The sequence below is a fragment of the Pelophylax lessonae genome (genome assembly GCF_965119305.1).
Source record: "Pelophylax lessonae genome assembly, chromosome: 2".
Classification (NCBI taxonomy): Eukaryota; Metazoa; Chordata; class Amphibia; order Anura; family Ranidae; genus Pelophylax; species Pelophylax lessonae.
In genome coordinates, this window is record NC_138769.1 from 294,322,930 (window position 1) to 294,467,108 (window position 144,179).

Genomic DNA, 144,179 nt, shown 5'->3' on the forward strand with positions numbered 1-144,179 from the left:
TTTCAAGGACACAAACAATAAGCTATGAAACATCTAGAAACCTAAACATGAATTAGTACTAGGAAGAAAATACAAAATGATCCGGTATTAAAAGGGAGGAGGCAAGAGGGCTTCCAGAGGCATTTGTAGCAAGAAAAAAGCCCAGACATTTAATTGGGCTGATGCTGAGCAGTGGGCATAGCTTGTGGTTTGTTTAGGTTGGCCACCTGTGCAGTAGCCAGTACAGTGCAGATGCCCCATGCTGTGCCTAACCTATGTGCTGCAGAATGCTGACTGTTCTTTGGTATAAGGTACTCCTTCAAAGTACAATATGGGTGCATCTGACGAGCCATATTAGTTGTCTAGATCCAGTTATACATAAATGTAGTGCCAAGGATGACCAGATTAGCCCGAGTGTTCTGCACTCACACTATAAGATGCATAAAGAGTCAAGCAGTTACAAGCACTGTTACTGAAAGGTAGTGTGACAAGCGGCTTGTTTGAGATAGCAATATTCCTAAAACATTGTGGTTGAAGTTGTGAAAATTGTAGTTTAGATATTAGGCAATTGATGAGTTTATTTTCCTAGCAAAGGATGTGTTAAGCCAGAAAGTTGTGCATGTATGACCTTTCTGTGCGTTACAGAGTCCTTGTCCTTGGTTCCTAATTCTAAGTCATTGGATCCTAAGCATACATAGGTAAGATTGCTAAAATCGGTGCTGTATCTTCTCCTATCTCAGAGAGGTTGCTGCATGTAAAATAGGATTCCATGCTTTTGCCTTGCTTTTTCACCAATTAGACCCCTCCCTTTATAACGGGTGACATGATTATGTTGCAATTCTTGAGTCTTTGATGGTTGCCGTGCTAAGCTAGCTGCTATCTTGAGTTTTCAAGTGTCTGTTCTCATATTTTTATATGAATGCCTGTGGGATGATGCTATGGAGAACCACCTTAAGGATTCTCACTTCTTTGGAAGAACATCTAGAGTAGTTTCAGATGATCTTCAATCTGGTTGTCCCTTTTAAACCCTTTGTCACCTGTCTTTAAGTAGAGGGTCATTTGCAGCTGGTAAGCTTGCATTTCTTCCATTGAGGTGGCCATTTTTTAGCACAAATTTTCAAATTTCGGTGATGGAAATTCACTATGTTGATGTGATCCCATGAGCACTTAAGAAGAGGATTCTTTATTCAAAAATACTTTTTTATTCACCTGATTATCTTTGATCTATACATGTTGAACATTTTTTCAGATATCTGGTTATATTACATGTATTTTAAATATTAATTCAAGTTTGTACTCGATATGTGTTATTTTATTTTTAGCGCAGCTCAGTATATTGTAGTTTTGCCTTGACATGTTTTCGTTTTCATAGGAGCTGAATGAAGGAAGATGACCATGCCTCACCTTTGCTCTTAACACTCTCCAAATTAGTCTCCTTTTAGCTGAAATGTGAAAATCAAAAGGGGAGGCATGGCCCAAATATTGCATGCAATTAAATATCTGTTGAGCTCATGCCTTGATGTGTCTTTTGCTGGCCATACACTATACGAAAAATCATTTGGAAAGTTTGTTCGTTTTTTAGCCATTTAATGAGCACAAATCAGTAATAGGTTACTGATTTGCTGATTACAGCAACGTTTTTGAGCCCAAAAAAAAAATGACAAGTTTTGAAATTTTCTGCCGAACGAACAATAAATTGAATTGAATTTGAAATTTGGCTTGCTGGGGACCCTAAACCGTGCTACATTGAGACCGTACCATCTTTGTGATACACTGTATCAGCATTCCCTGTCGGAATATATTTATACACATGCGTTTTTCCTTCTTTTATATTTTCAATTGGATATAGGTCTATATGATATATATTTTTTATATATATGTTCAATAAAGATATAGTTTTTACTACAACTGCTTGATACTTGTGATCCTCCTCTTCCCATCAGCCTATACAAAGCCCCATCTTTTTTCTTTGTTTTTGGTAATAATAAATTGAAAGGTTAATGTGTTTTTTGTCCAAACTGTTTGCACTAGGATTATGTGGAAAAAACTAACAAAAAACAGATTCATTTATGTTCATTGAATGATTTATTGGTCATTACATGATGGCACTATTGTTTGCTCTCACAGCCTCAAGTGTTCATTTTTCAAAAATGAATTTGAACGATTTTTCGTATAGTGCATGGACAGCATTAGGCTAGATCTTTGTAGGAGCTGGATTCAGAAGATAACCATGCTCCACCTTTGCTTGGAACACTTTACCAATTGACCCCCTTTCAAGAGAAACAGTGGAAGGGAGAGGAGGAATGGCCCAAACATTGCATGCAATTAAATATGTATTGAGCTATTCAGTTTGAGCACAGGTTCAGGTCCCATATTTGAAGGTACTTGGAAAGTATCAGAAAAGCCTCCCTCTTTGAAGCCCATGGAGACAACTAATGCCTCGTACACACGCATCGAACGTCTGATCGGCCGATTTTCAGCTTGTTAGTATGATGCTTTCGACAACCGACTCCGACTTTTCGGCCGAACAAAACCTGGTGTGCAGGCTATAACATTTTTGTTGGCCGTCAACAGAACGGCCGATTTTCCGTCAGTCAGTACAGATTTCGGCAGACAAATATCTGATGAGCAAGACTGGGCATGCTCAGAGAAGAAAAAACACACGGAAAGTAAACCAGTACATGACATCACTTCTGAAGTTGGTTTTTGTTGACAGAGAAAATTTGTGTGCAGTCTAGCGCACATTTCAACCAACACAACAACACTCTGGACAAAAGACGGCCGATCGGTCGGCCGATAATCGTTGCGTGTGTATGAGGCATAACTCTTGTGGAAAAGGAACCAGCTGTATTCACTAAACTTAGCTGTAAGTGTAATTAGTTCTGTCCATGCATTTGGGCACTGGTGTATGATAATTATAAAAAAAAAAGAACAAATTAGAAAACACGAAACAATATTGTTTTTTTTTTTCTTTTTCACTTACCTAACTGCACATGCAGTAGGAGGGCCAAACCTGAAACAGAAATATTTGGGGAAAAAGATGAGTATTATCTACACAAGTAAAAAGACCTCAGATTATAAAGAACTAGAAGAAGAGTTATAAGAAACGTACCCGCTAGCAGCACCTTGTTCATCTTGACGAAGTAGGCACCTTAATGTCAGCTCTCACTTATATAGGCATCAGTCACCTTCACTTTGTCAAAGAATGTCCAGCACACATTGCTTTTATTGACATGAAAGATAAAGCATGATTTTAAATATGTAATTACAGTACAGCAGTGTTTTATATTTTCGGTTAAGTTGCTGGATGTGCCCCAATACAAATCACTCAAGCTGAGATGTTTGATGGTTAGAATTATGGTTAGAATTATGACACTGGCAAAGCTTGTAAAGGGAAGCTAATCAGATGTTATGTAACAAACTGCTTATCAGACAGTGTGTGTGGCCTGTTCTATGTATGAATCATATCTTTAAATCAGCTTCTAGGTTTCCAGCTTGCAAACATGTAAAACTTGGGAATTATGATGTTCTGCAATGCTTTTAAGCATGCATATGTGGCAACACATATATCCGTAAAACAATCTTTTCAATATTCTGATTAACAATAGAGATTTTCCCCATTGTCTGCTTACAAGAAGTCAGTGTTGAGACACTTGGTTAGCGCTGCCAGGGCATGTACTCCGCCAATGTGGAATTCACCACATTCACCTACTTTACACCAATGGCTTCTCACTCTCAAAGTGGAAGACATCAAGCAAACAAAGTCTAACCAGTTCGCTACAAAACACAAATGAGCGATTTACCAAAACATAGTGTTACAGGATAGAATTTTCTTGCACGGAGGAATCTGAGATGATCTTGTTGGGTTGATTCTTGTAAAATATTGTTTTTTTTTCTGCTGTATATGTTGAGTACAAGGACACTTGTGTTACTCTTCAGATGTGGCAGGGGTGTCTGGGTTGTTCTGGTGACCCTGGCGCACAGCTCCCCTTCCCCCAGGGGCTTAATGATCAGTTATTTTTTCCCCCCTGCCTTTTTTTCTCCTCCTTTCTTAGCTATTCCTGTGCTAGAACTTATCTTCTCTTCTATTTCTTTTTGATACTCTCCCAATCCATAGCAGGATTAATAGCGGGATATTGTCAGATGTCTTTCATGTTATTATGCTCTTCAAGCTGTTTTTAACTCGAGGTTGCCTAATGAGGATCACATCTTGAGGGGCTCAACAAACATACCGAAGGAATATTGGCCAAACATTTGTACATATGGTATGGAATAGTGGTAATTTTGGAACTAACCCCTCTACCTATGTCTTTTAGGGCTTGGATAGCCCTGGACTGCGGGTCCATATAATTGGATAGATGTGCGTATAGGCCCTATTTACCTGCCTGAAGTACCTTTCAATCTGAGGAGAGGTAAGTATAAATGGACCCTCTTTTCAATACATCAGATGCCCCCTGAGATTTTTGGTTCTCTACTATGGTTATTAATAAAGAAGTAATTCCCATATGTACCCCCTTTTCCAGGTCAATTTTGCTATCATTTAGGACAAGTTTGGGGATATACCTCCTACAAACTACACAGAAAAAGGTCCCTTGAGCCTGGCTTAAGTTGTTGCAATATAAACACTAGGTGAGTGTCTGTACTACTCATTTCAATCCCTCTATATAATCAACAGCATTTCCTACTTCTCCCCTTTGTTCAGCCATGTATGACTTTTTCGGAATATGTACCATCATCTGATGACTAGTCTCAGATGTTGGAGGTATGGTAACCGTGGATATATGGCGAACAATGTATAATATATGTGCCCATATCCCTAGATTGATTGGATCTGGGGGTGAACGCACATATGGATGAACAAACCAGGAAGAGGATACCTATTTGCTGAGGGGTGATTATACCCCAAGATGCTTAAGTGGAGCCATATTTAGCAGGTTGGTTATAAAATACAGAATACAATACAGACGTTTATTTGAACTATTGGCAGCTATTTTGCAAATATAAATATACACCTATTGATACTTTGATTCACAGCCTTGACCTTGATGACACAGTTGGGACCTAATATATCGGATTTTATGCAAGAAATTTCTTTTTGATGCCTATATAGTTTATGTGTGGTATTATCTTCTGAACAGCCTATGCATCGCTATAGCCCTGTCGCCTAACACAAGTCACTGTTCAAAAAGGGTCAGTACAAAACTTGAGCCAAATATAAAAATATTCAGCAGCATGATGTATGTTATATTATTGAACATGTAAACTGAAATGTAATTACCTGTATTTATGTTACTCATAGAAACATCGGTCTGTTATGGTCTCTCCGGCCCTGAGGAAGCCTTAAGAGAAACGCGTCGGCTTGCTGGGGACCTACCGTGACCGAATTCAGCTTGAGACCCATCATCCACCTACACAGGCTTTGTTGTTCGCTCTAATCCCTTGTGGGATATGTTTCTATTTAAACAGTGATGTTAGAATTTGATTTTAACAATTTTGTATGTTATTTTGTTGCTATCATACATGCATGGTAATCCATGCTTGTTTTTTACTTGCTATAATAAAATGTATTTTTGATTTTACAATTGGTTTTGGTTCTGATCCTTCTACTCCCACTGGCCCGCAAAGCCCCACCTTTTTCTATTCCAATGTTCTCCACTAATCTTCAACAGGGGTAAGGGCCTATCTTACACGGCATTTTTTTGTTTACATCTTGAAAGTTGTGCATGTGTGTGTGTATATATATATATATATATATATATATATATATATATATATATACAGTTGTGTTCAAAATTATTCAACCCCCACTGAAATTGATTGTTTTGGCCAGTTTGACATTGATTTTGATCATTCAGTCATCCTGCTTACAATTAAATCAAAGAGGCACGTGTAGGTCAGACAATTATAACATAACATTTATAATGAAATAACCACAAATGTCTTTTCTGTGCTCACATCATTATCAGTTTTATTCAACCCCCAAGTGACATTCAATCTTAGTACTTAGTACAACATCCTTTTACAGTTATAACAGCTTTTAAACGTGAAGCATAGCACAAGTGTCTTGCAGCGATCTACGGGTATCTTCGCCCATTCGTCATGGGCAAAAGCCTCCAGTTCAGTCACATTCTTAGGCTTGTGCACAGCAACTGCTTTCTTTAAGTCCCACCAGAGGTTCTCAATCGGATTTAAGTCTGGTGACTGTGATGGCCACTCCAAAATGTTCCAGCCTTTAATCTGCAACCATGCTCTAGTGCAGTGTTTCCCAACTCTGGTCCTCAGGGCCCACTAACAGGCCAGATTTTAAGTATTACCTTGGGGAGATGCAGACTAGTATACTGCAATCACTGAGCAGAAAATTATATCACCTGTGATGTATTTCAGTTTTCTTGCAAACCTGGCCTGTTAGTGTGCCCTGAAGGCCGGAGTTGAAAAACACTGCTTTAGTGGACTTGGAGGTATGCTTGGGATCATTGTCCTGTTGAAAGGTCCAACGTCTCCCAAGCCTCAGGTTTGTGACGGACTGCATCACATTGTCATCCAATATCTCCTGGTACTGAAGAGAATTCATGGTACCTTGCACACGCTGAAGCTTCCCTGTACCTGCAGAAGCAAAACAGTCCCAAAGCATGATTGACCCCCCGCCATGCTTCACAGTAGGCAAGGTGTTCTTTTCTTCATAGGCCTTGTTCTTCCTCCTCCAAACATAGCGTTGATCCATGGGCCCAAACAGTTCTAATTTTGTTTCATCAGTCCACAGAACACTATCCCAAAACTTCTGTGGTTTGTCCACATGACTTTTGGCATACTGCAGTCGACTCTTCTTATTCTTTGGAGACAGCAAGGGGGTGCGCCTGGGAGTTCTGGTATGGAGGCCTTCATTACGCAGTGTGCGCCGTAGTCTGAGCAGAAACTTCAGTACCCACATCTGACAAATCTTTTCTCAGTTCCTCAGCAGTCACACGGGGACTTTTCTCCACTCTACGCTTCAGGTAGCGCACAGCAGTCAAAGTCTGCATCTTCTTTCTGCCACAACCAGGTAGCGTTTCAACAGTGCCCTTTGCCTTGAATTTGCGAATGATGCTTCCTATGGTGTCTCTTGGTATGTTTAACATCTTTGCAATCTTCTTATAGCCATTGCCCTTCCTGTGAAGAGTAATCAACTCTTCTCTTGTCTTCCTGGACCATTCTCTTGACTTCACCATGTTTGTAACCACACCAGTAAATGTCTAGAAGGAGCTGAGTATCACAGTCATTTTAAAGCTGCCTAATTGGTGCTTATTAGGCTTTATTGCTGCTCCCTGACATACACAGGTGTTTTCAATACCTGATTGAAAACACTTCAATGAACCTCTGTTCTTCAGAGTGGTAGTCTTTAAGGGGTTGAATAATTGTGTCAATGAAGAATTCACAAAATAAACATTTACTACTGTATTTCAAAACCAATTGATGTCATTTTAGTTGCATATGGTTCTTTAAGAAGTCCTTGTAGGATTTCATTCTGAATACAATTACAAATGTACACTAAATTCCCTAAAACCCTTTACAGCATTGGGGGTTGAATAATTTTGAACACAACTGTATATATTGGGGGTTTTTTTGGTGCCTCAAGCCAAGTCAAGAGTGGGACTTTATGGGCAGGTAGATGCAAGTATTGATGTGTAGGTATACAATATATATAATAAATAAATATATACAAAGAATAATCAAAAATATATGGTTCCACAAAAGGATGAAGAAGTCAAAAACAATAATTTATTTACAAAAATAATTTTCCAAGTATATTGGATAACATAATGGTGAGTATAGTGCTTGGGGTAAGGAGCCCAAGTGTGAGAAGGTAGAAAAAAAGGGTTGATTCCAAGGAATCAGTGACAATAGTGCAAAAGGTGACAAGTTTTGGGATTTTTTGGGCTGTATTTCAGTAGATGTTAAAAGGACTAGGTGTCCTCCCAAAAAGGTCCCAATTAGCTGACGCGTTTCGGCTCACAGGCCTTTTTCAAAGCTTAAGTGTCACTCAGAGTTTGTTCTGTGAAAAACAAAGTTGTATTTCACTTTATTTTGGGGCCTTATTTTAGCCATAGGTAAAATACAAAAAATGAGTAGAAGATTATTTCCACATACATTAATGGTGCTGGCGGCTAGTGCGTCAGGGTCCCCTATCCTTATTATGGTCACAGCGGGATCAAGTTCTGCGCAAAGACCTGGGATAGGTGTGGATGAAGAAACAGGGTAATCATTGGATACTGTGTGTCCAAATATATATCTTTGAAGTATATTTTTTTATGTATTTAAGGTTTATTATATTATAAGGTTTATTATAAAGGTTTTTGACCACTTACAGTTGCGGAGGTTAGTACGTGCTTCCTCATTGGGGGGGGGGGGGTTTTTGGTTATTCCTCCCTCTGACCGTGCCAATTGCCTGGTCTACAATGTATAGTAATAAGGTGGTCTGTTACATGGCTTTCATTGAATTTCCCAGTTAAGTGAAAAAGTGCTTGCAACAGTATACATGGTGACTTGTAGTTGAATTTTTATTAATGAATAGGGGTTCCCCTATGTAACTTACATTTGCATGGTCTTTAATAAGGCAGAGTTGTTCATCCGGTCAGCGCAAGTCACCATGTATACTGTTGCAAGCACTTTTTCACTTAACTGGGAAATTCAATGAAAGCCATGTAACAGACCACCTTATTACTATACATTGTAGACCAGGCAATTGGCACGGTCAGAGGGAGGAATAACCAAAACCCCCCCCCCCCAATGAGGAAGCACGTACTAACCTCCGCAACTGTAAGTGGTCAAAAACCTTTATAATAAACCTTATAATATAATAAACCTTAAATACATAAAAAAAATATACTTCAAAGATATATATTTGGACACACAGTATCCAATGATTACCCTGTTTCTTCATCCACACCTATCCCAGGTCTTTGCGCAGAACTTGATCCTGCTGTGACCATAATAAGGATAGGGGACCCTGACGCACTAGCCGCCAGCACCATTAATGTATGTGGAAATAATCTTCTACTCATTTTTTGTATTTTACCTATGGCTAAAATAAGGCCCCAAAATAAACTGAAATACAACTTTGTTTTTCACAGAACAAACTCTGAGTGACACTTAAGCTTTGAAAAAGGCCTGTGAGCCGAAACGCGTCAGCAAACTGGGACCTTTTTGGGAGGACACCTAGTCCTTTTAACATCTACTGAAATACAGCCCAAAAAATCCCAAAACTTGTCACCTTTTGCACTATTGTCACTGATTCCTTGGAATCAACCCTTTTTTTCTACCTTCTCACACTTGGGCTCCTTACCCCAAGCACTATACTCACCATTATGTTATCCAATATACTTGGAAAATTATTTTTGTAAATAAATTATTGTTTTTGACTTCTTCATCCTTTTGTGGAACCATATATTTTTGATTATTCTTTGTATATATTTATTTATTATATATATTGTATACCTACACATCAATACTTGCATCTACCTGCCCATAAAGTCCCACTCTTGACTTGGCTTGAGGCACCAAAAAAACCCCCAATATACTTTAGGGACGGTGGCAACACCTACTCACCTTGTGCACAAAAGAAATAACTCCCCCCTTCACAACTGTATATATATATATATATATATATATATATATATATATATATATATATAGACTTGTTGTAATATACTGCATATTTGTCATATTAGGGTGACTCTGCCACCTGTTGTACTTTAATTATTTTCTGTATGTTGTACATTTTGAAAAATGATTATAAACAATGAAAATAAAAAATTAAGTTATTAAATGATTTTCCCTAGCAATTTAATTGCTCTTAGATGATTCTGAGGGATTGGATCAAAATCAATTGGATTGGTTAAAATTGGGATTGTTTTTAAGCTGATTGTACAGTGTAAGGCTTCTTTCACATGAATGATCCGATCAGATCCGCCTCTCAGTTTTTTAAGCGGATCTGATCCTCCATGCATCCCTATGGGGCAGCGGATGTCAGCAGGGACATGTTCGCTGACACCCGCTGCCATCCGCATCCGATCCTGTCCGTGAAATCCGGACGGATGGAAACCCTATTTTCCATCCGTCCAGGGGATCGGATTGGATTGGATGAGAGCGGACAGGCGGTCCGCTCTAATTGGATTCCCCCATAGAGAGCAGCGGGGCTCTGACACCTCCCTCTCCGCACACAGAGCAGAGACAGAGCTGTCATCCGCCTGCTCAGCGGGGATCGGTGGATCGATCCCTGCTGAGCAGAGAACGGAGCTCATCTGAAGGCAGATCATGTGAAAGGACCCCTTTTGTCTGCAGACTTACCTTTTCTATGTAGTGCAAGGGCCTGCCGGATTGCATACAAATTGAAAGTGTTTAGGTTTGACCTCATATTATATGGTTTTGTTAAGTCTGCAGACAAAAGTCTGCAGATAATCTGCACGTGTGTATGGGGCATTAGTCTCAATTCTGAAATGAACACTTTCAATTTTTAGTTTTTCCAATACACTTTTTACATTAAAAAACAAATAAACTGATGCACGTGAATGAACTGTTATATTGAATGATTATTTCTGATTAGGGATGAGTGAAAATGTTGTGGTTTGGTTCACAAAATATTTTGTGAAATGTTCTTGCAGTTCAAGGTTTGGGAACCCTTAGACAAACCCTATTATGGTCTATAGGGGTCAATTTTGTTATTCAATTCTGGCTATTTGTAAGTCTAATACAAAATACATTGCAAGGTGGACACTGGCGTGGAGGACATATACCTATAGCAAAAAAATAAATAAATAAATATATATATATATATATATATATATATATATATATATATATATATATTTAAACAGTCTTTTATCTTGACATGCTATGCCTTCCTCTTCCCGCCACTCCCCCCAACTCTTTTGCTGAAAATTCCAGGCTGTCATGCCCTGAAAAATTAAACTGGTTGGAAACGGTAGGAAAAAATTATCAATAACTACTAGATTTATTCAGAATATTAAAATGATTATTTCACAGAACAATTGGATTGGTATACAGTATGTATGGTCAGCATTGGGGATTATTGAGTAGGGCAGGGAAAACAGCAATTGTGATGTCAAAATAAAGAAACCCACAGCAACCAAATTACTAGGAAATCCAAACAGGTGAAGTCCACCTAAAGGCAAAACTATTTGGATAGAGAGGTACAAATCAAGAGATTCTGACTGTGCTGCTGGGTCATTCTTTTAGGGGTCATTAAAACTACTATGGGCCATTGTGACACATTAACATGGGGTATGTGCATTGTCCTCTAATGTACAGTGCATTGGGATGTCATTCACAATGCAGTGACAAATACACTTCATAAGTATGGCTGCTATGGAGTGCTGTGTTACTATTGGATTTTTATCTATGGAATAAAAGAACTTAAGTAAATAAAAAATAGCCCAATACCCTTGTCTGGTAAGCGGCTGTGTTGTCGGTGGTGGTCCCTTTGAACTTTGGTGGCCAATCTAGGTTATTTTCTTCTGATTTCACACTCTATATCTGTCCTCTGGTAAGCAGACTGGATTTAAGGGTGTTGGTGCTTTACGTCACTCTTATTCACTACATGTCTGGTTAGCAGTCAGCATTGGTGGTGGCACATACTTCGGGTGATTTGCATGATTAGTGACAATACTGAAACAGTATTATGCTATGGAAGTTTTTTTCTCTTTTCACATGCACTTGACATTTGATTACTGAGACATCATTCAAATCTGAGGAGTCACTTTGAAGTCGCTGGATTAGAATTACCACTTTGATATTTGGGCGTTTTTTTTTACCTGCATTTGGTAAGGAGATTGTACACTTAGTGGCTTTATTATTTTCACCTTGGATTTGTGCAGACTCCAGATCTTTGGATCAATTAAATGAACATTTGGACATTGTATCTGTGGTTTCACACCATTTAGTGTATGGCTTTACCATCACTACTTTTCACATCTGACTAATATTTTTTATTATAATATTATTCAATTTAGCGCAACTTATTTATATATAAGGATACAAGGGTACATTCCAAATTAAAACCATCAAAAAACACTCTGTCTACTCTCTGGCTTAGTTCTACAAGAACAAATACGTTTAAAATAACATTTATATAAAGCCTGCTTGTAGTATACGGTTATAAAATGTTTAAAAGGTTTTTAAAATTCTTACCTTTTATATTTTTTGGTTGTATTGAGATGCAGCAGCAGCATCAAAGTCCTTTGTAGACGTGGATGAAGTAGCAATACGCAAACACGTCAACACAACAGTTCTCAGGGCGATTTCTTGTGGGAGGTTTTGATAGCATTTATATGGCTGAAGCCGTGCTCACAGCAGCATGTGTCAGATAAGATATGCAGATATGGGTCCCCCAGTGATTCCCCTTAGATCAGGGTCCCCAGTGCTCCCCCATAGAGAAGGGTCCCCATTGATCCCCCTTAGAGAAGGGTCCCCAGGGATCCCCCTTAGAGAAGGGTCCCCAGGGATCCCCCTTTAGAGCAGGGTACCCATAGATCCCTCTTTAGAGTAAACCAGATCCCCCTTTTGGGAAGCGTATAAAATCTATGGGGATCCTGGCCTGCTCTAAAGGGGGATCTATGGCATAGATCCCCCTTTAGAACAGGGTATCCATAGATCCCCATTTAGAGCAGGGTCCCCAAATTTGATGACCCCCCTTACATTATGACCTGATTCTTCAAGTAGAGCTATAGGAATAGACCACATACATACACGACTCAGACATGAGGAAGCTGGGGGCCGGGGCACTGAGACCAGACAGCGGAACAGGCGGGCAGGTTTAGAGGAGGAAGTTCCATTCTCCTCCTCTGAAGGTCAGGGTCTAAGGGTGGGAAGCGGCGGGGGAGGTGGATCAGTGGATGCTGTGACTGACTCAGACAGCAAATTCATCTCCCCATAGGCTCAACGGAAAATGGGCAACCACAGACCCTGCAAAGACTGCTCACGGACACCAGTGTCAGAGTATGGACACCTTGCTGATCCCTGCATCATTCAACCCACTTACATTCAGTTTTGGCTGCCATGTAACTTGCTGTAGTAAAAATTAAAAGAGGGAGCACCAACCTTGCGCATTACTCAAAGTAAGGAAATGTATTCATTCCTCAGAGGGCTCTGTTGAAGAAGGGATCTCCCCTCGAAACGTGTCAGCCATCTGGAAGGTTCTCTGGCGTGCTGAACATGGTCACGGTGCCCATTGTGGACTTTGAAATGTTTTTATGATCTACTTGTTTGTGAGTATATTTCCTTATTTTTTATACCAATAAACACCACTTGGTAATGCGCAAGGTTGGTGCACCCGCTTTTCGTTATTTCTACAGTGTTTCCATTGGGTGTCCCCAGACTCTTGGAGGGCAGCAAGGTCTGTGTATTTACCCAGAGCCATAGAGATCCTAGGCAATATCTACTGCCATCACATCACTTTCGAGCGCACGAGATTTTGTTTTTTACTGTCATGTAACTTCCCACAGCCTGTGACTGGGCTATGAAGGAGAATCAGCATAGTGACAAGATCATCTATATCGTTCTGCTTTATCCTTCTATTAGGATGCTCCACATGAACTGACTGGCTCCTTGCGTCATTTCTTCCTCTCTTAAGCAGCCTATACATTAGTTAGTTTTGTTTATTCAACCAGCGAGTTCAACCAAAACGACCCAAATCCTCCCCGCTGCACAATTGTATTCTGACAGCGGGAAGACTTCACCACTGTCAACAAACACAGATCAGGACTACAGGCTATAGTGCAAAGTCCAAAAAATTATATAAGCTTTGTCAGTTTTTTTTTTTTTTTTTATTGCAGTCTGTGTCCTCACTAAAGAGATTTCACATAAAAAATAAGTAGCCCAGCTATTTTTGAAAATAGAAAAACTGAAGGTCACGATGCAGATCATACCTGCTCCCTGATGCTGTCCCTTGATGACTATTACATGTTCCAGTGCTGGTTGTCAGAACTAATTTATAAACCCTTGGGAGTGCATCATCCCAATGCCATGCTCTCACAGACACTTCTGCAGAGAGTGAAGCTGACACAGATGCTGGAGCTGGAATTAGGCTTTAAATAAAAATTATTTGACACAGATATGGATCTGGTAATGACATTTACTAATTAGTAGATTTAACAGTTTAAAGAAAAAAAATCAGAAGGTTAAGGTAAGCTTAGCCAAGCTCTATTTTTCAAGGGAGAGAAGACCTATGTTGATCTATCTACTAATTATAAGGGACAGGTGTATTGGTGTACCGTTTAAAGATTTCCAGCTTTTAGTATAGTTCAAATAGTTTGTTTGGACCAAGCTGGTCAAGGATATTCCTTGGAGAGTCTGAGGTACATACAGTATACTGTACAGTGCTGTGTAGTAGGATGAGAACTTTATGTCCCACAAATATGTCAGGCTACGCGCTGCTCGGTCATTTACAGGGTATTTTCTGAATGAATACAAAGCTTTAGTCAAAGCTCCCTGTGAATACCTAAGCAGTGGTCAGCCTGACTCCATTTTGTTTCGGGCACAGAATGTAAAGTTGCCATCCCACTGCCTGAACGCAGCACTGCATACTGTATATAGCCAAGGTTATGTACAGTTTATACAGTGCCAAGAGCCACTGCATGTCTTAGTGAAGTAAATAGTTTGCCTGGGCCAGCTTGAGCCAAACTATTTAAACTTTTTTTTTTTACTATTACTACAGAATTTCATTACTCCCTGCCATCCTGCTTGAAAAAAGTGCAGAAACCATTGAATTAAAAACCCTTTGCAAACTAAACCATAAACTTACATCATGAACAGCTTCACTACTGTGACTGCTGTCAGCAACGTGGTCTCCATTACTCATAACTCAGAATATACATACTGTATAGCGGGTAGTCCTCTTATTCGCCAGTCAGCTATAGCAACTTGACAGCTATTGTGACATGCAGCATGACTGGATAAACTGTATGTCCATTGCTGGCTGCATTCTGCTCACAAAAGTAATTCCCCCGTACACACGTGCAGATCGTCGGCCGAACGATCGCCCGTCTTTTGTCCCCGGGCTGTCGTGTCTGTTGAAAAGTGCAAAAGACTGCACAAGAATTTTGTCCGCCGACTATAGCAGACTGCAGAAGTGATGTCATGTAATGGTTAACTTTCCCTGTGTTTTTTCTTTTCGGAGCATGCCCAGTCTTGCAAATCTGCTGTCTGTCAGCCGAATTCTGTACTGACTGGCGAACAATCGGCCGTTCTGGTGTCGGCAAACAAAAATTTTAATGCTTGCACGACAGATTCTTTTCGTCCGAAAGTGCGCTGTCGGCTGTCAGAAGCATCATACTAACAAGCCGAAAATCGGCCGAACATTTTCGCCCGACAATCTGCACGTGTGTACGGGCCTTAATTCACAATGATATGTACCTAGCCTTTAGAATGGCCTTCCCCAGTGATTCTTCGCTTGTAGATAGAAGTGGTGTTCAGGCTGTCACAAAGCACAGTGTCAGAAAGACATTTCACTTACCATGGGAAAGGGGTGTACCTAAAAATCATATCACCAATTTGGAGTGCTTGCAATTGTCAGTTGCAATAGTGACCATCAAGCAGCAAGTAACACAGTATAATATAAAGCACTCATAAGAACTGGCAACAGATAATTTTCTAGGCAAACCTTTATATACACCATAGATCAGGTTTCTGTCCAGAGTCCTATTCATTTATTAAATATATGGGGGGGTTTGTACTGCGCTTCAAGGGTGTTTAAATAGATCTCTTATATATTCAATAAATAAATATAGTGCTTTTGTGTGTGTCATGTGACTACGGATATCATGTGCAAAATATTATCACTTATCCAAATTAATCACATTGGTACAAATCAATATAAAAAACATAAATACTATAAAGTGCTAGAGTGTCAGAGTCACAATATAAATAAATATAGACTATAAGGTGCTTATATCACTTAAAGAGAATCCGTGCATAATCATATAAATATGTGTGTTCCGTGTCAACCAGTGCGAGTGCCTCTCGCCTGTAACCATATATATACACTTTATGTTCCAATATTAGTGAAAAACAGAGATTCTAATCAAAATTGAGTATAAAGTGCCCAATCACAAAATTGTAAAAAATACAAATATAAAAAGGTAATTCACAGTGCTGATTATCTTCATCCACCTTTAATCTCCGTGATTGGAGGATTTTCAGTGATCACACATCTAGGTGTCCTAAATGCTCACCTAAGTGAGGTCAATAATACGCCTGTAGTGGATGTGGCTCCTTTAATTCCTTATCCTAACGCAGTCCTGCTCCTTCCGGGGGAGTCTCCATCTCTCCTGGCCTCGGTCCGTTTCCTTTACCTAGGGTGGGCTTCCTATGGGGGCTTTTTGGGTCCTTCTGGGATCGTTCTGGTAGTTAATACCTCTGCTCCTTGTAGCTCATCAAAACAATGGTATGTATAGCTTTTATTTCCAAAAAATATAGCAGACTTAAATTTAAAATGACTGTCAACTGTATGCAGAGAAGTGCCACAGTATCACGTGACTTCCTCAGGGAATAACCCAATGAAGGAGGTGACATGCTATTTATATTGGCGGAGACGGAAATACTTTGGATGCCATCTTTAGAATTTCTAATGGGTGTACATCGGCGGAAATCCTCCTCATCTTAGGATTTTCTATTGCCAGTTTATTTTGAATTCCAATATATCTGTAGCAGTACCCATCTCTCCTCATCCTCATTTTGATCAATCCCCATGCACTTAAACCGCATTTCTTACACCGAAAGTGAGGCGTATCGTTCCTATTCCACCAATGTATTGTAAACAAAACCAACTATTTCCTAAAGGGCTTCCAGCATTTCAATTAAAAAGTAAAATATATATTTGATATATATATATGGATTATTTATTGTATAATTTACGAGGTTTTATAAATACAACATATTATTCATTGAAGCCAATTTTATATATAAGGGAGTTCAATTTTATCATACTGTTATATTAATATTGTATATTTTAATTGAAATGCTGAAAGCCCTTTAGGAAATATTTGGTTTTGTTTACAATACATTGGTGGAATAGGAACAATACGCCTCACTTTCGGTGTAAGAAATGCGGTTTGTGTGCATGGGGTTTGATCAAAATGAAGATGAGGAGAGATGGGTACAGCTAAAGATATATTGGAATTCAAAATAAACTGGCAATAGAAAATCCTAAGATGGCGGGAGGAGGACTTCCGCCGATGTACACACAGTAGGAATTCTAAAGATGGCGTCAAAATTTTTTCCGGCTCCGCCAATATATATATAGCACGTCACCTCCTTCATTGGGTATTTCCCTGAGGAAGTCACGTGATACCGTGATGCAACACGTAGGAAACCCGGAAGTGACGGGACGGGATGGATGTCCCGCGGCGCTTCTCTGCATACAGTTGACAGTCCTTTTAAATGTAAGTCTGCTATATTTTTTGGAAATAAAATCTATACATACTATACCATGATGGCCCCATTGTTTTTATGAGCTACAAGGAGCAGAGGTATTAGCTACCAGAATGATCCCGGAAGGACCCAAAAAGCCCCCATAGGAAGCCCACCTAGGTAAAGGAAACGGACCAAGGCCAGGAGAGATGGAGACTCCCCTGGAAGGAGCAGGACTGCGTTAGGATAAGGAATTAAAGGAGCCATATCCACTACAGGCGTATTATTGACCTCACTGAGGTGAGCATTAAGGACACATAGATGTGTGATCACTGAAAATCCCCCAATCACGGAGATTAAAGGTGGAGGAAGATAATCAGCACTGTGAATTACCTTTTATATTTGTAATTTTTTACAATTTTGTGATTGGACACTTTATACAAAATTTTGATGAGAATCTCTGTTTTTCACTAATATTGGAACACCAAGTGTGTATATATATATATATATATGGTTGACACGGAACACATATTTATATGTTTATGCACGGATTCACTTTAAGTGATATAAGCACCTTATAGTCTATATTTATTTATATTGTGACTCGGACACTCTAGCGCTTTATAGTATTTATGTTTTTTATATTGATTTGTACCAATGTGATTAATTTGGATAAGTGATATTTTGCACATGATATCTGTAGTCACATGACACACACAAAACCACTATATTTATTTATTGAATATATAAGAGATCTATTTAACCACTTGAGCCCCGGAGGATTTGGCTGCTCAAAGACAAGGCCCTATTTTGCAATTCGGCACTGCGTGACTTTAACGGACAATTGCACGGTCGCGCGACGCTGTACCAAGATGAAATTGACGTCCTTTTTTTCCCCACAAACAGAGCTTTCTTTTAGTGGTATTTGATCACCTGTGCGATTTTTATACATTTTAGGCCAATTTGTTTTCAGCTACATATTTTTGGTAAAAAAATAGCAATAAGCGTATTTTGATTGGTTTGAGCAAAAGTTATTGCGTTTACTAACTACGGGAAAGATTTATGTAATTTTTTTTTCTTTTTTAACTAGTAATTGCGGCGATCTGCAATTTTTTTTTTTTTTTGTGGTACTGCGACATTGCGGCAGACAGATCGGACCCCTGACTGACATTTTTGACACTTTTGGGAGTACCAGTGACATTCCTACAGTAATCAGTGCTATAAATATGCACTGTTACTGTCAAAATGACACTGGCAGGGAAGGGGTTAACTTTATTGGTGATCTAGGGGCGTGATTCTGTCAGGTGGCGTGGCTTGTTAGATCATCACAGAGACATACAATCCTACATAGCAGTATCGCATAGCCTCTGTGATGATCTAAGGGAGATTACATCAGCCGTCTGTCTTTCTCCCTCTCCTGAGGGAGATCGCAAGTGGCCGGCGGACATCGGAGCCACTGGTCACACGCGCGGGGATGGCAGGGAGGCGAGCGACGTACCGGTACGTCACTTTGCCTGTAGGGGGCTGACTGCCGCAGTACATAGTCGGCAAGTGATTAAACACCCTTGAAGCGCAGTACAAACGCCCCAAATATTTAATACTCCAAACTGTTTTTCGGTATCAGTTACTGTTTGTGCGGCATCAGGGTGGCTAACTTACCCAAGATAGTGCAGGAACCACATTCTTATAGTAAAATATACCTTATTCATTTATTAAACCAAGTCAGACAATCAGGCACCTATCGATGTTCACAATGAACTGATAAGCTGCTTTCCACTGTGGTTTTTACACACATTATATTACTATTCAGCTAATGAATAATACTTCTAATACTTCATAAAAATAAAATGTTATTTTATGTATTAGGATCTAAAGCTTCATTACTAGTGTTAGCCTAGGGGTTTAAGCTAGTGCTGCTGCATAATTATGTGTTTTTCAGTGCCTTTCGTAGTTCATTTTTTCATGTGTTTTCATGCTTCAAGCTTTTTTTTTTTTTTTTTGTAGAAGTAGACTATTTGTTAAGCATAAATCCCTGAAAAAGTACATGCACATGTGTTTTCATGTACTGGCACTTAAGTCTATGGGGCCAAAACCACACTATGCTACACCAAAAAAAAAAAAAAAATTGCACTGCATCATGTTGAATTGATGTGAAGGGGTAACATGGAGAGTAATGTAATTCCTGTTTTCGTGTATCGTAGAGCGATGGCAAGCAAAGGAGAAATCACACTACTGTGAGTGGAGTCTTATTGTGACTAGGTCTTATTTATTCAAACTATTTTAAAAGCCATCCACAGCATCCATTCAGTGATTAAGGGATGTATGGGCCCTTATTAGCTTTCATGGTTTTCATGTAACTCCACTTTGCTCTAGGTGTTACAAAAAAGCTTTAGTTTACGCAGACATTTTTCAGCAACAGGAATAAGACAAAAAACCTACATGTTTTGATGAAGAATAACTCCATCAATTAAGACAGCATTAGAAAAATGAATTTCATAACACATTTTTATATAAAATACAGTTAACATAATTTATTAATTTAACACATCAAAGCCAGAAAGATACATCAATATAAAACATTCAGTAGAGCTTCCATATAGGGGTTATTATTATGAAGAAAATATGTGATCTGTACTAATAACCTCAGTGTGTTTATGTTCCTTGCAGTGAGTGTATTTGGCAGTGCACACAGGTTTTTATTGTCCTACTCAAGAGAAGGCAACAAAACATGTATATTGGTTTTGTTTAGTACCTAGGGATGCACAACACGTAGACTCAGGGGTCGTACACATGGGCCAAATATTGGGTGGCATCGGCCGGTTCAACAGAACCCAGCCAAAATTCAAACTGGTATGTACAGCATCCAGTCCGACAGAAGAAGGCTGTTCAGCTGGCTTCTATCAAAGGGGCATGACCGAAAAAGGTTTGCTGATCAAATTGTTAGTACAGTAGCTCCTCCTGAGCTCTTCAGTTTTTTTTTCGTTCAGCCAGCATTGGTTGAACAAAGAAAAAAAAATGGATAGTGTGTACCAGGCTTCAGGCACTAAAAAGGATTTCATAATTAATTTTCCAGGTCCCCAGATAAATATATTTCAATCATACTGTATAATGTTACATAGAGCAACAATGAGTACCAGTTTAACGACAACTGACGCGTGGAGCACTACATGGAAAAAAGATTATTCCTCATAATGTTCACTGAATAGAAGGCAGGCACCCAGTCGTAACCATCCAAAATCTCTATAACTTGATTGGCTGCTAGGAATTTAAGCTGAATGAACAGCTGAAATACATAGAGGGTGGCTGTTCTACCTGCCAAAGGATTTTTATTTCTGTCCATTCATTCCTGTGGTTTGCACAGTCACACAACTTAGCCAAGCAGATGATACTAATTCTACTACGGATACTACTCTGTTATACTTATAAACTGTATATAAAAAGATGCACTGGTGTCCTCTATCCACTTTCAGTCTGCTGAATAGGTAGTGAAGTACATGCAGGAGACCAATGAGCTCTTCCTTCTGCTCACTCTGCACAATTGCAAGCATTAACAGATTGGCTCGTAGTCCTGCTCCTCCCTCTCCTAGCATGAGTGCTACTGTATAGGGCAAGTGTCCCCAATCCACGGGTCAGACACCAGGTCGCACTGCCGGTGGGAGCAGAGAGGCTGTTTGTTTACATAGTGGTGCTCCAATGTCAGATTCTGTGAGCTAGGGCACCTTCTGTGACCATCAGCAGCGCATTCGATTCTCATAGGAGGGGAACCCTACTGTCAAATGCGCATGTGGCAGTTGTAGGTTTCCTGCGCCATGAAAATCGAATGCCTGCTGATCTGGCTGAGACAGTAGTGCTGTGGAGAGGCTGCATAGCCATATATAGACATAGACAGGTTTTACTCACTGCTCCGAGATAACCCTGATGCCACATTTGGTGGCAAGCTACAGTGGCAAGTGACACACTGCATCTGGTGGCAGGCTCATTTTATAGTGGCAAGTGACAGTGGTGACCATGGTTTCAGGATGATTGAAACACTAACAACCCAACCCCGGTCCTTGGAGAGAAAAAAAAAAAAAAAAAACAACACCTTCTTCCACACAACCAATCCCTGGTACCAAAAAGGTTGGGGACAGCTAGAATAGAGTATTGCAAGAGGCCAATGCCAAGTCAAAATCAGGAACTTACACTAGTTATATTTAAAACATATTTAATGAATGAACATGGGGGTGCATTAAATGTGACTTTCACATTTGCCTGAAGTTTAGCATTATGAGCTTTACATAAACCTACTGCTCTGCACTTTTTACTGAATGGCCCTGCAAGACTGGCAATGGCTAGGATTTTCTCATCATGCAGTAAACAGAATTTATGCAAACAGTACACAGATACCTTAAGCCTGAACTAAATGGACTATTCATATCTAAAGATATTGTCACACAAAACTCAGCTAAACAATATATTACTCGTTATAAAGACAACAAAATATTTTCACACAAAACTCAGCTAAACAATATATTATAAATCGTTATATAAAGCATAAATCATATACACAAAAAAAAAAAAAAAAACAACAAAATTTACAACATAAGACACATGGTATGAGCATTACTTTCTGAAATTCAGTTTGTAAAACATGATTTAGTGCATAAATTGAGAAAGTCTCAAAGAACCTGAGATAACAACACCATAATATAGAGCTATGACGGATCAGGTCAGTATTTTCTGACTTTAAACATGGCAGAGGACATGAAAATTATAGAAATCTTTATTCCTTACACCTTCCAAGAAACAGTACAGTGCCAACCTGTGGCCTGCTGTTAAGGTTCAAAAAGTTCCATCGTGTTCTCTTAGTCATAGGCATTTCAAGAACATTAAGGCACTCACTTTTTAGACTTTTAGTTAGCATTATATGGTTGGCCTTTTGTGGTCTATAACATATGCTGCAAAGAACGACTGCTTCCTCCAATCACCATTTAATACTGAGTCCAGAGGTAATTTTCTCTACCGCATGATACTGTGTAAGTAGGGCCTCTTCTACCTTGACACCATCTCTCCCTCCAAGCCACTGTTCATAAAGTTCCTTCACTCTCTCATTCTTCTCTGGCAACTCATTTTTCACAGAACTGTAAAGCTGTTCCACCCTCTGCAGCAAGTCCTTACTAGGTTCTCCTTCTGCTCTGATCTGTCCTCCTCCATTCAAGCAGCCTGAAAGAAAAAATGACAGTGAGTTTAGAGAAGAAAATACAAAATATCAAGTGTTTTGTCCTCTACGCTGCCCAATTAGAAGGCCTCACAAAGCTGTGCACAGAAATTTATATCCAAAAGATCGGGACTGTGCTAGGAAGACCTATCCTAATAACGCAGAGTGACCTACCACAAAGACAGTTCTAGAGTGTCAAAAGAACACACAATTACATCACAAGGGCTAAGCAATTTGGTCAGGTAACAGGGTAAAAAAAGAATGTGTGACATAATAGTAAATCCAGCCCTGCTTCCAGGGTATTCTCTAAATAGAAGAAAGGATGTGTTGTGCATTAACTAACAAATTTCAGTTCATGAAATGCAAGAATCTAATGAGTTTGCATAATTATAAACCCTGTTTAGCATACTGCTTATGGAACTTCGAAGACTCATTATTGTAAAAGTTAAGACTTGTAATCCAGCCCAATGTTTTATTTTTTTTATCTTGAGAAGGAAGGGTTAGAACTTTTTTTTTTTTTTTTTTTTAGCTGCTTGTGTCCCTCACTTTATGTTCCAATGGCTTAGGGACATAACGTAAGGGGAAATATCTCCATTGAGGACACCAATAGCAGTACAGACAAGACCGAGTTTGTTATCCCTACTCTCTCCATTCCAAAAAAAAAAAAAAAAACACCTTAGGAAAAGTTGGGCCTTTATATTCACTATTTGATTCCTGCTAAAAAATGTTTATTTAACCTGGGGTGAACATAACTTGACCTAAAACATTTATGAAATAAGAGTGCTGAAGTGCAAGTACAAAAAAAAAAAAAAGCTATAGCCAGACTTAACTAAATATTAACGTTTGACATTTTGATGAAAAAACAACTTATCGAAAACGTTGTGTCTACTACATTCTGTGTAAATCAAGAAAAATATTGATTATCTTTTTTTTAGTTAATGTTAGGGGATGCAGTACCTGATGGACAGGCCATCACTTCCACATAATGGTAATTGCAGCGTCCTCTTTTTAGCTTCTGCACCAGATTCTGTATGTTCCGAAAACCATGAGCCAAAGCAAAGTGCAACAGCACCTTATTGTCCTTCTCCAGGGTCACTTCCTGAAAGTCCTTGTTCCTACAGGGATTAAAATTCCAAAATATGAAAAACCTATATCAATGTAAACAGTATCTTATGGAATAACTGAACAAAAACACACTTTCTTTTTTTTAACTAAATAGACAAGTTTAGCAAAATCATGCCTCAAGCATACAATGTATAAAGCATAAAGAATCTTTTCAGGGTGAGAACTGATCTACTGGGGCACATAGTTTGGTAAAAAAGGTTACTGTTCTTTGTTGGCTTATCAAATTTGAAACGGCTCTGTATTGTCTATGTGGGACAACTGGGAGACTACCTGGATTAGGATTTTTATATTCAAGGTAAAAATCTTTACTTAGAGTCTATTGATGGACACATGAAATCTATCCTCTTCAGGTTTCACTAATGGCTACAGAAGAATTGGATGCTGGCAAGCAAAAAACTGAAGGCCAGCTCAGGGTATTCCCTCCTACTACAAGCATGCCTCAGTTTTGTAACAAACAGCACAGAGAGCATGATCATAAAGAGGGCTGGGGCCTGTGTTCCTCATAAGACTCCAAGAAAAGGATTTTATGAGTACAAAACTCCCATTTTCTTTATTTCTTTCATTGGCAATACAGAAAACAAATGCTAATAGCCCCAGGAAAAAAAAAAAAAAAAACAGTGAACTGTGTACTGATTACAGCACAAAGAGCTACCTAAAGGACCTAATGTCAGAACCTGGCATCAGATAAGCCCCTGTCCATTTGTTAGAACTCTCCAGGAAACCAGCAGTGTCCTCACCCAAGCTAATTTTTCAATCGGCTATCGCGTGCTGCCACCACCTTTTCCACTAAGAAAAAACAGCAGTTTGAGGCAGACAAGCGGAGCTTACCCTTTCGTGTGGTGATCCTGCCAGTAACACTTCCTGTTTAAGAGTGTCTCTACTCTGGATGGAGGAGAAACTGAGGCACTTTTGGACAGCAGCACTGTCAATGTAGGGAGAGGGTAATTATAGATGTGCTAGTACAGTGGTTGCCAACCAGTGGTCCACGAGAAAATGATGGTGGTCCCAAAGGATTCTGCCGCAAATCAACATTGTGTGAGATGTGTATCGCCCATTGTTTCCAGTGTAGTCCCCAATGCGTGCTGACAGTCAGTCAATACTGTGAGTGCGCATGGATACCCTCTGTATTCTAGCTCCTGTGAACTCAGAGGGAGGCACTGGGAGTTGTGCAGAGAGCAGAAGGTGAAGGAGGAGGGGTCTTCCAATAGCAGCGCTGATTACAGACTGTAGGAGGGAGCACAGAGCTCAAACACATGGCTGGATAAGGAGCTGAGATCAAATGATGAAGCTGTTTAAGGCAGCAGTGTGATGCAGAGTGTGGGGAGGGATTGAGGGCAGATATCCATATCATTGTGTGTATAAGGCAGCAATGTGATCCAGGGGGAGTGGGGGGCAGAGAGCCTTAGCATGGCGTGTGTGTATATGGCATTTAAAATTTCTATTAGTGGTCCATGGGATTCAAAATTGTGAGTTTAGTGGTGCGTCAGGGCCCGAAAGGTTGGTGACCACTGCACTAGAAGATTTAGATGGACTTGACTAACAAATTAAAGTCTAACTCCTGTTAACACGTTTATCGCAGCCAACACATTTAGGGATTGTTAAGCTGTAATATATTACATTTTTGTTTTTGGGTTTATACTGCTTTAAGTGCCCATTCACACCAGAATGTGGTCCAGGAAACCCGTGTTCTATGCGCAATTCCCACACAGCGTTCCAAACACTCTGTCCATGCCATCTGCTGTGGGTGTGAATAGATTTCTAACACCACCTCAAATGCAGATTGAAAGTGCTATGTGTGCGCCTTCACCAGATCGCATGGTTGCAGTGTTTTTTTAAAAGTAGTGCATGCACCTAGTAGTGCTTCCAGTTTAGATGCTAGCAGAGGTGATGACTTTAAACAATATTACCCTGTTGGTGAGAGTAGAAAGAGAAAGGTCTTTAATGGATTTAAATGGTGGTTTCTGATATGCAGAGAGAACTAGATTCAGATTTCACAGTCACAGGGGAACGGACAGGAGGATCTACTTGGGAAACTTCATGTACAAATAATAATGGAGTGAGGGGCCAACAGACACTGAATCAAGATAGACAGGGGAGAAACCGGCCCCTTGATGCCTCTAAGACAAAGGCTTGTCTAGACCCAGCTATAAGGAGGAGAGCATTTGTACCATATAGAAATGCCTGGGGTCCAATGATGGAATTACACTTCCAAGCTTTAGCATTGTATAAATCACAGACACAGAGATACCCCTAGGGGTCCTTTAGAACCTGTGTTTCAATCGCCACGCTGGTGAAATCATTGCAAATCGGTCCTTGGAATAGAAGATCCTGAAGATCTGGCAGAGTGTCTGATAAGTGTCTTACCACATGCACATGGGCCAGTTCAGAGTAATGAGGATTACTGAAATGCCCCCTCATTTAGATCCTGTAAAATAGATGAGGAGGATGTTTAAGGAGAGGTAAGACATAGAACAGGGTGTACTGATACCATGGAGCATCTGCTGCTTCTACTACAAGATTCCTGTACCGTTTGACAAACAAAGCCAAGAGGTCCACATCCAGCGGTCCCTAACATCCAGGTGTAGGGAACAATTCCCCAGATCCAGGTGCTGTCGTCTAATGAAGTCTGCCTGTCAAATGTCTATGCCTAGGAGGTAAACAGTGGACAAGGCGGGAACGTGACAATGCTCGGATAGGATTTCATCTGCCTATCTTGCTGCAGCAAAACTTCTGGCTCCTCCTTGATGGTAATGTAAGCCACTGCTATGATCTTGTCCGACCTGTTCTGGAATGGATGACCTTTCTGTAGGATGGACCAACAATATAGAAACAAAGATCCAGATTGTTGATTGGTATAATGGGCCCCTTTAACTATCAAGTCCAGGGTCCCACAAGGATGTAATGCTAAGTAGTAGTGGTCTGGAACGCAACTGGGCATATGAGACTATCTCAAAAGGAGGCTCCATTTAGGCCTAAGGCTCTAATGCAAAAGCAGTGAGTCGGACAACTCCTGGACTGGAGAGCTTGAATTTAAGATTTGAGTATGTACAGTTTCTCCTGTGGAAGAAACACTGTAGTCTAAGATGTGTCCAGAGTTAGTCTCAGACACTCTAAATGATGGGTTGATTCCAGCGCTGTGTGATGGTGCCCCCCCCTCCCCACTTTGTAAACTGGGGGGGGGGGGGGGGGGGCAAACCGTCATGCTGAGAAAGGCTAGTCTGAGGATTCATTGGAATTTACAAGTGGACTGGATCCCAAGCTTGGGGAGGAAGAAGAGGTCTCAAGGTGGACTGTGCAGAAGTGGAGAAATTCATTCTTTATTACAGATTATGGTTCACATCCTGTTCTGCGAAAACAGCTAGATGATAAGGTCAGGAGCAAGGAAGCTAGCGCTATCACAAGCCCAGAGCCTTGGGCTTGTGATGCTTTAAAAAAAAAAAATTCTACAATACCGACAGACAATTAAGGCAGATGAAGTAGACACACTGCCAAGCAATAAGGACCCAGCCCAGGGGACTCCATCGCTGGCCAATGAGAGCAGAGGGGGCATTGTCAGCTGGGGAGAGCCTTTTGACTATCAATAGATGCATAGATCAAGTAGTGAGAGCAACAGATTGGCGAGCTGCGGCGAGAGCAGAACAGAAATCGCAAAGTGTCTATAAAATTCTAACAGCTATAAGCAAGGTATCAACTGCAGCAATGGTAAGATCTCTTTTAATGAATTCTGACCAGTCAGCCATGGTATGGCACAGTAAACTCACAGCCAAGAAGCTGGCAACAAAGTCTTGAATGACTGAGAAAAATCCTCAGCGGAAAGGGAAGGGGAATCAGACACATCCAAAAGGATTTTAAGATACTCCAATGACAGAATAGAATCCAGGAACAAGATTCCAGGTTGCAGACATTGGCACCATCAGAAGGCATGCTGCATGCAACCTTGGACCCATTAGTAGAGTGTGAGCTGGGGGCACCAAAAATCAGACATATTGTGACTCACTCATGGTAACAGGTCAAAGTTCCAAGTGACTCTTTGCAAGCAAGAGTAGGGAGATGTTTTCATAATAATGTATGATAGGAAAGAAAACATGGACTATGCATACGACACTCAACCCAGTGGATGATGTCAGTGCTCAGTCCCACTGTGTTAAACTTCTTTTATGGCAAAATGAACAGGAAATGGTGAATTTTTAATTCAGTGACCTATGAAACTGTGGTAGCTTCCACTGCTTGGCCTTACCAGGTTACTCATTTAGTGAGCCTTCAGAAACAGGGCAACTGCTGAGGAAATTCCAGCAGCTCTGGACCTGGAAAGCAATCGATGGCTAACTTACCAGAATGGAATCTGGAAAGCATTTTACATGGAACCCAGTGGCCAAAGGTCACTTACAGGCTATCCCTGCCAAGTCCAGTTCATTGGGGTCCTGACCTGGCACTCCAAAGCAAGTAAAAAAAAAAATAAAAAAAATAGACGACCCCATCCATTGATCCAGACACAGTCTGATCGCTCGGAGATCCAGGACATTGTTCAGTAGTCTGGACTCTTCCAGCATCCAGATCCCCTGAGCAGAATGTTTAGTCGAGGATGCCTTCCCAGATGGACAGGCTGGCATCCATGGTAACCACTGTCCAATACACAGGGAGGAAGGATTTGCCCATTCGAAGCACCGGAGAATGAAGCCACCATATCAGGAACTCCTTTGCTCCCTGACTCAGCCAGATCGAATTGTCCAGGGACTGAGGAGTCTTGTCCTATTTGGTCAGAATCTCCCTTTGCAGTGACCTAGCATAGAACTGTGCAAACGGAAAACGCCTCAAAAATGTAGATACCATCAGGCCCAGCACCCACATGCAAGTCCAGAGGAATAACTTTTTACTGGACAACAGGAGGCAAATTACAGCATGGAATTTCTGGAATTTGTCCAGAGGAAGGAGCACTCTGGCTACGGCTGAGTCCAGAGTCAGGCCCAGACAGTCCAGCCTCGTGGACGGAACCAGAGCAGACTTCTGAAAATTCAGAATCCAGCTGAACTCCTGCAGAGTTCGTATGGTGATCTCCAGGTTCTCCACCAGAGCAAAGGGAGACTCAGCTCGCAGAAGGAGATCATCCAAGTAGCCCAGTACCACGATCCTCCGTTGGTGTAGCAAGGCTAGCACCGGAGCCAACACTTTTGTGAAGACCCGAGGAGCAGAGGCGAGACCAAAGGGTAACGCCACAAACTGATAGAGCTCCTCTCCCACAGCAAAGCAGAGAAAACGCTGGTGACTGGCACATATTGGAATGTGAACATAGGCATCCTTGATATCTATAGAGGCAAGGAAATCCCCCTGATGCAGGGATGCCACCACCGTTTAAATGGACTGAATTCTGAACTTCTGTACCCGCACAAAGCAGTTTAGCGCCTTGAGGTCCATAATTAGAAGCACTCAGCCTTCCTTCCTGGGAACTGTAAACAGGTTTGAGTAAAAACCCTGAATACGTTCCAAAGTCGGAACCGGGAAAATCACTCCTTGAAGGAACAGGTCTTGTAACGCCCCAAACAGACTCTGCAACCGGTCTGTGGACAGGCGCAGGTTGGAACGAAAAAACCTTGCCGGAGGGACAAGAGCGAAACCCAATCTTTGTAACCGGACCAAATGATGGACCCACTTGTCTTGCACAAGGGAAGTCCACGGGTTTGGAAACCAGCAAAGACGTCCCCCCACCTCCGATATGGATGAGGGCGCATCTTCATGCAGAAGGAGCCTTGTCCGCGGGTCTGGAGAAGCCCGCTCTTGGCTTGCCAGACCAAGTTTGTTTGGATCGTCCAGGAGGAGGCCCTGAAAGGCTTCGAGCCCTTGTCAGTCGACCCTGAGGGACGAAAAAACTTCTTATGAGCCGAGAAGGAAGGTCCACGTCTACGACGAGATTCCTTGCCCTTAGTGGTCTGCGGAAGAAAAGCACTCTTCCCCTCTGTGAGACCTGTCATTCATGGTAGCTCCAAAGAGACAATCTCCTTGAAAGGGAAGATCAGTCAAGGCCTTTTTAGAAGTCTAGACAAATTGAGGGGGGGAGGGAAAAGAGATTCCCTCCTGGAATGGTTGCAAAGAAGGGGCTCACAGGGATACTGGTGCAGACATAAACTTTATTGGTGATAATGCACACAAAAAAATGGAAATCACAAAATTTAAAATGTGTGAAGACTCGTCAATGTAGACTGAATGACCCTGAAGACCCCTACGGGTGTCAGGATGAACATAGACAGCAACAACACACGCTTCTGTCCCCACCCACCAAATCCTGCTCTGAGGCACAATTGGTGCAGGCTAGGTGTGATATGTCTGAATCAGACCTCACATCACTCTCAAAAGCCTGGACAATAGTGCATTTGGCCAACAGTAACCAAACTGGGGGCCCAAAAAGTAACTAACTGGGCATGCCCGTTGTATCAAGTGAAGAACTGAATGGTAGATTACTGTGTGTGAAAACAAAGTCACCAGAGAATCACTTAATGTATGGTAGATGCATCACCATGGTGTCATAGTTCCATAAGATTGAAGGCAAACAGTAAGTCTTCCTGTGGTGTTTGTCTAATCTCCTGGCGTGGTACTTCCAGAAGGACCTGACCACATTAAGCAGTTCAAGGAATAATGTACTGAAAGGGTAGCGGCTTAAACAGCCGGGATGCTTAAACAGCAATGGAAAAGTATAATAGTCTCCAAAGAGAGACCCCCAAAATTTGGGGAGGGGATATCAGGTTTCCCCTACAGCGGCGAAATTGCCGGAGATATAGCTTGCTGGCTTAATAGTCTGGATGTGGCAACACTGAAACATCACATGATAGGGTTAGGATGTAGTGTATCTGCATGTATAATGTCCAGTTCGGACCCGTGGCTGGGATTCCTAGGAGTTCCCGCGGTGTGGTATACCGACAGTGCAGAGTATGTAATCCAATCTAGGATATAAGTGTGGAGAATCGGCTCTTACCAGACATCCCCTGTTGTCATCGATACAGCCAGAGATGAAGTACCTTCTCAAGGTCTCAGGTCCCAGAGGTGGGTGACAGGTGCAGATCGTAACTTGCCAGATCATCCAGAGTCAAAGTATCACTGCTGCCGATCGCAGCTGACATCTCACGTAGTACCGCCAATGAGCTGATTTAGCAGGCTCAGTCCCGTGTCAGGAAGTGTCCTTGGTAGTTTTTCCGGGTCGCGGCGGAGATGTTGCAGCCAGTCAAGTTCACACGGTGTAATCTCGAGCAGGAGACAGTGGGTGGGTGGAGCGTCAGCGTGTGACGTCGACGCGTTTCGCATGCTTACGCACGCTTCCTCAGGACGTCATTGCGTTGTCCGGGCTTTGTTTATATAGCCTGTATCCTTGGCTACGCTGATCAGTAATTACATGCTACGGTAAACGTCAAGACTGAGGCCATCTAGTGGTGCTGACATGGTACTGCTCCCACAGTACCGTTTCAATCCAGTCTACTTTGTTCCAGATGTCAATCACAACTGACCATTAAAACTTGGCGTTGGTGGATTCTAAAAACGAGGAAGGGGGGATAACTGGGACCCCCCATATATACCTCAGGGAAGTTTTGGTGACTTATAGTATAATTTTCAAGGAAAAACAGAAATACAGATATAGCAGGGGTGGTGAATTCATTTAGCGCATATGGTAATTGACGTTTATATACACACACACACACACACACACACATGTCCCCATTCCTACTAACATATGCATGGTTACAATGATAATGCAGAGTATGGCAATAGCTACAGTGTCAAATGTCATACACTGTGCTTTTTTACCCTCTTTGTTTTGACTGTTGGGTGCCTAGTTCTGCTGTGTCCATGCACAGGTGCTCCCCTTTACTGCAGTCATACTCCCCCCCCCCCTTTTTAGAAGTCTGGTCCACAAACCAGCATTTGAGTCAAAAGACACGCCAAAGGACCGCTGCCAATGGGCAATGGTAAATACTGGTCTCATTGCCGAACCAGCTAAGGTGTACATAATGTGGCCACAGCCTCCTCCTTCCGGTCAGCCGGGTCTCTTAAGTCCGTGGACTCTTCCACCGGAATCATGGTTGCCTTGTTTAATCTGGAAACTGGAGGGTCCACCACACAGTCCACTACTTAAGGGACTCCTTGTAGGGGTAACGCCTAGTAAATCGCTTCGGAACCCCACGGAGACGCTTTGGTCATCCCCACTACTTAACGACCATTCTGTCAAAATAGGCGAGGAAAGGAAACACCTTTGCCGCTCTGGATGCCTAGGGGTACCTGCGCCACCATCGCATGCACGCAATCAGTGCATCTACCAGCACTTTTTCGTGTGCGGTTGCAGACGTGGAGGAATCAGCCTCACTATCAAGAGGATTCCAGGCATGTGGTCATAGACCCAGAAGGGTGACCCACGTTCAAGGCGGCCAAATCAGATTTAGGATATGATGAGACAGATAAGGCAGGAGAAGGTGGGTGGGCGTTTTTTGCTAGCCTGATGCACGCAAACTGCCTCCACCCGGGACACAAGGGACTCCAGGACCGCCGTCAGTGCATGGAATAATGTATGGGACTGGGTGGGCCCGCAGCCTCAGAGAGGGGATCAGGTGGAGAAACGTGCTCCAAAGACTCCATGAATCACCAGGGGGACCCCACAAAAAAGTGTAACACACTAAGGAACAACCCCAACCGCACTGGCAGCACCACCCATCGCCAAGCACAAGGCACAGAGCGATCATCAGCAGATAGGGAGAGGACCCCATCAGAGTCACCACCCGCCGACACAGGCACCTGCAACCACCCGGAGAATCTGCATTACACGTGCGACCATCAGGAAGCTAAATGATCCAGGAGTCAGCACCAGGGGATAAGGAGGGGCTTCCACCACCGAAACCACCGCCCACAGGTCTCCACTGTCATGGTTGACACTATTTGCAATGGCAAACCACAAGAAAATGGCCGCCTGACTACACAAACATGGCCGCCGTGTATGAAAACACACAGGCTAAAACAAAATGGCAGCCCCACGCAGCACCACAAGGCATACAGGGTCCCAGAATTTGGGAGACCAGGCCTCAGGACGGATCCAGGCAGAACAGGGGGCCAGCCCCTATCAGAGCGCACCCCCCCCCATCGCCATTAGCGCCCTTGCCCCCATCCCAGGAAAGTGGCCAGACCACCCAAGAAAAAAATACATCCCCAGCGTATGTGGAGAAGGGGGGGGGGGGAGGAATACTGCGACATATGCAAGCTTTGCGAGATGTTTAACTCGCAGGGCCAGCCCCCGTCCAGTGAGGCTATGTCGCGGCCTTGCGCTAAGCTGTGGCCTGCACGCGCTCGCTGGCCAGGCTGGGGTGACCACTGGATCTAAATCATCCAGCCGTCACCCAGTCCAGCAGTTGATAGTAGATTTCACAGGAAAAATCCAGGAGGAAAAACATTTTCTATCTAAAAAATTTTGCCAGGACCAAAGATCCTAGCAAGGAACTAGGTCCTTACTCCTGACTAGGCAGAAAAAAACTGAGTGACTATAGCAGAGAGAGGGAGTATACCCCCTGGGACTGCCCATGGGTGTAGCCAGAATTTTTTTTCTGCCTAGTGGCCGTATAACCCAATGGTCAAAAATGATAGGAGCTGTGTGTCAATGAACAAAAGAGAAATATTGTTTTTTTTTTTTTTTTTTAAATGGTCGGCCTTTTTTTTTTAGCGCAAAAAATAAAAACCGCAGAAGTGATCAAATACCACCAAAAAAAAAGCTCTATTTATGGGAAAAAAGGACATTCATTTTATTTGGGTACAATATCGCAGGACCGTGCAATTGTCAGTTAAAGTAACGCAGTGCCATATCGCAAAAATGGCCTGGTCATGAAGGGGGTAAAACCTTTCGAGGCTGAAGTGGTTAATTTTGGTCTTAGTCAAAGGGCCTGGTATTGGGGGGAAACTCCACGCTGCTTTTTTCATAATTTTTTTTTTTTTGCCGGCAATGGTTTTGTGTACATTCAGCTGTCGACTCATCCGTTGTTAGGGACACGGCGGCTGGCTTCCCAGCATGCTCCTTAACAACCAGCTATTCACTGGTTGCGCCAGGGACGTGGGCAGCTCTGTTCCTAAACGTAGCTTTCACACTAGGCTAAACACTGCTAACACATTAGGGTTTTTGTCCAGCGTTTCTAAAGACGTTTTTAGCTTTCTAGTGTGCATGAAGCCTAAGAGTTAAAAGGAGGGCACAACCAGAGTGTTCTGCCTCAAGCCACATGTGACTAGAACAATAGTACATGCTAAACATCCCATTCAAAAGTAGTCTGTATGAAAATACAGCACAAAAATCTAGCACTTACTTTAGAGGATTGTATTTTATTTCATCCACTTGAATCCCAAATAACTCCTGTGCTGCATGTTTAAATATGTGTTCTAGATAGCCACCTGATCCCCCTCCTTCATGTCCCACTGGCTCATCATCCATCACAGAGGTGAATCTATACAGAAAAAAAGATTGGTTAATACAATTCAGAAGATACATTAACTTTGAGACTCCTCAAGAAACTGCACCACCACAATATATTTTCAACTACTATTAAATTGTTTATCCTAAAGCAACTTTTGATGACATACGGTACCTATTCTACTACATACTTTCATGAACTAAATTACACATACAGGTTATTTTTAAAACATTTCCCTTTTGTAACTAGTTGCAAATATTTGCATTTATCTGGCCTTCTGGCTCAAACAACATTGTATTGGTTCAATTACACCCCGTTCACACTGGGGCGACCTGGTCGCCTGACAGGTCGCCTGCCATAGAGAAGCTGTGGACCCGTTCTAATAGGAGAGACACAAGTCGCTCTGACTTAGAAAAAGGGTCCGGAGCTTCTTTGGGGCGACCCGGAGCAACCTGCATAGACTTCAATGTTATGAAGTCCGTGCCGGCCGCTCCGAGGTCGCGGTGCGAGCAGCCCCGGCAAGTCGGATCGCCCCAGTGTGAACGGGGCCTTAGTCAGCCCTAAATTTTAGATTTGCATTGAGAGAATAACAGTAAAGTTGTCCTAAAACCATATCTAAACCCAATTCACAAAACTTGATGGTGTTGCAGCTCATCTGTCCTTTGATGCGGTGACTGCATAATTACCCTTTTTTCCTCCTTTTATTTAACCTGATAGCTCTGCCATTAACACACTTCCTATCATAAAGTGACAACTGTACTAACCAGTGTTGTCACTCTAGTAAAAGGGAGTGTGTTAAGACTAAAAAGCATTGTGTTGGTACTACATAACAAATTCCTCTCTTCTCCATAACAGAAGGAGGTTTTTTGTAGTCCACAAAGATAGCACTGAACAATGCTAACTGGTAACAGTCCAGAGGCAGAGAGCACAGGAAGTTATCGGCTCTAAAAACGGTATGTGACTGGGTGAACAGCCTCTCCAATACTCTGGAACCACTTACCCCAATTTCTATACTGCGAGTATAGAAAAAAAATCACCCTCCTTTAAAATAATGAAATTTTGTTGCTTTGCAGCCATAAATGAAGACAGACACAGTTTCTTTTTTATCCAGCTGTATTTACTCAACTTATGCATGTAGAAAGAAAGTGGCACTTCCAGTCTCAGGAAAGTAGAAACTTGAGTTTTATTTCTTCAAATCAAAAAGTCCAACAATGAAGCAGCAATGAATAAGCACATGGTGTGAAACGCGTTTGCTGCTATCCTGTTTGTCTTGTACATGTCGATGTTGGACTTTTTGATTTGAAGAAATAAAACTCAAGTTTCTACTTTCCTGAGACTGGAAGTGCCACTTTCTTTCTACATGCATATGGACTTCTTAGGTTGCGGACCTTGGTGAGCACCCAGTCTTGCAGGACTACTACAATTTACTTGGGAATCCAACTGGCCCATCTGTCAGCACTTTGAGCGGTGATTTGTTTCTTTGCTTCTTTTTACTCAACTTATAACATTCAAGTGAAAGATATAACACCGATCCCTGAAAACCCCTATCTCTAGAAAGACTATCCTGCCTCCACCCAACAACTTTACTTTTATTTTCTCCATCAGCTCATCCCCTTTAGGCTACGTTCACATCTTGGATTTGCTATTTACAGGCGTTTTTTAGGAGTTTTTTCTGGCATTTTTTCAGCCGTTTTACAGGCTTTTTTGTGCAGGCGTTTTTAGGTTGACAAGTGACCGATGGAAAAAAATAAAAACACCTGTAATCTGCCCAAAAAGAAGCTCATGTACTTTTTTGAGCATTGGGCGTTTTGCTTAAAACGTCAAAACGCTCAGATGTGAACAGGGGCCATTGAAATTAATAGGATTTGTCTTGTTGGGCGTTTTTTGAGCTGATCCTAGAGCAGAAAAACTTCCCAAAATGCCTACATGTGAACTTAGCCTAAGTTAATACCTTTTGTATCACTTGACCCTCCCTTTTAGATTGCAAGCACTAACAAGCAGGGTCTTCGGATTCCTCTTAAATTGTATTTTAACTGTACTGTCCGGACTCTGTTGGCGCTATATAAATCCTGTATAATTATAATATTTTTCTGCACTTGGAACAGATAATAAAAATACTTTCAATTGTATTTCTAGACCAAAAAGGAGCAAATAAGAGAAATGTATTGTTAGAGTTTATATGCAATTAAGGACTCTAGGGGGGTCATACATGCTGACACAAGCACCTGTTTATTGACACTCATAAAAATGGGAACACCTAAGTGCACACAAGCACTTGAGTTTATTCCTGAAGAAAGGAGCACTTCAGCTAGGGGCTACCAGTGCTGCCACTCTCGGAGGGGAACAATCAATCCACACTGGCCACTCATCGGTTCCCTATTGAGTGGGCAAGTGTCTGTCTCACCCCACACTCCATAGACACAACTGTAGATCAGTTGAGCCTAACAACTCAGGTATATGGCAGTTTAAAGAAGTCACTCAAAGTCACTATTTGCATACTGGGTCTTGTAGACTTTTATTCTAAAGAAAAACATTTATCTGCTAACCGTTTATGTTAGCAAGTATGCACTAGAACTGTTCAATGTTTTTTTTTTTTGTTACCAAACACACAGCTTTTTAACTATACCTTAATTTATCTAAAACTAAAATAAAGAAAGTTGGGATCTAGATAGACTTCAATATCAAAAATAGACCAATGGACTTGTTTAAAACAGAAAAAAAAAAAACCGGTATGTTTTAATATTGCAATACCCTAGAAACAATTACTTGTCGAAAACAAGCTTCTACCACCAGATGTCACCACTGAACTTTTACACAACCATTTTTAAAGGACAAGTGTACTTTTATTACACTTAGGGTCAGGCACTTTCCCCCCAGCACTCTATTCAGCACTTCCAGTGCGATCATCTTCACTACATATCTTCCTCAGCAATGGACAGCTAGTAGGAGCATTTACATAGACATAAATGTGCACATGCAGGCATGGAAGGCACAGAGACCATTTGGGAGAATTTTACAGAGGCTGTGCAGTGCATAGGAGGAGGAATAAAAGGGAAGCTATAACTGCTTTAGGTCCCTTTTATAAGTTTTTAAACTGATGTTTTACGTTTTTAGAACTTGGGTCTATGAACAGCTTAACCGGTCTTGGACTTTGGGAATTTCAAACATGGCAAAAACCTCATCCAAATACTTTTGAGTGTGTGTGGTACATCCTTTTATGCAGCTCCCTGGCCACATTTGCTGGCAAATTCCAGCTGTTATGTTGACAGCAAAGACATGTTTGGTATCACAGAATGTCTAGAGAGTCAAGAATTGTCATATAGCAATATTATTTTACAAAATGACACTATGGTTCATAGCAGATTAAGGGGGTAAAGGGGATGACCTTTCATCTGCATATGATATCAGTTAAAGCAATTATTCAAATTAAAAAAAAAATAGGCTTTGTTACCATTTAGCCTCTTGTTAACCCTAATCAGACCAAAATAACTCTTTCCCCCTTTAGGTATTTTGATGCAAATCTTTTTATTTCTATTTTTTTTTCATGTTTTCAATTGTTCTGTTCCCTAATTTTGATAGTGATACACACTTGAAAAAAGCATGTAAAATAGGGCAAAAACTTAAATTTATTAAATAACATTGCCAAACTTTTTAATAGAAAAGTAATTTTAGTGTCATTGTAACAACAAAGCTATTGCCAAATCTGTAGACCAATGGCTGAAATGAAAAATTGCTCTAGTACACTGAGAACAAGCCGGTGTGAGAACGAGACCAGAAAAGCAACATCTGTGAGTTGTTCATAAACATACAGGTTCAAATTATATATGCCAACATACACCTGTTATAGGAGAAAGATGAAGGCTGCCATTCCTGTAGTTTCTTTCCCAATATTCTGGTTGCCTGGCTGTCATGGATCCAAAGTAAGCATATAGAAATTCAAACTTTGGGCCATACACACTATAAGATTTTCTGAAGACTTTTTCCTTTAGACTTACCAAAACCATATAATATGAGGTCAAACCTAAACACTCAATTTGTATGCAATCTGGCAGGCCCTTGCACTACATAGAAAAGGTAAATCTGAAGGAAAAAGTCTTTAGAAAATCTTATAGTGTGTATGGCCCTTTAGTTTGCCACTCAGATGAAGGGGAAGGCAGACGCAGGTAGTCAGCTAGCCTTGCTAGGAGTAGGGAAGCCAGACAGCAAAGCCAGTTAGTATTGTCAGAAGAAAAAGAGAAAAGGGAGGCTGCTGTTAGCAACAGCTTTGTCATGGCACCAAAGCAACATGTGTAAATGTGCATAAAAAGCAGATAGAAATAGAAGCACTGTCTAATGTATTTAAAAAAAAAAACTCACTCTGTATCCAGAGGACAGGGATTCACATCTGCTAATGACATTCCTTCTTGTTCTAACATTCGCAGAACTTCCCCTGCAAGGAAACATAAGTCTTATATGTCTACCAAATAAAGGATTTAGGCAACTACAACGTTACTAACCAGCATTCTAAAGTAAAAGCAAGATACATCACTCACCACTTGTAACGACGCAATCCACATCTCGGGTCTCATATTCGTGGTTGAAGAAATCCGGTCTAGAAGCCTCTAGCTTTTTGTCGTAACAGGGCATCACTGTCACATGGTAGATCTGGTTTGGCTTTAGGTTCTGTGTTGATCAAAATAAAAAGTAAGGAAAAGCAGTAAGTCGAAATAATGTCACCAGATAACAGATAATGATAAACAGTTAAGTGTACTAAAGGTATTTAAAAAAAAAAAATAAACAAACATATACTCACCTGCTCCATGCAATGGTTTTGCACCAAGCGGCCCCAAAGCTCCTCTTCCGGGGTCCCCCGCCAGAAATCTTTGCTCCTCCTCTCAAGTCGCTTGCTATGGGGGCACACAGTGTGTTCTCGCTCCTAAGCTGTGTGCGTCTATGAAGCCGCACTCCATGGACACACACAGCAGGGCTCAGCCCCACCCCCCAATTCCTCCTCACTATATTTGATTGACAGCAGCAGAAACCATTGGCTCCTGCTGCTGCCTGAGTCCGTGAGTGAAGAAGAAGAGAGGGGAGACAAGATGCAGCCGTGCACAGCACTGGATCCCCTCTCTTCCCCTTTACACAGGGAAGGGAGGAGGACAGAAAGCTTTAAAACTTTTTTTTCCTTAATGCAGAGAATGCATTAAGGTAAAAAGCCATTAATCTCTGATATGCCAAAAATATTTGTCTGATATGGTCGAGTTACCTACCTGTGTCTGTGAAAAGTAATTTTTGATCAGGGATCCCATGACTTGCTGTGGTGACTTGGTGACACTGATGTATGGGATGATGAAAGCGCCATGTGTTTTTTCAGCATAACAAATCCAGCCTGAAAATAAAAAAGCAAGAATTTATTTTCCATATCTGCATAAAAAGTCTTGCTTCAGGGGTGAGAACTCCCTAAACCAGTCTAGTGGTATTCCTGTTAAGGTGTACTGTTAAGGTATACTGACAGTGGGAAACAGATTCCTGGATAAATTGTCTCTTAAAGGGGACAAGTTCAGAAACACTTTAAGGTGGGGCCCAGGACTTTTCAGGGTGCTTCCGTTGCTTAAAAAGAAATAAATCAAAGTGTTTAGAGTGGGAAGGTTTTTGCAGCTGTAGGAGTCCTAACAGACTTAAAAGCCTGGAAAAGCAGGCTGACCCTACAGATGCAGAATGGAACACTCTGCAATTCTGCATCAATTAGATCGAACACAACCCCCTGTAAATTCAAGAGGACAGCAGAAGACTCTGATGCCTCAAAAACAGTCTCTTCAGAGACAGACTGCTGGGATTCTGAATCTGTCACAGAGATGGTAACAAGGACCAAAGACCTAGCCTGGTCTAAGGCCTGTGGAGGGTCAGAGACAGACTCTGCCTTACAAAGACTTACACCAGCGCTTTTTGAGAAGGTGCTTCAAATGCTGCCAAAAAAAACCCAAATGGTCCCTGCAGAAGACCCATCCACTAAAAGACAATAGTGGTCAGGATCTGGATTATACAGGTGTAATTTCATTCTGGGAATACTGGTTAAACACCCTCAGAACCATCCCTCCACCCAGAAAAATGACAACAGCAATCTGTCCCTTACTGTGGTAAACCAACAGCGATAGGAAATATAAAAAGATGCTCAGCTGTGTAATCAAAGAGGCAGCTCCCGATGCTTCAGCCTGACCGGCATTACTCACTATGTGAGTCTTCAGAAAAAAGGGTCTCTCTTGGGGTTGTGCCAAGGCTTTGGAGGCATCCCAACCTCCTAGGACACTAGCAAAAAAAAAAAAAAAATGAAAGCATGCTAGGTAGAGGTGAAGCTGACATATAGGGGTCTGGCTTACATTTTTTCTATCTGTCAGTGTTATCTCCTGTAGGTGACAGTATAACCTGACTGTCTCTGCATTCCTGTGCCCCTCAATGAATGAGAAAGAAAAGAGACATAGACATAAGTAATGACCATGATATGTGATCATTTTTATTCAAGGAAACCATATTATAGGTCTACCTGGGCAGGCGGAGGCCAGCATAGGAAGGGCTTTCTTATCTTCTTTCTGTTTCTTATATCTCCTTATAAACTCTTGCTGACTCTCCAACAAGCTGAAGTTTCTGGAGAAGCTTGTGTCAAAAACATAGTGAACACCTACCAAATAGAAATGCAATAAACTCCTTATGTGCATTCAAATAATGTAACAGACCTACCTCTCATCAACTAGCAGTTTTTAACATTTTTTTTATAGTAATAACAATATATGAGATATATATACACCGGTATATCTCTAACATAAGGACTCACAATTATTCAAATAAATCATAATTTTAGGCAGTGGTTTTACAATAAAAAAATACAAAAGTCTAAGAATTCTCTAAGCAAATACAGTTACAAAAAAATGGATTTTTGTAAAATCTTACCGTAAAATCCTTTTCTCTTAGCTCATTGACAGACGTAGTCCTCGGTGATACAGCACCTTCGGGTTATGTTGCCTCCACAGGAGTAGGACTAGACAGGAAATAAAATGCTCTGGCCACACCCTAGGGGCAGTCCCAGAGGGTATATCCTCTCTCTCTCTGCCTCAGCAAATCAGTTATGTCATAAAAGCAGTCTTTAGAGAATTTAACCCAACCCAACTCAAAAAAACAGAGAGGCGGGTACTACGTCTGTCAATGAGCTAAGAGAAAAGGATTTTACGGTAAGATTTTACAAAAATCCATTTTTCTCTATCGCTCATTGACAGACGTAGTCCTCGGTGATACAGCACCTTCGGGAAGTCCCAGAGCAGTATCACAAATGAGGGGTGGGAAAATGGAAATCAAATCCAAATCTAGAAGGCCCAACCGGTGCCAACTAGAAGTTTACAATGCTCATCCTTAATGATGAGACTCAACAAAAAAATTTTCAAACAGAAAAAAACCCTCGAGGTAGACCACTGGTCTCCTCAAATTGCGGCCTGCAAAACCTTGCGGCCAAATGAGGCATCCGCCGATGCCATCACATCAATTTTATAAAATTTTGTAAAGGTATGTACCGACGACCAGGTGGCCGCTTTACATACCTGGACCACTGACGCCTGATGGCGAAAGGCCCAGGAAGTACTGAGCGCTCGAGTGAAGTGCGCCCTAACAGGGAACGGAGGATTCCGACCCTTAATAGAATAAGCCTGTACCACCGTCTGACTGATCCATGTAGATATGGTCGCGGCAGACACAGGCAACCCCCTTCAAGGGCTATCCGTGATCACAAAAAGTGAGTCCGTCTTACGAAAACCACTTTAGGAAGGAAGGATGGATTCGGAAGAAGAACAACCTTATCCCTATGAACCACCAGATCTGGGGAACGACAGGATAATGCGGCCAGTTCTGACACCCTGCGTAGAGAAGTAATGGCCACCAAGAAGGCCACCTTCTGGGAATGTAAGCAAGGGAATCTCCCTAATATCTTCAAAGAGAAGTTTCTGAAGAACCGACCACACTAAATTAAGATACCAGGCGGTAAGGGTGCGTGCACTGGCGGAGCCAGATGTCGCACCCCCTGGATGAAATTCCGCACCAAGGAATGATTAGCCAAAGGTTTCTTGAAAGAAGATTGCTAACGCCGAAAACCTGACCCTTGATTGTGCTCAAGGATAGTTTCTGCTCAACCCCTTGTTGCAGACAGACCAAAATTCGGGTCACCGAATAGGTCTGTGGGGGAAATCCAATAGATTCACACCATGCAATATAAGACTTCCATGTGCTGGAAGTCGCTTTCCTTGCTTTAACTGGAGGTAGTAATAACTGAAGCTGACACTCCCTTGTCCTTCAGTACCTGGGTCTCAATGGCCAGGCCATTAAGCCAGCGACTGTAAAGCAAGATGGAAGATCGGTCCCTGAGACCGCAAATCCTCCCTGAGAGGAAGTCTCCAAGGAGCGTCCGCGACTAGCCTCGCCAAGTCGGCGTACCAGGCTTGACGAGGTCAATCCAGAATTTCCAGAATAACTGGAATTCCCTCCACCTCTATCCTGCGAAGAAGTTCCCGCAGCAACTTGAGAGGATGGAAGGCATGCCGTAGCTGATACTGCCCCCACGGGGCGATCAGCGTTTCTGCTGCGTCCGCTAGAGGATCGTGGCGCGAGCTACAAACCTCCGCACCTTCCTGTTAGGCCAAGGTGCCAACAGATCCACATCCGGGATGTCCCAATGAAGGGACAGCTAGGGAAAAAACCTCTGGATGAAGAGGCCATATGCGATTGGATCCGAATCGGGCTGCTCTAGAGCTGCTCGATCCAGTAAATCAGACAAAATCTGATCGCTCTCAGTTCCGATACCCTTATTGGTAATCTGGATACTATCGGAAGAAATGACTTCCCCTGGTTGAGCATCGGAGACTTCCTGGTCCGCTCGCTCAACCGGATCCGATTGTCCAGGGAATCGGAATTCTGATTCCATTAAAAAAGAATCTCCTTCAGGAGAATTCGGGTATGAGACTGGGTATACGGTACTGCCTCTAAGAAGGCCACCATCAGTCCCAGCCAATTGACGGACAGCAACATCCGAATCGTTGACTGAACCTTCTGGAGTTTCCCAGCAAGGAGAAACTCTCTTGCCCAGGATGTATCCAACCTTAGGCCCAGATAGTTCAGTCTCCTGGTGGGAACCAGGGATGATCTTTGGGAAAGTGAAAAAAACGCTGATGTCCTGCGATGATGGGGATATAAAGATAGGCCTCCTAAATGTCTATGGACGCCAGGAATCCCCCTGAGGCAGGGAGGCCACCACTGTACAGATGGACTCGATTTCTTCCCAAGTCCAGATTTGGACGCACCTTGCCCTCTTTCCTGGGCATTGTGAATAGGTTCGAATAGAACCCCTGAAACCGTTCAATGTTAGAAGGGCAGAATCGCACCGGTGGAAGTGATCGAAACTCGATCCTGTGTCCTCCAGAAACCGGTGAAGACATCCCCCCCCCCACCCCAGAGATGGGTAGGGGCGCATCAGGCTATATTCTTCAGGCTTGGCTGAGCCGGACTCTTTGTTTACCCGACCAGCGCCCTTTGAAACCCCTCTAAAGGGGCTTTGGAGGGTTTCGCCTTATCGCCCGCCCTCGCGGAACAAACAACTCTATATGAGCAGAAAAGGAAGGTCCTCGTTAGTTACGAGGTCTTTTTATCCTAACAGTCTGTGGCAAGACAGCAGGTGGTACCGTCTATCCTATAAAGAGGAATTCCTCAAACGGATAGCACCTAGCCATGCGTTTGGAAATAACAGGGGTTCGTTTCAAAACGACCCCATTTGGGTAAAGGAAAATCCTTCGCCCTTTTGGTAGGCTAACAAGTACCAAAAAGGAATCTCAGTCTCAGCTACCTCTGCCGGTGTAACCTCAAGACTAAAGGTTTCCCGGACGGACACAACTAGTGCATCCACCACTCTTGTGCTATGGCGGAGGCAGAAACGTGCTCCTCACTGCTGAGGAGATATTACCTGAGACAACAGCCCCCTAAGAGGGACCTGCAACTGCATTGACCAGTTCCAAATCCGTATCTGAAGTATCTGATAAACAATAGGGGTAGGCGGGGGTCGCTACTTGACCCCCGTCCCTGACAGGCCACCTCCACCCGGGATACCAAAGACTCCAAAATTGCCGATAATGCATTAAAAACAAGTGGGGTACTGGAGGGTCCTGCGGCCACCTTGAGGGGATCAGGTGGGGATACCTATGCGGCAGGGTCAATGATTATACAAGACACTTGCCAGCGACAAAAAATGACAAAGTAAAAAAAAAAAAAAAAACTATTTTTTTTTTTTTTGTGTCCCCCAGTCGCAACAGCGCCCCTCAGTGTTACCTGCCTTTTTGGACCCCACAGAGAGAGAGACAGACCCCAAGGCTCATCCCTGATGCACAGAAGTTTTCATCAGCTTGCTCAGTGCTTGTCTTGTTACAGACAGGAAGTCTTTGGCCCTATTTCCTGGGTAAAAGAGGCGGCTCCGCCCCTTAACACGCCTGCCGGCTCCTCCCCCTGGCTCCATGAGGTGTTTGATTCACCTCAAACATGGCCGCCCCCATGCTGGAGACACGAGGCTACAACAAAATGGCGGCCTCGTGCGATCTACCAGACAATGGCGGCGGCCTGCGGCATGTCTGCAGAAGGATCTCGGCCTCACAACCCTTCACCCTCATGGTGGTCAGCGTGGTCGGAGGTACCGGACCCTAGCGGGCCATATGCGGTCCGCTGCTTAGCTGGAGGAATGATCTGGAATGCAGTATACATGTATAGACATCGCCCTGTGGCTACTGACAGGTAGGATACCTTATACTATCACAGTAAAGTTCTAGTACTGCCACTGACTACAATCATTTACACATCTTTACAATTAGATTGTCAGCTCCCAAACCAAGCCTCCTGGCTTCTTGTACACAAAAATCACACTCAATTAGGGGGATCTGTGACATGTTGTAGGATAGAGGGGAACCCATCCTTACCATTACAGAGAGGGGCCCGCGTTCACCACAAGACCCGTCAGGGGGAAAGGGGGAACATACTACTCACCATACCGGAACCAGGCGGGCGCCAACTCCTGACAGTACCCCTCTCCACCGAGGTAGGAGGGCTGTCGACCAATACGGGCGCCGTGACTCATGGTCTTTGGCGTTTCAGCGAGACGTTTAACTCGCAGGGTCAGTCCCCGTCCAGTGGGACTATGTCGCGGCCGACCCAGCGCGGAGCTATGGCCTGCACGCGCTCGTAGGCTGAACTGGGGTGACCACTGGATCTCAACATCCAGCCCGTCGCCCAGTTCAGCTTTCTTGCTTGAAGATCTCACAGGAACACTGGAGAAAAAAAGCTGTCTTAAAAAATTCTTTTCTAAGAAAAAAATCCTGCCAGGACCGAAGATCCCAGCAAGGTATCTAGGTCCTTACTCCTGACTAGACAGAAAAAAACTGATTTGCTGAGGCAGAGAGAGAGAGGATATACCCTCTGGGACTGCCCCTAGGGTGTGGCCAGAGCATTTTATTTCCTGTCTAGTCCTACTCCTGTGGAGGCAACATAACCCGAAGGTGCTGTATCACCGAGGACTACGTCTGTCAATGAGCGATAGAGAAATATTTGTTGATCTTTTCCCATCCTGCTACCGATGCTAACAATAATCTGCGTCATGGATTGTTGAGACTAAAAGTAAGAAACAACATATGCTGGGGATTAACCAGCTTATCCGTTAACTGTGGTAAACAATATAGGTTGGCGATTAATCATCCTATTGAATAATTAGGAAACAACTTAGGTTAGGGATTAATCGTCTTATCAAATAACTGTTTTGCTTATAACAACCAATCGCTTTTGGTAAAATATGATGACATCAATATAATAGTAACAACATGGCAAAAGACATTAAAAAGGAGTGACAAGATTGGTATGAACCATCAGGGGGCTTTGTACAATTAGCAATACATATTTCATTATTTCACAGTCAAAGAACAATATCTTGTAAGAAAATTACAGTTGAAGCAGCTTACCCAGTGCTTTGAAAAAGGAAGTCAGTTTTTTAGCAGTTTCTGGGATATTTAGGTTAAATTTCGCAGCCAAAGAGGCCCGAGACTGTGGTGAGATGGATACTACCACCAGCTTTTGCTGAGAGGGATCTTCTATCTGATCAGGAAGAAAAGGACAAGTAGTAACAACAATATCTGTGTATTGACAACAAGCCAAAGTAAAGTATCCATATAGCAACAAAGTACTGCTTCCAGTGATTTCTTAGGGTGACCACACTCAGTAAACTGTGAATTCTCCCTACTGATGTGACCATTTTGAACATACCTAGTGATAAATCAGATAATGTTTGGTAATGAATGCTTGCTAGAGACTAATGTCCTTAGTGTGAGTCACAGATTTATTATAAGTATGAAGATGTTCATCAAAACACTAAAAATGCCAAAATATGTTTGTCAGGGTGCGACATCAAAGCCGTAGTAAATATAACAACAATAGTACACCAGCTTTTAGACTGGGTTCCTCAAGATGCTATTTTTCTTACTTTATCTAAAGCCAGTTTGTCCAGGGCCCCGTATTTCATTAAACAAAGTCATTTTACTGTAGGCATCATGCAGATCAAGGCCTCTTTTGGAGCTTTCTGGTCAAACAGAGATTACTTCAACGCTCACATTTCCTGTGTTTCTACCAAGCAAAGACCCGTTTCTTTGTGCCCCAACACTTTTTGAAAGGTTGTGTCTGGCATTAGCCCCAGTGAGGCATGCTCTTTCTCTTGCATATTCAATTTTACAGCATTATGGGGCAAACTCTATACCTCCATATATATAAGGGCTTGGGAAAACAATCTTGGCGACGTATCAATAACTAGAGAAATCTAACCACTTGTGTAAAGAAGAAATATGGGACATTCAAACCTGAAAAAGAAGTGGTAAGTCCAAATCTTTGGCACACTGTTGAATATTTACAATGTACTGTAATCTAAAATGTTTATGCCCGTTTCTGTTAAGGTGGCTCTGCCTTTATGAAGCTCTTTAGAAACAAAAAATATGGAATAGATGACAGATCACTATCCAAAACTCTATTTCTACATATGTTGATACAAGGATGAAACTTATGAAATATTGTGTTCTATTATGTAGGTTTGCCTTATCCTGGAGTGGGCAAAACCTGAGAAACGCATAATTTATGGGATTTGTTATTATTATGTATATTATATATGGTCAGGATTCCTGACCCATGTTGCTATCTTTTATAAAAATGTATCCAATGTGAAGTTATGATTTCTGATAGAGATGTATCCAAAATTTTGTACACACTAGAATTGTAATTTTTAAACTACAGGCTAGTAAATGGGTATTCCCTGGTTTTAAGGGATCTGGAATATGGTGAATAATCATGACATTTAGGTTTTTATTTTTTGTGGTTGGTTTAGTCTTTGGTTGCATGTGCTAATATGCTTGACAGGCTCTAATTTTGTATAGAGTTGGTGTTTGTTATATTCTGGAGGTGATCAACGCTGCAACAAAACAGGATTTTGTATTTGAGGATCACCAATCTAATATAAACTTAAGCAAAAGATTATTTGTAAATAGTGTTAAACTGTGGTATAGGCCCACATTTATCTGATCCTCTCAATAATGTGCACATTTTTAAGCTCTCTTGGCAAACTGGCAGGAGAAATACATAGATTATGTGCTTCTCTCCTGTTGGCAGCATCTAAGGCCAGAAAATGATAAAAAAACATAGCCCACGATAATTTCTGAACTTCAATTTTAAACTAAGCTTGTTATGAGAGACATATTATGGCTACAATTGTTGACCTCCTGAAAATTCTAGTTGCCCGATTGTCTTTAGCTCCATTACTGCTTGATAAACTGACCAAGAACAAGCATGCAAATCAAGAATGTTCATGTGAAGTCAGAAGTCTTCAACTGCATACTAGACCTAGGTCAGTGCCAAAACTACTGGATCAGCATAACAGCCACAAGCTTCATCAAAGTTAAAATGATTACTTTATTCTGGGCTAGAATCTTGTACAATTCTTCATGGCTTTGCTGGGTGATCAAGATGCTTTCTGCAGAGGTGACACATCCACTACAGGCAAGGCAATCGTTCAATGTAATCTTTGCCTTTTCTAGCTTTTGGGAAGCTCCATCCTACAAAACAAGGGAGAAAAAAAAAAGGTTAATTAATAGGCCTTTAGCATAAAAAATATTTGAAATACATTTTTACCACTAAATACTTAAAAACCATAGTGCAAAAATTTGACATTAATGGTAGAAGAGACAATCTGAAACAGTGGATGGTTTCATACATCTGCAACCTACATGGAATGGATGTACACAATTTGTGTACCGCTATACATACACACTTGCAATTGTCTTTTTTTTTTTTGATCTGAAAAGAAAAGCATTTTTCCACAATGTGAACTTTATTTAATATGTTTACAGATACGGCATCAACCAGGCCAAGAATGGTCATAAGGCACACTGGGTACTTGCCTGGTGGGCAGTGGGCAGCAAAGGCCTCAGATCCTGCGGAGGTAAATCCTATGCAGGCAGCGGCATCCTTGGGGTGAGGGCAGGATGATAGCACCTTGCTCCGCCTATCATCCCCACACAGTGAGCGGGGGACCCCAGAGATGGAGGATGCAGGTAATGCGAGCAGCGAGGGCATCTAGGACTGAGAGCCCGAGAGGGAGAAGACCTCCACTGCTTCCTTGACCCCCGAAGAGGCAAGCAGCAGCAGGCGCAGCATCCCTGGCACCTCTCAGAGATGCCGGCGCTCAATAGATATGCCGGTGTTCAAGAAGGGACAGTAGGCTGGTATCCTAAGCAACCGGTCAGAGGATAAATAAAGATGTCTCAGGTCATGCATGCCACGTAGGATACACACGTAGCCAGATACTTTCTTTATTCTTCTTTTCTGGTGTTGTGCTGGTTTGGTGCCTTCCAGTAAGCCTGCAGGGGTCTTGGTCCTCCTCTCACGGTAGGTTTGTGAGAATCATCTTTACTGCCTACAGTGACTGAAGCAGGCTAAATTTAACTAAAGACATTGAAAAACCGGTAGTTGTCATTATTCCGTTTAAAAAAAAAAAAAAAAAAAAAGGGCTGCTCAGTCTACAATACCCAGGCGTCAACATATTCTGTTGTGCGTTACACAAAACTATTTGCAGAGTTAGGTAAACTAAAAGCTAGTTTATACTATGCTGTTCCTACTACAGGTTTATATATATCCTTTGGGCAGTTCTATACAATCCAGTATATTTTTTATTGCTGTAGGAAACCAGACTGCCTCTATGAAAACCAGAAAACATAAAACACTAGGCAGATAATGTCACTGAGTGGAATTGAACTTAAAATTGAAGTTAAAAAGTGAATGTCATAGGGGAAATTTGTAAATTATACCTAACCTGTGCCCTGAATGATACACATTTGGTCAGGAATTGCTCCTGAAAAGGAGCAGTAGCACTTCCTAGTATGTAAGTGTATGTAAGTGTACCCACTTCTGTACCTACAAGTTTCACAGCCATGTATCTGCAGTGCGAGACTAAGGCACTGCTGCCTCCTACTACTAGCCTTAGGAGATTTGGTGATGTCACTGCTGCTGTAGTCTTTGTTCTCTTTGCTGGAGACAGGCATGTGGAAGCAAACCATGCCTCTACCAGGATAGCCACTTTCACACAGAGACAGTGCAGAATAATAATAATAAATAACAGTGCTGCGCTAACAAGTAGTTCCCAGATACTACAAAGGGAACACTACATAAAGAGTCCCAAACAGTGATGAAAGCTGCTCTTAAATTACACTCGATCAGGTGCAAGAAATCCTCCACCAGACAATCAAGCCGCTTACCTCATATGTAGTTACATAGTTAGTGAGGTTGAAAAAAGACATCAGTCCATCCAGTTCAACCTATGATGTGCGTGTGTGTTTGCTGTTAACCGTACATTGTATACCCCTGTATGTTGTGGTCTCTAAGGTGCCCATCTAATAGTTTGTTGAAACTATCAATGCTCCCTGCTGATACGACTACTTGTGGAAAAGAATTCCACATCCTTACTGCTCTTACAGTGAAGAACCCCTTATGCATTTTAAGGTTAAACCGCCTTTCCTCTAGTTTTAGTGAGTGGCCACGTGTCTTATTGTATTCCCTTACTCTGAATAGTTTGTTCCTTATGCTAGGGTCGCCAGTACAGTATTTGTACATTGATATCATATCCCCCCTCAATCGTCTCTTCTCCAGAGAGAAAAAGTTCAGTGCTTGTAGTCTTTCTGAAAGAGTGTATCAACGTGCCTTACAAAAATTATATTTCATATTACATTTGTTAGGGCTCATTCTACGATAGACTGTGGCCCCCTGCAATTACAGATTTAACAAGCCAGACTAGCCAGCTGTATTTTGCATTTAGACGACATGTTAAACCACCTTTCCATTCATTCATTTGAACACTTGACAGTTGGATATTTAGCATTTAGATTACAAGACACTTTGCATAAGAGATTACTGACACCACCATAAACAATTGACAATTGCTTACATTAACACAGACAAGCTGAACACAAGACGGACCGATACTACAACAAAACACCTCATATTGACACAAATGCATAGGGAAACAAAAGCCTTTCATGTACAGTTTCTGTAAGATATGTGATATTGTTAAATTGACTCATGACTTGTAACCAGTTTCAAGCAGTTTTGCAGCCAAAATATCCTTTAAATGGGAGAGCGAAACTTGAAATAAACAGATGTGACTACACATTGTTTAGGTACTCTGTGTTCTTGCATCTCCCAGCTGGAAGAGGAGGAATTCACTATTGGGGGGGGGGGGGGGGGGGATAGCAACTGAAGGGTGGTAAATCATCTCATACCTGCCTCTTGACGTGGACGAGCTATCAGCTGGTGTCAGGAAGTTGGATCTGCCGAACACAGTATTGGGTGAGTAATTATATTTTCTTATTACTATTATTGCCACCTTATACTGTCAAGAGCAGATTAAAGATACCCGGTCAGCGCTATTTTTTTAGCGCCTCCCAGGAATCTGAAATTCCTATAGAAAATAAGGGGGTCTGATACCCAGGGTCTGGGACCCGGTTACAAAGCAGTACTGTGTGTGATAGTGAATTCTGCCTCTAAAACCTTGCATATATTTGCATAGACACTTAAGTGTATTTAGTCGTTATATAAGATTGCATACCATTGTATAGATGTATATGTAGATTGTATGTGATATGAAGCTGAGCTTGAAGGTATAAAACTTGCCCACCAAAGGATAGTTAACACCAAACCATAAATTGGATATATATATAAATCTGATTATTAAGACGCAGGAAACCACATAAATTGGAAAACTAGGTTTTTCCAATAAAGTCTCAATACTGACGCCACCACCCATATATATATATAAACCTTCAAACTCAGCTAAATCTCACTCTATATTCTGAGCCTAGAATAATGGGCAATTTTCAAGGTAAGGAGAATCCCAAGGGAAAAATGAAATATAAGTTTAGAACTGAAAGTCATGTTCCTAAATCTGCTGCAAACCACTCTATGGTGGAAGTGTCCCCCAAAAATGAATTGGGGGAAACACCAAAAATGTTTGTCCGGAAGTGTTTAGGTTCATTTTATACTGATCCCTGGGTAGAAAATATGCCAATGTGGACTGAGGGAATGAGATGTAGTGATCCATTTCCAAGGGAAGGATCCTTTTCAGAATTTCATGTTGCTATGATAAAAGGGTTATGTTTAACCACTTAAGCCCCGGAAGATTTTACCCCCATTCCGACCAGGGGGTATTTTGCGATTCGGCACTGCGTGACTTTAACGGACGATTGCACGGTCGTGCAACGCTGTACCTAAACGAATTTGGCGTCCTTTTTTTCCCCACAAACAGAGCTTTCTTTTGGTGGTATTTGATCACCTGTGCGATTTTTTGATCACGCGCTATAAACAAAAAAAGAGCGTCAATTTTGCAAAAATAGCAATATTTTTCAAATTTTTTTATATGAAATTCCCCCCCAAAAAAATGTAAAAATCAAAATTTAACATTTTCGGCCAATTTGTTTTATGCTACCTATGTTTGGTAAAAAAAAAAAAAAAAAAATCGCAAAAAGCGTATTTTGATTGGTTTGCGCAAAAGTTATCGCGTTTACTAACAAAGGGAAAGATTTTTGTCATTTTTGTTGTTTTTTTTTTTTAACGCGTAATGGCGGCGATCTGCGATTTTTTTTTGTGGTACTGCGACATTGCGGCGGACAGATCGGACCCTTGACTGACATTTTTGACACTTTTGGGGTTACTAGTGACATTTCTACAGTAATCAGTGCTATATATATATGCACTGTTACTGTAAAAATACACTGGTAGTGAAGGGGTCAACTTTATTTGGGAGGGAGGGGCTGTGTGTGTCCCTAGGGGCGTGCTTTCTACTGTGATTGGCTGTGGCTTGAGCTGTAAGGACACTGATCAACGGATCTACATAGTAGATCCATGTGATCAGTGTCTTTACAGCGAGGAGAATGACAGGTGGCTTGTTTACACAAGCTGCCTGACATTCTCCCTCTCCCCCGCCGAGTGGCCAGCGGACATCGGGTCCGCTGGTCACGCGGGGGGGGGGGGGGGTCCGTGACCACGCGGGAGCGCGCCTCCGGCGGCGCGCGCTCGCTCCCTAGACCCTCACAAGCAAGCAACGTAGCCCTATGTTAGTTTGCCTGTGAGGGGCTGACCGCCGACGTAGATAGTCGTGCGGCGGTCGGCAAGTGGTTAAATGAGATAAATGTTTTTCCATGGTACCAGGGAGACCCAAAGTGGGACAAAGCATATATGAGAAAATGTGGACAGGCATGGTTATCAGTGCAAACTTTCTGGACTGATCTTAGCAGTGTAAATGAGAAACAGCAGGTCAGAGCCCCCATTGTGTCCCCGGCTCTCGCTCCCCCTCCTTATGTGCCATTGTATCCTGTCTTAACTAAATTAACACCATAATCAGATGATGAGATATGCTCAGAGGTAATTATGCCACGAAATTCCGGTTCTACAGAACCTGAAGTGCAGGATGTCTCTGAGTACGCTAATCAACCTATTGTCCAGCCAGAAAAGCCCAGTAGAGTAATGTATCCACGTGCAGTGAAAACAAACACCGCCCCCATAGCAACTGAAGCATTTCCGTTTGTTATAATGGGAAACCAAATGATAATGAAGCCACTGCCATCTACTGTTTTAAATGATATTATTAATAATTCCCCTGACCCCAGGAAAACGCCTGCTGCCACTGTATCATATTTGAAAAGAATGTGTAAAGGCCAACAGTTTACTGTAGAGGATTATAGATTAATCCTGGAAGGGGTCACACAGGGTATCAGGATTCAGCAGAAGGAGGTTTTGACTTTGGAAAATGTGACACTCTTAAAATTCCCAGTGCAGATATCACACCTGCCGAGTATCCCTTAAAGAGGTTGTAAACCCGTTTAAATTTTTTTTTTTATTTTTACATCCTGCAAGAGAAACACATAATGAGCTAGTATGCATCGCATACTAGCTCATTATGAAATACTTACCTTAGAACGAGCCCCCGCCGTGCCGCTCACTCACCTGTATGACGAGCGACATGTTCAGTCGCCCGTCTTCCGGGATCGCGGCATCCGGCCATCTGATTGGCCGGAGCCGCGGTGACGTCACTCCCGCGCACGCGTGCGGGAGCCGACGGTCACGGCACGGGGCTCTGAAGGAACGGCACGATCAGCCGTTCCTTCAGAGCGCATGCGCCAGTGACGTCACTGGCTGCATTAAAGGTAAATATCTCCTAAACGGTACACGTTTAGGAGATATTTACAGTACCTATAGGTAAGCCTTATCATAGGCTTACCTATAGGTACAACTTCCCGAGGAGGGTTTACTTCCTCTTTAAGGACCTCTGACCAAATAGACAAAATGTGGACACAGGTATTGGCAGAATTTAAAAGGATGCATGGTGATCGTAAAGACATTGGAATAGCCACAACTTGTAAACAAAAAACTGGAGAAAGTGTGTCAGATTTTGCAAAAAGGTTTAGGAAGACGTGGGTAGAAGAGGCAGGTTTAGCAATTGCTGATGATATGGGATTGGTGTATACACAGACATTTGTTGCAAATTTGCTGCCTGAAGTTGCTAGAATTTACAAAATGATCGTTGATAAATGGCCAGAATTAACCCCAGCACAAACCATGAAGCAAGCCATAGCAAAGGACTCTGCAGAATGTTTTGAGATCCACAAGCAGACCACCAAGTATTCAGCCCATGGTATACATTATTCCCAGTCCCGCCCTCACTATGAAAATCGGGGTAGATACAAAGACAAGCGCAGCTTTCAGCAGCACACTGGGCCTAGACAAAGTCCACGCGTCTGTTTCAGATGCAGACAACCAGGGCATTTCGTTGATTGCCCCTGCCCGCCCCCAGATCAGGTCCAGCCAATGCCTGCCCAGACCCAGCAAACACAGGTAAAGTATCCCGTTCAGTGGGGAATGAATACAGCTAACCCACAATGAAGGTGCCCAAACTCCGTCGCCATGTATGATTTAACCTACACTGCAGAAGAAAAACCCATGATCAAACTGATTTTAGCAGATGATAGACACCCACCGAGGTATAGGGAAGAGTATTTTTTAATTGATAGTGGAGCAACAGTTTCAGTCATCAAGCAGTGGACAGGTAACGAAACTTATACTGGAGAGCCTTCTGTGGGAATAAACGGAGTATTGACCCCCACTGGACGTACCCCGACCATCCAGGTGTACAATCAGTGGAGGAAATTTTTAACAAACCATTCTTTCACTATCTTGTCAACATGTCCCTCAAATTTACTGGGAAGAGATCTAATGATCGATTTAGGTATATCTCTCCTGCCCAATGGGGGAGGGGGATTCTCTATTGACTGTGTACATACTCTTACTTGTGAGCAAGCCATTGTTCCCAGTTCTCTTGAAAGAATTCCGCAAGAGACATGGGCACAAGATTCATTTGATGTTGGTTATCTCCCCTGCACACCGTACAAGGCAACTGTCAAACCGCATACGCCCATGTACTTGAAACAATATCCCCTTCAGAAAGCAAAAGGAAGAAGCTCTGGCACCAATGATTGAGGCATTTCTCAAGCAGAAAGTGCTAAAGTTTACTACCTCTCCATACAATACACCAGTAAATCCTGTAAAAAAATCAGATGGCTCTTACAGATTCACTCAAGATCTCAGAGCAATAAATGACATAATTCTCCCGATCACTCCAGTGATGCCCGACATAACCACACTCATAAACCAGATCCCAGCCACAACACAATGTTTCAGTGTGGTCGATCTTTCCAACGCCTATTTCAGCATACCGTTGGATGAGAGGACACAGCCTCTAATGGCATTTGTGTTCAAACTTCGGCAAATGACCTGGTGTAGATTGCCTCAGGGCCTAATTGATGCACCTGCAGTGTACTCCACCGCTCTCCAGCAAGTCCTGGTAAACTGGCATCCGCAGCATGGTTCTACACTGCTATCTTTTGTAGATGATTTGTTAGTATGTAGTCCATCGGAACAAGCGTGCAATAATGACACACTGTTATTGTTGTGCTTTCTAGGAACAAAGGGACAAAAGGTCTCTAAGAAAAAGATCCAATTTTGTCAAAAGAGTGTTACCTTCCTTGGCATGATTCTCATGCCTGGTTCTCGGTTACTAGCCCCAAACCGCATCCACACAATAATCAGTCTGCCCTGCCCACAGAAAAAGTCAGAGTTGATGAGCTTCCTAGGTATGGTAAATGTTAGCAGGCTTTGGATCCCAGACTGCTCTCACTGGGACTCCTTCCTCAGACCTTCCACTGTCATCACCGCTCCCCAGAATATTGTTTGGTCTCCTGAAATGATTGATGCTTTTGAGATATTAAAGATCTCTCTTGTGTCCGCCCCTGCACTAGGCATTCCCCAATACAATGTACCATTTCACTTGTATGCACGTGAAAATTGTAAGACCATAGCTGCAGTGTTAGCCCAGGACCATGGAGGACAGTTGAGGCCTGTTGCATATATATCCAAATTACTCCCAGTCACGGTACAGGGCATGCCACCATGTCTCAGGACCCTGGCAGCATGTGCAATGGCTGTGGAATTGACAAGCTCAATCACACTGGGACATGATACCACACTATACACTTCGCATTCTGTCCTTCATCTCTTGAAAAATCTGTCCACACAACACGACTGCCCAAAGGTTGGCAGGATATGAGGTTATCCTGACCACCACCCCAGGGCTCCAGGTTCACTACTGTGCGCCAACTACTGCACCAATGTTGTTCTTAAACTCTCTCCTAGGATTCAAGGGGCCACAAGATGAGATATCAGAACAACATGAATGTGCAGAACGTATTCACATAGCTACCAGCCCCCGCCCCACCCTGCAAAGTGTTCCCTTTCCTGATGCAGAGGATGTGTTTGTAGATGGCTCCTGCACCCGACCAGATGATCACACATTTCATGCTGGTTATGCAGTGGTTCAATTGCCCGATAAAGTCCTTGAAGCCATGCCAGCCGCTGTCTCATCAGCACAAGCTGCCGAGTTAATCGCACTCACCAGAGCTTGCGAAATCATGGCTAACAAGCGAGTAAACTTGTACACAACACAGACTCTAGATTTGCATTTTCAGTATGTCATGATTTTGGGGTAATATGGCAGCATAGAGGATTCACGACAGCAACTGGTAAGCCAGTTGCACATGCACAACTCATTGCAAACCTCCTTGCAGCAATTCAACTCCCAGAGGCCATTGCAGTAATTAAGTACCAAGCGCACACAACTTCTATGTCACTAGTTGCCCAGGGAAACAGGTTGGCAGACAAGCATGCAAAAGCAGCTTCTCGAGTCACACAAAACAATGCAACTGAAGTTTTACTAAATGACCCACTGGTACCGCTCACGCCTGAAAATAACATCATGCTGTCCCAACTCCAAACATTTGCAACACCAGCAGACATTAATTATTGGGAGTCCCAAGGATTGACCAAAGACGCTAATGGTCTGTGGTCAAAGGGAGGAGTGGTAGGAATTCCCAAAATAGCAGCCCCCATTCTTATACTGCAAATACATGGTATAGGTCACAAAGGTCTTAAGCAAACAATGCAGGAAGTCAGTAAAAGGTTTTGTGCAGAAAATCTAATGCAAATTGTAGAAAGTAGGATTTCAAGATGCCTCACGTGTGCTCGGAACAATGTTCAAGGGAAAAAAGTAGGCCACCATGAACACTTGCTACCCCCACAAGGGCCATTTCAGGAATTGCAAATTGATTTTACACATATGCCGAAGGCAACAAATGGATGTAAAACCATGTTGGTAATCGTGGATAGATTCAGCAGATGGCCTGAGGCGTTTGTGGTTAGGAAAGAGGATGCAAAAACTGTAGCTAAGATTTTGTGTAAAGAAATCATTCCCAGATGGGGATGCCCAGTCAGGATCAGTTCTGACAATGGGACCCCATTCACAGCAAAGGTAACACAGTCCATAGCAGAGCAACTAGCTATAGATTGGAAGTTCCACATACCGTACCACCCCCAGAGTGCAGGTGTTGTTGAAAGAATGAATCGCACACTGAAGGACAAACTGAGGAAGGCAACTGAAGGTACCTACCATAAGTGGGACCAGTACTTACCTGCTATTCTTGCTGAAGTCAGAATGACTCCAGACCCAAGAACTAAGCTATCTCCCTTTGAAATTTTGATGGGGAGACCCTTTCCAACTCCATGGACAAAGAATCCGTTAATTCTCATACCTGGAGATTTGCAGCAGATACAAGAGGAATATGTGGCAAAATTAATTGAAAAATTAAACAGTGATTATGGTGATATTTCGCTCTCGTTTCCTTTGCCAACAGGTGCACCGACCCACCCATTCAAGCCTGGAGACAGAGTCCTAGTGAAGGCCCTCCATAAGCTGAAGTCACTAGACCCGCCCTACGGACCTCCTGCGACAGTTCAAGCAGTGACCAGAACAGCGGTATTGACAGACGACTCCCCGGTTTGGATCCACGCATCGCGACTGAAGGAAGCCCCACCCCTGGACCCCACGACGACGGACCGGAGATTGTGACGCGCACCAGACGAATTCCAGTTGGATCCAGACAGACGGAAGCCCCACCCCTGGACCCCACGACGACGGACCGGAGATTGTGACGCGCACCAGACGAATTCCAGTCGGATCCAGACAGACGCATTGGTACAATGCCAACGGACACCCCTACTCCTGTAAAACTTCCCATTTTTGCAGCAGTGGTACTGTTTACAGCAAGCTCAACACTAGTAGCCACAGTCTGGTTACTGGCAACATGTGCTCACCACCCTGAGAACCTCTCCTCATTTTGCCCTTCCTCACCCCAGGAAAGGAGAGAGACACGAGACATTCATGTCTCCACTTTACATTTAAAGTCAAGTTTATTGGACACAAAAGGACAGCATATGGATGTTTATTGCTACCAACATACTGAACTCTTCTGACTTTTGCCTTTCTGATCACTACAATTCTAATGATTTGTTCTCTACCTGCCTGCTAGCTGTTCCTACCCCAGTTAATGTTTTAAAAGTCTACTATAGTGGGGTGTGGGCTGACTCAAGTATAGAAGACACTGATGTATACACTCATCCAAATCTATATGCTTATCGTAGTGACAGATCCTCATATTCACTCACAGAAACAATGGTAGAGGTAGATACAGGATATGTAACCTCCGCTGAGGTATGTTACAATATGACCTGCAATAGAAGCTATATCCCTATGTGCACACAACCAAGTCGCCAGCCTACATACACCCTAGAATATAACGTCACCTGTTTAGAATCTCGTCTGTGCAAGTCAGTTGCCAATAATATGACATGCATTCATACAATAATGCAACCCAGCTATGTCAAGAATGTCCAGCTCCCTAAGGGATGGCTACTATCATGTGGGACTCATAGTTGGACATATATCCCAGGAAATATAACAGGGGGTCCATGCACTCTTTCACGGCTCTCAGTAATTCTACCCCCAAAACAATCAATTGCCCACTCACGGTCCCCTAGATCTTTGGGGTACACTCTGCCAAGCAACTGTGACTCAGCAGTACATTTGCTCTCTGAAGCGGAATATATTTTGTTGGCCATATCCCTAGTTGGAGTCCCAGGCCTTGCTACAGAAAATCACAGACAACTGAGTAAGGTCGCCTGTGCTCTTGCAAAAGGGCTCAACCACACATCTAGTGCTCTGGCTGAATTATTAATGGATCTCCAGGGCACTAGACAGGCAATATTACAAAATAGGCTGACCATTGATTATCTGTTGCTGAAGCACAACATGGGATGTGATTCTTTCGAGGGTATGTGTTGTTTCAATTTAAGTGACCATTCAAAATCCATACAAAGTCATATCAAAACATTAAGTGAATTAGCAAAGGAAATTAAGGAAGATATCAGTAGCAATTGGTGGGACTGGTTTTTTGGGTGGTTGCCTGGAACTGCATTTTTCCAACGGATACTAATGACCTTAGTGGGGGTGACTGTGGGTATCATTATGTTGTGCTGTTGTGCTCAATGCATCCCTAATATCATATCTATGTGTAGGACATGTATACTTACAGCAAGAACACAGCCAACATACCCGGGGGGGGGGCACATAGTGCTATTCACAGACTCTAGGTGACCCCACCCTTATGTATAAGGTTGGGGGTCAAAGGTTGGGTTGAAAGAGTGTATCAACGTGCCTTACAAAAATTATATTTCATATTACATTTGTTAGGGCTCATTCTATGATAGACTGTGGCCCCCTGCAATTACAGATTTAACAAGCCAGACTAGCCAGCTGTATTTTGCATTTAGACGACATGTTAAACCACCTTTCCATTCATTCATTTGAACACTTGACAGTTGGATATTTAGCATTTAGATTACAAGACACTTTGCATAAGAGATTACTGACACCACCATAAACAATTGACAATTGCTTACATTAACACAGACAAGCTGAACACAAGACGGACCGATACTACAACAAAACACCTCATATTGACACAAATGCATAGGAAAACAAAAGCCTTTCATGTACAGTTTCTGTAAGATATGTGATATTGTTAAATTGACTCATGACTTGTAACCAGTTTCAAGCAGTTTTGCAGCCAAAATATCCTTTAAATGGGAGAGCGAAACTTGAAATAAACAGATGTGACTACACTTTGTTTAGGTACTCTGTGTTCTTGCATCTCCCAGCTGGAAGAGGAGGAATTCACTATTGGGGGGGGGATAGCAACTGAAGGGTGGTAAATCATCTCATACCTGCCTCTTGACGTGGACGAGCTATCACTTTCCTCATAGCTGATGTCCTCCATTCCCCTAATTATTTTTGTTGCCCTTCTCTGGACTCTTTCCAATTCCAGCACATCCTTCCTGAGGACCGGTGCCCAGAACTGGACAGCATACTCCAGATGTGGCCGGACCAGAATCTTGTAGAGTGGGAGAATAATCTCTTTATTTCTGGAGTGAACCCCCTTTTTTATACATCCCAGTATTCTGTTGGCTTTGCTTGCAGCGGCTTGGCATTGCATGCCACTGCCAAGCCTGTTGTCTACCAGTACCCCCAAGTCTTTTTCCATCCTAGACTCACCCAGAGGTTCCCCCCTCCCCCTAGTGAGTAGCTTGCTTTCTTGTTTCTGGCCCCCAAGTGCATTACTTTACATTTTTCAACATTAAACCTCATCTGCCATGTAGTTGCCCACCCCGTTCTTTTGTTCAGGTCCGCTTGTAAGGTTTCCACATCCTGCCCAGAAGATATTGGCATGCTTAGTTTAGTATCATCTGCAAATACTGAGATTGTACTAGATATCCCCTCCTCTAGATCATTTATGAATAAATTAAACAGGATTGGTCCCAGGACAGAACCCTAGGGGACCCCACTTTCCACACCCGCCAAATCTGAGTACTCCCCATTAATCACCACCCTCTGTACTCTCCCCTGGAGCCAGTTCTCTATCCAGGTACTCACCTTATGGTCCATACCTACCTTCCTTAGTTTGTACAGTAAGCGTTTGTCGGGAACGGTGTCAAAAGCCTTTGCAAAGTCCAGATACACCACATCCACAGGCTTTCCTTTATCTAGGTGGCAGCTCACTTCATCATAGAAGGTGTAGAGCCCTAAATTAACAGAAGGGTCTAACAACACTTTTCCACTCTGGGGCAGAAGAATGGTGCATTTTCCTGCTTGAGTCCTCAATCAAGCGAGGGAGGCGGGACTTCTTCAAGTGTCCGCTGAAGCAGTCCCGCCCACGGGACATAACGCGTACATAACTCATGTACACACGCTGGAGACACTGAGCACTAGGTTACAGCGCCGGTTTGTGTAAGTGCATTTTACCTTTATTAAAATTTTTGTACACAAGCAGAGAGCACTATATATATATGTTTTGCCTTTATACATGACACATGCTGAGGATTCCTGTTTGGGAGGTCTAGAGGGACACACTAATTGTTTCCAGTCCATTACGAACTTTGGAGACTTCTCTCTCGTTTGACTGACGACTCATGCAGGAAAACGCACCATTCTTCTGCCCCAGAGGGGAAAAGTGTTGTTAGACCCTACTGTTAATTCAGGGGTCTACATATGAGGTGGGTGGCTTGATTATCTGGTGGATGATTTCTTGCGGAGGATTTCTTGCACCTGATCACCAACGAGTGTCATTTAGGAGCACCTTTTGTCACTGTTTGGGAGTCTTTAGGTAGGGTTTCCTTTGTAGTATCTGGGAACTACTTGTTAGTGCTGCACTGTTATTTATTTTTATTGATTATTTTGGGATTTGATATTTTGACCCTGAGTGTTCAGCTGCTTTTATTTACTTTGAGTGTTTGTTTTGCGCTGATTAGCTTTGTCTGTGCTATTGTTTATACAGTGCAGAATAAGGCACTGTAAGTCTAAATTGGGCAAATGAACAGCTGCAGGGAGATCACAACAATGCTGGGGACTGTTACTTTAGCCTCTGCCTGCCTTTTTTTTGCCACGTTCAGTTCCTCTTTAATGCTTTAAAGTGAACCAGTGGGGAAATTGAAGCTCTCACCAGCAGGGCCCTCAGAACTCTCTTATACTGAACTGTATTGTAGCTCTACTGCATAACAGTGACTTTGGAGATGTTACTGTAGGAGAAGTGTTGAGGAAGTCAGGATGGAGGGGGTGTCTGTGAGCAGGGGGTTTTGAGGCTATCACTGAGGGATGTCGATCAGCAGGCGAGAGTGCGCGTGGAGCAGCTGGGGAGGGATGCCTGAAGAACGTCGTTGTAAACACAGTGATTGTAGGGCACTTAGCACCTTTTAAAAAGTGGGGCATTTTTTTTTTCCACATGAGCCACAAAAAGAATTGCACCTGTGATCAGTAGATCACAGGCCCAATGCCAGGCTCCAACATACTCTCAGTATAGCTGTCTGCCTGTACCCCCCGTAAGAGCAGACAGTTACTGAAGAGGAGAATGAATGAACTATGAGAGCGCTCACCGGTGCTCTCAGAGTTAGTTGAAGACTACAAACTATCTGCCACAGATAGAGCTCCGCCGACCCCGGACTCTATCTGCAGCAATCCTCCAGCAGGGCGCTTTCTACGGGCCTTTCTTCACCCCATCGGGTTCCATCTGACCCCCAGCAACATTTTGCGACCAAGATTTGCGAGTTTGGGGACATTCTGAAATCGCGGCCTAGTGCCTGACGCGAAGCCGCGGACTTTCCTGCCGCATAGCGCAATCGCGTGCTCGGGACCAGAGGCTGGTGCTGCGGCCGACAGGGTGCTGAGCTGCGGACTTGAGCAGCGCGGGAGCGGAGGCTGACAAGGCGAGGGAGCAGAGGCAGTCAAGGAGGACGTGTGTGTGACTGAAGGAGCGAGCGAGTGAGTGTGAACACCCCCCCCCCTCCCTAACAAGAGCGGCGGCGAGCGGTGCGAGAACCCCCCCCCCAGAGGAAAGAGCGTGGTGTGCGGGCAGCGAGCGGTGTGGTAACCCCCCCCGCAAGGGCGAGCGGGCGGCAGACAGACAGACAGAGAGAGGGCAGGGGGGCAGAGGAGACGCACAATACCTGACCTGACAATTGGCAGGGAGAGGAGCTGAGGGGAGACTGATAGGCAAGTGACAGAGGAGGGAGGCAGGAGCTTAAGCAAGTGTCAGGCTTAAAGGGACACACACAGGACTGGTCACTGAGGTTGAACACTGAGGCTCTGAGAGTACCTGGTGAGTATCTTTGCGACTGGGGAGTATCCTAGCGACTGGTGAGCATCTTGCGACTGGTGAGTGTCCTTGCGACTGGTGAGTGTCCTTGCGACTGGTGAGTGTCCTTGCGACTGGTGAGCATCTTGCGACTGGTGAGTGTCCTTGCGACTGGTGAGTGTCCTTGCGACTGGTGAGTGTCCTTGCGACTGGTGAGTGTCCGTGCGACTGGTGAGTGTCCGTGCGACTGGTGAGCATCTTTGAGACTGGTGAGTGTCCTTGTGACTGGTGAGTGTCCGTGCGACTGGTGAGTGTCCGTGCGACTGGTGAGCATCTTTGAGACTGGTGAGTGTCCTTGTGACTGGTGAGTGTCCGTGCGACTGGTGAGTGTCCGTGCGACTGGTGAGTGTCCGTGCGACTGGTGAGTGTCCGTGCGACTGGTGAGTGTCCGTGCGACTGGTGAGTGTCCGTGCGACTGGTGAGTGTCCGTGCGACTGGTGAGCATCTTTGAGACTGGTGAGTGTCCTTGTGACTGGTGAGTGTCCATGCGACTGGTGAGCATCTTGCAACTGGTGAGTGTCCGTGCGACTGGTGAGTGTCCGTGCGACTGGGAGTGTCCTTGCGACTGGTGAGTGTCCGTGCGACTGGTGAGTGTCCTTGCGACTGGTGAGTGTCCTTGCGACTGGTGAGTGTCCTTGCGACTGGTGAGTGTCCTTGCGACTGGTGAGTGTCCTTGCGACTGAGTGTGGTGCGACTGACTGGGCTGTGCAACTGAGTGTTGGGCAACTGAGTGATGTGCGACTGATCGGCTGTGCGATTGTGAGTGTGGTGCAACTAAATCGGGCTGTGAGACTGTGAGTGTGTGCGACAGGAGAGTTGTGCAACTGACCGGGTGGTGCGACTGGGAGTGTCGTGAGACTGACCGGGCTGTGAGATTGTGAGTGTTGTGCAACTGAGTGTCAAGTGAGTGAAGCGGAGTACCAGAGGGTGAGAAGGTAGCGTTAGGAAGCCAGGAAATAGCCACATAGGATAGACTTAAATCGCTGAATCCCCATTAGATTAGATAGTAGGTACAATGCCCGGCGGGTGTGGAGATGCGACTCGGTGTACATCTTGTTATATGTATGCGTTCCTCGGACATGTGATCGAGGGCGAATACGAATGCGCAAAATGTAAGCAAGTTGCTTCCCTGGAAGCTCAGGTCCTGAATCTAGGGAAGCAGCTGGCAACACTGAGACGAATGTCCATACCGGAGGAGAGCCAGGATCGTACCAGTCAGGTGCAGGCAGGGGTCTGCACAGAGGTGGGCGGAGTATTGGAGGTGCAGGCATCAGAGCAGTTTAGAGGGGTGACAGTTAGGAGGGGTAGAAGGGAACAAGGCAAGGAGGCTGATCCTGGGCTGGAGCACCCCAATAGATACGCCCCGTTGTGTGATGTTGGGAAAACCAGTCAGGGACCAGCATTGCTGGAGCAGAGTGACGCCCCTAGCAGCCAGGGGAAGAACTCCTCCAGTGAGGCCGGGAGAAAGGGAAAGGAAAGACAGGTGCTGGTGGTAGGGGACTCAATTATTAGAAGGACAGACAGTGTAATCTGTGACAAAGACCGTGTGTGCCGAACAGTCTGTTGTTTGCCGGGCGCTCGGGTTCGGCACATTGCGGATCGGATGGACAGATTATTGGGTGGGGCTGGGGAAGACCCAGCTGTCATGGTACACGTGGGTACCAATGACATAGGCAGAGGAAGACGGAGAGTCCTAAACGATTTCAGGGACTTAGGCGCTAAGTTGAGGACTAGGACCTCCAAGGTAGTATTTTCCGAAATACTACCTGTACCTCAAGCCACACCAGAGAGGCAGAGGGAGATTAGGGAAGTTAACGAGTGGCTGAGGAGCTGGTGTAGTAAGGAGGGTTTCGGGTTCCTGGAGAACTGGGCCGACTTCTCAGTCGGTCACCGGCTCTTTGGTAGGGACGGATTGCACCTAAATGGGGTGGGTGCAGCCGTACTGGGTGAGAGGATGGCCAAAAAGTTAGAGGGGCTTTTAAACTAGGGAATGGGGGGGAGGGTACAGATGTAGAATTAGCCAGTGGAAAGCAAGTTTCAGAGGGCAGAAATGGGGGCATTAGCGGTAGGGTGTTCGGAGCTCCTATACCCAGGGTGGGTATGGGGAAAATTCAAGAGAGCAGCCTAAAAACATCAAATGAGGATATTTGTAACCGATCAAAATTAAGAGGTTTGTATACCAATGCCAGAAGCCTGGCCAACAAGATGGGAGAGCTGGAGCTACTGATGTTTGAGGAGGACTTAGATTTTGTGGGGATAACTGAGACTTGGTTTGACAGCTCTCATGACTGGATGGCGACCATTCAGGGGTATTCCCTTTATCGCAGAGATAGAGAGGGTAAAAAAGGGGGAGGGGTATGTCTGTATATTAAGAACAGCATACAGGTAAATATGAGGGATGATATTAATAATGGAGCTAAGGACGAGGCAGAATCCCTATGGGTAGAGCTTCAAAGGGATGGCACGGCGGGGAAGGTAATATTGGGCGTATGCTATAGGCCCCCCAACCAGAGGGAGGAGGGTGAGGCGGACCTCCTTTTACAGATAGGATTGGCAGCAAGGATGGGAAATGTCATTATAATGGGGGACTTTAATTTATTTTTAATTGATTATTAATTATCCAGATATAGACTGGGCAGAAGGAACCGCGCACTCAGCCAAGGCTAGGCAGTTCCTAAATGTTTTGCAGGACAATTTCATGGGTCAGATGGTGAATGCACCGACAAGAAACAATGCGGTACTTGACCTACTGATTACCAACGATACAGACCTGATCACGGATATAGAAATACGGGACAACTTGGGAAACAGTGACCATAGGTCAATAAGTTTCAGTATTAATTACAGTAATAGGAAGCAGAGGGGTAATATAAGGACACTGAATTTCAAAAGAGCCAATTTCCCTAAACTGCGCTCACTGCTAGAAAATATCAATTGGGATAGAACCCTGGGAACAAAGAACACGGAGGAAAAATGGGAGTGCTTCAAGAGTATACTAAACAGGGGGATTGACCAGTGCATTCCAAAGGGAAATAAATTTAAAAGAGCAAAAATAAACCCTGGATGGCTAAACTCCAACATAAAAATGCATATTAGTGCTAAGGAAAAGGCCTTCAAAAAATACAAGACTGAGGGCTCATTGGCAGCATTTAAGCACTACAAAGAGTGTAATAAGAAATGTAAAGACGAAATCAGGGCGGCTAAAATAGAACACGAGAGACATATAGCGGAGGAGAGCAAAAAGAACCCCAAGAAGTTTTTTAAGTATATAAACAGTAAGAAAGCGAGGCCAGAACACATTGGCCCCATAAAAGATGATAAAGGAAATATGGCCACTGAGTACAGAGAAAAGGCGGAAGTGTTAAATCATTTCTTCTCTTCAGTCTTCACAAAAGAATCGGGGGGCTACACAAACCCAGCTTGTAAGGCCGAACTAAATAATACACCTCAGGAAGTGCCACCATGGCTAACAGAAGATAGACTTAGAGCCAAACTAGAGAAACTTAACATAAATAAATCCCCGGGACCGGATGGCTTGCACCCGAGGGTTCTTAATGAGCTCAGCCAGGTGATCGCCAGACCATTATTCTTGATCTTTAAGGATAGTTTACAGACGGGTATGGTGCCAGCTGATTGGAAAAAAGCCAACGTGGTACCAATATTTAAGAAGGGGCCGAGATATATCCCGGGTAACTATAGGCCGGTCAGCCTAACATCTGTAGTCTGCAAAATTTTGGAGGGGATGTTAAGGGACCACATACAAGACTTTAGTAATGAAAACGGTATTATAAGTAGTAATCAGCATGGATTCATGAAAAATCGTTCGTGCCAAACCAATCTATTAACCTTCTACGATGAAGTGAGCAGCCACCTAGATAAAGGTAAGCCTGTGGATGTGGTGTATCTGGACTTTGCAAAGGCCTTTGACACCGTTCCCCACAAACGATTACTGTACAAACTAAGGAAGGTAGGTATGGATCAGAAGGTGAGTAACTGGATAGAGAACTGGCTCCAGGGGAGAGTACAGAGGGTGGTGATTAATGGGGAGTACTCGGATTGGGCGGGTGTGGAAAGTGGGGTCCCCCAGGGTTCTGTCCTGGGACCAATCCTGTTTAATTTGTTCATAAATGATCTAGAGGAGGGGATATCTAGCACAATCTCAGTATTTGCAGATGATACTAAACTAGGCATGCCAATATCTTCTATGCAGGATGTGGAAACCTTGCAAGCAGACCTGAACAAAATAACGGGGTGGGCAACTACATGGCAGATGAGGTTTAATGTTGATAAATGTAAAGTAATGCACTTGGGGGCCAGAAACCAGAAAGCAAGCTACTCACTAGGGGGGGAACCTCTGGGTGAGTCTAGGATGGAAAAGGACTTGGGGGTACTGGTAGACAACAAGCTTGGCAGTGGCATGCAATGCCAAGCCGCCGCAAGCAAAGCCAACAGAATACTGGGATGTATAAAAAAGGGGATTCACTCCAGAAATAAAGAGATTATTCTCCCACTCTACAAGACTCTGGTCCGGCCACATCTGGAGTATGCTGTCCAGTTCTGGGCACCGGTCCTCAGGAAGGATGTGCTGGAACTGGAGAAAGTCCAGAGAAGGGCAACAAAAATAATTAGGGGAATGGAGGACATCAGCTATGAGGAAAGACTACAAGCCCTGAACCTTTTCTCTCTGGAGAAAAGACGATTGAGGGGGGATATGATATCAATGTACAAATACTGTACTGGTGACCCGAGCATAAGGAACAAACTATTCAGAGAAAGGAGATACAATAAGACACGTGGCCACTCACTAAAACTAGAGGAAAGGCGGTTTAACCTTAAAGTGCGTAAGGGGTTCTTCACTGTAAGAACGGTAAGGATGTGGAATTCTCTTCCACAAGCAGTCATATCAGCAGGGAGCATTGATAGTTTCAAAAAACTATTAGATGGACACCTTAAAGACCACAACATACAGGGGTATACAATGTACGGTTAAAAGCAAACACACACACGCATCATAGGTTGAACTGGATGGACTGATGTCTTTTTTCAACCTCACTAACTATGTAACTATGTAACAATGGCACACGGTAGTTGTAGTTCATTCATTCACAGATATAAAACTAGGAGGTGAATGGCGCTGCCTGGAGCAAAAAAATATTATATATAAATAAATGAAGATGATATAGACTAGGGATAGGTGAATAAGTCCCTCTATTCCTGAAATCCCAGTGATGCTATAGTGCAAATAAACAATTAGATAAACCAATCATAATGTATATAGAAGAATAAATACATAGATAATACTAATAATATATCATATTTCAATCCCAATAAAGCAACAAAGTGCAAAAAAAGGTGTCCATGTGCATAATAAATAAGATAAAGTCCAAAACCATGTGCATAGAAGCACACACACAAAAATTATAAATAAACTCGCACATAAATGATTTCCTTATAAGGTGACTAAGTGCAAAAAATGTCCATATGCACTGTGGATGAAAATAATATTAATAAATAGTACTTCAATGGTGATATGTGATTATGGTAAAACATGTGTGCTCCCCCTCTCTCTTCTAGGACCACACTCACCAGATCACCAAACCCCAACAGGAGTAGCAAGCCTCTTGATATCAAAGATAGTTGTAGTGACTTTACCTAACTGGATATGAAACCACGTTCCCAGTGCATAGAGATCTTATCTCAAAGGCCATAGATGTGCAAAAAGAAATATGCCCACATAGTGTAATCTGTATAGTCCACGAAGTTTATTTAAAAGTAATATACTCACAAACAGACGTGTTGCGATCGCAGTGTAACAAACGGCGATTTCCGGAACGCCGTGTGAAGAACCCCTGCCCGCTGTCACAGAGGGGCCAATGAGGAAGTGCGGGGGGGGGGGGGGGGCGGGGTTGGTGGTTGCTGGAGCATGTTACACCCTAAATATGGGTGTAACATGCAACATGCTCCCAAACTTGAATTTATCCTTTAACATTGTTGAATACAAATGCTAAGAAATATGATTTCACATGCTGCAATATCCAAAAGCTTAGGTGTAGACCAGAAAAACACACTGGCTGTAATCATTAGATTTTCTATTAGTTTACACTTGCCTTGCTAAACAGACCTGTATTGTTTCAATCAAACTCAGCTCACCTCATTAACCTGAAAATAGCTCCCATCGTCTTCAATTCGGATCTTCGCTGCTGCTTTTCCAGGCTTCTTCTCAACTTTAACTGGTTTAATGCAATCCTATAGAGAAATACAAACAATAATGTATGTTATTCGAAAATTGTAAATATGATGTGTCTGCTGCTGAAGCTTTTGAATATAGTGTGCAGATATATACACAAATACAATAAAACCTTGGTTTGAGAGCGTTTTGCAAGACAAGCAAATCTTTATAAATTTTGACTTGATAAACAAGCGATGTCGTGACATACAAGTAGTGACATGTGACAAAGGAGTATAAAAGAGCAGAAAGGCACCTCTAGTGTAGCAATATGGTTACATTTAATAAAGGTAAAACATTTAGCAACTCACATGGTTATTGATTAAAACAGGCACATCTAAGTATGCAGGCAGTCCACATAGACTGTCCCCCGCACCACCATCGACATCATCCCTTCCACACTGCTCTCCACGAGCGCTTCAAGACCCGCTTTCAGATCGCTCTACTGCGGAGTAGTCTTCCTGGTCATGACTATAGACTCACGGCGGTGAGGAGGATGGTCTATGTGGACAGCTTTACAACAGATGCCTGCATACTTAGGTGTGCCTCATTTAATCATCAACCATGTGATTTGCTAAATGTTGACCCTTCATTAAATGTAACCATATTGCACATGAAAATAATTAACCATACATGTGCCTTATTGAATAGAAAAATGTAGCTCAACAGACATGGCATGAGCCTTACAGATAGACTTAAAAGGCAAGTGTAAATTAAATAAAAACTTGACTAATGTGTCTTCTCTAGCCCTCTGATCTTTTCTACCCTATAGCTCTCTTCCACCAAACGACCTACTAACCCTCAGGACAGCCAGGTGTAAACATGCCTGCCTCAAACAGTGGCACTGTTGACATCATCCAACTGTGCCTTCACAGTAAACGCCATAGACTTGTATAGAGCTTTTTCCAAGTATCTCCAGTCTCACAAGACAGCCCTATATAAGTCTATGATGGTTTGCTGCACAGGCAGTGGTTGTTGTAGCTTGAAGGCATGAACAAAGTCACTACTTGAGCATGTCACAGTTGTCTTCTTGTGGTAACTTTCTACTTGGCAGGGGGGAGGGTTATAAGTTAGAATAAGTCAGGATGGCTTAACTACTTGCCACCCACCGTCAAATGACAGCGGAGCAGTGCGGCTCTCGTTCCGAGACTACATCATATACGGCGCCCCAGAAAGGCCGCTCTTGCATGCTTCATCAGTACCGCCTCATCAGCGCACATCAGCGAGGGAGAAAAATTACTTTTTTTTTTTTTTTACAAAATTTACAGAAAATTGACAGACTAAGAAAACCTTTTTTTTTTTTTTTTTTTTTCAAAATTCACTTTTTTTCTTTTTTAGTAAAAAAAAAAAAAAGCTGTGATTAAATACCACCAAAATAAAGCTCGATTTGTGTGAAAAAAATTATAAAAATTTAATTTGGGTACACTATTGCATGACCGCGCAATTGTCATTAAAGTGTAATCGTTCCGAAAACTGAAAATTGGCCTAGGCAGGAAGGGGTTGAAAGTGCCTGGTATTGAAGTAGTTAAAGCATTTGTTACCCAAAAAAAACCCAGATCTTGTTCCCGTAACCTCCCTGGCGGAATTCCGAGTGTGGTTCGGGGTGGGATTTCACTGCCATAAGCGGTAACCCCGAGCCACAGTCGGGGTGCCGCCAGGGAGCATCGCTGGATCCTTGTAGAGGTTACTTACCTTGTCACCGGGATCCAGCGATGTGACCCTTTGGCATACGGCGGCCGGATCTTCCGCCCGATGCTGTAGAGCCCCAGCTTCCATCTCCTGCGACGTGACGCTCGCAGGGGGGTGAAACCGGTGGCAAATTTGAAAAGTTATACACACAAGCACACTGATTTCATTGCAAAATAAAATAAACTGATATTAGTTTGCCCCCTCAGTGCCCTTTCCTGCAGTTTTACTGTACTTTTTATTTATTTATATATATATATATGACAGACCAAAAGTTTGGACACACCTTCTCATTCAAAGAGTTTTCTTTATTTTCATGACTATGAAAATTGTAGAGTCACACTTCAAGAGGTAGTCACCTGAAATGGTTTTCACTTCACAGGTGTGCCCTGTCAGGTTTAATAAGTGTGATTTCTTGCCTTATAAATGGGGTTGGGACCATCAGTTGTGTTGTGCAGAAGTCAGGTGGATACACGGCTGATAGTCCTACTGAATAGACTGTTAGAATCAGGGCTGTCTTTAACACAGGGCAAAAGGGGCAGCTGCCCCGGGTCTAGTCATTGTTGTGGGGCCCAAAGCAGCTGCCCCTTGAGGCCCCAAATAGTTGATAAGTGGATTCAAGAGGGCCCAAGAAAATTTTTGCCCAGGGTCCAATCAAGAATAAAGACGGCCCTGGTTAGAATTTGTATTATGGCAAAAAAAAAAGCAGCTAAGTACAGGAAAATGAGTGGCAGAAGAGACTTGTTTGGGCTAAAGAACACAAGGAATGGACATTAGACCAGTGGAAATCTGTGCTTTGGTCTGAGGGGTCCAAATTTGAGATCTTTGGTTCCAACCACTGTGTCTTTGTGCGACGCAGAAAAGGTGAACGGATGGACTCTACATGCCTGGTTCCCACCGTGAAGCATGGAGGAGGAGGTGTGATGGTGTGGGGGGTGCTTTACTGGTGACACTGTTGGGGATTTATTCAAAATTGAAGGCATACTGAAACAGCATGGCTACCACAGCATCTTGCAGCGGCATGGTATTCCATCCGGTTTGCGTTTAGTTGGACCATCATTTATTTTTCAACAGGACAATGACCCCAAACACACCTCCAGGCTGTGTAAGGGCTATTTGACCAAGAAGGAGAGTGATGGGGTGCTGCAACAGATGACCTGGCCTCCACAGTCACCGGACATGAACCCAATCGAGATGGTTTGGGGTGAGCTGGACCACAGAGTGAAGGCAAAAGGGCCAACAAGTGCTAAACATCTCTGGGAACTCCTTCAAGACTGTTGGAAGACCATTTCAGGTGACTACCTCTTGAAGCTCATCAAGAGAATGCCAAGAGTGTGCAAAGCAGTAATCAAAGCAAAAGGTGGCTACTTTGAAGAACCTAGAATATGACATATTTTCAGTTGTTTCACACTTTTTTGTTATGTATATAATTCCACATGTGTTAATTCATAGTTTTGATGCCTTCAGTGTGAATCTATAAATTTTCATAGTCATGAAAATAAAGAAAACTTTGAATGAGGTGTGTCCAAACTTTTGGTCTGTACTATATATATATATATATATATATATATATATACACACACATACACACATGTATACGTATATATATATATATATATATATATATACACACATATACGCTAACTTATTTATAGTTATTTATATTATAATTTTTGATTTTGTGTTCCAAACTTTATCATACCTGAGATGTTATAAAGAACGCACAGTAAAAAAAAATCATATGTAAATAGTTGGTTTGGGCTGCTCGTCCTTAAGAATTACATGAAAAATAATTGTACCGCTTTCAGCACCTAAAATCAGAAAGAATCATACCGCCGGAGGTTAAAGCATGTTATACGCACAGTGCTTGTGCCGTTTCATTTGGCCCCCTCTATCACCTAAAAAACCTGGCTGATCCTGCCAGTTTCTATTCTCCCCCCCGTAAACTGACCGGGGTATATCATGGCTGCTGAGCCCTGACACCGTGGTCAGTTTATGTGCCTCTGTCAGCCGCAGTTCTGCACTGTCCTCCTCTGGGGCAGGTAAGTGTGATGTTTGTTGTTTTTTTTTTGCTTGTTTTTTTCAAAGCGAGCCTTTAATATCCTTTTAAAGCAACCTGACAAGTTTTTAATATTTAAACGTTCCTCTATTAAACTCCAAGTTCACTCTAATCAGCCCAAATTAACTCCTTAGTCTCCTCTCTTCAACTGTTATTTTACTGCAGAGATTTTTATTTGTTTCTATTTTATTTTAACTATTAGAGCCCGTTCACACTGGGGCGACCTGTCAGGCGACCTGGTCGCCTGACTGGTCGCCTTCCACAGAGAAGCTGTGGACCCGTTCTAATAGGAGCGACACAAGTCGCTCCGACTTAGAAAAAGGGTCCGGAGCTTCTTTGGGGCGACCCAGAGCGACCTGCATAGACTTCAATGATATGAAGTCCGTGCCGGCCGCTCCGAGGTCGCGGTGCGAGCAGCGCACCGCGACTTCACAGGTCGCCCCGGGAAGTAGCGTCGCCCCAGTGTGAATGGGGTCTTAATAGGACATTTGTGTAAACAGTAAATTGCATATCTAACAATAAATGAGGAGTTTGACAACAATAAAGCAGTGAAAGAAATATTATTAATAAAACCTTAAATTAGAACTATAGGCAAAACTTTTTTTTTTCATTTTGGATAGAACAAGGGAGAGTTTAAACTCTTTGTCGGTTTTTATTTCGCCATCTGTATCCCATTGCGGTGATTCCCCTTTACTTCCTGTCCCATAGCCAAACAGGAATTGACAAGATATCCCTGAAAATTAAGGTAACTTCTTGAGGACCCCCACATCACCAGAACTACTGTCCCCATTGGAAGATTTCCCCTCTTATTTTTTTGGTGACAGTCTGAAACGTGGGATTTTCTTTTACTTTCAATGACAATGGTAAACAGAACAAATAGAAAGAGTGACTCTCCCTAACAAAGGCACGGACAGCAATACAAAAAGACAAGCATTCTAATCCCTTTCCACTCTATCCAAAACTAAAAAAAAGTTTTGCCTTTAGTTATATTTTAGGATAAATGCAGACAGTGAACACTGTAGTGCTCTTTCCGCTGGTGGTCAGTAAAAATGCCTGCTTACTTTGCCAGAAAGTGAAAAAAAACCCTAGGTCCCTTTTACACTTGTGCGACCTGAAAGTCACATGACTTGAAGCAATGCCTGTGTAATCCTGAGGTCTATGGACCTCAAGTCGCATCAAAGTCAGGCCACAGTGGTGCAGGGACAGTTGCAGAGATATGAACAGTACTCATTGGAAATCATGGGGTACAACTTTTGATGCTACTTTTTCGTCCCAAGTTGCAGAACAAGTCGCACGAGTGGGAAAGAGGCCTTACACTGGTGGTCAGAGGTGAAGAGACTTCTTTGGTGGTTAGTAAAAAGCTCTCTTACATTGGGAGTTAATGGAGAAGGCCCTTCTTATAGATGGTCATCTGAAAGGGCCCTTTTTCTATACATGTTCGGTGGACAAGGGCCTTCTCGCACGGGCGGTCCGTGGACAAGGGCCTTCTCGCACGGGCGGTCCGTGGACAAGGGCCTTCTCGCACGGGCGGTCCGTGGACAAGGGCCTTCTCGCACGGGCGGTCCGTGGACAAGGGCCCTCTCGCACGGGCGGTCCGTGGACAAGGGCCTTCTCGCACGGGCGGTCCGTGGACAAGGGCCTTCTCGCACGGGCGGTCCGTGGACAAGGGCCCTCTCGCACGGGCGGTCCGTGGACAAGGGCCTTCTCGCACGGGCGGTCCGTGGACAAGGGCCCTCTCGCACGGGCGGTCCGTGGACAAGGGCCTTCTCGCACGGGCGGTCCGTGGACAAGGGCCTTCTCGCACGGGCGGTCCGTGGACAAGGGCCTTTTCGCACAGGTGGTCTTTTAAGGATGGTCGGTGGACAAAAAGGGCCTTCTTTTATCGGTGGTAAGCAGACACAGGCCTTCTTAGATTGCCTAATGGGAAGAACTTCTCTCTTACAGATAGCTATTGTTATCAGTAGTTTTTTGTTGGAGGCAGAAACTGCTCATCGCTCAAGGAACCCATTGCCTTCGGAGCTAGCATACGATTCAATTCCTACATTGACAATATAATTTTATCATGACAATGCTAAGCTGTACAAAATGCAGACAAGTCGGTCCAGGAACTACACAATCCTATCCACCCTTCCTGACAGGTCCCCCAATCTTGCACACAGCCAACCCTGCTACAGGTCATGTGACATCCACGTGTCCTTCACTTCTCTGGCCTTCAGTAGCAGAGCACCTTAGGGACGATGACACTGCTGTCATTACACACACTGACACACCTGGGATGGCCCGATATAATCGTCCAGGTCGGTCAGCTGCAGCACTCCACTGAAATGAGACGCCATCCCTTGTGCGGAGCACGGTTCCGTGTTAGAGCCCGCCCCTTCCTACACGCTTGGTGGTCACATGACCGCGTGACGCCACCCCGCAGCTCCGCTCCCTCCCTCCTGCCTGAGTGGCCGGTGTTGCATCATTGGGTTGTGTGCTGTGTTGGTGTAGTCTGCTGCTGTCACTATGGTGCTGGACCTGGACTTGTTCCGTGAGGACAAAGGAGGGAACCCGGAGCTCGTACGGGAGACACAGAGGAAGAGGTTCAAGGACCCGGGCTTGGTGGACGCTCTGCTCCAGTCAGACGCGGCATGGAGGAAATGTGAGTCCCTGAGCGAGCAGAGTGTAAGGTTTTCTGTGGAGGGAGAGCCTCGCCCAGGGCCGTGTATATACTCTCTATGTATGCATATATGTATGTACAGAGCGGAGCCGGGGAACATGTGCTGGCCTCACATCTGATGCAATCCTGCCGCAAGCCAGCTACAGAGGAGGCTTGGTTACGCCCTCCCCCGTGTACCATAGTGTATATATCTGCTATCAGCACTGGCTGCATGCTGATCTGACACCTTGTGGGTGTGGGGGGAAATGCAGGGACTATGCGTCACTCCATATACAGGTGTATCAATATTTTTAGGAGCACTTGCACATTGTACTGATGTGTGAACATCAGATTCCTGGTAGAATATTTCTATAGAGGATTGTTTGTATGGCAAGTGCATATATTTACACATAAAAATGTATTTCTTGACATACGCCCTATGTGTGTAAAATACTAACCAGCAATGCAGGTTTGTCCTTTTTTCTTTTTCTGATTCTAACTGCAGCGCAAGTTTACACCCCTGTGTGTACAAGCCACTGAGATGCATTTAGATCACGGAAAAAAAAAAAGGCTTGGACGCAAAAAAAAGTGGTGCTTTCATGTATCAGTACACAATATGCCCAACTGTGTAATTGGATTTAGAATGAACACATTGGTTTCTATAGGGTGTTGGTGGAGAGGTGAAATCATGGCTTCATGTATGTCCGGTCCATCCAGAACTGATCTGAGCAGTGCCAAGCTCATAGGAGAGGCAGACCTGATGGGGAACTAGTCTCCTCAGGGCCTATTGGGTGGAAGGAGCTGACACTGGTTTCCCATCAGGGCCACCTGCTTTTGATTGACAGCAGGCAGGGCTAATCACAGAGTTCCCTTTTAGACTCCACCCATTGTACTACAGAATGTCTCCCTATGTCTATCTGTGTTGGTGCAGTGGCTGGGGGGAGCTGACTGAGGACGAACTACATTATGGACAGACTCAGTGGAATTTAAAGAGGGGTTCTAAACTCCGACCCCCCCCCCCCCCCCATAAATCCTATAAATGTTTCTTTCTTTTCTTGCTGTCTCACTTACCTGGCCACGCTTCAGGTTCTCACCCACACAGGATCCAATATGGTCCTGATGAGATCCTCTTCTCTGCAGCTGCCATCGGGAGCCACACTACCATGTTTATCTGTGACCGTCATTGGGAGGCTGTGCTGCCACCTCTCTCCCCACTGGCAGCCCACACATCTTACTGAGCATCCCCCTCACACTGCACATGTGCGGATGTAAACAGACAGGAGAAGGAACCCGGGAGGAGGGAGATTTCACTGCCAGAGCCGCGCTGATGATCTGAGGTCTGTGTATTGTTATAGATACAGTGGAGGGGGGGCACAGTAACCAGGAAGGGCAAGTAGCACCCATGATGGAGTGATTGGGGGGGTGCAAGAGGATATGTATTGGGAGGTGCTTTGGGAGGAGAGGGTACTTCTGCTGGTGGAGGGGGGGGGTCCTCTCCCCTTCCAAAGCACCCCCCAATACATGTTCTTTTAACCCCCCCTCTCCCCCAAATCAAAAGATGCCGCATCCCTCTCTGCCCTCCTTCCACGGCGTCCCTCTGCCCCCCCACGGATGTCAGGCTGTGTTCTTCTACTCACTGTGAGTCCCGACTTCTCTGCCTTCCACCACACTGTCTTCTTAACCTGCTGTGATACTTCCCACCCAGTTCCCTATGCAATGAAGAGGAAACAATATCGCAATATATATCGTTGGGGAAAAAATATCGCAATGTGATTTTTTTTTTTTTTTTTTTTTTTTTTTCTCCAATATCGTGCAGCCCTACAATGCTCATTTTCAGGAAATCACAAGCTCCCAGGGGGGTATCTATGGATCCACCTCCTGCTATGTACTGTCAATCAAAAGGAAGGCGGACCCAATTGGCAACTAGTCTCTGAGTTTCCCATCAGGTTCTGCCCACCCAACTAGAAAATTCCCTAGCCATTCGACTGTCTTCTGTGATGGGCACTGTGGCTGGGAAAAGGGGGATCCAGTATGGACAGGTCAACCTCTGTGCCAGGCTCCAACATATCCAGATACACACATCTGCTGCGAACACGTACAATGCTGTTGCAGAGACTCAACAGGATTCCTGTAGAAATTGTTTAGAATTCCATTTGGCCTCTAAAAACCACAATTGTCTTTAATGACAGGTTTATAAAGTATAATTAATTAGAGCTACCTGAATTTGTTGCCCATGTCATGTTATCAAAACTGGCATAAATACTTGCCTGAATTAGGCGCAGATAGTTTAGAAGAGAACGAACACCAGAAAAATGTAAAGGTAAAGTCTTTATTAAATTCTCCAGACTGTTTCATTGATTAAGCTATTCTTGTATCACCTATCATGACCAATCAAGAGCACAACAGCAATTTGTATTTATAAGGCCCAATATTGTGTGCAACCCAGGGTTTTCCTGTGTGCTGTAACACAATCAATTTCTGGTCATACGTAATATAACAATTTCATCCCCAAAGAGATCTCATGGCTGGGGTGCCCAGCAGTCAGGCCCCATACATAAATCACAAAAAAACCTCATAAATAATTAGGTAAATGCATAATATGTAATACGTAAATAATAATTAACCCCTAACTAATAAATTATTAACAAAAAAAAATACACAAATGCCTAACGCCCCTAAAAAATTAATTACTATTCCTGGAATAATAATGTATTTATTTTGTGTTAGGGTGTTTTAGCTTTTTTTTTTTTTTTTCTTTTTTTTATAACGGTTAGTTAGGGGTTAGTTAAAGTTAGAGGTTTAAGTTAGGGGTTACTTATCATTACTTAGTACTCATTTATTGAATGTATTTAGTATTTATGATTTTTTTATTTGTTTTTTTACATTTATTTGTTAAAGTAGTAGTAACACCCTAACCAAAAAAAATGAAATAATATATAACCCCCAACTCCTAATCCTAAACCTAACTTTTCTAACCCCTTACCCTAACGAAAAATAATAAGAAATAAGCTGAAATGCCTAGTAACAAATAATGCAACAGATGATAGTTTTTTCTATTGGCTAATAAAGAAAAAACGCCTAAGCTCAAACTCCTTATAAAGTCGCGCATGAAAACCCACCAAAATGACGCAAAAAAAATTCTCAAAGATGCTACGCTCAGATGTGAATGCAGCCTTATAGGAGGAGGGTTTGTTTTCTAAGCAGACTTTGAGTCCAGCCAAAAGTCTTCCTGCAACCTGGGCCAGAAGTCAGCTGAGGTATGGAGGAACTGTGCATCCCTGCACTTGACAAGGCCAAAGTTTTTAGGATTGGGAACAGTTTTTTTTTTTTTTTTTTTCTTTCCATTGAAGGTTGTGGTCGCACAGTTTTGACATCAGTCACAATTATAGGATTTTAGTAGAACAGGCTAAAGCTGGATACACCTTACACACTGCGTCTTTTGTTGTTTGATTTCCTTTAGATTTACCTTCAACTATGTAGTGCAAGGGCCTGCCTGACTGCATACAAATTGAAAGTGTTTAGATTTGACCTCATATTATAGGGTTTTGGTAAATCTCAAGGGAAAAATCGAAAGACAATTGTATAGTGTGTATCCAGCATTAGCAAATCAGACAAGTAAGACAAAGCTTTGTGTATTTCCCAATAGTCTACAGCACAAATGTCTGCTCGGTGTTACTGAGTAACTCAGTAATGGAGTGTCTGTATATTAGGAAGGGGCCAGTACAGCTAAAGCCCAGGCTATAATGCCAGGCACACCTGTCCTGTCCTATATCCTAATCCAGCCCTTAAAGTTTCCACTCGCCTGCTCGCGTTTTGCGAGTGGAAAATGATTGCGGACGAGAGAGGAAGAGGAAAGCCGGCCGGATAATCAGAGCGGGGATCGCTGCACTGTAACTTCTTTCATTAGAATTGCCGGGTGCTCATCTTCACATGTAGTCCCGCCTCCTGGCTCAGCTCCTTTGATAGACAGAACACTGCCGGTACATGTGACGTCTATCATAGGAGCCGAGCCAGGAAGCGGGCTACGTGTGAAGCTGAGCGCCCAGCAATTCAAATGAAAGATGTTACAGTGCAGCGATCCCAGCTCTGATTATCCGGCCGCCTTTCCTCTTCCTCTCTATTCTCCTGCACAGGTGAGGCTGCAATCCATATTTATGGTCACATGGTTGGGGGGGGGGGGTCTAATATAGGATTACAAGGCTCAGCATGTCTTATTTATGGTCACATGGTTGGGGGGGGCGTCTCCTATAGGACTACAAGGCTCAGCATTCCATATTTCTATTCACATGCCTAAGGGGGGTCTCATATAGGACTACAAGGCACAGCATGTCTTATTTATGGTCACATGATGGGGGGGGGGGTCTCGTATAGGTGGGGCAACTGGTGTCGAGTAACCCTTAAGGCCTGGCTAGTAGCTCAGGACTTGAAATTATGAGCCCTGTCCTAATCTGATGTTAGCTTACACATGATGAGACAAAAGCTTTCTTTCAAGATGCTGAAAGACCAGATATGTAGCCAAAAACATGAGATCTATAGTCAACTTGCCCCTGGTTCAGGATTATTACTTCAATAGTATTTTGTGCATGTGCTTATGTGCTCATTTAACAAGGTGATTGCATCCCTGTTATGTTGTGTTTTTACAGGCAGGTTCCAAACAGACAACCTGAACAAGCAGAAAAATCTCTGCAGCAAGACCATTGGGGAAAAAATGAAGGTAAAACTAATGCAAGTCCTTACCACTAACATATTTTTGTTTTTTTCTCAGGTGATATTTATAAGATTTATTTTTAAAATCTTCATCATCTTTTGTGTGTGTGTGTGTGTGTGTGTGTGTGTGTGTGTGTGTGTGTGTATATGTATATGTATGTGTATATATATATATATATATATATATATATATATATATATATATATATATATATACCTTTTTGATGTTTTCACTTTGCCATTGCAACTAATTATTAATGTATTTTGATGTTGTACATGTCTGGATGCCTGGAACTCCATGCCTTATCTTGTGTTAAAGGCCTGTAAGAAAATTGGAAGTATAATTTCGTCCGCCAAGCAATCTGCCAATTTTCGGATTGTTCATATAGTGCTTTCAACAGCGGATTACAAATTCTCAGACAACAAACTGGATGTATAACATTTTTATCGTACTTAAAGAGAACATCGGATTTCTTTGAATTGTTACAGTTTTCGTCCAAAAAAAAAATGAAGTGCAATGCTCGTAAACGTAAGAATACATACAAAACAATTCAACACATGACATCACATCTGAAGTTGAATTCTGTCGTACGACAATTTTCGATCTATGCAACAAAAAATAATCTGATCGTGTGTACGAGGCTTTAGGCTGTCAGTGAAGGTTGTATAGAGCAGGGCTTGACAAATTTTGAATCTAGGAGCCAGCTAAAAAAAATTATATTTTTTATTTAACAAGTAGTTTAACTACCACTAGAGCGCCATTTTTGCGTTTCTTGCACACGTTTAGAAAATTATTTTAGGTCTGAAGATTACAGAAAACCCCCAAACATTATATATTTTCTAAAAGCAGACACCCTAGAGAATAAAAGTGGCAGTTCCAGGTTTTTCTATTTCACACGATATTACCACAAAGGTCTAAAGTTTAATTTTAGGTGTCACAAAAAACGCAATTAATGACCCAATTTTTTTGTAAAATATATGAAAGCCAAGGTTGCACCAAGTAAATAGATACTCAACATGTCAAATCTTAAACTTGTTTGCACCTGTGAAATAGCCACAAACTTCAGTACCCTATATTTTCTATGGGCGACGCTTAAAAGCCCCGTATAGGTCATCAGTTTAGCGTTTTATGATGGGGGTCTGATGCTGGAATTATTGCAATATGTAACGTGTATTGCAATCGCCGTTTTCAGGCATTGGCGCCCCCGTGCGTGCGTTTACGATTGTATGCCCATATATGTGGGGGTGAGATTTTATGTGCTTGGGTGTAACTTTTTACATTTTTACAGTTTTTATTGAATTTTTTTCTTCCATCACATAGGGGATGGGCTTGGTGCCTAAATGTCACAAAACTGTGTTTTAAAAGGGTACTTGGTCCAGATCTTGGCTCAAAAGATAACAATACCAAAATGTAAGCATTATTTCGCTGTACACTGCTTTCTTGTATAAAAGAAAAAATTGGTGATTTCCCAAGTACATCATTGTTTAATCCCAGGAAATGGCAAGAGATATTTGTAATCAAATAATAAATAAAAGAAGCCAACTTAAAGTGATTGTAATTTTTTTTTTTTTTTCAAAAAAATAACAACCATGGTATACTTACCTGCTCTGTTGCAGTGGATTTGCACAGAGCAGCCCGGATCCTACTCTTCTCAGGTCCCTTGTTGGAGCTCCTGCCCCCTCCTGACAAGTGCCCCCACAGCAAGCAGCTTGCTATGGGGGCACCTGAGCCGAGTCACAGCTCCTTGTGTTCATTTAGATATGGAGTCTTTCCTTCCTCTCCCCCCCCCCCCCCCCTCGCCCGACTGACTTTGACAGCAGCGGGAGCAAATGGTGCCGCTGCTGTGTGTCAGCCAATCAGGAGGGAGAGTCTTTGACGGCCGAGACACTTGTGGACATCGCTGGAGAGAGGTGGGGCAGAGGGGGGCTGCTGCTCACAGAAGGCTTTTTATCCTAATGTATTAGGATACATTTTCTGACTTTGCAACTCCTAAATGTTTTCTCTTTATTGATGGGGAGCTGTGTGTGTGTGCTGAAGAAAAAACATTTTATTTTTGTATATTTTCGCCATTGCAGAAGAAAGAGCCTGTTGGTAACAGTGATGAACTCCCAGAAAATGCCCAGGATGTAGACCAATTAACTGCAGAAATTCTGAGTGTGAGTATGTTCTTCCAATGCTCCTGTAATACCAATGTGCCATGTCGTGGGTGGGCAGGGACTTATGTTTCCCATACTTATAGTACAATTGTAAAACAGCCCTCCCATGTTACCTATACAACCTCCTCGGTTAAATTTAAAAATTAATTTGTCAAATCATTTGAGCTGTCCTTGGCAAAATTTAACATGGCCAAATGTTTTTTTGTGTTGCCGCTAATCTAAGAACCCATTTGTATGGTGTTTGTGGCAGGACAATCTAGGCTGCTTTTTTAGTGTGCCTTCATCAGCAAGGTTTCATTGCTTTTTATTTTATTTTGCAAAAGTATGTTTTTTTTTTTTTTTTTTTTTTTTGTATTTCGGTACATTTTGTTTTATTTCATTGCTGGTTTCATCAGAGAGACAGTAAATAGTTTCCTTTAACACTTGCAAGCATTTTGTTGATTGATTTTGCTCTGCTTTTTCCAGCAGTTTACTTCCTGAAATTACCAGCTTTTTAGCTTTTGTTTACTTAAACTGCTTACCTGCACAGATAATCTTTAATAAAGCCTAAATCATATAATTTGGAAACTGAAACCTATCCTATTTATGGGAAGTGCACTAATTTATTATAATTTCATCTTATTGCAGCCATTTTGCTATGAGTTGTTTTTATATAAGAGTTCCACATTTTAATGGAAGGGACTTCACAAAGCAGCATGGTTTCTGGTCCCTGCACATTATTTCACGATTGGGCACAATTTGGGCAATGAGTAGGGACCAAAAGTAGTCCATTAAGGACAGCAGTGTATTCACAGGGTTATATCTTGCAAAGGGCACCATAGAGGTAAGTGAAGGTAAAGCATTTAATGTGCCTTTTGCCAGCCTTTCCATTTAAAACTTCTATGTTAATGCTGTATCCAAAAACAGCCTAACATTGATATCCACTGTATGAAATTCAGTTTTTCACCTATAGTGAACAAATAGGAAAAACGAACTTGCTAGATTCCAATACTTTTGAAAGCTAGAAAGAGGTTATTGACTTCACTTGCAGTAATAGACTAGGGCTCTGTTTTTGTAAAGGAGTTTTTACTAATTTCATATATTTCTTACTCGCTCTTTTGTTGGTAAGAAGGAGTACATTGTAATCACTGTCACAGTGATTACAAAAAGACAACCATTCATTACCTAAACTAAGTTTTAGCATTTGCTACAGAACACTGGCTTCAGTAGCTACACATTGGGGTTGATTTACTAAAACAGGAGAGTGCAGTATCTGGCGCAGCTCTGTATAGAAACCAATACTCTTTTACTTCAGCTTGTTCAATTAGGATTTGACAAAAAACCTGGAAGCTGACTGGTTTCTCTTTAGAGTTGCACCCGATTTAGTACTCTCCAGTTTTAGTAAATGAAACCCAGTGGGGGAGATTTACTAAAACTGGTGCACTCAGAATCTGGTGCAGCTGCCCATGGTGGCCAATCCGCATTTAACTTCAGCTTATTTAATTAAGCTTTGGCAATAAAACTTGGAAGCTAATTGGTTTCTATGCAGAGTTGCACATGGTTTTGCACTCTCCAATTTTAGTAAATGACCCCCATTCTGTCCAATGCAGCTCCTGTTAAACTTGGCATACCAATGGTTTGTATCCAGCTATTAAAGTGTTTGTTTGTGAGCCCAAAAACTGAATTGACTTAAAATGATTACTTTCAGCATTTACATATACCACAACAAGCTTTAGCATAGGAGGTCCTAGCAACAGACTTGCATAGCAGGAAGTGAGTGTGGCAGTTGGAAGTCCATGACTGTGTAGTGACCTTACTGTATTCTCCAAGTTCTCTTCCCTTTGGACACAAAATAAATGTTTAAGTGGCCTTGTAACTACTGAAAAACCGTTTTAAGTATAACTGAAAAGGCAAAACATTTTATTTTTTAGTTTGGAGTAGATTGGAGAGAGAGATTAGAACCCCCTGTCCAGGTTTTTTTTTGTGGTCTTTGCCATTTGTTAAGGAGATTCACCTTTTTATTTGTCCTGATCACCATTTGTCAATGAGAGTAAAAGAAAATACCACATTTTGGATTGTTCCCAGAAGAGAAATCTCCCTAAGGGGACACTAGTTCTGGGGGCCCAAGAGATTCCCCTAATTTGCAGAGATTTCCCTCTCCCTTCCTTTATAGCTATGGGGCAAGAAGTGAAGGGAAATCTCCACAATGGGATATAGATAGGGTAAAAAAAAAAAAATCTGACTGGTTAAAACTCTCCCTTGCTTTATGCAAAATAAGGGAAAAAAGTTTTGCCCATAGTTCTGTTTTGTTTTGAAACATGCACCATGCAGATAATTTTTTCATTGCCTGATAACGTAAGTGATTTTATAATGATGGGTTAGCATCTACAGTAATGTGTGTTGGGATCTAAGAAATAATTTTTCACTTGTTGCTTTTACAATAACAATTTTTATAGTTTGTGTTTTTTTTTTTTTTTTTTTTATTAAATTAATGTGAATCTTGTCGAATGCAGACGTTATCAGTAACACAGATTAAGAAACTTCGAGTCATGATAGATGAGAAAATTGCAGAAATTGACACAGAACGTTTGCGTTTAGAGACTGAGAGATTTGAAAGCCTTCGAGAAATCGGAAACCTGCTGCACCCATCTGTACCAATTAGTAATGATGAGGTATTAACTTCCATTTTCATTCTGTTATCTGTTTTTAGTAATTTAGGTTAAAAAGGACAAAAATTGGATAATCTGTATAATTACAGAGAATACTGAAATCCTGTTGTCTTAGTTGTTAATGCAGTAATATTACTACACTGAACAAACCCCCCCCCCCCACCCCCCTTGTGTAAGCTGCACATCTGTACTGTGACCTGTACATTAACACATTCACTTTCCTAATCCTCCACACTAGCCCCCTCGTTTAACCACTTAAAAAAAAATCACCTTGAGGTAGCTACATTCCAAAAAGGATACAATTTTGTGGTGTTTATACTGTCCTGGTATTATTATTTGATCTATTTTATAACAAGGTAAACTGGTTTTATTTCAAGATTTGTCATCTTTTTCCTTTATGTAGCAAATAAGTACAGAAAGTGGTTATTCTCACAAAAAGAAAGCTCTATCAGAAAAAGCTGTTAAAAAAAAAAAAAATTATATAAAATTTAATTTGGGTACATGGTTGCATGACTGAGTAAATTAAAGTCGGCTATCGCAGCACTGAAAAAAATGTCCTGGTACTGAAGGATGGTTCTGGTAAGTAGTTAAGAATGGTTGAAATTGATACAAAAATCCTGGACCAAGTAGTATCACTTCTGGACCTTTGTGTCACTAGCACACATGAGTTAGTAGAAAGGGGTGTGTGTGTGTGTGTGTGTGTGTGTGTGTGTGTGTGTGTGTGTGTGTGTGTGTGTGTGTGTGTGTGTGTGTGTGTGTGTGTGTGTGTGTGTGTGTGTGTGTGTGTGTGTGTGTGTGTGTGTGTGTGTGTGTGTGTGTGTGTGTGTGTGTGTGTGTGTGTGTGTGTGTGTGTGTGTGTGTGTGTGTGTGTGTGTGTGTGTGTGTGTGTGTGTGTGTGTGTGTGTGTGTGTGTGTGTGTGTGTGTGTGTGTGTGTGTGTGTGTGTGTGTGTGTGTGTGTGTGTGTGTGTGTGTGTGTGTGTGTGTGTGTGTGTGTGTTTGTTTGTTTGTTTGTTTGTTTGTGTTTAAAAGAACACCCCTTTATATTTCTAAACATTTTCTGCTTCTTGGTTTATGATGTATAACAAAGCTCTTTTGTATTTCTGACATATCTAGGATAATGACAACAAAGTGGAGCGCACATTTGGAGACTGTGAATCTAAAAAGAAGTACTCTCATGTGGATCTTGTGGTTATGGTGGATGGCTTTGAAGGCGAAAAAGGTGCCATCGTCGCTGGCAGCAGAGGCTATTTCCTCAAGGTGGGTGCCACATCAGCAGCAAAAAAAAGTAAATTGTGAAATTCTTATTTGGGAACATAAAACAGGCTGAACAACTCAATACTTTTATATTCGCTAATTATTCATACTTTCTAAAATAATTTAGGCTATTTTTTTTTAAATCCCTTTGTCAACTGCTATTGCTGACCTCTCCTATTGCTAGTTTCCTGCCTGTCATGCTAATTGTCAGGTTCAACACTTTGTCACTGACTGAGGAAATTAAATTCTGACAGTGATTTACAGCTTGCATGTTTAGGGTTTGTGATTCAAAAGTACTACATTTTAGCACAGCCAGGTCATAGCAATAAAGGGCATCCATACTCCTTTTATGATTTACTGTAATGTTCTGCAAATATACTTATGGTACATTTATTAGCTATGACTTAAAGGGGGGGAAAAAAGGTTCACTTAAATTAAAATTTAAGCCTTGTAATGCATACAGGGGTTACATTGTACCTGCCTAGGCTTCCTGCTTTTTATCAAATGGGGAAAAAAAGTCTGGTGTAACGTGACCATGCACGTGCAATCTAGGCACACACTCTCTGTAGTGTAATGCTGCTTATTCAGCAGGGCGATGCATGGGACATTTTTTATTTGTTTTTTTTTTTTCTTTTATTACACACAAAAAAAAAAAAGTGGAAGATTTCCTATATTATAGGGACATTTTAGAAATGTAAATTTTCAGGGTCCTGTTTGGGTACAATTAATATTTCTTTTTCATTCTTTGATGGACACAGCTCCTGATTCTTCTTAACCGTTAGGTTATACTGCCCCCTACAGGAGTAGCATGCTAGGCAGGAAAAACCTTGACTATTATGCCTATGTGCAGTCCCGGGGGGGTGGAGGTTTTTTTTCTGCCTAGTCAGAAGTGAGAACCTAGTTCCTTGCTGGGATCTCTGGTCCTGGTGTGCGTGTGCAGACCACAGCTCCGCGCTAGGTCGGCCACGACATAGCCCCACTGGGCGGGGGCTGGCCTATGAGTTAAACTTCTCGTGAGTATGCATACGACCTGGCCTCGACCTGAGCCGCAGCTTTTCTCCTGGCCGACAGCACCCACATTACAATGGATCGGTGGTCTGTCCAGAGTGGTGCCCACCTGGTTCCTGGTATGGTAAGTAGCTGTTGTTCCATCCCCCCCCCCCCCTCTACTCCTGGAGGGTTTTGGGCGGGGGGGATTTGGGCCCCTCCCTGGTGAGGTTATGAGCTGCCTGTTGCCACATGCTCTTAAGGGGGGCTGGTTGGAGTTGCTGCTGACCGGGTTTTTCCTGGTACACAATGGGGGGTTGAGCAGGGTTCCCTGCCACCCTGGGGGTTGGAGACTAGAGCAGGGATGTCCTCTGGGTTCCCTGCAGCGGTTGTTGGACTGGGGGAGTGGATAGTTAAGAGCCCGGATCGGGCTGAAAATTGAGGCGGTGGTGGCTTTGGCGCCTACCAGTCGGAAACGAAAAGAGGCACACCCTGTGAGGGTGGCTGAATCCACTGCCTCCCATTTGGGCACCCACCCTCCCCTCCGCTTCCCCTTGGTCTTGTCTGCAATTCTGCTTCTGTTCAGCAGATGGTCATCTCTCTGGGCTTGCATGCAGTTGCTGGGCCTGATGGTGTCCATCCTCACACGGTCTGTTTGCACAGTTCCACACAAGATCTCTGCTAAAGAAATTCTGGTGAAATGGGACAAGGATCCATGGTCTCTAGAGGTGGCTTCGTTCTCTGGCACTTGACAGGGAAAATCCTTGGAAGACGTACATTGCGTAGTGTGAGTCTCCTTCTCGGTGGATCGGATCTAAACCTTCCTTCAATGGAGGTTTGAACAGAAATTGGCCTTGAGTACCATCAAGGGCCAGGTATCGGCTTTGGCGGTCTTTTTTAACGACCCTTGGCCTCACACTCCCTGGTACATACCCTTTTTTTTTTTTTTTTTTTCTTTAGGGTGTCCGACATTTGGTTCCTTCAGCGTGGGCTCCATTGCTGCCCTGGGATCTTAATGTGGTGCTTTCAGCTCTACAGAAGGCTCCCTTTGAAAATATTCGGGAGGTTTCCCTGCTTGTGCTATCCCGGAAGGAGGCCTTTTTGATGGCTATCCCCTCTGCACGCAGGGTGTCACAACTGGCGGTGTTATCCTTTCATATACCTTATCCTTTCATATACCTTATGGTGGTTCACAAGGATAAGGTGGTGCTTCGCCCTGTCTGTCCATTCCTTCCTAAGGTGGTCTCTGACTGTCATTTTGAATGAAGACATTGTGTTGCCTTCACTGTGTGCCAGACTAAACATCCAAAAGGAATTGCCTTGCATGCTCTGGCTGTACCTGGCAGCTAGTCCTTCTTCTTTTTTTATTTTTTTTTTTTTTTTTTTTAGCAAGTTAGACTCCTCTATTTGTGCTCATGGACAGATCTCATAAAGGGTTGTCCGCATCTTCTGTGACCATTTCTAGATGGATCAGACAGACGCTGGTTCAGGCCTATTGCATCAGGAGTCAGGTTCCTTTTCCCTGTCGAGGAGCACTCTACTAGGGCCCATAGTGTATCCTGGGCTTTCCATCATCAAGCATCAGTGACGCAGGTTTGCAAGGCGGCCACCTGGTCGTCGGGGCACACTTTTACAACATTTAATAAAGTGGATGTGTTGGCATCTGCGGATGCTTCTTTTGGCTGCAGGGTTTTACTGGCTGCCATTTAGAGGACCTGGTGTTGTGTGTGGGGTTTTTTTAGTTGAGCTCCAGTTGTTTATGGTTGAGCTCCATATTACCCAATTGGCTATGGTTAGCCTTTAATTTTTCTTCTGGGGTTTTTTTTTTTTTTTTCCCACCCCTCATGTTTAACATAGCTTTGGGACGTCCCAGTGGTTAAGAAGAATCAGGAGCTGTGTCCGTCAATGAACATCAGGGAAATGTATTTTACGGTAAAGTCAAAAATCCCATTTTTGTTTTTTGTCTGGAATTCTAAAAAATAGCAGTGCATTTTGCTTGGTATACGAGTGTGTAGGCACTTCTACACTAACAGCCTCACAGCTGCACGACGTATCGGCAGTGTAAGGCTGCTTTAACACTGATCTGTTTTATCTTTCACTTTTGCGTAAAAAAAAAAAAAAAAAGCGGTAGAAAAAACATATGATCTTTGGAACTCTTCGCACTGATCCGTTTGTGTTTTAATAAAATCCTGCTTGCTGCCTTTTTGGTGGGGTCAAAAAATGCACCTTCCCATTTGAAATGCATAGAAAACACTGTTGCATTTTTGATGTGGTTTTTGAGTCACGTGGCCTGTGGCAAAAACGCATATGTGGTGTGTGTTGGTGTGTGTTTTTTTTTTTTTTTATGAATCAGTGTGAAAGTGTCCTAAGATCTTTGACAAAAATGTTTACCCCCCTCCTCCAAGATGTCTTCTTCCACACAGAAAAACAGTGCATGTTAAGTCAATAAAGGGGGAAAGCTCTAGGGAGACCACGGGCTATAATGGTGACTAGTCTTTTGCCCTCTGTCCATTATTTTTTTTTTTTTTTTGTCACTGTAGTCATTTTTGTACTTGACAGGTACATAAGTATTTTGCTTTGGGATGTATTTTTTATCGTAATATCTTCTTCTTTAACACCTACTCTTTCTGCCTTTTTTAGGGTCCACTTGTATTTTTGGAGCAAGCCCTTATCCAGTTTGCACTTCAGACTCTAGCAGGGAAAGGTTATACTCCCATATACACACCCTTTTTCATGAGGAAAGAAGTAATGCAGGAAGTAGCTCAACTAAGTCAGTTTGATGAAGAGTTGTATAAGGTATGCTATGAACAAACCTCAATGTTTATAGGTTTCTGTAACCATAGGACTTCTAAGTATTGTATATTTACTTTGTTCTGTATTAGTTACAACCTTTTGCAATGTTTACGGCATGCACAGAGGTGTTTGACTTGTATTAAGAATACTTCAACCCCTAGTGTAACTAAGGTATACTGAGTGTAATGGCTCCATGCACACAGCCACCTAGCATAGTAATTTTATGTTTGCCATACTAAAATAAGTATGGACTATTGGATCTCCTGCTCAGTATTGCTAAACCCTGACATCAGCCCCAGGCTCTGCACACAAGCACAAGATATGCTGTATAGTGATAGATAGATACACTATACAAGAGTAACTCCTACATATCACAATCTGATCATGCATAACTATCTGTTAAATTCTGATAAAGACCTGCATAAGGTAGGATGGCCAAAGAGCACCCAAATTAATGTTTAGAATATATAAAAAAAATTGTGTGTTAAAAATAGAGGCAACGTTAGGCAGAGTCTCTCACTCTTGCTGATAGAATACATTTAAAAGGTTTATAGGATTCAATTATATTCCTTTAAGGCAAAATTATATAAAAGAAAAAAAAAAAATCTTGACTGTTAAAGGGGAAGTAAACTTCCCTCTGTAACATTTACCTATAGGTAAGCCTATGATAAGGCTTACCTATAGGTTCTACAAATATCTCCTAAACATGTACCGTTTAGGAGAAATTTACTTTACATGCAGCGAGTGACATTCTGTGCTGTAAACGGCGGCGCACAATCGCGGCCTCTGCCAATCAGATGGCTGGAGGACTCAAACCTGGAAGGAAGACAGGTGAACGTGTCGGCCATCTCAGAGGTGAGTGGGCGCCGCTGGAAGGGCTTCATTCTAAGGTAAGTATTTCATAATGAGCTAGCTCATTATGCCTTTGTCTTAAATGTTTTTTTTTATTTATTTATTTTTTTGGGAGGTTTACAACCGCTTTTACATGTATACAGTAAACCCCCCTCCATTGCGGGGGTTACGTTCCAGACCCAGCCGCGAAAAGTGAAATTCCGCGAAATAGAAAAACCCTATTAAAATGCATTGTAGGCATGATTTTTTTACTGTCACTGTACGTGTAAAAGCATTTTAAGGTCTTTAAACACACTTTTAAAACAATAGAAACTCTTTTAAACACATAAAAGATACTTAGAGACAGAGCAAGAGCTATGAAAAACACAAAAATCTTTCATTTTTAATGATTTATATAGTAAAATAACATTACAAAAAAAAACGCGAATTACCGGGACCGCAAAAACTGACCCGCGATGTAGCGGGGGATTACTGTATTTGTAACTACATATTATATATGCCCTGGCTATGAATGTAATTGCAATTCATACCAAGTGATGTCCCATTCTGCCTTTCTAAGCAAGTATGTTTACATCTAGAATGGAATGTTTCCTTCTCTGTTGCAAGTAACTTGGTACTCAAGCAATCCCTAGCCATGAATGAACTAGTGGGCTTATTTTTTATTGTTTTCACTGACCACTTTCTTTAAACACTCATAACCTATTTTTTTATTTTTTTTTTTTTTTTTTTTTAGGTGATTGGAAAGGGTAGTGAAAAATCTGATGATAACTCCATTGATGAAAAGTACTTGATCGCAACATCAGAACAACCAATTGCTGCTTTACATCGTGAGGAATGGTTAAAGCCCGAGGACTTACCCATCCGTTATGCTGGCCTATCAACTTGCTTCCGTCAAGAAGTTGGCTCCCATGGAAGAGATACTCGTGGGATCTTTAGAGTGCATCAGTTTGAAAAGGTATTATCATTTTAGTGCAAGATTGTCCTTAAGTATACATTTTCTAGAGTTCATTTCAAAGTTCTCTGAATATATAAAACACAAGGTGTCATACCAGTTGGCCTTACGTTACATAGTAGGTAAGGTTGAATAAAGATTAAACCGCTTATTTTACAATCTCATTGTGTGGCCCTGTGTCCTCTTACACTCCCTGAGACTGAATCCTTTTTTTCCTATGCTGGGATCGCAGTTGAAGTATTTGTAAATCGCTATCCTGTCCCCTCTCAAGCATCTCTTGAGACTGTTGTTAAAGTGGAATTCCATCTAAAGTTTTTATTCCTTTTGGATAGTGTGTGATGGTGAGGTTAAGTCCTATGTCCAATATATGACACAAGCAAAAAATGTGGTTACTTTTTTTTTTTCCAATAACCGATGGGAATCCTCTTACAGTGGTACTCGATAGAACAAAGAGTATGTAACTTCAAAATATTTTAGTCAAATGTCCATCATCTAGTGTTTTTAATTTCTTTTTTTTCCTTTTCGTTTTTTTTGTGTACATTTTAGATTGAGCAGTTTGTTTATGCCTCTCCTCATGATAACAAGTCCTGGGAAATGTTTGATGAGATGATCGCCACAGCAGAAGGTTTTTACCAGGCATTGGGCATTCCCTATCGCATAGTTAACATTGTTTCAGGTATGCATGCTTCTATAGACTTTTGTGTACTACTTTTTTTTTTTTTTTTTTTTTCCTTTGAAATCTCCCTGTTTACTGATGAGCAAAATCCTGTCCAAGTAAGCTTTAAAAGTCTGGACAGAAGGCACCACTTCTATTGCGTATTGGAAAAGAAAGGTAATGAAAGTGCGCTGTGCAGGTGAAACTTCCTAAGATACCTGGCTGCATAGAAGGAGGGGAGGATAGGAGAGGGAGGGGAAGAATTGGCCAGCTCTCTACTAGGCCTATAACAGCCTCTTAACTGACTTCTACTATGCACATCTATCCTTGTACATTCAGCAATGCATTACATGTATTCTTCCAAAAATGGAATGGGGCTCTATTGTACAGATTTCCAGTAATTTTTATTATTTAGGAAAAGATACAGCCATGCAAAAAGCCTTTACATTTTAGACCTATGCATGTATACTTTCTTTGTTGATTACTACCTTTATTTAATGCTAACTTTTATATCCTAAGCAATACATTTCTCAGTAATCAGGATGAAGTGTTCATGCCTGCATTAGATTATGATCACTTGGGATCAGTTCACACCAGAACGCAGTGTGGGAAAGGCACTCTCTGTGTGCGTTTCCCGCAGAGTGCTCAAAACGCATTGCCTTTGCATTCTGCTGCGGGTGCAAATTGATTGGTAATAGCACTTGAGCACGGATCTGCATTTGCGGGTACCAAATTGCATGGTATCGCGGTACCATGTAAAGAAACAGAATTCTGGTGTGAGTCAGCCCTTAAAGAGGTAGTAAACTCCGCTTGGTCAGTTTTTTTATAGTAAAGCTTACCTGTAGGTGCATTGAATATCTCCTAAATGTGCACCATAGGTGATATTCACAATAGGAGATATTCACAATCAAGAGTGTTGTGATCATGTGTCCTGTGTGCAGGGCCATCTTTATTATTGATTGGACCCTGGGAAAACATTTTCTTGGGCCCTCCCCAAATGCACTTATCAACTATTTGCAGGCAGTGCAGGCTCAAGAGGCAGCTGCTTTGGGCCCCACAACAATGACTGGGCCTGGGGCAGCTGCCCCTTTTGCCCTGTGTTAAAGACAGCCCTGCCTGTGTGCATGTGTAGGAGTGGGATCATTGCAGCTCAGCCATTCAACGGCCAGAGCCCATAAACCCGAAAGGAAGACCAGGTGGTAATGGATGTCCTAGCAGTAGTGAGTGTGCTGCTGTAGTGATCTGTTTTACAGGCTAGCTTGTCATAATGTGGTATATACTAGCACATTATGCCATTAACTTGCAGGGGGGGCCTGCAGCTGATTTTTGCACGTTAATGTATTAACTGTACCGTTCTGCACCAAATCTCTGTTCTGTGTGAACGTAGCCATCTTGGTGGAAGCAGGGTTTCACTTCCTCATATCCGAGCTCCCACCACGGACAACACAGTAGTGACATCCCTAAATCTTATTTCAAAATTCCCGAGAATAGCAGTTAAAGGCAGCAGTACCTTAGAATTCAGCTATGAGGCTGTAGGCACCCCCACATTTCAGGAAGTGAACTGCTAATTTTTAAAGGCATATTTAACATTTCTAGATATTCCCTAAACAAATATAAAAACATTAACTTTGAATTCAGGTCCACTTTTGAACATCCTAAAGTAGAACTGAAGGCTAAACCCTTTTTTTTTTTTTTTTTTTTTTTTTTTTTTTAATGGTTGAGGGTTATTCCTATGTCAGATTTTTTCCTATTGGGGAGATTTACTTTTAGTTCCTCTAACATAGCCACAACAGGCAGGAAGGGGAAAACCCTCAGTGAGAGAATTCCCTGGTATTTATCAAGGTCACTAGAACTAGTGTCCCTTTTTTGTAAGATTTCGCACCTTCTTTTTTTTTTTTTTCTGTTTTGTTATTTGGATTTTCTCTTTTTGTTATAAGGCTCTATTCGCACCTTTTTGACGTTCCAGATCGCAGGTGTAATCTTCGCGATTCCTGAATCCCTGCAAATCGCGGGACGTGCTTGTGATCCCAGTACTTTCAATGGCACGACGTGGTTGTAGCCTGACCAATCCCGGCAAAATCATTTAAACCGAATCGCGGGACACCTTTCGCCCCCCTGAAAGAGGTCCCAGAACTTCTTGTCAGCCAACAATCACAGCAAAATCCCGCCCCGATTGGGGTGCCAGTGAAAGTAACGGATCACAAGTGCAGTTTGTGGCAATTCAGGAATCGTGGGCAAAATCGCGGTGATTCCAGCCGCCATCTGGAACGCCAAGGTGTGAGTGGAGCCTTAATTATCAGGACACGCTGAGAGGGTGAATCTCCCTATGGCCCCTTTCACACGGGCTTTCCGATCAGGTTGACCTGTCAGTTTTTCAGGCGGATCTTATCGGCTGCTCCATGCACCCGTAAGGCGCAGCAGATGTCAGCGATGACATCTCCACTGCTATCCAATCCGATCGAAACCCTATTTTCCATACATCTGGAGGATTGGATGAAAATGGTCAGGCGGTCCGTTTTCTTCCGATCTCCCATAGAGGAGAATGGGGATCTGAGAGGTCTGTCTCTGCAAAGTAAGCAGAGGCTGACCTGTCATCCGCCTGCTCAGCGGGGATCTGTGAATTGATCCCCGCTGAGCAAAACGGAGTCCGCTGGGTGGAAAGCCCGTGTGAAAGGACCCTAACGGAGGCTCAGATATCAATAAAAACAGGTGTTCCATTCCCTAAATGTTTTTGTTTCCCTATTCAAAAACTAAGTGAGGCAAAAAAAGTAGCTTTCAGGTTTATACTAAGGGATTTAATTGAATACAGCGTTTCGGTTTTGATGCTATCCCTTACTCTTATCAGTCACGTTCAGTGACCAATAAGCTCCACATGTCTGACAAGTCAAAGATTATGGCTGTGTACGCCCCCTATACAAGAGTTAACAACTGTTATCTGGTTAAAAAAAAGACATCTTTAGTTAAAAGGACTTTGTCATAAGAGATTAATGGGGGATAACATTGCTGAACTTTCCCTTTTGAAAATGCTGGTTCTCTGGCTGTCAATCTAATGTTTTGGCTTTAAAAAACTGGAGTTGCTGACCTGCAGCAAGTATACTGTTAAGTAAATTGGAAACTTTTCTGACACGCATTTACAGCATGCTTGCTCCAGGTATGTGAACCATTTAATAAATATACACTTTTATTTATTTTTTTTTATTAATTTTGTCTGAAATTAGCTAATTTAGACTGAATGTCCATTTGTGTAAACTCTATACATATTTTCTAAGCCATCAGTGCTTCTAATACTCTGGATCTTTTGTTTTGCATATCTACTGAGGATTTTTCTGCTTTTTACAGGTTCTTTAAATCACGCAGCCAGTAAGAAGCTGGACTTAGAAGCATGGTTTCCTGGCTCCGCTGCATTTAGAGAATTAGTGTCTTGCTCAAATTGCACTGACTATCAGGCGCGAAGGCTGCGCATCCGTTATGGACAAACAAAAAAGATGATGGATAAGGTAAAGCAATGGGCTAATTTTAGCCAGCAGTTCCCCTGAGCAAGTTGCCTAGCTCACTGTACCAATAGGAAGGGTAGAGATGAAAATATTTTCTCTATGCTGAAGCACCAGGATTAGGATTTGGAGTGTCCAAAACGTTGGATTCCACCAAAGTAATTTTTATTTTTATTTTTTTTAAAGTATACCTAAAGGGAAAACTTTTTTTTTTTTTTTTTTTGGTTAAAGTGGTAATGGATTAGAACAGTGGTCCATTAGAAAATCTTGGTGATTCCCCAGGGCTTCTGCCTTAAATCAACATTGTGACTGATGTCTACCGCCCAATGTTTCTGGTGTTGTTCTCAATGTGCACTGACAGTCAATACTGTGCATGCACATTGATACTCAAAGCCTCCCCTGGAGTTCCAGCTCCTGTGAACTCAGAGGGAGGCGCTGGGTGTAGCACAGAGAGCGGGAGGGGGAAGAAGGAGACTCCTAATGGCAGCACTGATGAGACTCTGGGAGAGAGCGTAGAGCTTGGCACATGGCTGGAAAAGGAAGTGAGATCTAATGAGGAGTTTGTGTAAGGCAGCAGTGTGATCCCGGGGCAGGGGGGCAGAGAGCCAGAGCTGTGTGTGTGTATATAAGGCATGTAAAATTTATGTTAGTGGTCTGCAGGATTAAAAATTGAAAATTTTTATAGTGGTCAATGAGGTTGACAACTGCTGGATTAGAGCACCTATACTTTTTTTTTTTTTTTTTTTTTTTATTGCCGTCTGTGCCACCGTTCGGGAGATTCACCCTCTGTTTGCCTTCTTCGTGATTTTTACGAAAAGTAAAAAATATTCCCAATTTTAAGTGGTCAACAGAACAGGAATAGAGTGGACATCTTCCAAGGGGGACACTAGTTCTGGTGACAAGATATTCCCTCACTTTGGGGGGGGGGGGGGGGGGGTTGTCCTATCACTTCCAGTTTTAGCTTTGAAACAGGAAATTAGAGAAATTCTCAATGAGACACAGTTCTACCTTAACTGTCCAACTGTGGCACATTAGAGAGTGTGTGTGCGTGCGTGTGTACACACACACACTATAATACCAAAAGTATTGAGTTGCAGCTATAACTGCTTCAACTCTTTTAGGAAGGCTGTCCACAAGGTTTAGGAGTGTCAAGTTCCTCTATCTCAGACTCGCTCATCCATGTCTTTATGGCCATTGCTTTGTGCACTGATCCAAATCATTTGGGGGAGGGGGGAATTATGGCGTGGGTTTTTTTTTCAGGGGTTGGGCTTGGCCCCTTAGTTCTAGTGAAGGGAACTCTTATGGTGTCAGCATACCAAGGCATTTTGGACAATTTCATGCTCCCAACTTTTTAGGAACAGTTTGGGTTTGGCTCTTCTCATTCCAACACGACTGTGCACAAAGCAAGGTCTATAAACACATGGCTGAGCGGTTTGGGGTGAAGGAACTTGACTGGCCTCTCCTCAACCTGATAGAACACCTTTTGGGATGAATTGGAGCACAGACTGCGAGCCAGGCCTTCTCGTCCACATCAGTGTCTGACCACACAAATGCGCTTCTGGAAGAATTGTCAAACCTTCCCATAGACTCATTGCTAAATCTTGTGGACAGCCTTCCCAGAAGAGTTGAAGCTGTTATAGCTGCAAAGGGTGGGCCAACTCGATATTGAACCCTGAAGACTAAGACTGGGTTGCCATTAAAGTTCATGGGCGTCCCAATACTTTTGGTTGTGTGTATCTTTCCTTTCTTTACTTCCTTTATTTATTTTGGCTGGGATCTGCCATAATTGGCCACACTGACTGGTATGGTATGATATACCAACCATTCTTTAAAACCTGTGGGAGCTTAGAAATCCACGTATTTTGCACTTTACATAAGTATAACAGGAAAAAACAGCGGTTTCATGTATTGCTGTTAGCAAGTAGCATATGAGTGAGGCCTGAGATGTGAAGCAAATTACATCAGTGGATCTTATTTTCACAGCACATTTGCTTTTTATCATCTGGAGATCCATTGAAGGGGAGCCCCTTACACACTAACTCCTATATTCACAGACTGAAGATTATCTGTAATGAAAGAAATATGTTGGCTGTCCTTCTTTTTTTTTTTTTTTTTTTTTTTTTTGTTGCCTAGTTCTCATGCTGATCCAGTAGTTTCAATACTGAGCGATGAGGAGGAATGGGAGCCCTCCTCCACTGACAGCACAGTGCTGGAGGTCCTCCTTTGACAGGGAAATCTATCATAATGTGCTAGTTTGCAGTGCATACTAGCGTATTATGGCATAAAGCTGAAGGGGCACAGATAATAAAAAATAAATGTTATATCATTCAAATATAGTCTTTGACAGCCCTATTTAACAAACCATCCAAGGGAAAAAGCAATAAGTGCCAAGATCAGTGACCTTTAGTAACCAATTTTCTCTACAGAAGTCAGCCAGTCAGTGGTCTCTATATTGGAAGTCTGAGTATAAATACATTTCAAGTGGTAATTAATTATATTGCACTTGGTGCATTGCTCCTTGCATTGTTTTATTGAATATTTTTTTTTTCCCCTAACCAACCAAACAAAATTGGTTGGTTTGGTTGTGCTGAGAGCTCTTAAGTCAAGGGAACATTTTATTTTTTGAGATTCTGCGGTTTTAAATAAATATTGCCTTGTCTTGTATGTTGCAGGCTGATTTTGTGCATATGTTAAATGCTACTATGTGTGCTACAACACGAGCCATCTGTGCAATTCTGGAGAATTATCAGACTGAAGGAGGAGTAATTGTACCAGAAAAACTCAGAGATTTCATGCCTGCTGGTCAGTAAAACTATCGGCATCTTCTTTAGATCTTGAATCTTATTCCAATTCTGATCATTCATATTATTATTGTGTAAAATTATCATGCTGTTGGGCTAGGTTTAGATGTGTGGAAAATTGATTTTTACTGCTTGTTTTACCCCATAAATGGCTACATCAGATGTAAATGTCCTACCACCATTACCTGAATGGAACGGGTTTAGCATGGTACTGCCTACCAAACGGGGGATTTTGACTGCAATGCATCAGTACTCTGGCATGTGAACATCCACTGCCTTTGCTGCTTAAGGCTGGCCATACATGTTCAATCTGCTTGTACAATTTTCTATTAGATTTACCACAAACCACATAATACGAGGTCAAAGCTAAACAACACTTTCACTTGTATCCAATTAGGCAGGCCTTTGTACTACATAGTTGAAGGTAAATTTCAAGAAAATTGTACAGAAATTGTATAATGTATGGCCAGCCAAAGGCACTATTAATTTTAGTTTAATATGTTTGACCAGCTAGTGGCTTTTTAAATAGAAACAATCAAAGCATGCACCAAGAGGTGTAAAAGTCTAAGTGCAGGGTCAAAAGAGTATTCCCTGCCATGAATTTGAGGTTGAATAACTAAAGGCAAATAGACTATTCCATCATAATTGTTTATTTTTATTTTTTTTTTATTATTTTCCTTGCATGTGATTAGGTATTGCTTGCAAAGTGACATTTCACTAAGCTCTGGGAAAATTCTGTAGTAAAGTCCAATATCCCTTGCAAAGGGAACAGCCTATTTGCCTTTAGTAAATCAAGCAGTATATGTGCATTTTACATTTATATTTTTTTAGGCATGTGATTTTTCTGTAAAAGCATATAGACATTAACAGGCCCTGAGATTGCTATTGGTCACTGCCCTCTCAAATGTGATGTTTGCAACCATGGCAGTTTTTTTAGAGCTGTCACTTTATAGCGGTGATCACTAAATGGCGGACCGCGGGCCACATGTGGCCCGCATCATGTTTCCATTCGGACCGCCGCGGTACCGCTATTTAGCAGCCTTTTCTTCCCCTGCCGTCGCTCTGTAATCCATTCCTCACAGAGCAGACAGCAGAAGGCAGGACAGTTCTGGATGGAGGGCGGAGCTGCCCGAGTTTAACAAGCAGGGATTGGCTGCTAGGATGAAGGGCAGTCCTAGCAACCAATCACGATCTTGCAACACCCCCCTCCATCCAAATATGCTGTGCCTCCCTCCAATCTTCGATCGGTGTAACAAGGTAAGACAGCAAGGGAGGGGGTGAAGTCCCAGGGATTGAGGACACTAGTTTGGAAAGCTGAAAATGAGGTATGTGTGTGCTGAGGACAGTGATGTGTGTGTGTGTGTGTGTGTGTGTGTGTATTTGATGACAGCAAAGTGGAAGAGCTGTGGTGTGTGTGTGTGTGTATGTTGAGGACATTACAGTGGAGGACAGAGGATTGTAATGTGGGGTGTGGGGGGGAGGTTAGGACATTCAAGTGGGGAGGCTGAGGACTGTGATGTGGTGGGCTGAGGACATCATATTGGGGGGGGGGGGGCTAAGGACATTAAAGTGGAGCCCTGAAGACTGTGATGTTCGGTGGGCCCTGAGGACATTAAATTGGGGGAGGCTGAGGACTGTAATGTGGGGGGGGGGACTGATGATTGTAATGTGGAGAGAGCTGAGGAAAATAAAGTGGGGGACTGAGGACTGTAATGTGTGTGTGTGTGTGTGTGTGTGTGTGTGTGTGTGTGTGTCATTAAATGGGGGGGAGGCTGAGGACTGTAATGTGTGTGTGGGGGGGGGGGGGCATTAAATTGGGAAATTGGGGGAGGCTGAGGACTGTAATGTGTGTGTGTGTGCGGGGGGTGGGGGCGGGTGGGGATATTAATTTGGGGGAGGCTGAGGACTATAGTGTGTGTGTGTGTGTGTGTGTGGGGGGGGACATCAAATTGGGGGAGGCTGAGGACTGTAATGTGGGGGGGACTGATGATTGTAATGTGGAGAGAGCTGAGGACAATAAAGTGGGGGGACTGAGGACTGTAATGTGTGTCATTAAATGGGGGGAGGCTGAGGACTGTAATGTGGGTGGGCTAAGAAATGTGGGGGACAATAAGCACAGTAATGTGAAAGGGGCTGAGGACAGTAATGCGGGGTAGCTCAGGATTGTATTGTGGGGGGGGGGGGGGATTGTGGGGACAGAGAACAGTAATATGGGGGGGGGGTGATGTAAATAGGGGCAGAGGATAGTACTGTCAAGGGGGGGGGGGGGTCGATGACAAGGAAGTGTGAGAACATTACTGTGAAAGGAGTGGAGGGGGGTGATGTAAAGGGGAACCTGAGGACACTCATCAAGAGGGGATCTTGATGTGAAGGCAGAGAGGACTGTGATGAGCAGTGAGGACTGAGGGATTCAGATCTGTGCATGTGGCGCACACATCGCGGGCTGAACTACCCGCGAGAAACATAGAGAAAGAAGTTCTTGACCTTTTTTTTTTCCAAAATCGTGCAGAACCAAGCTGCATGGTGCTGTGGCAACATGCTGTTTGGCACATGCGAAAAGACGCCATGGGTTCCGACATGATATTCGAACCTCTGCTACAAGAAAATTTTACTGACCGGACCTCGATAAATTTTAATTCAATACCCCTGCTCTATAGTATAGAGATGCACCAAAATATCAGCTGCCAAAACATATTGGGCGAAAATGGTGGTGTTGGCATTTTGCCAATGAGAGAAAAAGGTGCCGATCATGAAAGTGCATGTAATTTTCCTGCATTTTTTTTTTTATCAGGAATTTGGGGCAATTTTGCCACGCTTATGATTTGTTTTTCATAGGTCATGTGACTCAAAAACTACATCAAAAATGTAACACGGGTGTGTTATTGATGAGTTCTTGCTGCTTTTCCAATGCATTTTAATGGGACCTGCCTTTTTTTTGACCAAAAATGCAGCAAGCAGGATTTTTAACACCACAACTGAAGCGCAACGGACCAGTGTGAAGAGAAGACATACATAGAATTCGAGGGAATGCATTTTTCATGAGCTTTTCTAGTGCCAAAGGTGCCAATAATAGCAGACAATTACATTCATGATATTAATTAAAAAGTTAAATAGAATACAATTTTATATATAAAAATTTTCTAAAAACGGTAGTTTTCGGCACCATAATTTCCATTCGGTGCACCTCTACTTTAGTATATAATTTCGCTCTTTCCACGAAAGCGACATTCTAGAATATTCAAAACAAAAACTTACTGTCATTTTTCTTCCCAGGCATATCACCATGACAGATAGATTGGACTTTGCGAGACTCCAGAATAGCCTCCTTAAGCAGCCTTATCCACTTTTACTGTCACCAACGTAGGGCTCACATGGGTGGCAGCACCAGCCTATTGACTGACTGACTGACTGACTGACTCACTCACTCACTCCAGACTGCTGTAGCTGTTTCTCCCAGTCGCCTTTCTAGTGGAAGTGATCACTTCCACATACACTTTTATAAGCCGCACACACCCCGTCGGATGTCTGGGATAGTCTATTCCATCACCAATATTAGGTAGCACAGCGCACACTGAACTGAGAACATTAGTTCTAGGGCCATCATTTGTGGTAAACTCTAAATTAAGCTGTAAAGGCTTTTATAGCGCTGTCTCTGGACCATTTTGAGTAGTGTAGATTGTTGATGTTTACGAGAATCTATAATCAATTGCCAGACTGGACGACGGACTGGATAATCTAGATCCAGAGGGTTCCCCTAGTCTGGCTAGTGAGCACGTGTAGACAGCAGCTCTGCGCTAGGTCGGCCGCGATATAGCCCTACTGGACTGGGGCTGGCCTGGAAGTTAAAACATCTTGCGAGGACTCATACGACCTGGCCTCGGCCTGAGTCGCAGCATTTCTCCTGGCTGACAGCACCCACATTACGATGGAGTGATGGTCTGTCTGGAGTGGTTCCCACCCTGTTCCTGGTATGGTAAGGAGCTGTCTCCCTCCTTTACTCCTGGTGGGTTTTGGGGTAGACTTGGCGCCCCTCCCTGGGATGGTGGGACCCCCAGTGAGGTTGGCAAAAACCACTGCCTCCCGTTTGGGCACCCGCCCTCCCCTCCATTGCCCCTGGGTGGTCGGCTCCGCTGGGGCTTGCGTCCATGCGGTTGGGCGCCCACATAATTTAGGCTGCGGCTTGCAACCTACTAGGCCGAGTCGGCCCCCTATGTTGGGGGGCAGCCCCAGTGCATTTAGCTGAAGCCCCCACTCTTCTTTTGGGCATCTGCCGAGCTTGGATTCACGCACTTGCGGCTGGGCCTTCCACAAAAATTTGGGCCGGGGCCTGCTAGGCCATTTGGACAGCTTGGCGCCTCCCTTGGAAGGGGTGGCACTATGGGGGTGCTTCATTTTTTTTTAACGACAGCCTTGCAGCCATTGTGTGGGGCACCTGCCCCTTTTAGCCCTGTGGGTCCATCAGGGACCCCTTCTGGGGGGGCTATTTCTTATTATGCCCTTTATGGAGGGCGACGACCTTGTTTTTTTTTTTTTTGCGGGGGCCAGTAGGTGGTCTATTCGTGAGCCCTTGCTCGGTTTCCCCTTTGCGGGATCGTAGTTGGCTGCCTCCCCTGATTGTTCGGTTTTCCAGGTGAGCTTAGTATATGGCAACCCTACTGTGTCTGCAACCACGCACCCTAAATGCTCAGTGGGGATGATTCCTTTGCTCCTTTAGCTGTGCATGAAAAGGCGCTGGTTTATGCACCGATTGTGTCAGTGCGTAAAAAAACTGTAAAACTGGAGGATGCGGCTGATGCTGCGTCGGAGGCGCCAGTCCCTTTTGGCACCCAAGGGCGTGGTGATGTTGTTCCCCTTTCCCGCTTACTTTGACAACATTGTCACAAAACAGTGCGATTGTCCAAAACGCACTCTTGTGGTCCCCAAGCGTTTTGCTATGCGGTATCCCTATGAGGATTCCCTGCTTAAAAAGCAGACTGTCCCACCTATATAAATAAAGCTACCTTAGTTCCGGTTGAGGAGTCCCCGCCCTTTAAAGATTCGGCTGATAGAAGGGCAGAGGCTCTGACCCTCCATATGTTCGCTGTGGCTGGTTCGGCACCTAGGGCTGGTATTTACTATTGCCCTGGTGTCGCAAACTCTGACAGGGTGGGCTAAACTTTTACTCTGGGACCTGGAGGGGAAGCCACCCCCTTCCCTGCCTTTGCGGAGCTGGCAGATCAGTTGGTTCAGGGGCTACATTTTTTTTGTAATGCCTCTTTTGAATACGGCTCCTTGGATTTCTAGGCTGTCTGTATCAGCAGTGGTTCTTCTGCATATTATCTGGCTGAAATGCTGGTCTGCAGACATCTTAGAAGGCATTATCTGATCTCCCCTTTGTAGGGGATCGCCGGTTTGGAGCTTCCTTGGATGACCTCATTGAGGGTCTCACAGTGGGGGAACAGTACTCTTCTTCCGCAGGCTACCAAGGGCAAGGAGCCCCGTCGTAGACGTGGGCCATTCTTCTTGGCTCATAAGAGGCTTTTTTCGTTCCTCAGGGTCTCAAGACAAGGGATCAAATCCCTGCAGGGCTTCCACCGGAGGTACCAAGAGGACTTCCTCTGCATGAAGGGGCGCCCTCACCCGTATCTGGGGTGGGGGAGGGGGGGGACATCTTCGCTTGTTTCTTGGATCTGTGAACCTCCCCGGTACAGGACAAGTGGGTCCATGAAGTCATTTGGTCCAGCTACAAGATCGAGTTTCAGTCTTAACTTCCGGAAAGGTTCTTCCCTTCCAACCTGCACTTGTCCCCAGATCGCTTAGGGGGGTCTCTTTGGGGAAGTGCAATACTTGTCCCGGAACGTTTTCAGGGGTTTTACTCAACCCTCTTTACAGTTCCCTGGAAGGTAGGCAAGGTACGTCCAATTTTTGGACCTCAAGGCGCTAAACTGCTTTGTTAGGGTACAGAAGTTTCGAATGGAGTCATTCGCACGGTAGTGGCGTCCCTTCCTCTGGGATTTTCTCACTTCCTTTGACATCAAGGACGCCTACCTGCACATTCTAATATGTGGCGGTCACCAACGCTTCCTCCATTTTGCCGTGGGCGAGGAGTATTATCGGTTTGTGGTGTGGACTTTTGGTCTCGTCTCCACTCCTTGGGTCTTCACAAGAGTTGGCCCCCGGTGCTGGCATTGTTTGTTTGAGTCAGCGAGGGATCACGGCACTGGGGTACCTGGATGATCATCTGTGAGCGTAGTTTCCGACTGCTCTGATGGACAACTGGAGATTGCTCTGCGAACTCTGAGGGAGTTCCATTGGATTCTAAACCTTCAGGAGTCTGCTTTGGTTCTGTCCATAAAAACTGGACTATCTGGGTCTGACTCTAGGCTCTGCTTCAGCCAGAGTGTTTCTTCCTATGGAAAAACTCCAGACCTTGCAGGAGGCAATTCTGCTTCTGTTGTTCAGCAGACGATTATCCCTCCGGGCTGGCATGCAAGTTCTGGGTGTCCACCCTCAAGGCTGTCTGTTTGCACAGTTCCACACAAGATCTCTGCTGAAGAGAGTCTGGTGACATGGGACAAGGATCCACGGTCTCTAGAGGTGGCTTCTTTCTCTGGCACTTCGACAGCGAAAATCCTTTCTCCCCCTGTACTGGACGGTTGTCGCAACAGATGCCAGCATGATCGGGGGGGGGGGGGGGCGTCCTCTGCACAGATGTGCTCAGGGGGAGTCCAGGCTGGCGATTAATGTTCTCGAACTCGGAGCAATCAGCCTTTCTCTGGATCATTGGACATTTCATCTTCAGGGTTGTCCAGTATGAATTAATTTGGACAATGCCACAGCCGTAGTCTGTCAATCGCCAAGGGGGCACAAGTAGTGTCCTGACGGCTCATTAAATAGCCAGCCCTCTTAAACTTCTGCCACGACTCCTGTGCAGGATCAAAGCAGAAGGGAATCTGTCCAGACTGATGTTGCCGGTCTTGGTATGCCGATCGGGTATGGCTGGTCGCCGATGCTCCTTGGGGACTTCTTCTCAGGGAGGATGTGCTGAAGGATGGAGGCTTATCTGAGTTGGTGATTCTTACGCTGTTGAAAGCTGCTAGGAAATCTACTTTTAGGAAGATCTACCATCATACGTGGAAGATGTACATTGCATGGTGTGAGTCTCTTGGGGTTCATCCTCGCTCCTTCTCGATGGATCGGATCCTAACCTTCCTTCAATTGGGGGGGGGGGGTTGAATGTAAATTGGCCTTGGAGTACCATTAAGGGCCAGGTATCGGCTTTGGCTGTCTTTTTTCCAATGACCTTTTGGCCTCCTTCTCCCTGGTGTGTACTTTTTTGGGTGTCTGACATTTGGTTCCTTCAGTGCGGACTCCGTTGCCCTCCTGGGCTCTTAATGTGGTGCTTTCAGCTCTACAGAAGCCTCCCTTTGAAATTATTCAGGTTTCCCTGCTTGCGCTGCCCCAGAAGGTGGCCTTTTTTTTGGTGGCTATCACCTCTGCGCGCAAGGTGTTGAAACTGGCGGCGTTATGTTGTTCACCTTTTATTGGTGATTTCACAAGGATAAGGTGGTGCTTCGCCCCCGTCTGTCATTCCTTTGGTGGTCTCTGACTGACTGTCATTTGATTGAAGACATTGTGTTGCCTTCCAATGTCCCAGGCTAAATATCATCTGAAGGAAATTGCCTTGCATGCCTTGGATATGGTTTGGGCAATAAGGGTATACCTGGCAGCTACAGAGTCTTTTAGAAAGACAGATTCTCTATTTGTGCTCACGGTCAGACCTCCACAAAGGGGTGTCTGCTTCTTCTGCGATCATTTCTAGATGGATCAGACAGACCGTGGTTCAGGCCTATTGCATCAGGGGCCAGGGTCATCCTTTCCCTGTCAAGGAACACTCTCCTAGGGCGCTTAGTGTCTCCTGGGCTTTCCCCCATCAAGCGTCGGTGACGCAGGTTTGCAAGGCGGCCACCTGGTCGTCGGTGCATACTTTTACAAAATTTTTATAAAGTAGTTGTGTTGGCATCTGCGGATGCTTCTTTTAGCCGCAAGGTTTTGCTGGCTGCAGTTTAGAGGACCTGGTCCTCTGAGGGGGTATTGTTTTTTTTTTTTCAGGTGAGCTCCAGTTGTTTTATGGTTGAGCTCCTTGTTACCTGGTTGGCTATGGTTAGCCTTTTGGAATTTTGTTTTCTGCTTTTTTCCTTCCCCTTATGTTTAACACTGCTTTGGGATGTCCCAGTGGTTAAGAAGAATCAGAAGTTGTGTCCGTCAATGAACGAAAGAGAAAATGGGATTTTTGACTTATCGTAAAATCTATTTCCCTGATGTTCATTGACGAACACAGCACCCACCCCTCTGTGGAGTTGGCTTTCTTCTGACACTGCTTGTAACAAAACTGAGTGGGTGTATACCCCCCTGGGACTGCCCATAGACGTAGTCGAGCTTTTTTTCTGCCTAGTGTCCTACTCCTGTAGGGGGCAGTAGAACCCAATTGTTAAGAAAAATCAAGCGCTGTGTCCGTCAATGAACATCAGAGAAATGGATTTTACGGTAAGTCAAAAATTTCAATTTTTCAGGCTTGACATGTTTGGAAACCATTTACATGACGCAATCTCATCTTTTATATCTTATCAAAAAATGTTTTGTGTATATTTTACTAAAAGTATGGGTTTGATAAACAGCCTTGCTAATGTCGTGAAAGATAAAAAAAAAAAAAAGAATTGCAAATGCAATATTATTAAATAATAATATAATATAATAAATAATATTTATTTAAAAAATTATTTTATTAAATGCAATCAGCTTCTATCTTCAGCTTAGTTAAAGTGATTGTAAAGGCAGAATGCTTTCTATGCATTAAGATAAAAAGCCTTTTGTATGCAACTGGCCACCTAATATTACCTGAACCCCATCTCTATTCAGTAATGTCCACGAGTGCCTTGGATGTCCTGGACACTCCCTCCTAATTGGCTGAGACACAGCACCATTAGCTCCCGCTGCTGTCAGTCAGCCAATCAGGAGAGTGTTGGGGTGGGGTTTGTAGCGGAGTAGCAGTATGATCCACGACATCTCCACTGGTAGTCAGACACAGCATACAATAATCCTGGTAGCGTATAATATTAAAAACCCTCCAATAACCAGACGGCACATGGCTTGGAGGTCAACTAACTCTTTTATTCACAGGACTTGTATTTAAAACAAGATACTTATACGGGGTCTCCACAGAGGGACAGCAGGGGTTTCCAATACACATTCATGAGCCAGCAGCTAACAAAAGCAAGATACTTATACGGGGTCTCCACAGAGGGACAGCAGGGGTTTCCAATACACATTCATGAACCAGCAGCTAACCCAATACAAAATCCTACAGGTGCTGCACGGGTTACGTTTACACATACAATACACACATAATACAGTTGGACAATCATTCTTGACAGAATACTCTGTAAGTGGCGATGCTTGCCACAGGGTCGAACCGGGGCTCAGTGTCTGAATGGACACAGGGAGCTACGGCTCGCCTCGGATGCCCCCAAATCTGCTTGCTGTGGGGGCCCTTGACAGGCGGGAGGGGCCAGAAGAGCCAAAAAGGGACCCGAGAAGAAGATCTAGGCTGCCCTGTGCAAAACCACTGCACAGAGAAGGTAGGTATAACATGTTCGTTATTTTTATAAAAAAAATAACAGACTTTAATCACTTTAAGCTTTGATTACAAAAGAGAGAAGCGGATTGGTTGCCATATCCAGTCTTGGTAAATGCCCCTCAATGTTTTGGAGGATTTAACTAATCTTCAGACTTAAAATGTGCATTTTAATGTGGGGAAAAAAGGGTCTGGCAAAGAAAGGGTTAAAAGGTTTAGCCCCCAAATGGTTCGTGTTCCACTATCATAGTTCTGAACAACAAAAAAGACAGGAGGGGGGGGGATTAGAGAGAGAGTTGCGCTGATATGGTGAGGTACCCGAAAATTAAAAGGCAGGGCCCTTTCTCCTCCAACACATGGAGTCTGCTACCTCGGCCAACCAGTGCAGGGGGTGGGACAAGTTCTGTAAGTAGGGTCGAAGGATATAGAGTAGATGGTCTGAACTGCATCACAGAATTATGTGGGGGAGAGGATCGCTCAGGTAGCGGGTATGCTAGTTGGCATCTGTGATGTCCTGGAATGAGTTATAATTTGGTTGTACATATCCATATTTTGAAAGTGAAACCAACAGGCCTATGTTTCCATGAATTTGGAGGGGGTATCTTTTTTCTATATGATTAAGTTGTTCCATGCAGCTGGAAGATGTGTATTACATTCGCACACCCACATTTGTGATGCAACACAGAGCGGGTGGCAAGGCATGCCCTGGATGCTGTGTGATCCGGACCAGAAAGTTTGTCTTGTCCCTTTTGGAGCATAGGGACAAGTTGGCTGAAACAAGATCTAGAGAAATCAGCCATGACACTACAAACTGTATTCGCAACATGTAAGCCCATCATTACAAGATGAGACAAACAAACAGCATAGGGAATAGAACTACACTATTACCTAGTTAAAATAATGAAAACCGAGTACATTGCCTTTAATAGATGATCCCAATCGTCCATGCAGAGAGTGACTAAGAACATGGAAAGGTACCCTTTCTCAAAAACCTCATGTCTAAGGCCCAAGGAGGTAAAAGAAGCAAAAAACCTTCAGACAAATCTTTCCGAGTGGTCATCAAACCCAGGCTGCTCATTTCAAAGTTTTCAGCAGAGTGTGGATAGTTCCAAAATTTAGAGACAAAGTAAGATGTTCTCCCTTCCTATATAAAATCGTTCAAAAGCAAAAGTGCAGGATTTAAAGTCCCTTCTCAGAAATTGGGAGTGTTTTAATCCACCCTCCCTTTTTGGTTCCAAAATCTTTAGGCAGATGCAGGCCATTTTGGGACGCAAATCTTCTCAACTGCTAATTTGAGTGAAATCATTCAGGAAGAAGTTAATAGTGACTATAATAAAGATTGTGAGCAAAGAAGACTATCGTCTATTGATCTCAAGGAATAATCAGTTGTTGGCAGCTTGTCAAACATTTTTAAGCATGTTCAGCTAATTGGAGAATGAGAAAAAGAGCCTTGCAATACTTTTTGACACCAAGAGAGGTAAAGTCTTACTTCAAGTCTCCAAGATGGCCCTTCAACAGAGTGAACTTTGTGATTCAGTCTTCATTGCTTTCACCCTGCCAATGTATTGGCGTGTTCTGACTATTGTCGACATCAATCCCTACTGGTGCTGGCACAGATGAGTTTTCCAACTGGAATTTCTCAGTCAGACTGAAAAAATCTTGCTTGGCAGGTTTGGATTTCAAGAAGAGTGTATGTCCGTGTGCAGTCCTGGTTATCGTGCGAGAATGTGGTAGGGCCCTCAGTCCTAGAGGCTGGATCATTGTTACTTCCAATACCAGTCTCCAGGGTAGAAGTACACTGTCAGGGTGGAGCAATTCTTGGGAGACATCCTCCAGTATCCAAAAGCTCTGAGCTGCCTTTAAAACTTGACTCTGGTCATAAAGTGAAACCGAGAACTGACCGTTCCATGGCAGTGAATTAAAAGGAATCTATCCCTACTTCAGGAAGGTCTAGCCTATACTAAAATGCGTTAAAGAATTTTGATTACCCGCGTAACATCCTACACACTAGATTGCTTCCTAGCGCAATGACTACTACATCATACCTCACTCCTCTTTAAGGTATACTTTAAATCGCTGTGGTCAGTGCTCTAGCTTTGCTGGGAACACAGTCTGCTCTCCAATGCTCCGACTTGTGCTGACATGTCCACCCCCGGCATAGCCATTCCTGGGAAGACCAGTGTGCTGCTTCTTGTTTCTTTTTTTAAACTGAATGGGTGGCTTTACAAGGTGAGGGTTTAAGTGAATCTCAAAGTCATTAAATAAACTAAATGTTTTTGTTTTGTGTTTTTGTTTTTCCCCCCTACAGGGCTTAAGGATATAATAAAATTTGTGAAGCCAGCTCCAATTGATCAAGAGCTAACAAAAAAACAAAAGAAACAGCATGATGGTGGGAAAAAGAGTGATCTAGAATCTCAGCTGCAGAAAATGGAAGTCAACAGTGCCTAATGTTACGATAACTTTCCATAATCCATTCCGGTGCACGTACCCTATTAACCTATAGACCTACAACAGACCATTAAATTATTGGACCTTTTGTCATTTTCATTTATCCCTGTAATATTAGTCATGATCTCCAGTTTCTTTCGGTTTACAAAAAAGAACAGTTGGACTATTTTAATTCAGGGGTTAATACAGTGGCGAAGTGGAATCAAATGTACTCCTATAAATATATAAAAAGTAAGAAAAAAATAAAGCAGACTGTTAAATTGTGTTCATGATCGTGCAATATATGGCAGTTCTTTGAAAGAAAGAAAAAAATAATTCTATTTTAACTAGGAAATAGAATAGAATTACTTGAGATAAACTGCTGAGCCCTAGATTATATTTGTATGAAGTCTGTACAAAGAGTTTGAGAAAATTTGCTGAGAGTATAATTGGACTTCTTTTTTTCACCCCAAAGTGGTTGTAAAGCCTGAAGGTTTTTACCCGCCATGCATTCTATGGATGATGGTGAAAAACCTTCAGTGTGCAGCTCCCTCCCTAAAACTTACCTAAGCCAATCTCAATCCAGGGATGGGCACGAGACCCCCCCCTCCTGATTGTCTCCTGCTGCTGTAAGTCACGGTGGGGTGGGGGGGTCGAACCGAGCCATGCTATGCTTGGATTCTGTGCCTCCACTATTCCTCCAGACTCAAGGACCTTGATTTCCAAATTAAATGCAACATTTTTCAGTCAGTGGTGATTTGGAGAGCCATGTAATTTGCTGGTGTTGGTCCACTGTTTTATCAAAACCAAAGTCAGCACAGCCCTCTGCTAGGTAATGCTAGAGCACTTAATGCTTCCCTCTACTGACCAGCTTTATGGAGATGCGGATTTCATTTTCCAGCAGGACTTGGCACCTGCCCACACTGCCAAAAGTACCAATACCTGGTTTAATGAACATAGTATCACTGAGCTTGATTGGCCAGCAAACTCGCCTGAGCTAAACCCTATAGAGAATCTGGGGTATTGTCAAGAGGAAGATGAGACACCAGACCCAACTGCAAATGAGCTGAAGGCCACTATCAAAGCAACCTGGTTTTCCATAACCCCTCAGCAGTGCCACAAGCTGATCGCTGCCATGCCGCATCGATGCAGTAATTCATCCAAAAGGAGCCCCGACCAAGTATTGAGTGCATACTGTACATGGACATACTTTTCAGTAAGCCAACATTTCTGTATTGAAAATCCTTTTTTCTCTATCGTTTGTTGACAGACGCAGCTCTATATTCTTTTTGACCATTGGGTTATGCTGCCCCCTACAGGAGTAGGACACTAGGCAGGAAAAATCTTTACCCTGCCTATGGGGCAGTCCCTGCAGGCATACACCCGCTCACTCTGGATTCAGTTTTGTTTCTGCCTAGTTTAGTAATAGGACCTAGTTCCCGGCTGGGACTTCGGTCTTAGCTTGCCTTTTTTATTTTAATGGGAACCTTTGTTAAAAAAATAATTTTTTTTTTAGCTAGTTATGTTCTTGAGAGAACTGCAATCAACAGCCGGACTGGCTTTCGGACTAGATCCTTAAGGTCTCCCAGCCCGGCCAGCAAGCATGTGCAGGTTATAGCCCAGCTTTAGGCCTCGCCACGACAGAGCCCCAATGGACGGGGGCTGGTCCGCGAGTAAAACACCTTGCCGGGATGTACACGACCTGGTTCGGCCTGAGTCACAGTAAGCCCCTTGGCCGTCAGTACCCCCACCCCGAGTGGAGAGGTAGTCTGTCCGGAGTGGTGCCCACCTGATTGTCGTTGGTATGGTGAGTAGTGTCCCCCCCCATAGCTCTGGTGGTCTCGGAGCAGACTTGGGCCCCTCCCTGGGAAGGTCGGACCCTCGGGTACCCCTCATTCCCCCTGGCCTCTCGGTATGTACCAGGCTCCCCAAGGCCTCCCTCCCCACCATCATAGAGGTCCCTACCTCAGTCGGCGGCGGGGGTCCTGGGGGGGTGGACGCACTGGTGCTGCTATAGCAGGTCCGCTGGTGGGGGGCCCTGCAGGGAACCCCCCCCCGATGCCACTTATCGTTTGGACCTCTTAGAGGGTCCTAGAGACCGCATGGCCTGCCATGAGACTGCAATTTTACTGTAGAATCCTTAAGCCTCATTTTGAAGAGGTTCCCATTGAAATGCATGGGCAGCCATGTTTTTGTGCTTTCCCCATAGAAATGCATTGGGCGGCCTTTTTCTCGAAGTCCGCAAACGCTGGACAGCAGGGAGCGGTTTTAGGCCTTTACTCTAGTAATGACCCAGGTACTTCCAGCAGACCAATCCTGTTCTCCATATCGAATGGTGGTATGTCTATTGGGTTCACGGTCTCTCCCTCTTCCTCTCCCTTCCTCTCCCTCTTCCCTTCCTCTCCCTCTCCTGCAGTGCTAGTGCCTGGGACTTGTACCAATGCTGCAGCGGTGTGGGTCCGGTTTTCGAAGTTTTCTTAAAGTGACGCTGCGCTATTCCAGGGTTCGTATGGAATCCCAGGAACAAATGTCACCTACAGATCCCCTCCTTGCGGTTGCGGGGACCTCCTGGTCGCAACCCCTATCTTCCCTAACGGCAGTTTTGGAAAACCTGGTGTCAAAAGGGCATTTGGTTTTAAAAAATACCACTAGTAAAAAGCGCCCTATGCTCTCCCCTGCCTCTCCTGTATCCTCAGATGCTGAGGTAGATATGGGGCCCGCGGATGCAGGTCACCCTGAGGGTTCTGTGTCATCGCGCTCGGATGGCGAGGACGACCTATCCTTGTCTGCAGGCGTGCGGGAAAGCACACTGGAGGAGGAACTTATTGTGTCAGTGCAGGAAACTTTAAAAATGGCGGATTATTCTGCAGTGTCAGGGATGCAGGTGTCATTTGGCACTCGCAAATCCCAGAAGTCGCACAACGTTTTCCCTTGTCCGGAACTTTTTGACAAAATTGTCTTTGACCAATGAGGGCACCTCAAACAGATGTTAGTGGTGCAGAAGCATTTTAAGAGGCGCTATTCATTCGCAGACACGGTATCCACAAAATTGACCGTTCCACTGTAGGTGGACCATCCGGTCCCAGTGGAGGAGTCCCTGGTCTTTACAGACCCTGTGGATAGACAGATTGAGTCTCTGTCCCGCCACTTACATGTGATAGCAGGCTCAATACTTAAATCGATCTTTGTGATCACTCTGGTGTCCCAGACCATAACGGAATGGGCAAAGTTACTAAAAAGTGACCTAGAGACAGAACAGCTCCCTCCGGGCCTTGCAGAGCAGCAGGCCAAATGGTCCAAGCCCTATATGTGATGCGTCGCTAGATGCGGCCCCTCTTGTAGCCAGAGTATTCGCGGTGGAGGTAGCTATTAGACGCATGGTGTGGCTTAAAAGCTGGTCTGCGGATCAGGCTTCAAAAAAGGCTCTATCAGAGCTCCCCTTTACGGGGGACCATTTGTTTGGATCCTCATTGGATGAACTGATCAAGGGTCTTATAGGTGGGAAGAGTACTCTTCTTCCTCAATCTTCCAAGGGCAAATCACCACGTAAAAGACGGGGGCCTTATTTTAAAGCCCACAGGCGGCCTTTTCGTGCCTCCGGCACACAGGAGAAAGGATCTAAGCCATTAAGTTCATCTTAGGGTTCCAAGAAGACCTGGTCGGGTAAGCCGAGAGCAGGCTAGTCCAGATCTACAGACGAATCCCCGTCTGCATGAAGAAGTGGGTGGGGGGGGACGTCTTCGCTTCTTTCCGGAACCATGGACCTCCTTGATTCAGGGCAAATGGGTCCATGAACTGATCCGATGGGGTTACAAGATCGAATTCAGGTCTCGACTGTCGGACAGATTCTTCACGTCCAATCTACGCTTATCTCCAAACCGGTTAAGCGATCTGCGAGAGGCGGTACAAGATCTGTTGTCGCAAGGGGTGATTGCGCCGGTTCTCGGGAACGCTTGCAGGGTTTCTATTCAAATTTGTTCACTGTTCCCAGGTAAGAAGGCAAAGTACGTCCAATCCTGGCCCTCAAGACTCTGAACCGCTTGTGAGGGTACATACGTTTTTAATGGGAGTCCATACGCAGGGTAGTGGCGTCCCTACACCAAGGAGACTTTTTGGCCTCCATCGATATCAAGGACGCATATCTACACACTTATTTACGCTGGTCACCAGCGTTTTCTTCACTTTGTTGTAGGAGAGGAGCATTATCAATTTGTGGCATTACCCTTTGGTCTCGCCTCTGTTCCCAGGGTCTTCACCAAAATGTTGGCTCCGGTATTGGCATTACTGCGAGGGGGATTGCGGCACTGGGGTACCTGGACAATCTCCTTAAGAGCAGACTCCTATTCAGTCCTGTTTGGCAATCATTGACAATCTTTGTATGGACTCTGTAAGAGTTTGGTTGGAACATCAATTTAAAAAAATCTGTTCTATGACCATCTTCGAAACTGGATTGTCTGGGCCTGACTCTGGACTCGGCTTCGGCGAGGGTGTTTCTTCCCCCGGAAAAGCTGCAAAAGTTGCAGAGGGCGATTTAGTGTGCTGTTATCCAGCAACCTGTCCTCTCTGTGGACTTGCATGCGAGCCTGAGGCCTGATGGTGTCGACCTAAAAGGCGGTTCCGTTTGTTCAGTTCCACACGAGACCCTTACAAAGGGAAATTCTTATCAAGTGGAACAAAGATCCAAAATCTTTGGACACTATGATGAAGTCGAGTCACAGCACAAAGAGTGCTCTTCTTTGGTGGCTTCGTTTGTTGGCCCTACACCAGGGCAAGTCTTTCCTCCCGTTGTACTGGACCGTGGTAACCAAGGATACCAGCCTGTCCTGCTGGGGAGGAGTGCTTGGGAAGCTGCGTGTCCAGGTATCCTAAACCGTGGAGGAGTCCAGACTACTGATCAATATTCTGGAACTCAGAGCGATAAAGCGTTGCGTTGCAGACTATTTGCACTGGACAAATGGGCAGAAAATTTTGTTCCAGCCCTTTCCGCCGTGCATATCCCAGGTGTATAGAAATGGCAGTCATCAGGTGTTGCATCAGGGGGAATGGTCCCTGCCCCCGGAGGTGTTTCACCTGCTGTGTGTCCAGTGGGGGACACCCAACGTCGAACGGTTAGCCTCTCGACTCAACAAGAAGGTACAGAGTTTTGAAGCCAGATCCTTCGGTCAACGCCACAGACGTACTGGTGGCTCTTTGGGGTCAGTATTGGCTGAGCTAGGCATCTCCTCAGCTGAAATCCCTGCTGAGGCTTCTGCGCAGAATAGAGGTGGAAGGGATTCCAGTCTTTCTGGTGGCCCCAGACTGGTCTTGCCGGTCTTGGTATGCAGATCTGGTAAGGTTTGTCGCAGATGCTCCTTGGAGACTTCCTCTCAGGGAAGATCTGCTGTCTCAAGGGCCGATCTTCCTTCCTACTTTAGTCGCTGGCTTTAATGGCGTGGCTGTTGAAAGCCAGGTATTGAAGGATAGAGGTCTTTCTGACTGAGTGATTCCTACACTGTTTTTAAAGCTAGAAAATCTACCTCCCAGGAAGATTTATCATCATATGTGGAAATCGTACATCTTTTGGTGTGAATCGTTGAAGGTGCATCCCTGCCTTTTTTTGGTGACTAGAATGCTGTCCTTTCTCCAAAGAGGGGTTGAACAGCGATTGGACACTTGTACTGTAAAAGGCCAAGTGTCGGCTTTGGATGTGTTTTTCCAATGCCCTTATGCTACGCATGCTTTGATTTGCACTTTTATTCAAGAGGTTCGCCACATGGCTCCTCTGAGACGATCACCTTTTGAGAACATTAGGGAGATTCCTCTGCCTACAATGTCACAGAAGGTAGACTTTTTGGTGGCTATTACCTTTTGCTTGCAGAGTATCTGAATTGGTGGCGCTATCCTGCCGTTTATCTTATCTGGTGGTCCACAGAGATCAGGTCAAAGGGATTGAAAAGCTGCGCTAGTCCCAAATAAATATGTGAGTAAATTGATCAAAAATGAGCGTAGGAGTTAGATTAAAAAAAAACACCAAATTCAAATAGCTCAATAACTGATAATGGCAGCCAGCACATAAGTGAAAACCATATCCACAATGCATAAAGAAAGAACAGTGCAGCGCCTATTGATAGTGTATATAAAAATGAAGACCTAAATTTAATAAGAGCAAATATCATAAAGGAGATTGAAAACCAGCAGTCTCCCAAGAATAACTTTGTAGGTTAAAAAAAGCATAGATGGTGTAAAGTCACTTATTGGAAATACAGTCTCTGAAATAAATGATGAAGGAGGTGATGACAGGAAACTGCTCCCACAGTAGAATGATAATTCACCACCGTGAAAAAACAGGGGTACTCTTACTAAACGACGTGGACCCTCAAATTAATGAGAGGTCAGATAGGCATAGAACGTTAATCCAATGTCCGGTCAGCAGGTATCCGGTCACTTAACCTCCCTATTTCACTCGATGGAAATGAATAAACTTTCTGGTTTCCAAAGTGTCACCAGCTCTCCAAAAAACACCTCGCAAGGAAACAAGGGGGAATCCAATAGTGTAATATGTACAAACCGGTTTTTATTGATAAAACAATAATCAGGTACTCACATGAAGTTGTTTGAATAACAGCATGTAAACAAATATGGCCGCGGCAGAAGCGTGCATCATACATGGGTGACGCGTTTCGTCACAGACGTTGTCAAAGGCGTTCTTGACGTCTATGATGACGAAACGTGTCCGACACGTATGACGCACGTAAGCACGCTATGGGAGCTGTTTTCTGTCATCACCTCCTTCATCATTTATTTCAGAGACTGTATTTCCAATAAGTGACTTTACACCATCTATGCTTTTTTAACTTACATAGTTATTCTTGGGAGACTGCTAGTTTTCAATCTCCTTTATGATATTTGCTCTTATTAAATTTATTTATGTCTTCATTTTTATATACACTATTTATCAATAGGCACTGCACTGTTCTTTCTTTACACAGAGATAAGGTGGTACTTTGACCTAATCAGTCGTTTCTTCCTAAGGTGGTTTCTGATTTCCATTTGAATGAAGACATTGTGCTGCCTTCACTCTGTCCTAAGCCCAAGCATCCCAAGGAAATTGCCTTGCATTCTTTGGATGTGGTTTGGGCAATTAGGGTTTACCTGGCAGCTACTGAATCTTTCAGGTAATCAGACTTTGTCCTCACGAAAGGACCTCAAAAGAGATTGGCTGTGTCTGCTGTGACCATATCCAGATGGATCAAGCAGACAGTGGTACAACAGGCTTATTCACTGAAGGGCCAGGTTCCACCTTTCCCTGTGAAGGCGCATTCCTATTGGTCGCTAAGTGCATCTTGGGCTTTTCGCCATCAGCCGTTGGTAATGCAAGTTTGGCCTCGAGGTTTTGCAGGCTGCCGTTTTGTAAAAGAGAAAATATTCTCTTTGAGGATGTATGTTTTCTAGGCGAGCGTCAGTTGTTCCTGGTTGTGCTCCATGTTCACTGGTTGGCTAAGTTTAGCCTTTGGGGAATTACATTCTTTTACTGTTTTCCCACCCCTCAAGCAAATACTGCTTTGGGACATCCCAATGGTCAAGAAGAATATGGAGCTGCGTCTGTCAATAAACGATAGAGAAAACCTAGATTTTTGACTTGCCGTAAAATCCTTTTCTCTGAAGTTCATTGACAGATGCAGCACCCGCCCCTTTATTTCTGAGTGGGATGGGATTTTTTTTCTTCTAAACACTGCTTGCTACAAAACTGAATCCTATAGCAGAGTGAGTGGGTGTATGCCTGCAGGGACTGCCCCATAGGCGTGGTAAAGATTTTTCCTGCCTAGTGTCCTACTCCTGTAGGGGGTAGCATAACCCAATGGTCAAGAAGAATATGGAGCTGCGTCTGTGAATGAACTTCAGAGAAAAGGGTTTTACGGTAAGTCAAAAATCCAGTTATTATTCTTGCGCTCGCACAGCTCCTGATCTTCTTAACCATTGGGTATACTGCCCCCTTCAGGAGTAGGACGCTAGGCAGAAAAAAAAAGTCTGGCTACACCCATGGGCAATCTTAGGGGGTATATGCCCTCTCTCTGCTATTGGTACTCAGTTTTTTTTTTTTCTGCCTAGTCCGTTGTAAAGACCTAGTTCCTTGCTGGTATCTCTAATCCTGGCAATTGTTTATTAGAATTTTTTTTTCTCCTGTTTTTTTTTTTTTTTTTTTCTGTGAGAACTGCAATCAATTGCTGGACTGGGCGACAGGCTGGATAATCTAGATCCAGTAGTCACACCAGTCTGGCCAGCAAGTGCGCAGACCTCAGCTCCACACTAGGTCGCCTGCTACATTGTCTTACTGGACTATGACCCTCAGGTTCCCCTCCTTCTTGTCAGGCATCCCTTTTTCATCTGTCCCCCCCCCCCCATCCTACCCCCCCTTCACTAATGCTGGGGCTTTGTGGGTGGTTTGGGCCACCTCCTGGGGTGGGGGCAGGGTGCTATGCTGGCAACCGGCTGTGTAGGGGGGAGTTGTAACTGGTGGCAGACTCTTGCCAGGGCCCACCTTTCCTGCCTGGGCCTGACCTTGAGGCCTAGGGATCCTTCTTGGGTCCCCAGGAGCCTTGTGCTGCTGCCATTTTGCTGTATCCTTTGATCAGTGCACGGCAGCCATGTTTGTGTAGTCCGGTGGCCATTTTGCAGTGGTTTGCCATTGAAAATAGCAGCGGCCATGACAGTGGAGCCCTGTGGGCGGTGATTGTTGGCGGTGGAAGCCCCTTCTCATCCCCTGGATCTTGTATGTGGAGTGCAGATTATCCTGGTGGCTGCAGGTGCCCGTTTCTGCTGGGTGGTAAGTCTGGTGGGGTCCTCGGCTCCTTAGGTGTTCACAAAAGTTTTAGCCCTGCTGCTAGCATTGTTACGCCAACGGGGGATTGCGATATTGGGCTACTTGGATGACCTCCTTCTGTGAGCTAGGTCTCCTTCTGCTCTGGTGTTAAACCTGGAGATCACCATATAAACTCCTGAGGGAGTTTGACTGGATTCTGAATCTTCAGAAGTCTGCTCTAGTTGTGTTCACAAGGCTGAACTATCTGGGTCTGACTCTGGACTCGGTCTTAGCCACAGTGCTCCTTCCTCTGGACAAACTCCAGAAATTGTAGGATGCAATTAGCCTCCTGCTTTTAAGTAGATGGTCATCCCTCTGGACTTGCATGAGGGTGCTGGGCCTGATGGTGGCTACCTTCGTGGCGGTTCTGTTTGCACAGATTCTGGCTAAATGGGACAAGACTCCGCAGTCTCTGGACAATCAGATCCGGCTGAGCCAGGGAACAAAGGAGTCCCTGATATGGTGGCTTTGTTCTCCAGCGCTTCGGCTAGGCAAATGCTTCCTCCCCTTGTATTGGACAGTGGTCACCACGGATGCCAGCCTGTCCAGCTGGGGCCGCATCCTCTGCCAAAATTCTGCTCAGGGGCTCTGGACACTGGAAGAGTCCAGACTACCGATCAATGTCTTGGAACTCCAAGCAATCAGACTGCCTGGACCATTCAACAAATCGTCTTCAGGAATCTCCAGTGCGCATTGTCGAACAATGCCACGGCCGTGGTTTATGTCAATCACCAGGGGGGACACAAGAAAGCAGTCACTGGCATTCTAAGATGGGCAGAACAGTTCGTTCAATCCCTCTCCATCATACATATTCCCAGGGTGGAAAACTGGCAGGTGGAATACCTCAGGCGGCAGGTGTTGGACCAAGGTTGGTGGTCCCTTCATCCAGAGGTTTCATCAGTTGTGTCTCTGGTGGGGCATCCCCGCGCTGGATCTGTTGGCTTCTCGGCTCAACAGAAAGGTGCAGATGTTTGTAGTTTGGTGATGGGATCTTCTGGCAGACGCCACAGACATGCTGGTGGCCCTGTGGGGTGGACATCATCAGATTTACACCTTAACCTCCTCTCAAGCTTCTTCCAAGACCTCTACGCAGAATTGAGGCAGATAGGATTCCGGTCATTGTAGTGGCTCCAGACTGGCGTCGCCGGACTAGGTACGCTGGTCGCCGATATTCCTTGGAAGCTTTTCACTCAGGGAGGATCTGCTGTGCCAAGGACCAATCTTCCATCTTGCTTTATAGTCACTGGCTTTGATGTTGAACACCAGGTGCTGAAGGATAGAGGTTTGTCTGAGTCGGTAATTCCAATGCTGTTAAAAGCAAAGAAATCTACTTCTAGGACGATCTACTATCGTACGTGGAAGTCGTACATTGCGTGGTGTAAGTCTCTTGAGGTTCATCCTCGCGCTCTCTCGGTGGCTCACATTCAGATCTTGACCTTCCTTCAACAGGGGGGGGGGGGGGGTTGAGCAGACACCGGCTTTGAATAATATCAAGGGTCAGGTGTTGGCCTTAGTGGTCTTCTTTCACCGGCCCATGGCCACATACTCCCTGGTGTGTACTTTTCTTCAGGGAGTTAGGTACTTGGCCCCTCCAGTGCAGTTTCCAATACGGCCTTGGGACCTTAAATTGCTCTTTCCTCCAGAAGCCTCCTTTTGAGAATCTGCGGGAGATTCCCTTACTTAGCCACCAAGAAGGTCACCTTCTGGGACAGCGTATCATCTCTGCGTGCAGGGTGTCGGAATTGGTGGCGATATCCTGTCCACTTACTTGGTGGTTCTTCGCCCCTATCCGTCGTTCCTTCCAAAGGTTGTCTCTATAATTTTTATTTCAATGAAGACATTGTGTTGCCTTCCTTGTGTCCCAGGCCAAAACATCCAAAGGAAATTGCCTTGGATGCGGTGCATGCAATTAGGGTGGACGTGGCAGCTATGGAGTCTTTTCGGAGGTCAGATTTACTATTTGTGCTCACCGATGGGCTTCAGGAAGGGTTATCCGCTATCTGCAAATGTTTCCAGATGGATGAGACAGAATGTGATCCAGGCCTATTCCATCAGGGGTCAGATTCCTTCTTTCCCTGTCAAGGCGCACTCTACTCGAGTGCTTAGTGCCTCCTGGGCCTGCCGGCATCAGGCATCAGTGACACAGATTTGCAAGGCAGCCACCTGGTCATTGGTGCACACTTTCACAAAGTTCTATAAGGTGGATGTGTTGGCATCTGCAGATGCTTCCTTTGGCCGCAAGGTTTTGCAGGCTGCTGTTTAGAAGATCTGGTCCTCTTTGAGGGTGTATTGTTTTTTCAGGTAAGCCCCAGTTGTTTTGGTTGAGCCCCTGTTTACCTGGTTGGCTATAGTTTAGGCTTGGGGAATTTTTTTTCACTGTTTCCACCCCTCATGTTTAACACTGCTTTGGGACCTCCCAACGGTTAAGAAGATCAGGAGCTGTATCCGTCAATGAACAAAAGAGAAAATTGGATTTTTGATTTACTGTAAAATCTATTTCTCTGATCCTTGATGGACACAGCATCCACCCCTCTGTGGAGTTGTAATTCTTCTGACACTGCTTGCAACAAAAACTGAGTACCTAATAGCAGTAAGAGGGAGTATACTCCCTGGGACTGCCCATAGGAGTAGCAAGACTTTTTTTTTTTTTTTTTCTGCCTAGTGTCCTACTCCTGAAGGGGGCAGTATTACCCAATGGTTAAGATCAGGAGATGTGTCAGTCAATGAACATCAGAGAAACAGATTTCATGGTAAGTCAAAAATCCCATTTTATTGGTCTTATGAAGAGCTGCACGATTCTGGATAAAATGAGAATCACAATTTTTTTGCTTAGAATAAAGCTCACAATTCTCAGCCTAATCTTTTACTAAAAAAAAAAAAAAAAACTGGGCTAACTTTACTGTTTAGTTTTTTAAAGTTCATTAAAATGTATTTTTCCCCAAAAAACTGCGTTTGAAAGACTTCTGCGCAAATAGTGTGATATAAAAGATTACAATGCTCACCATTTTATTCTCTAGGATCTTTGCTAAAAAAAAAAAAAAAATACTATATATATATATATATATATATATATATATATATATATATATATATATATATATATTTAAACTTGTAAGCAACAAGTGTCAAAAAAAGGCTTGGTCTTTAGAAGGTTAAACTGCCCTCAGACAGATCAAAATTCCTTTGATCTAAAAGAACGAAATTATACATTTTAAAATATTGTGTTTTATAGTGATCGAGCTGCCTTAACACTGTTGATAAACATTTGCCAGCGGCTTTTTTTTGACAGCTGTGAGTGAGCAGAGAACAGCTCTCTATGAAACAAGGTTGTGGTTTTTTTTTAACAATTAATCGTGCAGCTCTAGTCTTGTTGTATTATAATTATTAATCAGCACAATACCGTATCTAAAAAAATATAAACCACACAATATCCTCTACCCCAATATTAGTGCACAAGTGCAAAAATTATTAATGATGAATTGCCGCCAGTATTAAAAAGTGCTTTCACTTCACTCCAATAAATATAATGAAAATAAAGCGCAATCTCAACTCGTCTGTGTATAACCAACATTCTTTCTACATAAAAAGATCTTTTAGTATCGTAAGGATAAATACAAAGTGACTAAAAACAAAAAAATCCAAGTGTAATAAACATACAATGTATCAGAAAAAAAGGCTTCAGTGATATTCAATCAATTCAAAAAATAAACAAATGAATCCTGCCACCTCTGTGAGGGATAATAAACGTAATCAGTCTGAGTGTCGGTTCACACTGATCCGACGTGACTTCGGGCGACTAATGCCGTCGCCCGTGCACCGCGACTTCGGGGCGGCTTGCAACGACTTCACATAATGGAAGTCAATGCAAGTTGCTTCGACTTAGAAAAAGATTCCTGCACCTTTTTTTTTGCAAAGTCGGAGTGACTTGAGTCGCTCCTATTAGAACGGTTCCATTGCACAGCATGGACCGCTACTTGTCAGGTGGCCAAGTCGGAACAGTGTGAACCGGCACTAAAACAGGGGTTTTTAAAGTATGGCCCTCCAGTTGTTCACGAATTACAATTCCCATCATGCCTAGTCATGTCTGTGAATGTCAGTTTTACAATGCCTCATGGGATGTGTAGTTCTGTAACAGCTGGAGGGCCGTAGTTTGAGGATCCCTGGTGTAAAGGATCAACAGATAATCCTGGCACCTCTGTGTGAGATAATCAACTCAAGATGCTCAAGACTCCACCCACCAGTGATTCCTAGCAGCTCACCTCCAGCTTTAACTCCTGTTTCACCAGTCAAAGAATGCTGTTCCCCATTAGGGATTGTCAAACTCTGAATACATGGATGGATGTATCAGGATCCCATTCATCATATATAATGGTCCACCATAGGGAACAAAAACAATATCTAGTGCTCTCTATAAAAACTTTTAATATCACACAAATTAAAAGAGCTCACTCACATATTGTAGCAGTAAGCCGTGCCAGCTGTAATATGCTCCTAGTATACATCCACTGGTTTTCAGCCATAATAAAAAAAACAGTAAGGGTTGTGGGTATAGCCAAATGTCAGCTCCTGCCTCCAGCCGGGTTGCGTTCTCCAACAAAGTTCTTCAGTTCTTGACCATCCCTAATGGGGAAGAGCGTACTTTGACTCTCACTGAAGACCTTTTTCCTTTGAACATGTTGTAATAGATACATTGTATGTTTATTTCACTTGGAGTTTTTTTTAATTTAGTCACTTTGTATCAATCCTTACTCACAATACTAAAAGATCTTTTTATGTAGAAACAATGTTGGGTATACACAGATGAGTTGAGATTGTGCTTTATTTTCATTACAGTTATAGTCTTGGGTTATATTCTAACTTTCTGAGATGCTGCATTTTGGGTTTTCACTAGCTGTAAGCCATTCTCATCAAAATTAAAAGAAAGAAATGCTTTAAATATAGATCACTCTGTGTGTTGCATGTCTATATAGCAGGCATGTCCAAAGTCCGGCCCCCCGGGCTGCTTTAATACGGCCCCTCAGGTAATTTGGAAAAATACACTGGCATCATTCATGACTTTTTTTGCTGCCATCATTAATCATCATCGGTGGGTTCATATAGTGCTTATATGTGGTTAACCCTTGTGTGACTGATTCGGGAGCATACATGCTCCGGATTGAGATGAATACATTGTAAAATCTCAGTTAAGGTCAGTTGGTCTAAATCAGTTATCAATATATTTGAACACAACATGTATACTTGGTGTTATGTTCCTGTTCAATTTTTTTTTTTAACTTAAAAGTTGACAGACAACCTTTATTACCAGTAATATGTAATATACTTTACAATGTTCCTGACATATATTTCAGCTTCCTGGATTTTTTTTTTCATCTGGCCTTCAGATATGAAATGCAGAGTGATCTAACACCTGTTTAGATTTGTCATCCTTGTGATGAAATGAAAAGTATGCCTTTTGCAATAAACTTTTCATAAAATAGTTAGTTTGCATTTAATTTTAATGGTCCAAAGAATGTCAGGTAAAATGGTCGGCCCTCACACATGTTCACTTCATCAAATCTGGCCCTCTTTGAAAAAAGTTTAGACACCCCTGCTATATACAATATACGAGTTTCACTTTTTGAATTACTGAAATTTAACTTTTTAAAGATATTCTAATTTTATGAGATGCACCTGTATATCTATAAGCCACCCCATGTGCCATCTACCTTAGAAGGTAATGCGATTTACAATTAGTCAATTCCTACCAACTCTTTCTGTATATACTACAGCTAAAACTTTGTAATAATTAGTCTCGTCTCCAGATCTGCATTATGCATGCATCTGGTCTGATCATCTGTGCCACTCCACGGCGGCAAATGCATCTTTAGATAAGTATTCTTGTTATATTTTTGATCATTACATTTGTTACCTGAATCTGTCACTACTTAACCACTTGCCGTCTGCGTACGGTAATAGTACTGCCGCAAAGTGGCTCGTTATCGTCTGACGACGTAGATCTACGTCATCAGACACTCCCCTTTCTCGGCGGCGCACGCGCGCCGCCAGAGGCTCGCTCCCGCTATATTCAGTCACAGCGGGAGTCGGGCCAGGGGAGGAGCAGCGGCGATCGCCGCTGCTCTTCCCCGATCATCGAGGATCTAGTGTGGAAATCCGCCCGCTTGTGTAAACACAAGCGGGCGGATCTCCTAAGTGACAGGCAGGGTCAGATTGCAGGGTTCAGCATAGCTGAACCCTGGATCTGTCCTTGTGTCACTCAGTCACCTCTCCCCCACACACGTCAGTAAGCACCAGGCATACATTAACCCCTCCCTCTCCAATAAAATTAACCCCTTCCCTGCCAGTGTAATTTTTACAGTAACAGTGCATATATATATAGCACTGATTACTGCAGTAATGTCACTGGTAACCCCAAAAATGTCAGTCAAGGGTCCGATCTGTCCGCCGCAATGTCGCAGTCCCACAAAAAAAAAAAAAAGAAAATCGCAGATCGCCGCCATTACTCGTTAAAAAAAAAAAACACCAAAAATGACAAATCTTTCCCTTAGTTAGTAAACGCAATAACTTTTGCACAAACCAATCAAAATACGCTTATTGTGAATTTTTTTACCAAACATAGGTAGCAGAAAACAAATTGGCCAAAAATGTAAAAAAAATTTTGATTTTTACATTTTTATGGGGGGAATTTCATATAAAAAAATGTGAAAAATGTTGTTTTTTCAAAATTTACGCTTTTTTTGTTTATAGCGCAAAAAGTAAAAATCACAGGTGATCAAATACCACCAAAAGAAAGCTCTGTTTGTGGGAAAAAAAGGACGTAAATTTCGTTTGGGTATGGCGTCGCACGGCCGCGCAATTGTCAGTTAAAGTCGCACAGCGCCGAATCGCAAAAAGTGGCTCAGACGTAAGACAGCAAAATCCTCTAGTGGTAAAGTGGTTAATTAACCACTTCCAGACCGCTCACTGCAGTTTTACTTCACTACTTTGATGTTAAATACTGGTGTTATTGTAGCAGATAGCTGCCATAACCCCAGTATTTTCTTACAAGGCAGGCGGTCCTCTTTCACATAAAAGTGGGCCCAGCAGCGGATTCATCACGGGATCACTTTTATAGGTGGTGGAGCCGTCGGTAGCAGGGAAAATGATCCATTTGCACAAGTACTTGTACTTATGAAAATGTTCTGATACCTAAAACCGATACCTCTCTTGAGCAGTACAATTCAAGCCCATACAAACGGAATGGGATCAAATCACACCATATAGTCGCATGTGATTTTAACAGGAATGCTGTGCAATTCCTATCCAAATCACATGCAGTTTCCCACACCACATCTGTGTTAACCCAGGTTGAAGTCACTGACAAGCCTGGATTCACACAGGAGCAGTGTGGGAAACCATATGTGATTTGGACAGGAATTACACCTCATTCCTGTTCAAAACACATGATTCTTTTAGTGCGATTTGTGCACATTCATTTTGGATGCACTCAAATCGCACCACACAGCACGAAATATTGTATTGACCACAGTGGCAGCTGGTGCTCAAAAATTTTTTTTTTTTGGGGGGGGGGGGCAAAAAGAAAAATGTAATAGGCATTGCTTTGCGGCAAAAAAATTGCGTGACTTTTGGAGGTTGCGAAAGTGTGAAAGGGGCCTTCAGTAATTAAGGTATAGTGTGCCCCCTTTCAATGCACAGTGACCAGCGTGCGTGCCCCCTTCAAGGCAGTGACCAGCGTGCGTGCCCCCTTCATCGCAGTGACCAGCGTGCGTGCCCCCTTCATCGCAGTGACCAGCGTGCGTGCCCCCTTCAATGCAGTGATCAGTGTACGTGCCCCCTTCAATGCAGAGACCAGCGTGCACAGGAGGACACATGGACACCTTACAGTCAACGCCGCTGCCCTGGGTGAGAGCGGAGAGAGACTGAGGCAGCGGCTGCTTCATCACTTACCTGCTCTTGGGCTGGCTCTGGCTGACTCACTCAACCAGACCGACTGCTGTGCGCTGCTGAAGACGGAACTGGAGAGACGTCCACGAGCGCCGCTGCTCCTCCTTGCTCTGACGGCGGCGGGAAGGTGACGGACGGTGAGTGACTGACGCACGCACCGCCCCCACGACGACGTCAGCCGGGATGTCCTGAATGATTGGTCCAGGCTGGAGTCTGGACTAATCACAGCCAGGACAGGACTAGTGGGGAGTGTCGGGGCGCATTGCTCTGCAGCCCAGAGACACCCAGAACGGCCCCCAATCGGCGCCTCTGCCTGGCACCACGTGGGATGCCAAACCCCCCATAGCCAGCAATAGGTCCGGCGCCCCATAGTGGGCATTAACCACTTAAGCCCCGGAAGATTTTACCCCCTTCCTGACCAGGGCCTATTTTGCGATTCGGCACTGCGTGATTTTAATGGACAACTGCGCGGACGTGCGACGCTGTACCTAAATGAAATTGACGTCCTTTTTTTCCCCACACACAGAGCTTTCTTTTGGTGGTATTTCATCACCTCTGCGATTTTCTGATCATGCGCTATAAACAAAAAAAGAGCTACAATTTTGCAAAAATAATATTTTTCAAATTTTTTTATATGAAATTCCCTAAAAAAAAAAAAAAAATGTAAAAATCAAAATTTAACATTTTAGGCCAGTTTGTTTTCCGCTACATATTCCTGTCCAAATCACATGTGGTTTCCCACACTGCTCCTGTGTGAATCCAGGCTTGTCATAATGACTTCAACCTGGGTTCACACAGAAGTGGTGTACGAAACTGCATGATTTACGAAACTGATTTAGACAGGAATCGCACAGCATTCCTGTGAAATCACATGCGACTATACGTGTCATTTGATCTAATTCCTTTTGTATGGGCTTAAATCGTACAGCACAAGAAAGGTATCAGAGCTTTTTCACAAGTACTCGTGCAAATGCTTAGTATCAGCACGGATACCGGTATCGGTGCAACCCTCATCTGAACAGTCTCAAAACTTGAAAACATACTTTGTAAAAACCTACACATTCTCTTCCTTGAGTTTCATAAACAATATGTCCTGTGAACATGCACCGTGTTGCACATTTTACTGAGCCTGCCTTCCTACAGGAGGCACAGGAGAGGAGTTTCACAAGGAAGAGTCAGTATTAGGCTCCATTCACACTTGTACGACTCGAAAGTTGCGCCTTTGGAGTGCAACTTTGGATGGATGCAACTTGGATACGACTTTGGCTTTGACCAGTGATAATGGACAACTGTTGCACACAAGTTGCATTGTATAACATTTAGATGCAACTTCTGAGGGTTAACATTGAAGTCTATGGGTCTCAAGTTGCATGGAAGTCGGACCAAAATTGTGCATGAACTACTTTGAAGTTGCTGCAATTTTAAGTGGCACATATATGAATGGGTATCAATGGAAAACATAGGGAACGACTTGCCATGCAACTTTGATGTCCAAAGTTGGATGACGTCGCACAAGTGTAAATAGTGCCTTAGTTGGCCAATAGCAAGAACTGGGCGGAGACAAGCGAGCATAACCTCTTTGACTAACACACCCACAGTACAGAAACCACACAAGATATGACACAGGGCATTGAGAGGACTGGTCACAGTACAATACATACAGCAGACATTTTTGCCAAGAGAAGCTTTAAAATACCCATGTTTATAAAAAGATGGAAGCTGTACATGAAGGCCTTGAAATTTACCCTCAAAAAAAGATCTTCTCAAACCATTAATCATCGCCAAAGGTGCTCATAAACTGGATTTAAATGCTTTTCTTGGGTGAAAGTTGTATAAAGTGTGTGAAAACATTTAGAATTTGACACCATAAATCCTTAACTTGTATGTTGCATTTCTATTTGCATGAATGTTTAGGAAATTTATATATTTACTGAGAGGTAAAAAAAGCAATCTTATTAGTGCATATAAACAATATAATCTCCAAATTTTCTATAGAACACCAAAATTGAATTTTGTACTTGCACTAAAACCCTTTTCTTGGAGTGCATTGAGGGACACAAGAATCTTTTTTTTTTCCCACCGGAACTAACAGAGGTCAGAACACTAGCAAAAAAGTGAGGCTTGTTGGCAGTATAATGGATTATCCTGGGCTGCCCTACATTTTTTGTTGCCAGTGTTCAATCCTCCTGTAGGCAGCAGTATAACCTAAAGGTGAAGACTGCCTATGGCGCTCACAGTTTACGAGAAAGAAAAATTACGTGAAGCTGAAAAAAAAAAAAATATAAGATACACAAAATTGGAAACAGGCAAAACAAAAAAAAGTTTACCACTCATCACTTTAGATATGAACCCTGAAGTACTTGCCACTCTCCATCTTAAAATGGTCCCGGGCTCACGCAAAAGCAAGGAGAATACCTAGCCAGGAACTGCTTCATTGTTGAGGAGATGAGCAGGTGGCTTTACAGTTCCTAAATATAGTAAAGGCCGATTAAAACAAGTTTATGCCCATTTTCAGCTTTTGACTGCCTGCCAAAAAAGTAAGAGAGACTGTCGCAGGAGGTTTTTGTATTACTATACAAGGCTATAAGAATGCAAAACCTGCTTAAAGCAAGTAAAACGTAGGGCAGCTGCAGGTCATCTGTCAACAAATTCTGAATAAGTCTCAAACGGATGCCATCAACAGAATTCTAAAACTCATCAAACGGCCCCTTACAAAGTGGTGGTAGTTGAAGGTGCAGGCATTGAGGCTGTTTAAAGCCGAATCTGGAATGAACATGCAGTCAGTAAAGTTGTAAAAGTCTGAGCCTTGCATGTTTGTTCCAGATCAGTCCCAACTCCATTCTTCAAGGGGCACATAAAGACCAGGATTGTCATATACAGACATTTCCTGGCTCAGCATACTTTAATATTCCTACAACAGGCAGCAGTAAATTTAGTAAAGTGTGTGGATTCTGAACCTCAAGGACTAGACTTGGCCCTTTGGACTAGCTCATGAAGCAAAAATGCAGAGCCTGCACTTACTGACATTGACCGACCTGAAAAGAAAAAAAATTCATCCCCACTGACCAACTTTTCTCTGATGAGTCTCAGCCTATGAGCCCTAACCAGGGTAATGGAGGGACAAACATGTTGCCCAAATCCAGCTATAGTAATCAGAATTAAGGAAGATGTATCTGCATGCACCTTAAGAACAGCAAAAAAAATTTTATAGTGCCACTTGGAGCTTTGGCTGCTGTGACTAATAAAAATCACTGATTCTTTTAAAGAAAAAGGTTTAACTTGGTTAGGAATATTAAAATGCCCGCTTGAACATTTTGCACACACATATTCCAGTCTCAACATAATAGTTTATAACAGCCTTGTTGTGCGGTTCTTATAATGGAGAAGCCCGGAGGATTTTGACTTCATCAAGTGGTCTGTCCTGGTTGTCTGTTTCCACCATGCCCAGTCTGTTCAGCGTTCCAAGGCCCTGGGAAACACGTCCAAAAATAGTATGTTTCCCATCCAACCACTGGGTAGGGGCCAATGTCAAGAAAAACTGACTTCCATTTGTATCTGGTCCAGCATTTGCCATGGCAAGAATGCCTGCCCCTGTGAAGAAAAGAGACAGAAAAATAAATAACCACTATACCTAAATCTACTGTAATTTTAGCACTACACAAAAGCTTTTCAACTTTATTTTGGCTCAAAAAAAAAAAAAAAAAAAAAAAAAAAAAAAAAAAAAAAAAGGAGGGGGGAGTGATCGCGGGTGCCCAGCGACAATGGCGGGGCCCCACGCCTTGGCTTCCCCGCTGGCAAGTAAGCGCGCGTCCACAGGATAGGTATGGCAATTCACTGGAACCTGCCGACCTGCAGCAATATACAGTGGGTACGGAAAGTATTCAGACCCCCTTAAATTTTTCACTCTTTGTTATATTGCAGCCATTTGCTAAAATCATTTAAGTTCATTCTTCTTCCTCATGCATGTAGACATAGCACCCCATACTGACAGAAAAACACAGAATTGTTGACATTGTTGCAGATTTATTAAAAAAGAAAAACTGAAATATCACATGGTACTAAGTATTCAGACCCTTTGCTCAGTATTTAGTAGAAGCCCCCTTTTGATCTAATACAGCCAGGAGTCTTTTTGGGAAAGATGCAACAAGTCTTTCACACCTGGATTTGGGGATCCTCTGCCATTCCTCCTTGCAGATCCTCTCCAGTTCTGTCAGGTTGGATGGTAAACGTTGGTGGACAGCCATTTTTAGGTCTCTCCAGAGATGCTCAATTGGGTTTAAGTCAGAGCTCTGGCTGGGCCATTCAAGAACAGTTACGGAGTTGTTGTGAAGCCACTCCTTCGTTATTTTAGCTGTGTGCTTAGGGTCATTGTCTTGTTGGAAGGTAAACCTTTGGCCCAGAGCACTCTGGAGGTGGTTTTTGTCCAGGATATCCCTGTACTTGGCCGCATTCATCTTTCCCTTGATTGCAACCAGTTGTCCTGTCCCTGCAGCTGAAAAATACCCCCACAGCATGATGCTGCCACCACCATGCTTCACTGTTGGGACTGTATTGGGCAGGTGATGAGCAGTGGCTGGTTTTCTCCACACATACCGCTTAGAATTAAGGCCAAAATGTTCTATTTTGGTCTCATCAGACCAGAGAATCTTATTTCTCACCATCTTGGAGTCCTTCAGGTATTTTTTAGCAAACTCCATGCAGGCTTTCATGTGTCTTACACTGAGGAGAGGCTTCCGTTGGGCCACTCTGCCATAAAGCCCCGACTGGTGGAGGGCTGCAGTGATGGTTGACTTTCTACAACTTTCTCCCATCTCCTGACTGCATCTCTGGAGCTCAGCCACCGTGATCTTTGGGTTCTTCTTTACCTCTCTCACCAAGGCTCTTCTCCCCTGATAGCTCAGTTTGGCCGGACGGCCAGCTCTAGGAAGGGTTCTGGTCATCCCAAACGTCTTCCATTTGAGGATTATGGAGGCCACTGTGCTCTTAGGAACCTTAAGTGCAGTAGAAATCTTTTTGTAACCTTGGCCAGATCTGTGCCTTGCCACAATTCTGTCTCTGAGCTCTTCAGGCAGTTCCTTTGACCTCATGACTCATTTGCTCTGACATGCATTGTGATCTGGAAGGTCTTATATAGACAGGTGTGTGGCTTTCCTAATCAAGTCCAATCAGTATAATCAAACACAGCTGGGCTCAAATGAAGGTGTAGAACCATCTCAAGGATGATCAGAAGAAATGTAAAGCACCTGAGTTAAATATATGAGTGTCACAGCAAAGGGTCTGAATACTTAGGACCATGTGATATTTCAGTTTTTCTTTTTTAATAAATCTGCAACAATGTCAACAATTCTGTATTTTTCTGTCAGTATGGGGTGCTATGTGTACATTCATGAGGAAGAAGAATGAACTTAAATGATTTTAGCAAATGGCTGCAATATAACAAAGAGTAAAAAATGTAAGGGGGTCTGAATACTTTCCGTACCCACTGTAACTGCGGTGGCTGCTTGCCAAGTGGTTAAGCAGGTACAGCAACAGTTTTATTCCTCTTGGGATAAATATTTTTACATAAAAGCTGATTAACCCAAGCACATCCTACTGAGTAGTAGGATGTTATGTCATCTGTTTGTTGTTGGTGGTTTGTTAAATCGCTCTCCAGGCTCTTTCTGGTTCTAGTTTGTTGTTCTGCCCTGGTCAGGTGCACCAGGTTGATCCTCTGTATCTTCACTTGAGTGGTGGTTTTCTTCACATACCTCGGATATGTGAATAACCCCCAAAATTAGCTAGGGCCCCATTAGTGGCTTTGTCCACCCTCCTTGGTTGGATTGCTTTTGGACATCAACGATTTCTGAATCCCTGTGTCCTTCAATGGATTATAGAGGAAAAACAGAAAATTGAATACTTACCTTTCTGTAATTTTACTTTCCTGGTGCCTATCCATGGTAGTTTACGTATGCTCGTGGGTGGAGCAACTATGCGTATTCTGCCATGGAAGCACCAGGAAATAAGATTTTTGAACTTGTACTTATTTTGAGTCTCAGGTCCAGACCATCTAGATATTTTTTTACTGGACCTGTGCACCACTTGCGTACAAAACTGAGGCATGCCAAGTAGAGGGAGGTTTATATGGGAGTTTTCTTAGAATTGTTCTGATTACCAGTGTCCTAAGCGGTGTTTACCGCTTAGTTTCAAAATACCAGGGTCAAGAGAAAAATCTTTTATGGCAATCTTATTTTTTTTTCCCCATCCTATATCTGCTTTTAAGAAAGCAGCTAGTCAGGTCCATAAATATTGGGACATCGACACAATTCTAATCTTTTTGGCTCTTTACACCACCACGATGGATTTGAAATGAAACAAAAAAGATGTGCTTTAACTGCAGACTTTTCAGCTTTAATTTGAGGGCATTTACATCCAAATCAGGTGAAAGGTGTAGGAATAACAGATTGTATATGCGCCTCCCACTTTTTAAGGGACCATAAGTAATGGGACAATTGGCTGCTCAGCTGTTCCATGGCCAGGAGTGTGTTATTCCCTCATTATCCCATTTACAAGGAGCAGATAAAAGGTCCAGAGTTCATTTCAAGTGTGCTATTTGCATTTGGAATCTGTTGCTGTCAACTCTCAATATGAGATCCAAAGAGCTGTCACTCTCAGTGAAGCAAGCCATCATTAGGCTGAAAAAAAAAAAAAACAAAAAACAAAACAAACCCATCAGAGAGACAGCAAAAACATTAGGTGTGGCCAAATCAACTGTTTGGAACATCCTTAAAAAGAAAGACCAGTGAGCTCAGCAACACCAAAAGACCTGGAAGACCACGGAAAACCACTGTGGTGGATGACCAAATAATTCTTTCCCTGGTGAAGAAAACACCCTTCACAACAGTTGGCCAGATCAAGAACACTCTCCAGGAGGTAGGAGTATGTGTGTCAAAGTCAACAATCAAGAGAAGACTTTACTAGAGTGACTACAGAGGGTTCACCACAAGATGTAAACCATTGGTGAGCCTCAAAAACAGGAAGGCCAGATTAGAGTTTGCCAAACAACATCTAAAAAAGCCTTCACATTTCTGGAACAACATCCTATGGACAGATGAGACCAAGATTAACTTGTACCAGAGTGATGGGAAGAGAAGAGTATGTAGAAGGAAAGGAACTGCTTATGATCCAAAACATACCACCTCATCAGTGAAGCACGGTGGTGGTAGTGTCATGGCGTGGGCATGTATGGCTGCCAATAGAACTGGTTCTCTTGTATTTATTGATGCTGTGACTGCTGACAAAAGCAGCAGGATGAACTCTGAAGTGTTTTGGGCAATATTATCTCCTCATATTCAGCCAAATGCTTCAGAACTCATTGGACGGCGCTTCAGAGTTTAAGGGAAAGAAGTGGACTGTTATGCAATGGCCAAGTCAATCACCTGTCCTGAATCCGAATGAGCATGCATTTCACTTGCTGAAGACAAAACTGGAGGGAAAATGCCCCAAGAACAAGCATGAACTGAAGACAGTTGCAGTAGAGGCCTGGCAGAGCATCACCAGGGATGAAACCCAGCGTCTGTGATGTCTATGGGGTCCAGACTTCAGGCTGTAATTGACTGCAAAGGATTTCCAACCAAGTATTAAAAAGTGAAAGTTTGATTTAGGATTGTTAATTTGTCCCATTACATTTGGTCCCTTAAAAAGTGGGAGACACATATACAAACTGTTGTAATTCGTACACCCTTCACCTGATTTGGATGTAAATACCCTCAAATTAAAGCTGAAAGTCTGCAGTTAAAGCACATCTTTATTTCATTTCAAATCCATTGTGGTGGCGTATAGAGCCAAAAAGATTGGGAATTTGACAAAATTCTAATATTTATGGACCTGGCTGTACCATTTTTTTTTAATGTATAAACAGTCCCTTACATATAAAAAGGTAATGCTCTGTAGACAGTAGTATGACCTGTTTCTGAATCCTGTGCGATGGAGAAAAATAGTTGTAGGTTATTGAGATAAAAGCAGAGAGAAAGACAACACAAATGAGGGAGCAAAAACAACTCATTAAGCAACAGCACTGAAAGGAAAACAATATACAAACCTGTAAATTTAAGGTCAGCATGTAATTCATCTGCAAAATGTTTGCCATCATATATAGAGCCTCCTCCACGTCCTAAATGAGACAAAAAATATCAATAAAAGCATTTGGGAACTAATAATATTAAAAGTAAACCAATTTTTACCTAATGAAATGATCCCCCTGTAATTCACATAATTTTTTAAAGCAAAAATCCTTGTTGCAAACGGTCAAACTGTCAATGTGCAAGTGTACCTAGAAGAACCGATGCCATTTTGAAGGCAAAGGGTGGTCACACCAAATATTGATTTGATTTGGATTTCTCTTCTGTTCATTTACCTTCCATTTTATTAATTGATAAAAAATTAAACTATTACCACTTCTATTTATGAAAGCATTAACACACACATACATACATACATACATATATATATATATATATATATATATATATATATATATATATATATATATATATATATATTATACACACACACACACACACCTCTCTATCCACACACACTCATGTGATCCTTAACTTGCAGGGAAGACTCTTCCTGCTGCTGAACTTTTGTAGCTGCAATGGGTATCTGGAGTCGAACATATAACATTTAAGCCTCGTACACACGCAACGAATTTCCACCGACCGGTCGTCCGTCTTTTGTCCAGAGTGGTGTTTTGTTGGTTGGAATGTGATCTAGACTGCACACTAATTTTCCCGTACGACAGAATTCTACTTCAGAAGTGATGTCATGTGTTGGATTGCTTTGTATGTGTTTTTTCTTCTCTGAGCATGCCTAGTCTTGCTCATAAGATTTTTTCCCTGTTGAAATCTGTACTGACTGACTGAAAATCAGCCGTGTTTTGACAGAGGACAAAAATTTTATAGCCTGCACACCAGATTTTTTTCGGCCGAAAAGTCGGAGTTGGTTGTCGGAAGCATCATACTAACAAGCCGAAAATTGGCGGGTCGTCGGACGACAATTCCCAGCTGAATTGACACGTGTGTATGAGGCTTTAGTTCCAGCTCCTGCTCAAATACTGCTTATCTCACCCACTCTGACAGCAGGCAGGGGGGATCTTCTCCACCCACCCGCTGTCACTTTTTGAAAAGAACAGGGCCGTATGGGGCTCCGCCTACAGGGCCGCATTGTTCCGTTTCCCATGAATGAACTACAACTACTGTCGGCCATTGCAGCTGACGATTTGTAGTTCTCAATGAACTGCAAGGCCGCTGGTAGATCATGGAATCGTCCTGCTAGTACAAGGTACAGCAAGACAGCTAGCTTGAGAGTCTGCAGAAGCCCTGCACCCATGATCTGCTGTACATGGGTGCAATGCTCAGCAGCCTCCCTAGAAAAAAATAAAATAAATGCACATTTACCTTCAAAACAACTGTGCATTTGTTTTATTTTTAAGTGAACATAGCCTTTAAACCAAACAGGGTACAGCTGCAACATAGGAGGCGAGTAATGCTGTTTTTTTTAAGTACTGTATTCTAAGCTTTTTTAATTTCTACAAAATAAGAATGACATCTGCCAGCCCCCCTTCCTTTTCCAGATTCTACAACTGCATAGATCAGGGATAAGCAAACTGTGGCCCTCCAGCTGTTGCAAAACTACAAGTCCCATCATGCCACTGCCTCTGGGTGTCATGATTGTGGCTGTCAGAGTCTTGCTATGCCTCATGGGACTTGTAGTTCTGCAACATCTGGAGGGCCACAGTTTGCATATCCTTGGCATAGATGTTCAACAGGGCTGTGGTTCTTGGCACAGCACCGCAAAACACCCGCACACACAAGTTTCTAACGAGTAAACTTATTAAAATGGGTTGAACTCCACTTTAACGTCAAGCCGCTGCACATATGTGGCCCTATTAAAACAAGTTACAGCTTTGAGAGCACCTTCCCTGCACAGTAGCTGGAGGGGGATGAATAAGCTCCTGATGCATACTTGCAATCAGGAGCTTTCCAATTATGTGAACACTGTGACAGCCAATCACAGCAGTCACATGACCTTAATGCCCACCTCCCTGAACATTTAAAGGGCCAAGAGGTAGTCAGCACAATGGGGTTAACTATGGTGGGCCAGATTGAGGCCAAAGCTAAAGGGGACTTAAGTTCCTCTGTAACCAAGAGCACCATACCAGTCCCTGTGGGGTCTCCTCCTTGAACCATGAAATCTTTGATGACGCGATGAAACTTGGTTCCATTATAATATCCTCTCCGGGCCAGCTCTGCAAAGTTCGTACACGTTTTGGGGGCGTGATTCCAGTACAGCTCCACCGTGATAGAGCCCATGCTGCGAAAACACAATAGAGGAGAACATCACCTGTGAGCTGCCTGCTGACATCGCCACGTCCGTCTCTCCCTTCCCGATACTGACCTGGTTTCCAAGCAGACATGGCTCGGCTGCCAATTATCCCCGGGAATCACCGCCATTGTTTGAATGGCCCACGAGGGGTTTCCCACACGGTACAGAACACGTCACTTCCGCCTTCCGTCTGTGGAAGGCGAACTCTGAGCCGAGAGTTCAGTGTGTGAAGAGCGACATCTAGAGGCGAGCTCAGGTCCCTCCCAGCAGCACAGTGTATGCGCCTGTAGAACTAGAAGACACACATCCGCCGCATGCAGGGAAGTCTGTGAATTGCTGTGTAGCTGGGCGGATATAAGTGACTGTGCTGAGCGCCATAGCGGTGTCAGCTGAGGACTGGTTGTGATACTTGCAGGGAGGGATGAATGTGTGCACTTTCTGTAGCATCCTACTCACACTGAGATTGACGGGCGGTGTGCATTACCAAAGTCTATTTAGAGCAGGTGTCACGTGACAAGAATGCTATAGAAAGGGCACACATACTAATATATTTTACTTCTCCATGCACATAGGCGTAATGCAGTGCTGCCAACTCCTGAAGTGAAATTTACTGACAGGACGACCAAAATTTATAAATGGCACCATTTTACTGGCAAAAATTACATTTACTGACACTGTAAAAAAAAAGTACACAAAATGTCAGTTTTCAGTGCAACTATAAACGGGTAGCTAGTGCTATAAGCAGTGTGTTTAAGTTAAAACAAAAGTCAGAAACCACATTTCTCTTTTTACATGAAGGTCAGGTTACAATAACCCAGCCAGCACAGCGTTCCCCCACATATCAGAGTGCAGAAATCCTGGGACTCTGATGTAAAGGAGAACACCAGGAACGCTGACAGGGGGTGGCTCTGGTGACCAGATACTAACTTCTGCAGAGTGAATACACTAAGGCAAGGGGAGGGGTACTGATGTAAGGGGAACCCTTTTATCAGTGCTCCCTTACATTATGTTCACACCCCCGTACACTGGCCTTGCGGCACTGTCACTGACCTCCCCTCAGGCGCACCATGCGGGGCTCAGTCAGACAGTCTTCTCTGGGCTCCAGCTTGGCGGCTCTGGAGGAGGAGGTTTGAGGATGCAGACAGGATGCAGGAGGAGGTTTGAGGATGCAGACAGGATGCAGGAGGAGGTTTGAGGATGGGACAGGATGCAGGAGGAGGTTTGAGGATGCGGACAGGATACAGGAGGGGGTCAGAGGATGTGGACAGGATACAGGAGGAGGTTTGAGGATGCGGACAGGATACAGAAGGAGGTTTGAAGATGCAGACAGGATACAGGAGGAGGTTTGAGGATGCGGACAGGATACAGGAGGGGGTCAGAGGAGGAGGTGGAGGTGAGCTGTGAGCTGGATAGGGGCAGACCAGTGGATGTGGTGTACTTAGATTTCGCTAAGGCGTTTGATACAGTTCCCCATAAGCGCTTAATTTATAAAATAAGGTCTGCAGGTATCGACAGCAGGGTTTGCTCTTGGATACGGAACTGGCTAAAAGGGCGTGTCCAAAGGGTGGTAATAAACAGCGCATGCTCAGACTGGTCTGAAGTAGTAAGCGGGGTCCCCCAAGGCTCAGTCCTGGGACCAACCTTGTTTAATTTATTCATAAACAGCATTGAGGACAGGATCAGTAGTGCGTTATCAGTTTTTGCAGATGACACAAAATTGGCCAGGTCAATAACTGCACAGCATGAAGTAGATATCCTACAGAATGACCTGGACAAAATAACGGAGTGGGAAACGACTTGGCAAATGAGGTTTAACGTGGAGAAGTGTAAGGTTTTGCACTTGGGGACTAGAAACATAAAAGCACAATACACATTAGGAGGGGAACCCTTGGGGGAATCAAAAATGGAGAAAGATCTGGGAGTCTTGGTTGATGATAGACTAGGCAATAGCATGCAATGTCAAGCGGCAGCTGCCAAAGCCAGCAGAAAATTAGCAAGCATAAAGAAAGGGATGTATTCCAGAGATAAGTCTATAATCCTTCCACTTTATAAAACTCTGGTCCGACCGCATCTGGAGTATTCTGTCCAGTTCTGGTCGCCAGTCCTCAGGAGGGATGTGTTGGAGCTGGGCAACTAAACTAATTAGGGGATTGGAGGACCTTAATTATGAAGAGCGTCTGCAATCGCTTGATTTATTCTCCCTGGAAAAGAGACGCCTGAGGGGGGACATGATAGCAATTTTTAAATATCTCAATGGGGATCTCAGCTTAGAAAAAAAAAAAGCTGTTCAGTCGAAGGGAATGCATGAGGGCATACAATGCGATTAGAGGAGAAGCGTTTTAACCTCAGGCAACGTGGGGGGTTCTTTACTGTTAGGGCTACAAGATTGTGGAATTCTCTACCACAAGAGGTGGTTTCTGCGGGTAGTATGGTGGCTTTCAAAAGACTCTTAGACGTACATCTCAAGGATCAGAACATTCAGGGCTATGTGAGATGATTACAGCCACACACACCTACACAGGTTGAACTGGATGGACTATTGTCTTTATCCAACCTCACCTACTATGTTACTATGTAACAGGAGGGGGTTTGAGGACGTGGACAGGATGCAAGAGGAGGTTTGAGGATGCGGACAGGATATAGGAGGAGGTTTGAGGTTGCGGACAGGATACAGGAGGGGGTTTGAGGATGTGGACAGGATACAGGAGGAGGTTTGAGGATGCAGACAGGATACAGGAGGAGGTTTGAGGATGCGGACAGGATGCAGGAGGAGGTTTGAGTATGCAGACAGGATACAGGAGGGGGTTGGAGGATGCGGACAGGATGCAGGAGGAGGTTTGAGGATGCAGACAGGATGCAGGAGGAGGTTTGAGGATGCAGACAGGATACAGGAGGGGGTTTGAGGATGCGGACAGGATACAGGAGGGGGTTTGAGGATGCGGACAGGATACAGGAGGAGGTTTGAGGATGCGGACAGGATGCAGGAGGAGGTTTGAGGATGCGGACAGGATGCAGGAGGGGGTTTGAGCATGCGGACAGGATACAGGAGGGGGTTTGAGGATGCGGACAGGATACAGAAGGGGGTTTGAGGATGCGGACAGGATACTGGAGGAGGTTTGAGGATGCGGACAGGATTCAGGAGGGGGTTTGGGGGGTTTAAGGATGCATACAGGATACAGGAGGGGGTTTGAGGATGCGGACAGGATGCAGGAGGGAGTTTGAGGATGCAGATATGATACAGGAGGGGGTTTTAGGATGCAGACAGGATACAGTAGGAGGTTTGAGGATGCAGACAGGGTACAGGAGGAGGTTTGAGGATGCGGACAGGATGCAGGAGGGGGTTTGAGGATGCGGATATGATACAGGAGGGGGTTTGAGGATGCAGACAGGATACAGGAGGAGGTTTGAGGATGCAGACAGGGTACAGGAGGAGGTTTGTGGATGCGGACAGGATACAGGAGGGGGGTTGAGGATGTGGACAGGATACAGGAGGAGGTTTGAAGATGCAGGCAGGGTACAGGAGGAGGTTTGAGGATGCGGACAGGATACAGGAGGGTGTTTGAGGATGCGGACAGGATACAGGAGGAGGTTTGCGGATGCGGACAGGATGCAGGAGGAGGTTTGAGGATGCGGACAGGATGCAGGAGGAGGTTTGAGGATGCGGACAGGATGCAGGAGGAGGTTTGAGGATGCAGACAGGATAAAGGAGGAGGTTTGAGGATGCGGACAGGATACAGGAGGAGGTTTGAGGATGCGGACAGGATACAGGAGTGGGTTTGAGAATGCGGACAGGATACAGGAGGGGTTTTGAGGATGCGGACAGGATACAGGAGGGGGTTTGAGGATGCGGACAGGATACAGGAGGAGGTATGAGAATGCAAACAGGATACAGGAGGAGGTTTGAGGATGCGGACAGGATGCAGGAGGAACTTTGAGGATGCGCACAGAATGCAGGAGGAGGTTTAAGGATGCAGACAGGATACAGGAGGGGGTTTGAGGATGCGGACAGGATACAGGAGGGGGTTTGAGGATGCGGACAGGATACAAGAGGGGTTTTGAGGATGCGGACAGGATACAGGAGGGGGTTTGAGGATGCGGACAGGATACAGGAGGAGGTTTGAGGATGCAAACAGGATGCAGGAGGAGGTTTGAGGATGCTGACAGGATGCAGGAGGAGCTTTGAGGATGCGGACAGGATGCAGGAGGAGGTTTGAGGATGCAGACAGGATAGAGGAGGGGGTTTGAGGATGCGGACAGGATGCAGGAGGAGGTTTGAGGATGCGGACAGGATACAGGAGGGGGTTTGAGGATGCGGACAGGATACAGGAGGAGGTTTGAGGATGCGGACAGGATACAGGAGGTGGTTTGAGGATACGGACAGGATGCAGGAGGAGGTTTGAGGATGCAGACAGGATACAGAAGGGGGTTTGAGGATGCGGACAGGATACAGGAGGAGGTTTGAGGGTGCAGACAGGATACAGGAGGAGGTTTGAAGATGCATACAGGGATACAGGAGGGGGTTTGAGGATGCGGACAGGATGCAGGAGGGGGTTTGAGGATGCGGATATGATACAGGAGGGGGTTTGAGGAAGCAGACAGGATGCAGGAGGGGGGTTGAGGATGCAGACAGGGTACAGGAGGAGGTTTGAGGATGCAGACAGGGTACAGGAGGCGGTTTGAGGATGCGGATATGATACAGGAGGGAGTTTGATGATGCAGACAGGATACAGGAGGAGGTTTGAGGATGCAGACAGGGTACAGAAGGAGGTTTGAGGATGCGGACAAGATACAGGAGGGGGGTTGAGGATGCGGACAGGATACAGGAGGAGGTTTGAGGATGCAAACAGGATACAGGAGGAGGTTTGAGGATGCGGACAGGATGCAGGAGGAGCTTTGAGGATGCGGACAGGATGCAGGAGGAGCTTTGAGGATGCGGACAGGATACAGGAGGGGGTTTGAGGATGCGGACAGGATACAGGAGGGGGGTTGAGGATGCGGACAGGATACAGGAGGAGGTTTGAGAATGCAAACAGGATACAGGAGGAGCTTTGAGGATGCGGACAGGATGCAGGAGGAGCTTTGAGGATGCGGACAGGATGCAGGAGGAGCTTTGAGGATGCAGACAGGATACAGGAGGAGGTTTGAGGATGCGGACAGGATACAGGAGGGGGTTTGAGGATGCGGACAGGATACAGGAGGAGGTTTGAGGATGCGGACAGGATACAGGAGGGGGGTTGAGGATGCGGACAGGATACAGGAGGGGGTCCGAGGATGCAGACAGGATACAGGAGGGGGTTTGAGGATGTGGACAGGATACAGGAGGGGGTCTGAGGATGCGGACAGGATGCAGGAGGAGCCTCTGGGCTCTCACTCCTGCTGGGAGGGGGGATTAAAGAGTAGGTGTGAAGATTTGCGCTGGAAGGAGACATTTTTGCATGAGGGAATGAAGATTTCTGCTGAGATGAGAGGGTGCTTTGCTTTCCAATTTGAGATGCACAGCTTTCCCTGGAACCCACAATAGAGCTGAGTGAGTTGAACCTCATCTAGGCAAACAGATAAAATCCAAGGTCTAAGATAAATAATTGTTCCTTTATTTTTGTTGGATAAATTTTTTTTTTTTTTTTTTTCTTAGTCATTGTGATTTAGAAGGAAAGACTGCAATTTGGGGTATTAGTTGCTGTGTACAAAGTCTCCTTTTAGTAAATCAACCCCA

General features: G+C 43.6%; 5 protein-coding genes across 5 annotated transcripts in view; 2 read left to right on the forward strand and 3 right to left on the reverse strand.

Annotated features, from left to right (window-relative positions):
* The window catches only part of LOC309546247 (acidic mammalian chitinase-like), a 14,898-nt gene extending 11,887 nt beyond the window's left edge, over positions 1-3,011 (reverse strand). Inside the window, exon 1 of the mRNA XM_082245821.1 lies at positions 2,963-3,011. The gene's annotated coding sequence lies outside the window, so the exon portion shown is untranslated. The remainder of the gene's footprint in view (positions 1-2,962) is intronic.
* A 19,290-nt stretch (positions 3,012-22,301) lies between these two features.
* On the reverse strand, positions 22,302-75,771 carry CIAO3 (cytosolic iron-sulfur assembly component 3). The gene is made up of 11 exons (XM_082247213.1): positions 75,616-75,771; positions 69,525-69,620; positions 48,111-48,254; positions 46,125-46,257; positions 40,643-40,777; positions 39,372-39,490; positions 38,655-38,784; positions 38,479-38,551; positions 34,018-34,155; positions 23,534-23,691; positions 22,302-22,581 (listed from the first exon to the last, which is right to left on the reverse strand). The coding sequence occupies exons 1-11, from the start codon at positions 75,679-75,681 to the stop codon at positions 22,343-22,345; spliced, it is 1,431 nt and encodes a 476-aa protein (XP_082103339.1). The 5' UTR covers positions 75,682-75,771; the 3' UTR covers positions 22,302-22,342.
* LOC309546671 (uncharacterized protein) lies at positions 57,692-59,785 on the forward strand (the record flags this gene model as incomplete). Its single annotated transcript, XM_082246388.1, is given in 3 exon segments — positions 57,692-58,197; positions 58,401-58,554; positions 58,556-59,785. Coding segments are annotated over 3 exon segments (1,890 nt in total).
* A 56-nt stretch (positions 75,772-75,827) lies between the features above and the next one.
* Positions 75,828-111,607, forward strand: SARS1 (seryl-tRNA synthetase 1). Its single transcript, XM_082244702.1, has 11 exons — positions 75,828-75,986; positions 80,627-80,697; positions 82,767-82,847; positions 85,340-85,498; positions 86,610-86,753; positions 90,378-90,533; positions 92,116-92,337; positions 92,881-93,010; positions 96,329-96,486; positions 99,153-99,282; positions 111,203-111,607. Exons 1-11 carry the CDS (start codon positions 75,851-75,853, stop codon positions 111,340-111,342), a joined length of 1,527 nt encoding a protein of 508 aa, XP_082100828.1. The 5' UTR covers positions 75,828-75,850; the 3' UTR covers positions 111,343-111,607.
* Positions 111,608-131,357: 19,750 nt separating this feature from the next.
* Positions 131,358-138,618, reverse strand: PPIL1 (peptidylprolyl isomerase like 1). Its single transcript, XM_082244393.1, has 4 exons — positions 138,539-138,618; positions 138,300-138,454; positions 136,179-136,250; positions 131,358-131,692 (listed from the first exon to the last, which is right to left on the reverse strand). The coding sequence occupies exons 1-4, from the start codon at positions 138,592-138,594 to the stop codon at positions 131,475-131,477; spliced, it is 501 nt and encodes a 166-aa protein (XP_082100519.1). The 5' UTR covers positions 138,595-138,618; the 3' UTR covers positions 131,358-131,474.
* Between the last annotated feature and the right edge of the window lie 5,561 nt (positions 138,619-144,179).

Bases quoted from the DNA above. Each gene is read 5' to 3' on its own strand.
- CIAO3 (XM_082247213.1), bottom strand. From the start codon at position 75,681: ATGGCGTCTCATTTCAGTGGAGTGCTGCAGCTGACCGACCTGGACGAT. The intron at 40,778-46,124 runs GTAAGCTGCTTC...TCTATTTGGTAG, and splicing joins TTCCTTTTTCAAAGCACTGG to GTGTTCACTATGTTTTTGAC. The intron at 22,582-23,533 runs GTACTGCATCCC...TTTTTCTTTCAG, and splicing joins AGTGATGGCCTGTCCATCAG to GCTGCTTGAATGGAGGAGGA.
- SARS1 (XM_082244702.1), top strand. From the start codon at position 75,851: ATGGTGCTGGACCTGGACTTGTTCCGTGAGGACAAAGGAGGGAACCCG. The intron at 82,848-85,339 runs GTGAGTATGTTC...TGTCGAATGCAG, and splicing joins TAACTGCAGAAATTCTGAGT to ACGTTATCAGTAACACAGAT. The intron at 96,487-99,152 runs GTAAAGCAATGG...TGTATGTTGCAG, and splicing joins CAAAAAAGATGATGGATAAG to GCTGATTTTGTGCATATGTT.
- PPIL1 (XM_082244393.1), bottom strand. From the start codon at position 138,594: ATGGCGGTGATTCCCGGGGATAATTGGCAGCCGAGCCATGTCTGCTTG. The intron at 138,455-138,538 runs GTCAGTATCGGG...GTGTTTTCGCAG, and splicing joins CATGTCTGCTTGGAAACCAG to CATGGGCTCTATCACGGTGG. The intron at 136,251-138,299 runs GTATGGTGCTCT...TGTCTCATTTAG, and splicing joins AGGAGACCCCACAGGGACTG to GACGTGGAGGAGGCTCTATA.